The sequence below is a fragment of the Phyllobates terribilis genome, unplaced genomic scaffold (assembly GCF_046119375.1).
Source record: "Phyllobates terribilis strain yellow unplaced genomic scaffold, ASM4611937v1 Scaffold_292__1_contigs__length_2399606, whole genome shotgun sequence".
Lineage (NCBI taxonomy): Eukaryota > Metazoa > Chordata > Amphibia > Anura > Dendrobatidae > Phyllobates > Phyllobates terribilis.
The window spans coordinates 1,271,030-1,384,211 of record NW_027363052.1 but is presented as its reverse complement, the minus strand read 5'-3'; the positions used below and the strand labels follow the sequence as shown (position 1 = coordinate 1,384,211).

Sequence of the window (113,182 nt, the reverse complement as noted above, 5' to 3'; positions counted from 1 at the left end):
TAAAATATTGTGATATTCCAAAAATAAAGGGGGGTACTAGTATGCCTGATCTAAATAAAATACCATCAATCTTTGATTCTTATGAGAGCAGTGGACTGGTTCACGTCTGTGGAACATAAGCATTGGGTGAAACTGGAAGAGGACCTCTATCCCTGGATACTCACATCTCTACTTTGGATTGACTAAATACATGTACAAACTAAACAATTACCGATACCCATTCACCACTTTTTGAAAACATGGGATCAAGTCTTAATCTCTTCATCTATACCACGTAGGTTGGGTCCATTAACGCCCTTGTTTGGCAACCCAGATTTTCCCTCTGCTTCAGGTACGGACTCATTTCTAATCTGGGACTGATCTGATGGGGTTAGATTGAGACACGTTCTCATAGAATCATAGAATGGTAGAGTTGGAGGGGACCTCCTGGGTCATCTGGTCCAACCCCCTGCTCAAAGCAGGATTCACTAAATCATCTCAGACAGATGTCTGTCCAGCCTCTGTTTGAAGACGTCCATTGAAGGAGAACTCACCACCTCTCGTGGCAGCCTGATCCACTCATTGATCACCCTAACTGTCAAAAAGTTTTTCTAATATCTAATCTGTGTCTCCTCCCATTCAGTTTCATCCCATTGCTTCTAGTCTTTTCTTGTGCAAATGAGGATAAAGATGATCCTTCTTCAATGTGACAACCCTTTAGATATTTGTAGACAGCTATTAAGTCACCTCTCAGTCTCCTAAGCTATTCAGCTCCTCTTAATAGCTATTAAGTCTCCTCTCATGGGATCAGGCTTTTTTCCTTCCTTTATAAAACTTCGTGGCTCCTTTCCAATTAGGAGTCTATCCTCCTTGGCTTATTTCCAGCTCAGGTCATTTATAAATTCTCACATATTTCTAGTATAAAGGATGAACTCACTCCGTTTGAACCCTTAATCACTCAAGTAGGTCCTTGTACTAAACTTCTATCTTGCATACACAAAGCAACACAAATGGACACCAGCAATGACCCTCTACCCTTTACTGGGTTTGGGAGAAGGAATTGGGTAGTCAAATTTCAGAGAAGGATAGGCAAAAAACATTCATACTCTCCCACAAATTATCTATTACTTGCCGTGCCTAGGAGAAAAACGATAATATTTTATCTAGATGGTAACATTGTCACACTATGCTACGTAGCATCTTCGGACTTGTGCTGGCGGTGTGGTGCAGACGGATCTGTGTTACATATATGGTGGGAATGCCCATCATCGTCGGATTAGGTGGACTACGTTGGACCTGCATGCTTTTTTTGGGGGGGGGTTTAATAAATGTGTGAACCAGGAAAAGTGTCGGGGAATGTTTATTGAAATTAAGTATTTTTTTCGTGGGTGTTTTTATTTTTGATTACTGGGTCAGTAATGGGTTTGTCTGATAGACACCTCTCCATTACTATCACCAGGGTTTGATGCCAGCTGTGATTTTTGACAAACCACAGCTGACATTAACCCCAAGATACTTTATACCAATTGTCAATGCATCTGGGCAATTGGGAAGAGCAAAGGCAAAAAGCCATAATTGGTGCATCTCATGTAATGCGCCACTTCTGGGGCGGCTACGAGCTGGTATTTTTAGGCTGGGGAGGGCCCAATAACAAGGGACCTTCCCAACTCGATAACATCAGCTCTCAGCTGTCTGCTTTACCTTTGCTGGTTACAAAAAAAAATAGGGGGACCCCATGTCGTTATTTTTGCATTATTTATTAGGATAAACAAGGCTAAACTCCCTTTAGTTCCACATGAAAGGCTCTAAAGGGTGCAAATTTATAATATATAGGGGGTTGTGAAATTATATACCTGCAGGACATCTATCTGTTATCTATCATATCTCTAACTTCTTTCTATCGATATCTGTATATAAGATTGTTTTCTTCATTTTGTAAACCAGCATTAAGTAACATAGAGGATTATAGTAAATAAAAGACAATGTTAATAACGCATTGTATATGGATGCAGGCGAGAAAAACATGGCACACTCCCTCGCATGACACTCGTCCAATTATTCGGGATGAACGTCGGAGCGATTTATAATCTGCTGATATGAACATGGTCTTAGCCGGACTCTTCTGAATATAGTCTTTCAAGGCCTCCCTCCATGGAAGGGGTTAAACATACGAGATTTCGGCCTTTTAGCTCCTGGTATGAATTGGATAGCACAATCATATGCCGCCATATAGTAGACGCCCGGTAACTGGTGATAATAACCTCATGTGTCGTCTATTTGTCTCCAAGCAGAAAAAATCCTACGTTACATCCTCACATAAAACTGTAGAAAAGGCGACGTGGGGTAATTGTGCCCGTAGTGAGGGGCAAATAATGCCGGAAATGTCACTGACTGCGGAGACGTCTCCATGTAGCGTCTTCACTCCGGATGTCACTGTACAGGAGCCGCACAGTTCACACTGTGCATCCACTGAGGCCCCTGATCATGTGACCCCATGACTCCTCCCCTCCTGTGACCTCATCACAGCTCCTGTGCGCACAGAGCAGCCATATATGTGGTGGCGGCTCTGCAGGTGGAGGTATGTGGAGACCCCATTACTGGGCGCAGGGGGCATTAACCCCTTCAGCACGGAGACTCTTTTGGGGTCTTTGTGTGGTGTGAACAGTGAGGTAACAGCTGTAGACAGCTTAGCTGGCTCCTGTCCACATTAGATCCATTCAGATGACTGCAGGATGAAGGACAGAAGCCCAGAGAAGTCCTCACACAACGCCATTATTCCTCTCCTAGTTCCAGCACAGTAATGTAGATAGTAGTGATAACCGTCCACACATAGAGGACGATCCAGGACCTCAAATAACATAAAACTTTTATTCCTTCATTTTATAACCTTATGTCACAATAATGATGGGACGTCATCAGAACATTGGAGGAAAGAGTCCAGAGAGGATTAAGGTGGAGGTGACGCGTTTCGGAGTGATACTTCTTACCCAGAACCGAAGGTAAGAATGAAACCCGAGCAGGATATAAATGTCTCCGGAGCAGCCGCTCCTGTGCACAGGATGAATGGCGGCATTAATAGATGTAATAGATATTATACAAAGAAAGACAATGATGAAACACAATCATCTTACAGTCATCACAATATGGCCCCTTCACCGGTCTGGTAATGTAAGATCAGATCCGTCCTTCTCTTTATACCCTCCGGTGCGATGGATTTACCCTCAGTGTCTAGGAAGCTTCACGGTTCAGCAATGCCCCTCCGCCATCTCCCCTCCACCTGAACGATTTACCCTTTCACTGCCACAAAACTGAAAGTTCTCTAAGTCACCATTGTGTTCTCTTAGGAAATGTGTGGAAACAGCGCCGGACTGGAGTACCTGGGGCCCACCAGGAAAAAATCAATCTTGGGGCCCACCAGCACCATGCAGTTACAGTATATAGGAATAACATAAGTCCACAAACTGTTTCAAAATGAATCAACTTTATTAACCAATAAATAACCAATATAATGAATAAATAACAAACTAAAGAAACACTCCTGGCAAAAGAGGAACACTGTTATCTTATTCACACCAGTGTGTGATAAAGTGCCATGTTTGAACAATAAGGGTATGTGCACACGATGCAGAAATGCTCAGGATTTTTTCCTGAGCGTTTCTGCATCTCTCTGGCAGGAAAAAACGCATGTGGATTGTACATGCGGTTTCCTGCCAGGGACATGCGGAAATGAAGCGGTCTTCACTTTCATTTCCGCATGCGGGTTGACAAGCGCTTCCCAAGCGATTTTAGCATCACTTGGAAAGTGCTTGTCAACTTCACACTATATAAATCCATGCAGCCGGCATGGATTTATATAGTGTGTGATGTCAAAAAATAAAAAATAAATCTATACGTTACCATCTGATGGCCCCCAGTGTCCTGCTTCATCGGTCCCGGCTGCCGGCAGTGAAGACTGTAGGACCTTCCGACGTCAGCGTCACGTGATCCGTCACATGACTCTGACGTCAGCGAAGGTCCTTCATTCAACCGCGAAGTGCGCGGGAAGCCGGCAGGACGCAGCGCGGGCCGTCAGAAGGTGAGAATATATATATTTTTTATTTTATTCTTTTTTTTTTAATGGTACCTGGGTCTGGATGAGAGTCCTCTCATCCACACCCGGGTACCATCCGCACATTAGAACGCATGAAAAGCACATCAACATATACAGTGATGCGGATTCCATGCGGTCTAATGCAAGTCAATGGCGGCAAAAGAGCAGCGTTTCCGCAAAATTAATTGACATGCTGCGGATTTTTGAAAAATCCGCATCATGGGCACAGCACATGCGGATTTCCATTGGGGAACATTGCTGCCCTTCTACCATGCGTTTTTCATGCGTTTCCGCAACTGCAAAAACACCGCGGAAACGCATGAAAAACGCATCGTGTGAACTCAGCCTAACAATAAATACTTTCAAGGTACATTCTCTTAAAGTATAAGTGGCACAAATTGAACCTGCATCCATCTGGCATCCCAGCAGCCAGCATCATTGTAGCAGCACCAAACTTGGCCCACTGGGAAAAGTAAAAGAATTCTGTAAGCATTTTGGAAGTTTGTATTGCACGTTTTCCTCTCTTCTATAATACAATACCATTCAACTGTTAGCGAAAGGCCCAAAACAACAAATAAACACACACTAACAGTCAATCAGCAGCAAAATTACAAAAGGTTTTTTTTTTCAGAACAGAAGATGACATTGCATACTTATTAATAATGTCATCATAGTCTAAGTTCCTTGAAATGTCATACTCAATGTTCAACAGAAGGAGTGACTCTAAAAGCTCCTGTCCAATCAACGACCTCAGATGATTTTTTACAATTTTCAGCTTTGAGAACGCTCTTTCACATGAAACCTGGGTGCAAGCAAGTGTAAGAAGTGTCTTGTAAACTGCAAAAATGTTTGTGTAAGCAGCAGAATGTAAATTGTAGTCATATAAAAGTCTGTAGCAGCAGGAAAGACAGTGTTTTTTTGCGGGACGAGTTGTACTTTCAGGTGCAATCATTTATTTTACCATATAGTGTACAGGGAAATGGCAACAAAAATTCCAAGTGCAGTAAAATTGAAAAAAAAGTGCAATAACACGTTTGTTTATTGTTTTTTTTTTAGTCACCATGTTCACTATATGGTAAAACCTACATGACAGTGTGATGCCTCGGGTCAGTACGAGTTCGTAGATACCAAACATGTATACCTTTACTGGTATCTAAGTGGTGAAAACAAATTCACAAGTTTGAAAAAAAAAAAATCACACTTTTCGCGCCATGTTCTGCGCACTGTAGTGTTCTCATTTTTTTGGATCTGGGGCTGTGTGACGGCTTATTTTTTGTGTCTTGAGCTGACATGCATCTCTGCTGCTGTGTAGTAGTCACAACACAGGGAGAGGTTAAACATCCAAGTATTTAATATGTATTGCAAATAAAGTATGTTCCCATTCTTAATATCCGAAAAAAACAAATGACTGACAACCATCCACTATACCTAGACTAATAATACCACATACAAGATAGAAATACCGCCACACCATGACCAGAACACATACCACCACATAGTGATGAAATACTACCAAGTGCAAGGTATATATACTGCCATACCATGAGAAGACCACATATTACCACCACATAGTGACTGTCCGAATAATACCACATACAAGGGACAAATACAGCTACGCCATGACCATGGCACATAATGGCACCAGATAGTGACTGATAATGAAAGTGTAAAAAAGCTCTGTACATAGAGTCGGTGTACAGATAATGTAGTGATTATCAGTGACACTATACACAGGAGCTCTGTATGTAGTGTCAGCGTAGAGATAATACAGTGATCACCAGTGACATTATACACAGGAGCTCTGTATATAGTGTCAGTGTACAGGTAATACAGTAATCACCAGTGACATTATACACAGGAGCTCTGTATATAGTGTCAGTGTACAGGTAATACAGGGATCACCAGTGACATTATACACAGAAGCTCTGTATATAGTGTCAGTATACAGGTAATACAGGGAACACCAGTGACATTATACATAGGAGCTCTGTATATAGTATAGAGTGTACAGGTAATACAGTGATCACCAGTGACATTATGCACAGGAGCTCTGTATATAGTGTCAGTGTGTGTGTATACAGTAGTGGCCAAAAGTATTGGCACCCCTGCAATTCTGTCAGATAATACTCAGTTTCTTCCTGAAAATGACTGCAATCACAAATTCTTTGGTATTATTATCTTCATTTAATTTGTCTTCAATGAAAAAAACACAAAAAGAATTGTCCTAAAGCCAAATTGGATACAATTCCACACCAAACCTAAAAAAGGGGGTGGACAAAAGTATTGGCGCTGTTTGAAAAATCATGTGATGCTTCTCTAATTCGTGTAATTAACAGCACCTGTAACTTACCTGTGGCACCTAACAGGTGTTGACAATAACTGAATCACACTTGCAGCCAGTTAATATGGATTAAAGTTGACTCAACCTCTGTCCTGTGTCCTTGTGTGTACCACATTGAGCATGGAGAAAAGAAAGAAGACCAAAGAACTGTGTGAGGACTTGAGAAACCAAATTGTGAGGAAGCATGAGCAATCTCAAGGCTACAAGTCCATCTCCAAAGACCTGAATGTTCCTGTGTCTTCTGTGCACAGTGTCATCAAGAAGTTTAAAGCCCATGGCACTGTGGCTAACCTCCCTAGATGTGGACGGAAAAGAAAAATTGACGAGAGATTTCAATGCAAGATTGTGCGGATGGTGGATAAAGAACCTCGACTAACATCCAAGCAAGTTCAAGCTGCCCTGCAGTCCGAGGGTACAACAGTGTCAACCCATACTATCCGTCGGCGTCTGAATGAAAAGGGACTGTATGGGAGGATACCCAGGAAGACCCCACTTCTTATGCCGAAACGTGAAAAAGCCAGGCTGGAGTTTGCCAAAACTTACCTGAGAAATCCTAAAACGTTTTGGAAGAATGTTCTCTGGTCAGATGAGACAAAAGTAGAGCTTTTTGGGAAAAAGCATCAACATAGAGTGTACAGGAAAAAAAAGAGGCATTCAAAGAAAAGAACACAGTCCCTACAGTCAAACATGGCGGAGGTTCCCTGATGTTTTGGCATTGCTTTGCTGCCTCTGGCACTGGACTGCTTGACCGTGTGCATGGCATTATGAAGTCTACCAACAAATTTTGCAGCATAATGTAGGGCCCAGTGTGAGAAAGCTGGGTCTCCCTCAGAGGTCATGGGTCTTCCAGCAGGACAATGACTCAAAACACACTTCCAAAAGCACTATAAAATGGTTTGAGAGAAAGCACTGGAGACTTCTAAGGTGGCCAGCAATGAGTCCAGACCTGAATCCCATAGAACACCTGTGGAGAGATCTCAAAATGGCAGTTTGGAGAAGGCACCCTTCAAATATCAGGGACCTGGAGCAGTTTGCCAAAGAAGAATGGTCTACAATTCCAGCAGAGCATTGTAAGAAACTCATTGATGGTTACCGGAAGCGGTTGTTCGCAGTTATTTTGGCTAAAGGTTGTGCAACCAAGTATTAGGCCGAGGGTGCCAATACTTTTGTCTGGCCTATTTTTGGAGTTTTGTGTGAAATGATCAATGATTTGATTTTTGCTTCATTCTCTTTTGTGTTTTTTCCTTGCAAGCAAATTAAATGAAGAGAATAATACCAAAGAATTTGTGATTGCAATCATTTTCAGGAAGAAACTGAGTATTATCTGACAGAATTGCCGGGGTGCCAATACTTTTGGCCACCACTGTAGGTAATACACATACTACCAGTGATGTCTCTAGGTGAAGTTCTTTATCTGTCGCAGACAGATATATCACATCTTCTATGCAGGACTTATCTCTGCAGAAAATAACCTAGTTAGCTATAACTGGTCACTTCCAGAGCACAATCCACACTTTTCCAAATGACAAAAAAGCAACATAGTGCCGCACTACACAGTAACAGTGCTCCAGCGTCATTCTGTGCCTGCTTATCTGTCAGCAGACATATTTGTCTGATGGCCAAGATCTAGCAGAGCTGAAGTCAGAAGACCTATGAATTACTTTGGAGTAAGGATTTTTTTTTATTAAAGATGGTGTCCCTAAATGTGTTTTATTTTTAATAAAAAAAAAAATTTCTGTCTTTTTTTTCTGTTTACTAGAAATTGATGGTGGCTATGTCTAATTTGGCGTGAAACCATGAATTTCGGGCTTAGAACCAGCTGATAATACAAAGCTGTCCTGGTACTAACCCTATTATTACCCAGGGTGCCACTCACCACCAGGGCCCTGGAATAGCCGGGTAAAGCATCTGGAAATGGTGCTATGATGAATGCGCCATTTTCAGGGGTGGCTGCAGGCTGCGATTTTCAGCGTGGGGGGCCAAGAACGCTTGGGCCTTACCATGCTGCGAATCCCAGCCCCCAGCTGCCTTGTTTTATCTGGCTGGCGATCAACATATGGCGGGAAAAAAAAAAAGTTAAATAAGTTTAAAACAAATATTCGGCTTCTCTGTCTTTTGATCGCCAGCCAAGGTAAAGCCAGGCAGCTGGGGGTGGCAGTCCGTAGCTGTCTGCTTTATCTGCGGTGAGAATCAAAAATTCTGCGGAGCGCTACATCGTTTTTAAAAATTTCTTTTCACACTTCTATATGTGACAGACCCAACAGCCAATCGCAGATGCTGTCAAAGAGGATGGGCGTCTGTGATTGGCTGTTCGAGTAATGTACAATTAGCCCATACATTCTAGTATGGTACTATGTATGGGCTGCTTTCAGGTTACTCAAGCAGCCAATCACAGACGCCCATTCTCTGTGTCAGCGTCTGTGATTAGCTGTTAGGACTGTCATACATATAGAAGTGTGAAAATAAACAATAAAACGAAAATGACAAAGCGCTCTGCAGAATTTTTGATTCTCAGCGCAGATAAAGCAGACAGCTACGGGCTGCCACCTCTAGCTGCCTGGCTTTATCTTGGCTGGCGATCAAAAGTCAGGAAAGCCCAATGTTTTTTTAAATTATTTAGAAAAATAATTAAAAAATAAAAATGGGTGGGCTCCCGCAATATTTTGATCGCCAGCCAGGTAAAACAAGGCAGCTAGGGGCTGGGATTATCAGCCTGGTAAGGCCTAAGCATTCTGGGCCCCCCACGCTGAAAACGGCAGGCCGCAGCCACCCCTGGAATTGGCGCATTCATCATAGCGCCATTTCCAGGCACTTTATTCCGCTCTTCCAATGGTCCTGGTGTGGGGTGGCACGCTGGCTAATAATGGGGTTAGTACCAGCTTTGTATTATCAGCTGGCACTAAGCCTGAAATTCATGGTGTCATGCCAAATTAGACATGGCCACCATGAATTTCTAGTAAACAGAAAAAAAACACAACACAGAGAATTTTTTTTTCATAAAAATAACACAAAACACATGTAGGGACTCCATCTTTAATAAAAAACAAAATGGGCAATGGGCATGCATGATGGTACCACCAGTGGCTGGCAGGACATGCTGGGCATGTTAGTACCACAGAGGCTGACAGGACATACTAGGCATGATTCATGCCTTGTATGTCTTGCCAGCCTCTGTGGTACTGTCATGCCCAACTGGCATGTCCTGCCAGCCAGCCACTGGTGGTAGTAGTACTAGCATGATAGTACCACACCACCACCAGTGGCTGGCAGGACATGCCGGGTGGGCATGATAGTACCACAGAGGCTGGAAAGACATACTAGGCAGGCATGATTCATGCCTAGTATGTCCTGCCAGCCTCCGTGGTACTATCATGCCCACCCAGCATGTCCTGCCAGCCACTGGTGGTAGTACATGCAGCTGGGCATAGTACCAGTAACCAGAGGCTGGCAGCAGGACATGCTGGGCAATGGGCATTGCCCAGTAGTATTTACTGCCAGGGGTCCTTCCCCCCCCCTTTCATACTCACGCATCGAGATGAGCTGCAGCCGCTGCCTGGGACGATGCCGGGTTCGTCCTCCACAGCGCGCACAGGAAGCAGTCCCAGGGCGATGACGTCATCGCCCTGAGACTGACCTCCTGCGCACGTGCCGGCAGTGTCGCGCTGCGCAGAGGGTCACTGCGGTAGCAGGCAGAGCAGGGAGATCGCTCTCCCTGCTTTGCCGCTGCAGAGGGTCCATCACTAATCATATCGGCGGTGCTGCCGATATGATTAGCGAACCGGGGGTCCCTCTGTTCTCTGTACAGGGCCCAGGGGGGGTAGAGGGGCAGGGCTTGGGGGGCATGGCCATTGGGACCCGGGGCCCACCGGGGGTTTTCCCAATCCTCCGGTGGGCCAGTCCGCCACTGAGTGTAACTCTCCCACATGTCCTTTCTACTTCCAGGCCGCTGTGACTTGAAAAGTCTATGATTGTCCTTCTTGCAGTCTTCACTCCAGGGAGGGTGGGTGGGACATTTGACTTCGGGACCAGCAGAGAAAGGAAGTAACGTGGGATGTCCCGGTGTTTATGTATCCATAGGACGGCTTATGGCAGCCGTCCCTTCCGCTTCATTGGACCCTTCCGGGGACTTCAGGATCACTGGTCAGTAAGGGGCAGTGAAGGGGGATCACCAATCACCACGGCCTGGGGAGGGGCCACCACAGTCAATGACTCCCTCCTTATTTAGTATGGAGTCTACCAGACTTTGGGGACCCCCAACCAAACCCCGACGCTCAGCCCCCCTACCGCCCCCCTTTCCTTGACAATACAATACTGTATCTCTTACAACTGGATGGGTGAGGATCGGTCACAGCTTTAATAATTCTTTATATTCATTCCATTAGAAAGGCATTTTATTTCCAAAATAATTCAGCTTGTTGCAGCATGCCCTGTGTCTCCACACCGGCAAGTTAGCCAACAAGTGTAACTCTCCAACATGTCCTTTCTATTTCCAGGCCACGGAGGATCCTGCTTACTCGTATGCAGGACTCCGGCCCCCACCCATCATCATTAATGCTTGTTCCAGTCCTTCCTGGAGTCCTGACAGGAATATGTCCAGTCCAATATCCGTTAAGTGAACACCATCGGGCTGTATGAGGCCTGCTTTATCTCCTTCCAGTTCTCGGTGTCGTATCACTACACCACCTCTTTCCTTTACAAATTTTGCCATCCGAATATTTATTACCCGCCTTGTCCCTTCGATGGCCGCGCTGTCTCGTGCACCTCGCTATACCGCTCTCGGCATAATCTTCAACAATACTATCGTTAGTTTTCTAAAAAATGCTCTGAAGCACTCAGTGTCTAGCTTCATTACTGCCATTAGTTCTGCGCTCTTGTAATGACCGAGGTCATTTCCCCCGGCATGTATAACTAATATGACCGGACCTGTTGCTTCTCTCCCTATCTCGATCACCTCCATAAGTACCTGTGGCCATTGCAGGCCTCGAATACCTCTCCAGTTGAAATATGTGTTATGAAACCTCATATTCCTCCCACCCAGGCGGACTTTCGCCCTTTTTTCTGCCCAGTATATGTACGAGTGGCCTATCACCCACACTGTTGGCTTAATGTCACCTGTAAAAGAAACAAACCACGTTAGGATAACAAGTTCGGTCTTATGTATCTCGCAAAACATGCAGATCGCCATCTCCCTATCCTCTGCACTTCCGTCTTTGACAGTCCTGCTCTTTGTGCTTCCGTGGCTGCGCCTATGCAGAATGAGTGTGTCCCGTAATCTTTGCGGTGGTACCCTGCTGATGTTATTAAATATAGATTGGAACTGGTATCTTGATAATGGAGTTCCATCAAGGTGTGATAGGAAGAAATTACTTTGTGGCCTGATGGTTATATATGTTTTTACTATTGTTACCGGACACAGTGTACTGTTAGTGGGTTGTAAAAGCACCCAAGTGTCCCTGCCCACTGGATCCATTTTCGATTTGCGTATGCGTAGGCATATTGCATTATTGGCTATGACTACTGTTATGCACACGCCCGGGCTAGAGCGGCGTGTGCATGTGATTGGTAGTGATTCCACTGGACCGTGCCGGAGAGTGAATGCCTGGAGGGGCGTAACTAAGTATCTGCCCGATCCGACCAGGGTGGCACGACGGCATACGACGCCAGAGCACCAAGGAGGAACCGAGCAGAGGGACCAGGTGCTACTCCAGGACAGACCCCGGACACGGCTGTTGACCCACACAGGGGAATACAGGAACAGACTGGTAGACTGGCACACAGACTGGGATGCAGGCAGGCGGGTATGCAGGCAGGCGGGTATACAGGCAGGCGGGTATGCAGGCAGGCGGGCAGGCAGGCGGGTAAAGGTAAGCACAGCTAAAGTGCAGACAGGGCTGAGCAGGGAGGACAGGGCTCTGTTCACACTGAACAGACAGGAAGGGAAAGGCAGAGCCAGACACCCACAGGGTACTTGCAGTGAAGTAGCGAGTGGACCACAAACTCACAAACGGGAGTACAGAGACAACAGGCAGGAGTTAGGTACGAGTTCAGACTCTGCAGAAAAAGGAAGGGAACGGGCATAGAGGCAAAACAGGTAAAGGATAGGAGAGAGTTCAGACTGGAACTGAGTGTACGGAGGAGACCGACACTGCAGCGGGATACAGGAGCGGGTCTGGGAATACTGCCCCCAGAGAGGCGGAACGAACAGGCAAGGAGCGTGTTCAGACAGGACAGACTAAAGAACACAGAAAGGACTCAGTTCAGACTCGGGAACTAATACCGTAAAGCAGGAGACATACAGGACACAGTTCAGACACGGGAGCTGACACCGCAAGGCAGGAGACATAAAGGACTTAGTTCAGACACGGGAACTAATACCGTAAAGCAGGAGACATACAGGACTTAGTTCAGACACGGGAACTAATACCGTAAAGCAGGAGACATACAGGACACAGTTCAGACACGGGAGCTGACACCGCAAGGCAGGAGACATACAGGACACAGTTCAGACACGGGAGCTGACACCGCAAGGCAGGAGACATACAGGACACAGTTCAGACACGGGAGCTGACACCGCAAGGCAGGAAACATACAGGACTAAGTTCAGACAGGCCTGGAAATAAGCCTCCAGGAAAGGCGGACAGGGAAACAAAGACGGGACCTGGCACCTTCAGAGTGCAAGCACACACTGAAAGAAACACATATGCACAGGCAGGGATAGAAGGGAGCTGCTGAGCTATATACCAAGAGACAGACAGCGATAGGCTGAGGACGCACAAGGGGTGTGACCCACAGCAGGTACAAAAGGCAGGAAGTGATCGGGCGCCGCCCTTAAGCAGCAGAAACAGACACAGACACAAACAAGACAGCATGGAGGGAAGCCAGAGAGACATTCTGGACAGGAGATCAAGTGCGCGCTCCTGCACAGTGGGAGATGGACCACTATGCAAGGACGCCGCCAGGTATGTTACAGTACCTCCCACCTTACGCCCCCTCTTCTTCAGGCCTGCCAGAATCTTCCGCAGGGAATTCGAGGACCAGTCGTTCACTGGGTTGGAGGGGGACAGAGACTTGAGGGTAATCTCTGCTTCGAGGTACATCTTGTCAAGCTCACAGGAAGAAATAGACGGGTTATCAGGTACATAATGAGGAAAAGTCACTGTCTCTTTGTTATCTGGTGGTACCCCGGAGGATTCAGGAAACAACTGGAGGTCCTCCGCCGGGTCAGAAGAGTACTGAGGCTCAGAGAAAACATCTGCTTCAGAGTACACTAGGTCGGACTCACTGGAGGAAGCAGGCGAGGTATCAGGTACAGGAAATAGGAAAGTCTCTGTCCATTCACCACCAGGTGGCACCCCGAAGGGTTCTAAACACAACTGGAGGTCCTCCGCCTGGTCGGAGGGGTGTAGAGACTCGGGAGTAACTTCTGCTTCGGAGAACACTAGGTCGGACTCACTGGAGGAAGCAGGCGAGGTATCAGGTACAGGAAATAGGAAAGTCTCTGTCCATTCACCACCAGGTGGCACCCCGAAGGGTTCTAAACACAACTGGAGGTCCTCCGCCTGGTCGGAGGGGTGTAGAGACTCGGGAGTAACTTCTGCTTCGGAGAACACTAGGTCGGACTCACTGGAGGAAGCAGGCGAGGTATCAGGTACAGGAAATAGGAAAGTCTCTGTCCATTCACCACCAGGTGGCACCCCGAAGGGTTCTAAACACAACTGGAGGTCCTCCGCCTGGTCGGAGGGGTGTAGAGACTCGGGAGTAACTTCTGCTTCGGAGAACACTAGGTCGGACTCACTGGAGGAAGCAGGCGAGGTATCGGGTACCGAGTATAGGAAAGTCTCTGTCCATTCACCACCAGGTGGCACCCCGAAGGGTTCTAAACACAACTGGAGGTCCTCCGCCTGGTCGGAGGGGTGTAGAGACTCGGGAGTAACCTCTGCTTCGGAGTACACCAGGTTGGACTCACTGGACGAAGCGAGCGAGGTATCAGGTACAGAGTATAGGAGAGTCTCTGTCCTTTCGTTACCAGGTAGCACCCCGAAGGGTTCAGGAGGTCTCAGGGAGGACAGACCCAGGCGTGACTGCTTGCCTCTAAGTCTAGCACGTCTGGACTGCCTCTTGAGGTTGGGAGAAGTATTCCGGAAAGCGTAGTCACCCTGTGAGGATTCTGGGTGGGCAGTAGTCTCATTGGGCTGGAGAACTATTACGCTACCCACACACATTACCCATTGGGGCTGCTCCGGGATATTGGGAAGTGAAGCTTCAGCAGGAGCCTCCGGGTTAGGATCATCGAAGACCATTAGAAAGGCCACCAGGAAGGCCATTAGGTCCCGGAGGATCGGATCCTGTGTCTCATATAGGGGGTTGATCCATTCCAAGGCATCCCCCGCCAGGTAAGACATAATAAAGGCCACTTTAGCCCAATCGGAAGGAAAATAAAGAGGGTAGGCCTTAAAGTGTAGCATGCATTGCTCCACAAATGCACGACACTGTTTTGGATCCCCATAGTAACGTGGCGGATCCGCAGGAACGAGAGCTGATAGATCCATCTGGACGAGAGCGCAATTCGCCTGGAACTCAGCTAAAGGGAAAAAAAAATATATTTATTTATTTTAATGCATGTATTCGCTGGAAAAAACTTCTCAGAGAGCGAAGGCCGTGGGGCTCAACGGGAACCATGGCCTGAGCATGCTGTTGCTGTTATGCACACGCCCGGGCTAGAGCGGCGTGTGCATGTGATTGGTAGTGATTCCACTGGACCGTGCCGGAGAGTGTATGCAGGAGTTAGGTACGAGTTCAGACTCTGCAGAAAAAGGAAGGGAACGGGCATAGAGGCAAAACAGGTAAAGGATAGGAGAGAGTTCAGACTGGAACTGAGTGTACGGAGGAGACCGACACTGCAGCGGGATACAGGAGCGGGTCTGGGAATACTGCCCCCAGAGAGGCGGAACGAACAGGCAAGGAGCGTGTTCAGACAGGACAGACTAAAGAACACAGAAAGGACTCAGTTCAGACTCGGGAACTAATACCGTAAAGCAGGAGACATACAGGACACAGTTCAGACACGGGAGCTGACACCGCAAGGCAGGAGACATAAAGGACTTAGTTCAGACACGGGAACTAATACCGTAAAGCAGGAGACATACAGGACTTAGTTCAGACACGGGAACTAATACCGTAAAGCAGGAGACATACAGGACACAGTTCAGACACGGGAGCTGACACCGCAAGGCAGGAGACATACAGGACACAGTTCAGACACGGGAGCTGACACCGCAAGGCAGGAGACATACAGGACACAGTTCAGACACGGGAGCTGACACCGCAAGGCAGGAAACATACAGGACTAAGTTCAGACAGGCCTGGAAATAAGCCTCCAGGAAAGGCGGACAGGGAAACAAAGACGGGACCTGGCACCTTCAGAGTGCAAGCACACACTGAAAGAAACACATATGCACAGGCAGGGATAGAAGGGAGCTGCTGAGCTATATACCAAGAGACAGACAGCGATAGGCTGAGGACGCACAAGGGGTGTGACCCACAGCAGGTACAAAAGGCAGGAAGTGATCGGGCGCCGCCCTTAAGCAGCAGAAACAGACACAGACACAAACAAGACAGCATGGAGGGAAGCCAGAGAGACATTCTGGACAGGAGATCAAGTGCGCGCTCCTGCACAGTGGGAGATGGACCACTATGCAAGGACGCCGCCAGGTATGTTACAACTACGTACTGGTGTAATAAGCCTCCACTGGTGGTAATTTTGGATTGAGGGACTAATTCACTTATGCGTAGCACCCTGAAGAAGGTGATCGCAAATGCAGTAGACAGTAGTGTCGCTTCAAACTGTGAGTGGCATGTTACTGGTGTTAGGGATATGATTTCTGACAGCAGTTTTAGTGACACGGGACGTCTACACTCCTGACTTGGCTGAGCCCTTTTCCACCCTTTTAAGGCTTGTCTAATGATGAATCTCTTTGTCACATCTGTCCAATTCAGTAGTTGGAAGTGAAATGCCACTCCGGGCAGCCACCGCTGCGCTGACGCCCCTGATATGCCCCTCATCATTAGCTGGTGGAGAAATTCTATGGTGACTTGTAATCAGGGCTGTGGAGTCGGAGTCGTGGAGTCGGTGCTCATTTTGGTGGAGTCGGAGTCGGTATAAAATGGACCGACTCCGACTCCTAAAATATATAATAAATTGGGTGCAGTAGATCAATGCAGTTTGTGGGGAATATTTTTTCATAGGAATTTGGGAAAGTTATGAAATGTCCTATAAATGGATGTTCTATTCCTGATCTAAGCCTACATTCACACACAGCATTTTTGCTGCGTTTTTTGAGAATATGTTTTTCAGCTGCAAAAGCAGATCAGCTTTTTAAAAAACCGCATCACCTGAAAGGTTTTTGAGCTCATAGATAATGTTTTCAATAGCAAAAGCAGATTAGAAAAATTCCGAACAAACTGACATGCTCATTCTTTGTGAGGATCCGTTTCATTTGCATACATACAGTACAGACCAAGAGAATGCCATGAGTGTGCAAAGCAGTCATCAAAGCAAAAGGTGGCTACTTTGAAGAACCTAGAATATAAGACATATTTTCAGTTGTTTAACACTTTTTTGTTAAGTATATAATTCCACATGTGTTAATTCATAGTTTTGATGCCTTCAGTGTGAATGTACAATTTTCATAGTCATGAAAATACAGAAAAATCTTTAAATGAGAAGGTGTGTCCAAACTTTTGGTCTGTACTGTATATTATAGAAAATCAATTAGTTTATTTTAATAGATTACCTAATCAGTGTGAATCAGTATAGAGATGATGGAATAATCTATGTGTATGTATGTATGCAAATGTGTATATGCACATGGATTATGTTAATAGTTAATGAATATATAACTAATAGATTCTATTCTTATTGTAGATACGAACAACTAAATGATTTCCTGGGAATGACGTATGCATGTGCATGGCTTATAACAGAGAGATTCATGTAGAGTTGGCAAAGATGGCGCTGAGAAATAAACTCACCTTCTTCCATCGGAATTCCTAAGGCGTTACTCAGACTAAGAGATACATAGATGAAGAAATTACAGTGTGCCGAGTTATCAGAAAAGAGCAATACATTTTACTAATCCCACCTAGAAGGAGAATGCTATTTAACCCCATGTCTACGTAATAAAGTATGCCATTTGCGTGGTTCAGTCTCTGAGTGAAGTTTTTCAACCAGATTAGCAGATTTGGTTAATTAGTTTCTCTGCATGCACTCGGACATCTTTAATTTGGAGGAGAGCAGTGCAGTGTATCTTAAATTGGTGAAACCTTCACAAATGGTGCCGTGACTCGGATCACACTCGAGGGGACTCTAGGTCTCGGGGTGCCCATCACCGGACCACCTACGGACGAGCCGGGACTGCTCAAAGCGAGAGCCTGATCAACTCTCATCACTGAATGCGGTAAGTCTGCAGATTTAATGAATCCATAGTACTTACTCGTATTTTGAGCGGTCTCTGGTGAGTTTGTGGTGTCTAGATTGGCCCTTAGGGACCCCGCTGTGTGATTCCAAGAACTCTGGTGTGTAGTTGCTCCTGGCTAACTGCTGCTCTGTGGCATATCAGGGGTCCCGTCCCATTAGAACCATCTTTGTACGCAGGGGCGTACACGTATACACTTGAGAATTTAGGAAAATTTCAAGGTTGATTACGCGGGCACACGGGGAGTGACATTCTTGCTGATAAGTCGTGTATTAAGTCGTCATTAGGACGCGGGCACGCGGGGCAGACCAATCCTCTATTAAGTTGTGTGTTATATCGTGGGACACGCGGGGAGTGAAGTTACTGATAAGTAGTGTATTAAGTCGTCATTAGGACGCGGGCACGCGGGGTTAACCAATCCTCTATTAAGACGTGGAATACACGGGGAGCCAACTGCATCGTTAAGTCGTATATTAAGACGTCACTAGGATGCGGGTGCGCGGGGTGTTCAGTGCTTCATTGAGTCGTAAAAGAATCAATTCAGTGCTTGTTAGGGAGTGTAGGGACGTGTTACAATTCTACTTGTGTATCAGCTGCCTGGTCTGATAATAAGTCTAAGGGGACGAGACACCAGGAGCCAAAATCATGAAAAAACTAAAGACATTGTGTCGCAGGGGTCACTCGATCAGGAGCTACAGGACCCCAAAGATATAGTGGCTAGAAGAGAAAGAAGGAAATATGTAGAGAAGACCAAAAAAGTAATGTCATTGTGTGGGTTGTACCAGGGGGGTACCAGGGGGGTAGATTACAGTACGAGATGTTGAATGCAGCAATTTGTGAAAACAGAAAAAAACTGGAAGATAATTGGTCGTTGCAAAGTGCATACATGTGGAAAAAGGTTGCGCTGAGTTTGTCGAAAGGAGGGAAATAAGTATGTGCAGAAACTTAAACAGTTAACTAAAATATGCGAGCTACCAGAAAAGGGCCGGTTACAGCTGCTAGAATAGCAAGAAATTATGAAGAAGACAAATGGCAAGCTAGAAGATAAAGGATTGTTACAAACAGCCTTGGCTTGGTATAGAACAGCAGAGAATTTGTCAAACGAAGGGTGGGTGGAGGAAGAAAATACAGACAATAAGGGAAAGACGCCATGTTATGTGTATTACAAAGATACTGCTCTCCAGCCACCGCCCGATAATAGCGGACGGGGGGAATGGACCTGTACAAATTGCAGTCAGCAGAATCCTGATAATATAGATACTTCTCTTGCATGCGGGGCACCATGTCCCAGACCTCACACTGTTCCTCCCCTCCCCACCATGCCTCCGCCACCGCCCTATAATGGCGGCGCAATGAATGGTTGGTGTTCTAATTGTGGCCAGCAGAATCCATTGTGAGCAGATTATTGTGTTGCATGTCACGCGCCCGTCCAGGAGGCCCACCCCTTGCTACTACACAAGCCACTCCTAGTGCCCCATCCTCATCCTGCAGCGGCCATGTTGCTACACCCATTGCATCACCTCCGGTCTCTGACCAGATGTCCCTTTCGGTGGTGGCCATCTTGATGCACCCTTCCTGTAGTGTGCTTCCTTCCGGTGGTGGCCATCTTGACACACCCGGAATACAGGCCGCAATACACACTACTCCCTGAATGTGTATGATGAAGATCATCATGATCAGTGTGTGACACAACTTAGAGCTACAATCAACAATATTCTGAACTATGTTGGAACAAGGAACCTTACTTCTATTGCTCTTCCTGCTATAAGTTCTGGAATGTATGGATTTCCTATGCAAGCCTGTGCCCAAGCAATAGTCCAAGCTAAACAGTAGTATAGAGGACTAACTACGTTGGAGGAGATAAGACTAATTAGCAATGACTATCATAAATCTCAAATTCTCACCCGAGCTGTGGAAAGTGCCGCAGCTACCCACTCAGCCATCAGATGACCTCAGAAGATAACCCAAATGAACTATTTCCTGGATTAAGAAGTCCACCTCCTGTTTCTGTGTTGTCGGTATCTCCCTCAACATCTTCTCAGTCAGAATCTCCAGTGCCAGATTAACATAATAGATATGTGGCATTCACACAGGAGGAAGATGAAGAGGAGCAAAGACTGGAAGAGAATCCGACACACAGGACTTAAGTGGACCGGCAGAATGCAGTAACAGAAGAAGAAAAACAAGGATGGATCGGATGGAGAGGAACATTTTGTAAGGACGGAATCTGGAGAGTGAGGAGAAGAATATGTCTGCCAAGAGCACTGTATCCTGCAGTGGGTCAGTGGGCTCATGGAAAGGTACATAGAGGGAAGAATCAGATGATTTCAGCTATCAATAAACTCTATATTGCACCCGAGATCTCAGCTCTTGCTACAAACTATACTAGGAGCTGTGAGATTTGTAACACTTGTAATCCCGGAAGAACAGAACATGCGCCAAAGAAGAAACTGGCAAAGTATCCTTTCCATAGAATCCAAATTGATCATATATAATTACCCAAGAGTGGAAGATATCAATATGTTCTGGTGGTGGTGAATATGTTTTCCGGCTGGACAGAAGCATACCCAGTACCCAACATGACTGCTAGAACTACACTGAAAAGGCTTCTGGCAGAACTTATCTGCAGATTCGGGATTCCAGAAGTGATTGAAAGTGATCAAGGACCCGCCTTCACTGCAGAAGTTACCAAATCAATCTGGGAGATGATTGGGGCGGATTTGGGCCTGCATACTCCTTATCATTCTCAAAGTAGCGGCAAAGTTGAAAGGATGAATGGCACTTTAAAAAACAAAATTCTTAAAGCCAGTAAAGAATTGTCACTTCCATGGCCGGAGGTGCTGCCTATTGCACTATACTCAGTCTGAAATACCTTGAGACAACCCACAGGGTTCACACCATATGAGATCTTGTTTGGGGGGCCACCTAGAATGGGTCGATATTACCTACAGCAGCTTAGTTCAGGGAATGATAAGCTTGTGAATTTTGTTGTCGGACTTGCTAAAGAGTTAAAACTAACACATGCTACAGTGTACTCTTCTATTCCAGACTCAGATCTTGAATCAGGTACTCACAGCATCCAGCCTGGAGATTTTGTCTGGATAAAGAATCACATGCGAGGCACACTGGATGCCAGATTTGAAGGGCCCTACCAAGTGTTGCTTACGTCACTTAAGGCTGTGAAGGTCGAAGGCTGAACATCATGGGTCCACACATCCCATTGCAAAAAGGTGGTCTCAGACCCACAACCCTGATGTTCCTTTGTCTGATGACAGTAGCTGGGGGGGGGGGCCTTTGTTACGGTAACATGTGCATTCCAAGCAATTATTACTAAAGAGAATGATATTCCAGTTTTCTGGTACAACACTTCTTTGAATGTGGTGACATGAAGATTAGGATTAGACTGGGGGGCAAATGGACTGGGGAATGTGCCTTAACTAAAGCAATAATGTCTGTTTACCTTATATCTGAGTCCCAGGAATCCAAAAAGGAAATAGAGGCTGCGTTTGCAGGCACATACAGGGCCAAGAGAGAAGTTAACCCCAAAGGCAGTTTTGACCCACATATATATATATTGATGTTCTCGGAGTGCTTAGGGGAGTGCCAGGCGAATTCAAGGCCCAAGACCAAGTGCAGGCGGGATTTGAGTCCATAATACCCATAATAACCATTAACAAAAACGTAGATTGGATAAATTACATATATTATAACTAACAAAGATTTGTCAATTACACCAAAGATGTCTTACAAGGGATAGCTGACCAACTAGCATCCACATCTACCACGGCCTTCCAAAACAGAATAGCTCTGGATATGTTACTTGCAGAAAAAGGAGGGGTATGCAAAATGAAAGGTGAGTATTGTTGTACGTATATCCCAGACAATACCGGCCCCACAGGGAAACTTACTAAGGCTCTCGAAATCTATGAACAAACAGTTCCCCTTAGAACAAAGGTGTTGTACCAGAGAGATTACCGGAAGTAAATGAGTTTGTAAAGTTAATATCCATATTTCTGTGTTGTGTTAGGGGTGGCCCTCGATTACCCAGTCACTAGATCTTTTGGGGTCTCCATCCCTTTCCTGTAGGTCTTCATATGAGTTAGATTTAGGAACGTCGGTGGGTCCGTCTAAAAGGGACAGGGCGCTGGTCACATCGTAGGGTTCCAGAAAAGCCTTAACATAGGGTCAATTCTTCTCCCCCTCTTAATTTTTAGCATATGGATATTAAAAGCAAATAATTGATTTTAGGGGGGTCTGTCAAGGTAAAATATATATATTATAGAAAATCAATTAGTTTCTTTTAATTGATTACCTAATCAGTGTGAATCAATATAGCGATGATGGAATAATCTATGTGTATGTACAGTACAGACCAAAAGTTTAGACACACTTTCTCATTTAAAGATTTTTCTGTATTTTCTTGACTATGAAAATTGTACATTCACACTGAAGGCATCAAACCTATGAATTAACACATGTGGAATTATATACTTAACAAAAAAGTGTGAAACAACTGAAAATATGTCTTATATTCTAGGTTCTTCAAAGTAGCCACCTTTTGCTTTCATGACTGCTTTGCACACTCTTGGCATACTCTTGATGAGCTTCAAGAGGTAGTCACTGGAAATGGTCTTCCAACAATCTTGAAGGAGTTCCCAGAGATGGTTAGCACTTGTTGGCCCTTTTGCCTTCATGCTGCCGTCCAGCTCACCCTAAACCATCTCGATTGGGTCCAGGTCTGGAGTCTGTAGAGGTCAGGTCATCTGGCGTAGCACCCCATCACTCTCCTCCTTGGTGAAATAGCCCTTACGCAGCCTAGAGGTGTGCTTGGGGTCATTGTCCTGTTGAAAAATAAATGATGGTCCAACTAAACGCAAACCGGATGGAATAGCATGCCCTGCAACATGCTGTGGTAGCCATGCTGGTTCAGTATGCCTTCAATTTTGAATAAATCCCCAACAATGTCACCAGCAAAGCACCCCCACACCATTACACCTCCTCCTCCATGCTTCATGGTGGGAACCAGGCATGTACAGTCCATCCGTTCACCTTTTCTGCGTCGCACAAAGACACGGTGGTTGGAACCAAAGATCTCAAATTTGCACTCGTCAGACTAAAGCACAGATTTCCACTGGTCTAATGTCCATTCCTTGTGTTCTTTAGCCCAAACAAGTCTCTTCTGCTTGTTGCCTGTCCTTAGCAGTGGTTTCCTAGCAGCTATTTTACCATGAAGGCCTGCTGCAAAGTCTCCTCTTAACAGTTGTTAATCTGAGCTGCTGTTGACCTGTGATTTCTGAGGCTGGTGACTCTGATAAACTTATCCTCAGAAACAGAGGTGACTCTTGGTCTTCCTTTCCTGAGGCGGTCCTCATGTGAGCCAGTTTCTTTGTAGCGCTAGATGGTTTTTGCAACTACACTTGGGGACACTTTCAAAGTTTTCCCAATTTTTCAGACTGACTGACCTTCATTTCCTAAAGTAATGATGGCCACTCGTTTTTCTTTACTTAGCTGCTTTTTTCTTTCCGCCATAATACAAATTCTAACAGTCTATTCAGTGTGACTATCAGCTGTGTATCCACCTGACTTCTGCAGAACACAACTGATGGTCCCAACCCCATTTATAAGGCAAGAAATCCCACTTATTAAACCTGACAGGGCACACCTGTGAAGTGAAAACCATTTCCGGCGCCTACCTCTTGAAGCTCATCAAGAGAATGCCAAGAGTGTGCAAAGCAGTCATCAAAGCAAAAGGTGGCTACTTTGAAGAACCTAGAATATAAGACATATTTTCAGTTGTTTCACACTTTTTTGTTAAGTATATAATTCCACATGTGTTAATTCATAGTTTTGATGCCTTCAGTGTGCATGTACAATTTTCATAGTCATGAAAATACAGAAAAATATTTAAATAAGAAGGTGTGTTCAAACTTTTTGTCTGTACTGTATGTATGCAAATGTGTATATGCACATGGATTATGTTAATAGTTAATGAATATATAACTAACAGCTTCTGTTCTAATTTGTAGACATGAACAACTAAATGATTTCCTGGGAATGACGTATGTGCATGGCTGATAACAGAGAGATTCATGTCGAGTTGGCAAAGATGGCGCTGAGAGATGAACTCACCCCCTCCCATCGGAATTCCTAAGGCGTTACAAAGGTCAAAAGATACATGGATGAACAAATTACAGCATGCCGAGTTATCAGAAAAGAGCAATAAATTTTACTAACCCCACCTAGAAGGAGAATACTATATAACCCCATGTCTACATAATAAAGTATGCCATTTGGTGGTTCAGTCTCTGAGTGAAGTTTTTCAACCAGATTAGCAGATTTGGTTAATTAGCTTCTTTGCATGCACTCGGACATCTTTAATTTGGAGGAGAGCAGTTACCTAGTGTATCTTAAATTGGTGATACCTCCACAGTACCCCTCATCCCCCAATCCTGGTATGCGTGGTACCCCTCATCCGCCAATCCTGGTATGTGTAGTACCCCTCATCCCCCAATCCTGTTAGGTGTGGCCCCCTCATCCCCCAATCTTGTTATGCATGGTCTCCTTACCCCAATCCTGGTATGCATGCACCCCTCACCCCCCAATCCTCGTATGAATGGTACCCCTCACCCCTCAATCCTGGTATGTATGGTACCCCTCACCCCCCAATCCTGGTATGTGTGGCCCCCTCAACCCACAATCCTGGTATGTATGGTACCCCTCATCCCCCAATCCTGGTATGTGTGGCCCCCTCATCCCCCAATCCTGGTATGTGTGGCCCCCTCATCCCCCAATCCTGGTATGTGTGGCCCCCTCACCTCCCCATCCTGGTATGCATGGTACCCCTCATCCCTTTCACGCTGCACACATACAAAAAAACCCCACTTATACTCACCTTTCTTCCCTGTGCTCCAGCGCTGCCTTGTCCTGTTCTGCCGGATGCCGGGGAAGGACTGTGGCGCCGGAGTACTTAAGTGCCCATACCACGCTGTCCGTTGCCATTTTGCTGAAGACACACTGCAAATGTGTCTTCAGTAAAATGGCGCCGGATAGCGCTATGCGCATGCGCCGATTCCGACGCCTTCACTCCGTCCCCGGTCTCCGGTGAGAAGAGAGGCGCCGCGGCAACGCTCCTCCTGGTCAGGTAAGTATGTAAGTATGGCGTCGGAGATCGGGGTATGCGTTCAGTGTCTACGCATACTGCAATCTCCGGCACCATACACTCCTCTTACCTGTAACGGCTCCATGTGTTCTTCTGTCTGGAGCCAGACTGTGCAGGCGTGTCGCGCTTGCGCAGTCTATAGAGCTTCAGACAAAGGGACGCTTGTAACGTTATATTATAGATGAGGTACTAGTTGATATTTTGGCCAAAATACGTAAGCGCGTAACCCGTGACAAGGGTCCTCATGCTTACGAGCTGTACTCTAAACACAAAAAGCAAAGCCACACCAAGAAGAATTAAAATTCCCCAAAAAATTCAAGAAAAAAACACAGCAAAAAAGGGCAGCAGTGTTTACCTGCCCAGATCTTCAGAACTAAATGCACTACCAGGGTGCAGCAAACTCACATAAAGATGGCGGCTACGCAGGTGCAGAATACTGATGAGACAATCACTCACAACCTACCATTTCATGGAGGGGGTGACTGCTTAGTATTTGAATTGCACACAAAAAGGCTTGTCAAAATCATTAAAAAATGGCTCATTTCATAAATGAACCTGACAACTTTTGAAAATATGTAAAACAGTGTTACATGATCTGAAAGTTGCTTGAGGAAGTCTTCAGCTGCTCATTCAGGACATGCAGCCTCTGTGCAGGTCCCTGTAGTTTCTTCTCCTACTTTGCACCAATCAGTTAGATAAGTGGAATGGAGTGAAGGAGAGAGCAATTTTCTGATTGATCACGAAGGACACTGTTTCAATGTTCTCCTCAGTAACAGGAAGCTGCCTAAAGTCTATACGACGCACTCACTTAGCTAGAAAAAATCTTTCTAATAATAAGTGTGTCTTTCCAAGTTAAACATTTCCCACATTAAGAATATAAAAAAGGCTTCTTCCTTGTGTGACTGCTCTGGTGACTAAGAAGAGATGATTTATTCGCAAAACATTTTCCATGAAAATGGCTTCTATCCTGTGTGAGTTCTCTGATGTGTAACAAGAGTTGATTTCTCTGTAAAACATTTCCCACATTCTGAACATGAAAATGGCTTCTCTCCTGTGTGGGTTCTCTGGTGTATAACAACATCTGCTTTCCGGTTAAAACATTTCCCACATTCTGTACATGAAAAAGGCTTCTCTCCTGTGTGAATTCTTTGGTGATTAACAAAATTTGATTTCTGTGTAAAACATTTCCCACATTCTGAACATGAAAAAGGCTTCTCCCCTGTGTGAGTTCTCTGGTGTATAACAACATCTAATTTCCGGTTAAAACATTTCCCACATTCTGAACATGAAAAAGGCTTCTCCCCTGTGTGGGTTCTCTGGTGTATAACAACATCTGATTTCCGGTTAAAACATTTCCCACATTCTGAACAGGAAAAAGGCTTCTCCCCTGTGTGAGTTCTCTGGTGTATAACAACATCTGATTTCCGGTTAAAACATTTCCCACATTCTGAACATGAAAAAGGCTTCTCCCCTGTGTGGGTTTTTTGGTGTATAACAACATCTGATTTCCGGTTAAAATATTTCCCACATTCTAAACATGAAAATGGCTTCACTCCTGTGTGAGTTGTTTGGTGATTAAGAAAATGTGATTTCTGTGTAAAACATTTTCCACATTCTGAACATGAAAAAGGCTTCTCCCCTGTGTGAGTTCTCTGATGTTTGATTACACTTGATTGCTCTGTAAAACATTTCCCACATTCTAAACATGAAAATGGCTTCACTCCTGTGTGAGTTCTTTGGTGACTAACAAGATTTGATTTCCGGTTAAAACATTTCCCACATTCTGAACAGGAAAAAGGCTTCTCCCCTGTGTGAGTTCTCTGATGTTTGATAACACTTGATTGCTCTGCAAAACATTTCCCACATTCTGAACATGAAAATGGCTTCTCCCCTGTGTGAGTTCTGTGATGTTTCATAAGACTCGATTTCTCTGTAAAACATTTACCACATTCTGAACATGAAAATGGCTTCACCCCTGTGTGAGTTCTCTGGTGTCTAACAAGATCTGATTTCTGGTTAAAACATTTCCCACACTTGGAACAAGAAAATACATTCTCTGCTGTTTGAATTTTTTGATCTTTAAGAAAAGACTTTTCAAGGGGAAAACTATTTCCATATTCAGAATGTGAAAATGGCTTCTTTGCTTTAGGAGCAACTCGTTTTTTAATGCTTATTTTGTGACTTTGATTTTCCTTAATAGTTGGTAATGAATCAGAAGACAGGACATGTTTCAAAGGATCAGATGACAGATCTTTGCTGTGAAGGGATGATGGTAAATCTGGGTTAATGGCATTCACTTCAATTGTATCTTGTGGGATCTCAAGATCATCTGATTTAAAAACTGTAGAGGTCAGCTGTCCCTCTGATCTCCTGGTACTGTTATCTGCCAAGAATAAAACCAATTATTATTTTTGAATTAAATATCCTTGAATTTTATAGTTTTGAAAATTTCTACTTAAACTGTCTGTAAAAATGGCAAGTTATGTAAAAATATTGAATTATTCACCAAGACAATGACAGTTCACAGTCTTATAGAAAACCTCATAGCGTGAACCAGTAAAGTGAGGTGTTCAACTGATTGTTCATTCTACCTCCCAAATATGAAATAACAAGTCAAACAATGTTATGTACAGTGGGGAAAATAAGTATTTGATACGCTAGTGATTTTCCAATTTTTCCCATCTACAAAGAAGGGAGAGATCTGTAATTTTTATCGTAGGTACACTTCAACTGTGAGAGACAGAATCTAAAAATAAAAACCAGAAAATCACATTGTATGATTTTTAAAATAATTAATTAGCGTATTATTGCATGAAATAAGTATTTGATCACCGACCAACCAGCAAGAATTCTGGCTCTCACAGACATGTTAAGTTTTTCTTTAAGAAGCCCTCCTACTCTAAAACTCATTAGCTGTATTAATTGCACCTGTTTGAACTTGTTACCTGTATAAAAGATACCTTCCACACACTCAATCAATCACACTCCAACCTCCACCATGGCCAAGACCAAATAGCTGTCTAAAGATACCAAGGACAAAATTGTAGATCTGCACAAGGCTGGGATGGGCTACAGGACAATAGGCAAGCAGCCTGGTGAGAATGAAATAACTATTCACAGAATTATTAAGAAATGGAAGAAACGCAAGATGACTTTTAATCTTCCTCGGCCTGGGGCTCCATGCAAGATCTCGCCTCGTGGGGTAAGGATGATTCTGAGAAAGGTCAGGAATCAGCCCAGAACTACATGGGAGGTCCTGGTCAATGACCTGAAGAGAGCTGGAACCGCAAGGTTTTTTTGGCTGTATAACAGCTGCAAAACATTTGGGGCGGAGACTCGAACATGTCACTCGAGCACCCGCTATACTCGGTGCATACCCGAGCACCCGATGCAAACTCAAGTAGCGAGCACTTGTGCTCAACATTAGTCGCCATATCATCGTCATTTTTTTTTCTTTACTTCTGAAAAAACCCCAACCCTAACCTTAGCCCAACCCTAACCCTAGCCCAACTCTAACCCTAGCCTTACCCTAACCTTAGCCTAACCCTGGCCCAACCCTAACCCTGGCCCAACCCTAACCCTAGCCCAACCCTAACCCTAGCCCAAACCTAACCCTAGCCCAAACCTAACCCTAGCGCAACCCCAACCCTAACCCAACCCGAACCCTAACCCTAGCACAACCCTAACCCAAACCCTAGCACAACCCTAACCCAAACCCTAGCACAACCCTAACCCTAGCACAACCCTAACCCTAAAGTTTATTTTTTACGCGGTATAAGTGATTAGACGACTTTATTCTTCGGGCCGGTGCAATTACAGTGATGCCAGATTCATATCAGGTTTTTATGATTGACAGCTGTTACACACTAAAAACGTATATATATATATTTTTTTTTCATTTTTTTTATATTTTTACAATTTTTTTTTTTACTTTCTGACATTTTTATTACTTGTTCACATTATCCCACTATGGGACTTTCACTTTTTGCAGCCTGATTGCCTGCATGGCATAGAGAGCAGCAGCTCCCTATGCCATGCAGCCTGTCAGTCCTGCACAGGGAGAAGTTACTTTGGTCGTGCACTGTGCATAACCAAAGCAACTTCCTGCCTCCTGGTGTCCTGGATGTTGTCATGATGACGTCGGGTCACCATGGCAACATCCGGGACCAGACTCAGACGCCGCTGGACGCCGGCAGAGAAGGTAAGTATTGCGCTTACCTCCTCTTGCCACCGGAATGCTGTGAAAGATTTAGATCGCAGTATTTTGGGGGTTAATGTGCCGGGAGCAGTGCGGGACCACTCCTGGCACATAGCTCTGGGTGTCAGCTGTAACAATCAGCTGACACTCGGCGGCGATCTCGCCTGCACCGCTTGTGTGCGGGCGAAATCGCCAAGGGCGTATTAATACGTATCAGGCCCATAAGGCCCAGGGCACAGATACGTACTAATACGCCCTGGGCCCGAAAGGGGTTAAAAGATTCTTCACATTTTATTAGCTTGTTGAGGGATTTTCCTCCCCAGGAGAAGGGTGGCACAGTGGCTCAGCGGTTAGCACTGCAACCTTGCAGTGCTGGGGTCCTGGGTTCAAATCACACCAAGGACAACATCTGCAAGGAGTTTGTATGTTCTCCCTGTGTTTGCATGGGCTTCCTCCAGGTTCTCCGGTTTCCTCCCACACTCCAATGGGGACAGTGCCAATAATGTCTGTAAATTGTCTGAATTGTAAAGCACTGCAGAATATGTTGGCGCTATAAAAATATTATTATTATTATGTTTTTTGTACCTTAGATGTGAGTTCCTTATCCTCCAACATTACACATATTTTAGGTTTAGAGGCTATTGATCATTATTTGTGTTCAGATACCTCTATATTTTTGGAACAGAAAAGGTTCTTATTAGAAAGTATTGAGTTTATCTTAAACAATAATATTTTTTCATTTGAAGGGACCACATATAAATACATGAGAGGTTGTGCGATGCGGATGAGATTCGCCCCTAGCTATTTATGGGGAGGTTTGAGTCCGTCTTCATCGTACAGTCCCATCTATATAATAGACATATACTGTATATATAGTTTTTTTCATGTAGTTTTATTTTAGTGTTGATGTTTTGTCTCTGTTATCAGCCAAGTCAGGTTGGCCCTTAGAATGGGAACCTGTATGTAATGGTAATGGGGATTTGAGGGTTAATTGTTGGCACCTGCTGGTTAATTCTTTAAACTTCTATATAAAGTGCTTGTATGGTAATATTGGCCATCACCTGATGATGGCGGTATTAGCCGAAACATGTTGTGAAGCCATTTGGTTAATAAAGAAAATGATGGAGTAACAAATACCCCGGCCTGCTGTCACCTTGTGCCCCATTGAAATCCGCAGCGACTTTGTACTTTGCATTCTTGATTCCCTCTTGGGTGGGCGGTTGGGGGCTGCAGATATCGGCTTATTAACCATTTACAAGGACCCGGGGTGATGCCACGCCCCATGTGATTCTGTCAGCTGGTCAGCCTGAGACCCGTGCAGTGTGCGGTTCACGCCGGAGCCTTAATCCGTGGCTGTGCAGGGGTGCGCAACCACACAAGGTTAGTCAATCTATTTCCCGTTTTCCTCCCCTCAAAGATCACCGGGTATACACAGGAGCGCCTCTCTTTTCTTTTCTTCTTTTTTTGCATGTGGAATCAAAATATTCCCTACTTCTACACATTATTTCACTGAGGGTTATAATTTCCAAAATGGAGTCACTTTATGGGGATTTCTACTGCTCTGGTTTTCTGACATTTTGTCACATTAGGGCTTCTGCAAAAGGTGTGTCCCATCTCCTCTGGGATCTTCTCCTGGGACATCTGCTTCTCTCACCAGGAGCCGCCTTATTCATCCTGCAGGAGGCGCTGGTAATGGAGGAGACTCAGAACCAGAAGCTCTGGGTGGTGCAGGCTCTGTCCAGCCACTAAGATTAGGGTGCCTGGGACCAGTAGTACCATCCAGTCTGGCAGTATGGGTGTGTGTGCTGACCAGCTGGAGTAATCTGCTCCCTGCTTCAGCCATTTGGAAAGCACCGCACCCTACTAAAGCTGGAAGCATATTGCCGGAAGCTGCCAGATACAGCCTTGTTCTCCTCTGGTTCAGTCCTCTGTGCTCAGCTCCCGGCTTGTGTATTTGTTTCCTGTTGTGACCTCGGCCTGTCTACAGACTACTTTTGTGTCTTCTGATTTTGTATTTTCTCTGCCTTCCTGGTTCTGACCCGGCTACCTGAATATTCTTTTTCCCATCTCACACTACAGAACAGCGGGTAACACCGTGGCCCAAGCCTAGGGGTCTCTGTGTAAGTCCAGATCCGTGTAGGGGGGTTAAATGGTGATGAACAAGGCAAACCCTGGGATCTGGAGTAGATAGCGCCAAGCCTATCTTGCGGGACAAGTTGATGTTTTTATTGGTACTAATTTTGGGCACGTGACTTTTTTTTATCGCTTTCTATTCCGATTTTTGAGACGCAGAATAAACATAAAACAACAATTCAGGCATGTATAAGGCCGGTTTATTATTCAGGTCAGTACAATTACAGCCGTACTATATTTATATTGTTTTTTTAGGTTTTGGCGCTGTTACACAATAAAAACAATTTTTTTTTGCATCGTTTTATTCTGAGAACTATAACTTTTTTATGTTTCGGCTGATGGAGCTGTATGGCGGCTTCTTTTTTTGCGGGACAAGATGACATTTTCAGCAGTACCATTTTTATCTACAGTCATCTTTTTTATTGCGTTTTATTCCACTTTTTGTTTGGCAATATGATGATAAAGCACCGTTTTTCGCTTGTTTTTTTTTTCTTTTACTGTGTTCACTAAAGGGGTTAACTAGTGGGACAGCTTTATAGGTCAGGTCGTTCCTGACACGGCAATACCAAATATGTGTGCTTTTATTGTTTATTTTTGTTCATATATTATTTTTAATACATCTTGTAAAAATATATATTTTTTTAAAATATTTTTACAACAGGCTGATCGCAGTTATAAGGTATAGCAGAGCAGGATCACTGCTAGAACTAATAAACTGTCAGCTCTGCAGACACAAGTTACTTTGATCATGCACTGCGCATGATCAAACTTAACTTGTTGGGGCTGGTGACCTGGATGTTGTCATGACGACATCGGGTCACCATGGCAACGATCGGGACCCCACTGCTGTCCCTCTGCTCACTCGCTAAATGCTGCATTTAGGGGGTTAAAGTGCTGCCGGGAGCGGTGCGGGCACTGCGTGCCGGGTGTCAGATGTCAGAATCAGCTGACCCGGGCGGCGATTGCACCTGCACAGCCTGTGTGCAGGTGCGATGGCCATGTAGTAATAATACGTACCTGGTCCATAAGGTACAAAGCACAGAAACTTATTATTACTTACAACGTCAGAAAGGGGTTAAAAGTTTTGTGTCGGGGAGAATGTTGTTGTCTAGAGGAAGAATGGTGATCACACGATTGTAATACGGCCGAACTACACCACTGATAAAGCAGCCACAGCCGGTGACTGAGAAGAATCTGTGACTTCTCTGCATTTAGTGGTTACTACTCACCTGGGTAGTCATATGTAGGAATCTCCTCTTTACACCGCTCATCACCCCTCACATATGTCTCTGTAGTATTAATAAGGGTCACATCTTCACCCTGAAACAAATATTGTAAAAGTCACAGACAGATGGAGAAGTCCCATCTATGATCAGCTCTAATCCTGCCATCTCCACCGTTCTCATTACACAAGTAGAAAACATATAATACTGGTGGATAAAACAAGACTGAGCACGAGGGCTGTGGAGTCAGTAAGCCAAACCTCCGACTCCTCAATTTCCATGACACCGACTCCACGACTCCATTATTAAAGTGATAAATTTACTGTAGCACAGATTCATCTCAGCTAAATGCCTAGACCCTTAGATCAGGAATAGGATAGACATTTATAGGACATTTCATAACTTTCCCAAATTCTTATGAAAAAATATTCCCCACAAACTGCATTGAACTACTGTACCCAATTTATTATATATTTTAGGAGTCGGTCCATTTTATACCACTCTGACTCCACCAAAATGGGGTCCGACTCAGACACCACAGCCCTGCTGAGCACAAGACCTTCACAGCCGTCTACACATCATAGGGGAGATCTCATGACACCTTCTCTCCATCTACCTGATGATCCTGAGGAACATTTCGATCTTCTTGTCTACAGTCCTGTGGAAGAAGAGGACGGGGACATCTCTCTGGTGTTGTCCTCTTACTGGATATATCTGGAGGAAACACATACAGGGATTGAATTCATTCTTTACATACAGATAATTATAGGCCGTGTGTATTTAGTCCTGTCTATTACCTGGTGATGTGAGGGGCTGGGGAACCTCCATCATGACGTCCTTGTACAGATATTTGTGTCCTTCTAAATACTCCCACTCCTCCATGGAGAAATAGACAGCGACATCCTGACACCTTATAGGAACCTGACACATACAATGATAATGTCACCACTGCAATCCCTTCATAGCACTACTGTATAATGTCCCAGCATTCCCAGCAGTGTCACCTCTCCAGTCAGCAGCTCAATCATCTTGTAGATGAGTTCTAGGATCTTCTGGTCATTGATGTCCTCATGTATCAAGGGTTGAGGTGGAGGCCCCGTGATTGGGCTCAGGGGTCTTCCCCATCCCTCAGACATAGGGTCCTGACAGCATTCACTAGAGGTCTTCTTCACTACTGTGTAATCCTGGTTATGGAGAGACATATACATAAATCTCACTACAGACATTTCCAGAGTCCTCACCTCTCCAGTTCTGTCCATCTGTTATTCCTATAGATAAGAATGGTGTAATGTGACGTCATCAGAATCTCTCACCTCTCCAGTAAGCCGGAAGAGGATCTCTAGGGTGAGGTGTAATATTTTTTCAGCCATCTTGTCCTTGTTCATATCCAGTTTTGATGGGTAAATCAGGAAAACTCTCTTATATAGAAGATTGTCACTGAGCGGATCGAATATTGTAGAGACCTGAATGAGAAGAAGATAAGTAGATGTAACATCATAAAAATCCTGTGTAATAATACAATTTGTAATGCACACGCCCGGGCTGAGCGGCGTGTGCGTGTGATTCCACTGGACTGTGCCGGAGAGTGAATGCCTGGAGGGGCATAACTAGGTATTCACCCGATCCGACCAGGGTCGAAGGACGGCATACGACGCCAGTGCACCAAGGAGGAACCGAGCAGAGAGACCAGGTGCTACTCCAGGACAGACCCCGGACACGGCTGTTGACCCACACGGGAATACAGGAACAGACAGGTTAGGCTGGCACACAGACTGGTGGGTATAGGCAGGCACGACTGGTATGCAGGCAGGTGGGAATGCAGGCAGGAGGGTACAGGCAAGCACGGCTAGAGTGCAGACAGGGAGGCACTAGCAGGTAGGAACACAGGCGGGATAGGACCCAGTACACACTGGGACTCAGGAATAGAACCACAGATGTGGCGGACAAACACAGCAGAGTAAGGCCGCCCAGAGTGGTGAGCGAGAGCAGGGCAAGACGAGACCGCCTGGAGCGGTGAGCAAGAGTAGAGCAGGACGAGGCCGCCTGGAGCGGTGAGCAAGAGTAGAGCAGGACGAGGCCGCCTGGAGCGGTGAGCAAGAGTAGAGCAGGACGAGGCCGCCTGGAGCGGTGAGCAAGAGTAGAGCAGGACGAGGCCGCCTGGAGCGGTGAGCAAGAGTAGAGCAGGACGAGGCCGCCTGGAGCGGTGAGCAAGAGTAGAGCAGGACGAGGCCGCCTGGAGCGGTGAGCAAGAGTACAGCAGGACGAGGCCGCCTGGAGCGGTGAGCAAGAGTACAGCAGGACGAGGCCGCCTGGAGCGGTGAGCAAGAGTACAGCAGGACAAGGCCGCCTGGAGTGGTGAGCAAAGGGTCAGAGCGGAGCGAGACTGCCGGAGCAGTGAGCAAAGGGTAAGAGCGGAGCGAGACTTCCGGAGCAGTGAGCAAAAGGGTCAGAGCGGAGCAAGACTGCCGGAGCAGTGAGCAAAGGATCAGAGCGGAGCAAGACTGCCGGAGCAGTGAGCAAAGGGTCAGAGCGGAGCAAGACTGCCGGAGCAGTGAGCAAGGCAGAGCAGGCTAGAACCGCCGGAGCGGTGAGCAAGGCAGAGCAGGCTAGAACCGCTGGAGCGGTGAGCAAGGCAGAGCAGGCTAGAACCGCCGGAGCGGTGAGCAAGGCAGAGCAGGCTAGAACCGCCGGAGCGGTGAGCAAGGCAGAGCAGGGGGAACAGGGCTCTGTTCACACGGAACAGACAGGAAGGGAAAGGCGGAACCAGATACCCACAGGGTACTTGCAGTGAAGTAGCGAGTGGTCCACAAACTCACCAACGGGAGTACAATGACAATGAGCAGGAGTTAGGTACGAGTACAGACTCTGCAGAAAAAGGAAAGGTACGGACATAGAGAAACACAGAAAACAGGCTAGAAGAGTATACAGACAAGAACAGACACAGTAGCAAGATACAGGAGCGGGTCTAGGTATGCAGCCCCTAGAAGGCGGGAAGAACAGGCTAGGAGCGTGTTCAGACAGGACAGACAGGATACAGGAGCGAGTCTAGGTATGCGGCCCCTAGAAGGCGGGAGGAACAGGCTAGGAGCGTTTTCAGACAGGACAGACAAGATACAGGAGCGGGTCTAGGTGTGCAGCCCCTAGAAGGCGGGAGAAACAAGCTAGGAGCGTGTTCAGGCAGGACAGACAAGATACGAGAGCGGGTCTAGGTATGCGGCCCCTAGAAGGCGGAACGAACAGGCAAGGAGCGTGTTCAGACATGACTGGAAATACAGCCTACAAGAAAGGCAAGCAAGCAAACACAGAAAGGGACCTGGCACATTCAGAGTGAAAGAGCACACTGAATGAAACACAATGCTCAGGCATGGGTTAATTGGAGCAGCTGGTTTAAATACCAGGTGACAGACAGCAATAGGCTGAGGACGCACAAGGGGTGTGCCTGCAGCAGGTACAAAAAGCAGGAAGTGATCGGGCGCCGCCCTTAAGCAGCAGACACAGAGGCAAGCAGACAGCATGGAGGGAAGCCAGGCTAGCAGACTGGACTGGAGATCAAGTGCGCGCTCTTGCACAGTGGGAGATGGACCACTATGCAAGGACGCCGCCAGGTATGTTACACAATTACTGGAGATAATTAGAGAAAAATATGAGGAGATTTATTATTTTACACTATTTAGTTTTTTTCTTTATATCTGCTAATAAAACAAATATATTTTAGGCCACAGCCAACAAGTAGGTTTTACCTCGGAGTCTGTAGCTGAATACGTTTCTCATAGACTCATCTTCCTTATTGCTAATTGTCATCTCATTTACGGACACTGGAATCGGTATTAGTAATACTGCAGGAAATATTCATTACACGTGACATGAGAAATAACTACTTCATGATGAGGACGACATCTTCATCTTCTACTACGGCTCTAGAAACATATTTGGCCAGAGTCCGTCACTGACTACATCACCACCGGCCGTCTATATGAATGTTTCCCGTCTTCCCTGGACTGTCATCTTCTATCACGTCAGATCTCAGGTCTGATTCACACACAGAAGTTTGATGCATTTATAAAACCTTTGTTGTTTACACAAACACCGCAGACAGAAATTATTTGATACCAAAGTCTCCATGTACAGTGTTTTATGGGGTTTATTTCTGATCTTAGGCTTTCCTATATTACAAGAAAAACACCAGAAAAAAAAAGCAGAAATTAAAATGTTTCAAAAGAAAATTGGCACCAACAATTCTTGTAAAAAGAAAAAAACATGCAAAAATCAGAAGACACATTTTGTTATTTTCTAACACATTAAACATTTGTTTTAAAATAATTAATTCCTTTGAGCACCAGAACATAGATGTGCACCACATGGATGGCACAGATGCCGCTGCAACATAATCCCTGACAGTTTAACCACTTGCTGCTGTCAAAAGCAAACATGGCATCTCAGAAGGTTTGACAAAGTTCGGCTGAATGCCCCTCCTCCCCAAGTACTCAATAGTATGGGGCTGCCTAGTTACTATGATACTTAAATACCTAATGATGGTGTCTGGGCCTGCAATGTACGAAAGTCTATTAGGCCGGGCCAGAGGCAGCGTCCAATGAGTTACATTTTAAAGCCCCCATACACATTAGACTAAAGTTGCATGTAATGAATTGGGGGTTGGCTGACTATATAATGTATTTGGGGGCCTCCTGACAGATGATGTCAGGGCAGAGAAGGATCTGGCATCCTGAATTTCAGAAGCTAATCCATTTGTTTTTCCTGTAGATAATCCTCTGCTAGAGGAGTCTGGAGGCGACTCTCTCATACAGACCACAGGAAAGCTGGAATATTTGTGTGTATGGGGGAGTCGGGAAAAATAGCCATCTGCCAAATGACCGTTCAGCCAACATGTATCTCGTGTATGGGGCTGTTAAGTACACTACTCAAAAATATAAAGGGAACACTTAAACAAGACAATGTAACTCCAAGTCAATCACACTTCTGTGAAATCAACCTGTCCAGTTATGAAGCAACACTGATTGTGAATCAATTTCTCCTGCTGTTGTGTAAATGGAACAGACAGCAGGTAGAAATGATCGGCAATTAGCAAGACACCCCCTATAAAGGAGTGGTTCTGCAGAACATTTCTCTGTTCTCACCCTTTTTGGCTGTTTTGGTCACTTTTGCATTTTATCATTGCTCTCACCCCTAGAGGTACAGTAGCATGAGGCGGTGTCTACAACCCACAGAAGTTGCTCATGTAGTGCAGCTCATCCAGGATGGCACATTAATGAGAGCGGTGGCAAGAAGGTTAACTGTGTGTCAGCACAGAGTCCAAAGCATGGAGCATATACTGTACCAGGAGGCAGGTCAGTACACCAGGAGATGTGGAGGGGGCCGTAGGAGGGCAACAACCCAGCATCAGGACCGCTACCTCCTCCTTTGTGCAAGGAGGAACAGGAGGAGCAGTGCAAGATCCCTGCAAAATGACCTCCAACAGGCCACTAACATTTATTTGTCACAAGTGGGTGTTGTGCTTATAGTACAACATGGTAAAGGGTCATTGGCATTTGCCAGAGAACACCAAGATTGGCAGATTCCACATTGGCGTCCTGTGTTCTTCACGGATGAGAGCAGGTTCACACTGCACACATGTGACAGACGTGACAGAGTCTGGAGATGCTGTGGAGAACGTTCTCCAGCATGACCGGTTTGGCAGTGGGTCAATAATGGTGTGGGGAGGCATTTCCTTGTAGGGCCGCACAGCCCTCCATGTGCTAGCCAGAGGTACCCTGACTGCCACTAGGTACTGGGATGAGATCCTCAGATCCATTGTGAAACCGTATGCAGGTGCAATGGGCCCTGTGTTCCTTCTGATGCATGACAATGCTAGGCCTCATGTGGCTGAAGTGTGTCAGCAGTTCCTGCATGATGAAGGCATTGATGCTTTGGAATGGCCTGTCCATTCCCCAGACCTGAATCCAATCGAGCACATCTGAGACATCATGTCTTGTTCCATCCACCAATGCCACATTGCATCACAGACTTTAATTTGGTGGAGTCATATTTCCCAACTCTGAAGACCGTATGCTTCCACTGTACTTGGCAGGCCCAGTCCAGATGGTATGGAGATAAATGAAGGAGACCAAAGTCCAAAAATAAACTTTACTTTACTTAACAAGAACTTGATGACAAGTATATATATCAGATAACAGACACAACACTTTATGAAGGTTTCTCCTGAATTATGCAGAGTCAAGAACTTTATGGTTACATGTGGCGTTACATAACTTTTGTTAAAAGCTACAACAGTATAGCAAGCCATTATGGGAAGGTCCATCATCCCTGTGAGGACTATACAGGTTGAGATGTGTCGTTACAGCCCTTGTTCGTCTTAGATAAGGAATCCTTCCTTAATTCCCTTTACTCACAGTGGAATGTAAAGGTTGAAACATCCATGGTCAAAATTACAAAACGGAAAATGGGCCGATGCAAAAGTTTAGACACCCTGATTGGTTAGTACCTAGTAGCACCACCTTTTGCAAGTATCACAGCTTGTAAACGCTTTTTGTAGCCAGACAAGAGTTTTTAAATTCTTGTTTGAGGGATTTTCATCCATTCTTCCTTGGAAAATTCTTCCAGTTCTGTGAGATTCCTGGGTCGTCTTGCATGCACTGCTATTTTGACGTCTAGCCACAGATTTTCAATGATGTTCAGATCAGAGGACTGTGAGGACCATTGTAAAACCTTCATCTTGTGCCTTTGAGGTTGTCTATTGTGGATTTTGAAGTGTGTTTAGAATCCATTATCCATTTGAAGAAGCCATCCTCTTTTCAACATCAGCTTTTTTTACAGATGGTGTTATTGCATTAAGAATTGGTTGAAACTTCATTGAATGAATTCTTCTCTCTACCCATGAAATAATCCCATGCCATTGGCTGCAACACAACCCTAAAGCATGATTGATCCACCTCCAGGCTTAACGGTTGGCAAGGTGTTCTTTTCTTGAAATTCTGTGCCCTTTTTTCTCCACATATACCTTTGATCATCGTGGCCAAAGAGTTTTATTTTAACCTCATCAGTCCACAGAACATGTTTCCAAAATGCATCAGGCTTATTTAGATGTTCTTTTGCATACTTCTGACACAGAATTTTATGGTGAGGACTCAGGAGAGGTTTTCTTCTGATGACTTTTTCATGAAGACCATATTTGAGCAGGTGTCTCTGAACAGTAGAAAAATGTGCAACAACTAAAGAATCTTCTAAATCTTTCTGAAGGTCTTTTGCAGTCAAGGGGGGTTTCTGATTTGCCTCTCCAGCAATCCTACGAGCAGCTCTCACTGAAATTTAGCTTGGTCTTCCTTGTGTTGCTGTTAACTGCCATTTCTTAATTACATTTCGAACTGAGGAAAGAGTGTAAAGATAAGTGTCCTAAAATATGTATGCACATATATATACATACAGTACAGACCAAAAGTTTGGACACACATTCTCATGTAAAGATTTTTCTGTATTTTCATGACTATGAAAATTGTATATTCACACTGAAGGCATCAAAACTATGAATTAACGCATGTGTAATTATATACTTAACAAAAAAGTGTGAAACAACTGAAAATATGTCTTATATTCTAGGTTCTTCAAAGTAGCCACCTTTTGCTTTGATGACTGCTTTGAACACTCTTGCCATTCTCTTGATGAGCTTCAAGAGGTAGTCACCGGAAATGGTCTTCCAACAATCTTGAAGGAGTTCCCAGAGATGCTTAGCACTTGTTGGCTCTTTTGCCTTCACTCTGCGGTCCAGCTCACCCCAAACCATCTTGATTGGGTTCAGGTCTGGTGACTGTGGAGGCCAGGTCATCTGGCGTGGCACCCCATCACTCTCCTTCTTGGTCAAATAGCCCTTACACAGCCTGGAGGTGTGTTTGGGGTCTTTATCCTGTTGAAAAATAAATGATGGTCCAAATAAACGCAAACCGGATGGAATAGCATGCCGCTGCAAGATGCTGTGGTAGCCATGCTGGTTCAGTATGCCTTCAATTTTGAATAAATCCCCAACAGTGTCACCAGCAAAGCACACCCATACCATCACACCTCCTCCTCCATGCTTCACGGTGAGAACCAGGCATGTAGAGTCCATCCGTTCACCTTTTCTGCGTCGCACAAAGACACGGTGGTTGAAACCAAAGATCTCAAATTTGGACTCATCAGACCAAAGCACAGATTTCCACTGGTCTAATGTCCATTCCTTGTGTTCTTTGGCCCAAACAAGTCTCTTCTGCTTGTTGCCTGTCCTTAGCAGTGGTTTCCTAGCAGCTATTTTACCATGAAGGCCTGCTGCACAAAGTCTCCCCATAACAGTTGTTGAAGAGATGTGTCTGCTGCTAGAACTCTGTGTGGCATTGACCTGGTCTCTAAAATGAGCTGCTGTTAACCTGCGATTTCTGAGGCTGGTGACTCGGATAAACTTATCCTCAGAAGCAGAGGTGATTCTTGGTCTTCCTTTCCTGGGGCGGTCCTCATGTGAGCCAGTTTCTTTGTAGCGCTTGATGGTTTTTGCAACTGCTCTTGGGACACTTTCAAAGTTTTCCCAATTTTTCAGACTGACTGACCTTAATTTTTTAAAGTAATGATGGCCACTCGTTTTTCTTTACTTAGCTGCTATTTTCTTGCCATAATACAAATTCTAACAGTCTATTCAGTAGGACTATCAGCTGTGTATCCACCAGACTTCTGCACAACACAACTGATGGTCCCAACCCCACTTATAAGGCAAGAAATCCCAGTTATTAAACCTGAGACAGGGCACACCTGTGAAGTGAAAACCATTTCCGGTGACTACCTCTTGAAGCTCAGAGTGCCAAGAGTGTGCAAAGCAGTCATCAAAGCAAAAAGGTGGCTACTTTGAAGAACCTAGAATATAAGACATATTTTCAGTTGTTTCACACTTTTTTGTTAAGTATATAATTCCACATGTGTTAATTCATAGTTTTGATGCCTTCAGTGTGAATGTACAATTTTCATAGTCATGAAAATACAGAAAAATCTTTAAATGAGAAGGTGTGTCCAAACTTTTGGTCTGTTCTGTACTGTATATATATATATATACAGTATATATATATATATATATATATATATATATATATATACATATATATATATATATATATACAGTTATATGAAAAAGTTTGGGCACCCCTATTAATCTTAAGCTTAATGTTTTATAAAAATTGGTGTTTTTGCAACAGCTATTTCAGTTTGATATATGTAATAACTGTTGGACACAGTAATGTTTCTGCCTTGAAATGAGGTTTATTGTACTAACAGAAAATGTGCAATCTGCATTCAAACAAAATTTGACAGGTGCATAAGTATGGGCACCACACCAGAAAAGTGACATTAATATTTAGTAGATCCTCCTTTTGCAAAAATAACAGCCTCTAGTCGCTTCCTGTAGCTTTTAATGATTTCCTGGATCCTGGATGAAGGTATTTTTGACCATTCCTCTTTACACAACAATTCCAGTTCAGTTAAGTTTGATGGTCGCCGAGCATGTACAGCCCTCTTCAAATGATCCCACAGATGTTCAATGATATTCAGGTCTGGGGACTGGGATGGCCATTCCAGAACATTGTAATTGTTCCTCTGCATGAATGCCTGAGTAGATTTGGAGTGGTGTTTTGGATCATTGTCTTGCTGAAAGATCCATCCCCTGTGTAACTTCAACTTTGTCACTGATTCTTGAACATTATTGTCAAGAATCTGCTGATACTGAGTGGAATCCATGCGTCCCTCAACTTTAACAAGATTCCCGGTGCCTGCATTGGCCACACAGCCCCAAAGCATGATGGAACCTCCACCAAATTTTACTGTGGGTAGCAAGTGTTTTTCTTGGAATGCTGTGTTTTTTTGCCGCCATGCATAACGCCTTTTTGTATGACCAAACAACTCAATCTTGGTTTCATCAGTACACAGGACCTTCTTCCAAAAAGAAATTGGCTTCTCCAAATGTACTTTTGCATACCTCAGCCGACTCTGTTTGTGGCGTGCTTGCAGAAACGGCTTCTTTCGCATCACTCTCCCATACAGCTTCTCCTTGTGCAAAGTGCGTTGTATAGTTGACTGATGCAGAGTGACACCATCTGCAGCAAGTTGATGCTGCAGCTCTCTGGAGGTGGTCTGAGGATTGTCCTGGACTGATCTCACCATTCTTCTTCTCTGCCTTTCTGATGTTTTTCTTGGCCTGCCACTTCTGGCCTTAACAAGAACTGTCCCTGTGTTCTTCCATTTCCTTACTATGTTCCTCACAGTGGAAACTGACAGGTTAAATCGCTGAGACAGCTTTTTGTATCCTTCCCCTGAACAACTATGTTGAATAATCTTTGTTTTCAGATCATTTGACAGTTGTTTTGAGGAGCCCATGATGCCACTCTTCAGAGGAGATTCAAACAGGAGAACAACTTGCAAGTGGCCACTTTAAGTAGCTTTTCTCATGATTGCATACACCTGGCTATGAAGTTCAAAGCTCAATGAGGTTACAAAACCCAAAAAAATGCTTTAGTTTATCTGTAAAAAGTAGGTAGGAGTATTTAAAACAAGGAGATGACAAGGGTGCCTATACTTATGCACCTGTCAAATTTTGTTTGAATGCAGATTGCACATTTTCTGTTAGTACAATAAACCTCATTTCAAGGCAGAAACATTACTGTGTCCAACAGTTATTACATATATCAAACTGAAATAGCTGTTGCAAAAACACCAATTTTTATAAAACATTAAGCTTAAGATTAATAGGGGTGCCCAAACTTTTTCATATAACTGTATATATTTATAAAGTAGAGACCAAAAGTTTGGACACACCTTCTCATTTAAATATTTTTCTGTATTTTCATGACTATGAAAATTGTACATTCACACTGAAGGCATCAAAACTATGAATTAACACATGTGGAATTATATACTTAACAAAAAAGTGTGAAACAACTGAAAATATGTCTTGTATTCTAGGTTCTTCAAAGTAGCCACCTTTTGCTTTGATGACTGCTTTGCACACTCTTGGCATTCACTTCATGAGCTTCAAGAGGTAGTCACCGGAAATGGTTTTCACTTCACAGGTGTGCCCTGTCAGGTTTAATAAGTGGGATTTCTTGCCTTATAAATGGGGAGCCTGAGATTCCTGTGAGTATCAGGTGATATGAGCTAATTATCTTTTTTCAGTCTTTTGCTTTGATGACCGCTTTGCACACTCTTGGCATTCTCTTGATGAGCTTCAAGAGGTAGTCACCGGAAATGGTCTTCCAACAATCTTGAAGGAGTTCCCAGATGTGCTTAGCACTCGTTGGCCCTTTTGCCTTCACTCTGCAGTCCAGCTCACCCAAAACCATCTCGATTGGGTTCAGGTCTGGTGACTGTGGAGGCCAGGTCATCTGGCGTAGCACTCCATCACTCTCCTTCTTGGTCAAATAGCCCTTACACAGCCTGGAGGTGTGTTTGGGGTCATTGTCCTGTTGAAAAATAAATGATGGTCCAACTAAACGCAAACCGGATGGAATAGCATGCCGCTGCAAGATGCTGTGGTAGCCATGCTGGTTCAGTATGCCTTCAATTTTGAACAAATCCCCAACAGTGTCACCAGCAAAGCATCCCCACACCATCACACCTCCTCCTCCATGGGAACCAGGCATGTTTCATCCGTTCACCTTTTCTGCGTCGCACAAAGACACGGTGGTTGGAACCAAAGATCTCAAATTTGGACTCATCAGACCAAAGCACAGATTTCCACTGGTCTAATGTCCATTCCTTGAGTTATTTGGCCCAAACAAGTCTCTTCAGCTTGTTGCCTGTCCTTAGCAGTGGTTTCCTAGCAGCTATTTTACCATGAAGGCCTGCTGCACAAAGTCTCCTCTTAACAGTTGTTGAAGAGATGTGTCTGCTGCTAGAACTCTGTGTGGCATTGACCTGGTCTCTAATCTAAGCTGCTGTTAACCTGCGATTTCTGAGGCTGGTGACTCAGATAAACTTATTCTCAGAAGCAGAGGTGACTCTTGGTCTTCCTTTCCTGGGGCGGTCCTCATGTGAGCCAGTTTCTTTGTAGCGCTTGATGGTTTTTGCAACTGCACTTGGGGACACTTTCAAAGTTTTCCCAATTTTTTGGACTGACTGACCTTCATTTCTTTTTCACTTCACAGGTGTGCCCTGTCAGGTTTAATAAGTGGGATTTCTTGCCTTATAAATGGGGTTGGGACCATCAGTTGTGTTGTGCAGAAGTCAGGTGGATACACAGCTGATAGTCCTACTGAATAGACTGTTAAAATTTGTATTATGGCAAGAAAAAAGCAGCTAAGTAAAGAAAAACGAGTAGCCATCAATACTTTAAGAAATGAAGGTCAGTCAGTCCGAAAAATTGGGCAAACTTTGAAAGTGTCCCCAAGTGCAGTTGCAAAAATCATCAAGCGCTAAAAAGAAACTGGCTCACATGAGGACCGCCCCAGGAAAGGAAGACCAAGAGTCAACTCTGCTTCTGAGGATAAGTTTATCCGAGTCACCAGCCTCAGAAATCGCAGGTTAGCAACAGCAGCTCAGATTAGAGACCAGGTCAATGCCACACAGAGTTCTAGCAGCAGACACATCTCTTCAGCAACTGTTAAGAGGAGACTTTGTGCAGAAGGCCTTCATGGTAAAATAGCTGCTAAGAAACCACTGCTAAGGACAGGCAACAAGCAGAAGAGACTTGTTTGGGCTAAAGAACACAAGGAATGGACATTAGACCAGTGGAAATCTGTGCTTTGGTCTGATGAGTCCAAATTTGAGATCTTTGGTTCCAACCACCGTGTCTTTGTGCGATGCAGAAAAGGTGAACGGATGGACTCTACATGCCTGGCTCCCACCGTGAAGCATGGAGGAGGAGGTGTGATGGTGTGGGGGTGCTTTGCTGGTGACACTGTTGGGGATTTATTCAAAATTGAAGGCATACTGAACCAGCATGGCTACCACAGCATCTTGCAGCGGCATGCTATTCCATCTGGTTTGCGTTTAGTTGGACCATCATTTATTTTTCAACAGGACAATGACCCAAAACACACCTCCAGGCTGTGTAAGGGCTATTTGACCAAGAGGGAGAGTGATGGGGTGCTACGCCAGATGACCTGGCCTCCACAGTCACCAGACCTGAACCCAATCGAGATGGTTTGGGGTGAGCTGGAACGCAGAGTGAAGGCAAAAGGGCCAACAAGTGCTAAGCATCTCTGGGAACTCCTTCAAGATTGTTGGAAGACCATTTCCGGTGACTACCTCTTGAAGCTCATCAAGAGAATGCCAAGAGTGTGCAAAGCAGTCATCAAAGCAAAAGGTGGCTACTTTGAAGAACCTAGAATATGAGACACATTTTCAGTTGTTTCACACTTTTTTGTTAAGTATATAATTCCACATGTGTTAATTCATAGTTTTGAAGCCTTCAGTGTGAATGTACAATTTTCATAGTCATGAAAATACAGAAAAATCTTTAAATGAGAAGGTGTGTCCAAACTTTTGGTCTGTACTGTATACACAGGTGCATCTCACTAGAATATCATCAAAAGGTCAATTTCTTTCAGTTCTTCAATAAAAAAAGGAAACTCATATTATATAGAGTCATTACAAACAGGGTGATCTATTTCAATTGTTTAGTTCTGTTAATGTTGATGATTATGGCTTAAAGCCAATGAAAACACAAAAAAGTCATTATCTCAGAAAATTAGAATAATTAACAAAAAAACATCTGCAAAGGCTTCCTAAGCACTTAAAAAGGTCCCTTAGTCTGTTTCAGTAAGCTCCACAATCATGGGGAAAACTTCTGACTTGACAGATGTCCAGAAGGCAGTCATTGACACACTCCACAAGGAGGGTAAGCCACAAAAGGCCATTGCTAAAGAAGCTGGCTGTTCACAGAGTGCTGTATCCAAGCATATTAATGGAAAGTTGAGTGGAAGGAAAAAGTGTGGTAGAAAAAGGTGCACAAGCAACCGGGATAACCGCAACCTTGAAAGGATTGTTAAGAAAAGGCCATTCAAAAATGTGGGGGAGATTCCCAAGGAGTGGACTGCTGCTGGAGTCATTGCTTCAAGAGCCACCACACACAAACGTATCCAGGACATGGGCTACAAGTGTCGCATTCCTTGTGTCAAGCCCCTCATGACCAATAGACAACGCCAGAAGCGTCTTACCTGGGCCAAAGAGAAAAAGACCTGGACTTTTGCTCAGTGGTCCAAAGTGTTTTCAGATTAAACTAATTTTGCATTTCATTTGGAAATCAAGGTCCCAGAGTCTGGAGGAAGAATGGAGAGGCCACAATCCAAGCTGCTTGAGGTCTAGTGTGAAGTTTCCACAATCAGTGATGGTTTGGGGAGCCATGTCATCTGCTGGTGTAGGTCCACTGTTGTTTATCAAGACCAAATTCAGCACAGCCGTCTACCAGGACATTTTAGAGCGCTTCATGCTTCCCTCTGCTGACAAGCTTTTTGGAGATTGAAATTTCATTCTCCAGCAGGACTTGGCACCTGTCCACACTGCCAAAAGTACCAATACCGGGTTCACAAACAACAGTATCACTGTGCTTGATTGGCCAGCAAACTCTTCTGACCTATGGGGTATTGTCAAAAGGAAGACGAGAGACCCCAGATGCGACAATGCAGATGAGCTGAAGGCTGCTATCAAAGCAACCTGGGCTTTCATAACACCTCAGCAGTGTCACAGGCTGATCACCTCCATACCACGCCGCATTGATGCAGTATTGATGCAAAAGGAGCCCTGACCAAGTATTGAGAGCATTTACTGAACATACATTTCAGTAGGCCAACATTTCAGATTTTAAAATAATTTTTCAAGCTGGTGCTATAAAGTATTCTAATTTACTGAGATAATGACTTTAGTGTTTTCATTGGCTGTAAGCCATAATCATTAACAGAAATAAACACTTGAAATAGATCACTCTGTGTGTAATGACTCTATATAATATATAAGCTTCACTTTTTGTATTGAAGAACTGAAATAAATTAACTTTTTGATATTCTAATTTAGTGAGAAGCACCTGTATATGCATGTGCATATATTGCCTTATGTGCCTATGTCCCCATGTGTCCCCACACTTATATATGTCCACATGCACATAAATATAATTGTGCCTCCACACATATATAGTTGGCCCCCTTATAATAATCCCCCCACTGTTCAAATATGCCCAGGACAAGAAAAGTCTGGGCATGTCAGAAGAAGATGGACAGATGTCTATCTATTGCCTGTGACTATAGGCTGACATGGTTAATTGCCATGTCAGTAGAGAGTCACACTGCTAGGACACAAGGATCAAAGAGATCCTTTATCCTGGCAACAGCCGCTGCCTGCAGGGGTCCAGACGCCAGCACTGATATAATCATATCAGTGTGGGCGCCCAGCACTTCAAAGAGCCCTGCCGCTGGGTGCGCACAGGTGCATGCAGGGATGCCTGTGCATGCAGTGTCATCATAACGCCATGCTGGCACTCGCGTCCTGCATGCACGCCAGGAGGAGGGCGGAGGTCGTGGCAAAACGGCAGTGCTTGCACGCTCTACTCTTCTACTTCCCTGCCTGCCTCCACCTGACTTGCCTCTGTCCCGCTCCTCTCTAGCTCCATGTGTCATCCTTTGCCCGCAGTTCCTTCATCTCCTCTGCTCTCCAGCCTCAGCCCTGCTCCCGTCCTGCACTGTACTCCGCAGCAGCCCCTTCATCCATGGCTCCCTCCTCCTCTCTGTGTCATCCTTTGCCAGCAATCCCTTCATCTCCTCTGCTCTCCAGCTTCAGCCCTGCTCCCGTCCTGCACTGTACTCCGCAGCAGCCCCTTCATCCATGGCCCCCTCCTCCTCTCTGTGTCATCCTTTGCCAGCAGTCCCTTCATCTCCTCTGCTCTCCAGCCTCAGCCCTGCTCCCATCCTGCACTGTACTCCACAGCAGCCCCTTCATCCATGGCCCCCTCCTCCTCTCTGTGTCATCCTTTGCCTGCAGTCCCTTCATCTCCTCTGCTCTCCAGCCTCAGCCCTGCTCCCATCCTGCACTGTACTCCGCAGCAGCCCCTTCATCCATGGCCTCCTCCTCCTCTCTGTGTCATCCTTTGCCCGCAGTCCCTTCATCTCCTCTGCTCTCCAGCCTCAGCCCTGCTCCCGTCCTGCACTGTACTCTGCAGCAGCCCCTTCATCCATGGCCCCCTCCTCCTCTCTGTGTCATCCTTTGCCTGCAGTCCCTTCATCTCCTCTGCTCTCCAGCCTCAGCCCTGCTCCCATCCTGCACTGTACTCCGCAGCAGCCCCTTCATCCATGGCCTCCTCCTCCTCTCTGTGTCATCCTTTGCCCGCAGTCCCTTCATCTCCTCTGCTCTCCAGCCTCAGCCCTGCTCCCGTCCTGCACTGTACTCTGCAGCAGCCCCTTCATCCATGGCCCCCTCCTCCTCTCTGTGTCATTCTTTGCCAGCAGTCCCTTCATCTCCTCTGCTCTCCAGCCTCAGCCCTGCTCCCGTCCTGCACTGTACTCCGCAGCAGCCCCTTCATCCATGGCCCCCTCCTCCTCTCTGTGTCATCCTTTGCCAGCAATCCCTTCATCTCCTCTGCTCTCCAGCCTCAGCCCTGCTCCCGTCCTGCACTGTACTCTGCAGCAGCCCCTTCATCCATGGCCCCCTCCTCCTCTCTGTGTCATCCTTTGCCTGCAGTCCCTTCATCTCCTCTGCTCTCCAGCCTCAGCCCTGCTCCCGTCCTGCACTGTACTCCGCAGCAGCCCCTTCATCCATGGCCCCCTCCTCCTCTCTGTGTCATCCTTTGCCAGCAGTCCCTTCATCTCCTCTGCTCTCCAGCCTCAGCCCTGCTCCCGTCCTGCACTGTACTCCGCAGCAGCCCCTTCATCCATGGCCTCCTCCTCCTCTCTGTGTCATCCTTTGCCAGCAGTCCCTTCATCTCCTCTGCTCTCCAGCCTCAGCCCTGCTCCCGTCCTGCACTGTACTCTGCAGCAGCCCCTTCATCCATGGCCCCCTCCTCCTCTCTGTGTCATTCTTTGCCAGCAGTCCCTTCATCTCCTCTGCTCTCCAGCCTCAGCCCTGCTCCCGTCCTGCACTGTACTCCGCAGCAGCCCCTTCATCCATGGCCCCCTCCTCCTCTCTGTGTCATCCTTTGCCAGCAATCCCTTCATCTCCTCTGCTCTCCAGCCTCAGCCCTGCTCCCGTCCTGCACTGTACTCTGCAGCAGCCCCTTCATCCATGGCCCCCTCCTCCTCTCTGTGTCATCCTTTGCCTGCAGTCCCTTCATCTCCTCTGCTCTCCAGCCTCAGCCCTGCTCCCGTCCTGCACTGTACTCCGCAGCAGCCCCTTCATCCATGGCCTCCTCCTCCTCTCTGTGTCATCCTTTGCCTGCAGTCCCTTCATCTCCTCTGCTCTCCAGCCTCAGCCCTGCTCCCATCCTGCACTGTACTCTGCAGCAGCCCCTTCATCCATGGCCCCCTCCTCCTCTCTGTGTCATCCTTTGCCCGCAGTCCCTTCATCTCCTCTGCTCTCCAGCCTCAGCCCTGCTCCCGTCCTGCACTGTACTCCGCAGCAGCCCCTTCATCCATGGCCCCCTCCTCCTCTCTGTGTCATCCTTTGCCAGCAATCCCTTCATCTCCTCTGCTCTCCAGCCTCAGCCCTGCTCCCGTCCTGCACTGTACTCCGCAGCAGCCCCTTCATCCATGGCCCCCTCCTCCTCTCTCCATGTCCCCCTGTGTGCCGCAGCGGGCAGCCTGTCACACTCTGCTGCTCACCTTCTGACCTGATCTTCTGCCTCTCTTCACCCCACATGACCCCAGCGTTCCTTCAGGCTGCAGCACCCCCTCTCCTACCATCAAGCAACTGTGGTCACCCTCAAGCTGGATCTTCAGCTTCACAGTACCTGGACTCTGCTAAATATCGCTGCTATTAACCCCTTGTTCTCCGTAGGGATAGTTAGTGATGGGCGGTGGACTCTTATTAATGTATGTATTTTTTTAGGTAAGTGGTGGGAAGTATAATTAGGTTACTGTGGGGCTAATTATATATTATTATTTGTACTGTGATAGTGTGGTAATTAGTAGTATAATAACTGAAGACTTGTGTGTAATAAATATCTTTCATTGATACACGGTTTCATCTCAGTTAGTCGCCGTTCAGTATAGTTTATAGCAAGGGAATCAGAGTACGTAACATGTGAGGTATCAGCCGGATATTGGTTATTGATAGTCAAGGCTGGCATTAATGATTAATATACGGAATACCGCCCTGTAACAAAGGGCAAATTGAAAACATTTTGCTATCTTCTTATGGCCTTCTCCTGCTTTGTGGCCTCCACCATTTTCATTTTCAGAGTGCTCGGCAGCTGCTTAGAAGAATCCATGGCTGCGGTTTTTTGGCACAAGGTTAGAGGAGGCTGGCTTTTTATTAATCTGGGAAATTTGCATCACCTGGCCTTTCCTTATGATGATAGTGAACAAGCCATAACCCTAAGGTATGTGCGTACATTGAGTATTTGGTGCAGAAATTTCTGCAACGTTTCTGCATCTCTTGGCAGCAAAAACACAGCGGCTAATTAAGGTCAGAAACCTTGGTCAAATTGAGTCAACAGTTGTGATGTAGTGACGTCTTTGTGGCTGCAGTGCACAGAGTCTCAGACTCACAGACAAATGCAGAATGGTGGATCAGGGAGCTTTCAACTCCTGATTCACTATTCTATTCAATGGTATCACCGTCACGGGAATGTGGATGTCGCTGAAACTGTGATGATGGGGAAGGAGAGGGAGCCCGATGGCTTGTTGTGGATGTATATAAACAGATGTAAACAATGATGCTGCTGAATAATTGATACAGTCACTACCTTACCCTATCCTGTACCTAAACAAAGCTGATACTGCCTAACTGCGCAGGTTTGCACACTAAGGAATGACAATTGCGCCTCTGCTCACTGATGGCTGTCCGTCAGACTCCCTGGTTAACTCTGATATATATATAAAAAAAATACACTGATACATTAAATAGGATCAGATATGTCTCAAGGTACAGTACAGACCAAAAGTTTGGACACACTTTCTTGTTTAAAGATTTTTCTGTATTTTCATGACTATGAAAATTGTACATTCACACTGAAGGCATCAAAACTATGAATTAACACATGTGGAATTATATACTTAACAAAAAAGTGTGAAACAACTGAAAATATGTCTTATATTCAAGGTTCTTCAAAGTAGCCACCTTTTGCTTTGATTACTGCTTTGCCCACTCTTGGCATTCTCTTGATGAGCTTCAAGAGGTAGTCACCGGAAATGGTCTTCCAACAATCTTGAAGGATGTTCCCAGAGATGCTTAGCACTTGTTGGCCCTTTTGCCTTCACTCTGCGGTCCAGTTCACCCCAAACCATCTCGATTGGGCTCAGGTCTGGTGACTGTGGAGGCCAGGTCATCTGGCATAGCACCCCATCACTCTCCTTCTTGGTCAAATAGCCCTTACACAGCCTGGAGGTGTGTTTGGGGTCATTGTCCTGTTGAAAAATAAATGATGGTCCAACTAAATGCAAACCGGATGGAATAGCATGCCGCTGCAAGATGCTGTGGTAGTCATGCTGGTTCAGTATGCCTTCAATTTTGAATAAATCCCCAACAGTGTCACCAGCAAAGCACCCCCACACCATCACACCTCCTCCTCCATGCTTCACGGTGGGAACCAGGCATGTAGGGTCCATCCGTTCACCTTTTTTGCGTCGCACAAAGACAGGGTGGTTGGAACCAAAGATCTCAAATTTGGACTCATCAGACCAAAGCACAGATTTCCACTGGTCTAATGTCCATTCCTTGTGTTTTTTAGCCCAAACAAGTCTCTTCTGCTTGTTGCCTGTCCTTAGCAGTGGTTTCCTAGCAGCTATTTTACCATGAAGGCCTTCTGCACAAAGTCTCCTCTTAACAGTTGTTGAAGAGATGTGTCTGGTGCTAGAACTCTGTGTGGCATTGACCTGGTCTCTAATCTGAGCTGCTGTTAACCTGCGATTTCTGAGGCTGGTGACTCGGATAAACTTATCCTCAGAAGCAGAGGTGACTCTTGGTCTTCCTTTCCTGTTGCGGTCCTCATGTGAGCCAGTATCTTTGTAGCGCTTGATGGTTTTTGCAACTGCACTTGGGGACACTTTCAAAGTTTTCCCAATTTTTCGCACTGACTGACCTTCATTTCTTAAAGTAATTATGGCCACTCGTTTTGCTTTACTTAGCTGCTTTTTTCTTGCCATAATACAAATTCTAACTGTCTATTCAGTAGGACTATCAGCTGTGTATCCACCAGACTTCTGCACAACACAACTGATGGTCCCAACCCCATTTATAAGGCAAGAAATCCCATTTATTAAACCTGACTGGGCACACCTGTGAAGTGAAAACCATTTCCAGTGACTACCTCTTGAAGCTCATCAAGAGAATGCCAAGAGTGTGCAAAGCAGTCATCAAAGCAAAAAGGTGGCTACTTTGAAGAACCTAGAATATAAGACATATTTTCAGTTGTTTCACACTTTTTTGTTAAGTATATAATTCCACATGTGTTAATTCATAGTTTTGATGCCTTCAGTGTGAATGTACAATTTTCATAGTCAAGAAAATACAGAAAAATCTTTAAATGAGAAGGTGTGTCCAAACTTTTAGTCTGTACTGTATATATAAAGAAAGGGTATGGTACTCATTAGAAAATGTTTCAATAATCCGCCTCAATGCGTTTATCCAACAGGTTCATCAGGAGGCTTCATACAGGGATGATAATTCATGATGTTCAGCATAGTGTGCCTAATAGCCAGGTGTCCATGTTTAAATATCCCACTTCATCCAAAACCACTCCCCAGACTAGGAGACCCATTCCCATTCCTAGAGGTGAATTGTCACAGGATATATAGAATGGAGTATGTCTATAATAATGTACTGCGCCTGCGCTACTTCTCATGCGGTCGAGGTCTGATAATGTCCATCCCTTAGTGTACATGTCCAGAAGTGACGCGCTTTACACTAAAACGCCAGATAAACTGATTGCCTCCGCGCCACTCGTACCCGTGTCTGCGCATGGCCGTAGTTATGCATTCCAGGCTAGAGGGCATCTAGGGTCATTGTCAGCGATTGTGCACGCCTGGATGTGTGTATTCTATGCCGGAGAGCTTTACAGTCTCCTATGTACGACTGTGCATGCGTTCCACTCCGGAGCACATAATGAATTTGGATTGCGTTCCAGCAATATAGAAAAATCCTCTCTCTGAGATCAGCGTCATGGGAGACTAAAAACAAGTATTTCACATCCTCCCATCATGCAATAGGCATGTAGATCTACTTTATCACTACAAAAAATATGGGATGGTGGCCCACAGTATATTCCTAAATGGCCAAATTTGACCCCTATTGCATAATTAGAGATACAGAAGGATCACCACACTTGTTAGTTACTAAATAGTATATATGGGATATAACTGATAAGAAATAATTCTGATATAAAAGCTCAGATATCTCGATGAAGTAAAACAGTATGTGAACCCCATTCACAGGGAACTGAGTAGCAATGGGTAGAGTATAAAATCCAAAAATGTAATCCAGAATAGGGCTGTATTCACACAAAACAGGCATAGGAAATTTGCTCATTGAGTCCCTTAGGGGCCAGTGAATAATGTCTAAAAATCCACTCTCTTTCCTTTTTGAGGATACATCTATTGTGATCACCTCCTCTCACATTGGGTTTAACCATCTCAATGATACAAAGGAGATGTTTCCGGATTCACATTGATGTACACTGTTCATGTGTCTCGCTAATAGGATGTCCTGACCATGGCGTGTATCGCCCAAATGCCCCCCTCCCCCACCCTCCTAACTAACTAACACTTGGTCGTGCATACATAATCTAGGAGGCAGGTGCATGTGGCAATATATACAAGTACTGAGGTTTTACAGTTGGAATAATCCTTCTAGAAAAAGGAGGAACTCGAGAAAGATTTACATGGTCTCATCCAATTACATGTACAACGTTCTCCACATATAAAGAAACCACAGACTCTTCTATCCAGCCAAGTCCCCTTCGGTGGAGGTTTTTTATAGAAACTATGCACTAAACGGTCCCTAATTGACTGACCCTTTCTGAAAGTTATTGTGAGAGTAGATCACACAGCACCCTCAGGTCCGGGTCCACCACAAGTATATCCCAGTGTTTTATGAGGATATTAAAGATAAGGTCACTCTGATTGTCACAAGTTCCTATTACTCATGTTATCCTATCTTTTTCTTGTTCTCTTGGTTAGGTATGGAGGAGTGTCTGTCTCTCCTGTTTTTCTGCAAACAACTGTGTGAAATCCAATATGTACTGTGGGTACCTTTTTCCTTGCATTTGGTGTTCATGTCTATTGCCTGTATATTAAAATCTGTGACATTAGTACAGTTCCTTCTCAACTGTAAAAATTGGCCCTTAGGTATTCCTTTTTTTAGGGCGATGGGGTGGTGACTATCCCACTTCAATAGTTTATTAGTGATTGAATGTTTATAGTAGATGAATGTCCCTAGGGTCCCATCCCGTTCTTTCTTGATTGGTACATCCAGGAAAGGCAACTGGTTATAATTAACCTCTGATATAAATCTCAGGCCCCACTCTATTGATGTTGAGTTCCCTGACAAATTCAAGAAACTGTTCACTCGTCTCTGACCAGATGATAAAATTGTCCTGAATATATCTATACCATACCCCAATATATGGATGCCACCACTTATAATCATCCCTGAATATTGTGTTTTCCTCCCATCAGCTCAAAACTAGATTAGCATATGAGGGGGCATAGGGGATCCCCATCGCAGTACCCCTGAGCTGGTGAAGTAATTCCTGTCAAAAAGAAAGAACTTATGAACAAGAGTGAACGTTAGAAGATCCTCCATGAAGTCATTATGTTTGCTACACTCTATTGATCTCGATTTCAAGAAACGTCTTACTCCTCTGATACCATCCTCATGCGGTATATTACTGTACAAAGCCTCGATATCTAGTAAAGCCTGCTCCTCTACATGCAAGTATACATGCTCGAGAGTATAGATGTAGGGGAGCAGGCAGAGGTTAAACCAACTCCAGGGGGATTATTCCAAATGCAGGACCTAAGGCGGTACTGTGGGAACATTATACTGTGTGGGGGCATCATTCATACTGCATAAGGGGCATAATGGGGGCATTACACTGTGTGGGGGCATCATACATACTGCATAAGGGGTATAATGGGGGCATTACACTGTGTGGGGGCATCATACATCCTGCATAAGGGGCATAATGGGGGCATTACACTGTGGGGGTCAGTAAAGGGGTCCTGTACTATGAGAACAATACGTTTCCTCCCTTCCTGTCTCCATAGTTGGGTCGTATGTATCTATTACAGGAAACAGAACAAAAACCTTATGATTCTTATAAAGGGGCAACACAAGACCCCAAAAGAGTCTCCGTGCTGAAGGGGTTAATGCCCCCTGCGCCCAGTAATGGGGTCTCCACATACCTCCACCTGCAGAGCCGCCACCACATATATGGCTGTTCTGTGCGCACAGGACCTGTGATGAGGTCACAGGAGGGGAGGAGTCAGGGGTCACATGATCAGGGGCCTCAGTGGATGCAGGACTCTGCTGTGCTGGATGAGCTGAAGTTTATGTGTGGGGTCAGGAGGGGTTTACAGTATGGATGTAGCAGAGCCGCTCACTGCTGTCAACAACGTGGTCAGAGTATTACGCCACTTTTACGGACTCACAATAAAACATACAAAAGCGAAACCAAAATGGATTTTCCTGGGAAATATGTTAAGGAACATCCTTTCCAGGTTAATGACTTGTATATAAGGCAAAATAAATAACCAAAAACAAAAATACTCTTCCACACCTTCGGCTATGTTCACACACAGCGTTTTTGATGCATTTTTGCACTTTTGCATTGCTTTCAATTGTGAAAAATTAATTCACCAGTAAATAACGTTTTACAACCTTATCTGGCTATATAGTGTGTGAGAAGTGATCAGACACATCCATACAGTGCTGAAAAGACATGGGAACAGCATGGGGAAGACGCCTGGAAGCATCTCTGACTCCCAGGTCACTGCCTAAAACCGTGGTCATCAGACGTGATCCTATATTACTGCGGTAATAATACAGACATTTTTGGCAACATGACAAATATTAAACTCTATTTAAAATGGGCAAGGCGTGTAGCAAGGGAGGGGGAAGTGGACATGTGTGCCGAGGCCGTGGGCAACATGAAACTGCTCCTGCTGAGGGAGCACAACAGGCACCCACATCATGTCAAACTACCTTCCTGTCCCAATTTCTAGGGGGCCGTGTAATACCACTCTTGAAGCCAGAGCAGTGTGAAAAGTGAAAAGGTTGTTGGTTGGTGTTAGAAAAACTAACACTTCCTTACTTTAGGTAAGGGTACGGTGAGAATAGAGAGGAAAACAATCTTGAATTGTGTGGATAAAACAAAAGCTTATCTAATGTTCATTCAAAAGTGATTACAAAAATGAAGAAATATATTTCATAGCACATGTAGCGCCCCGAGGGTTCGGCCGCTACAGGCATATTGCACCTCAGACCGGAGGTGTGATATTCCACTCCCAGGTAAGGATGGAGTATGGACCAGGGCTCAGTTAGCTGCATACAGCACACACACCCCATTTCCGAGGGACAGCTCAACGGTGCTCCCACTAGACATAAGTGCAGGCACGACCGACCATGTCCCTGCTGGAGTGGGGAGGGAGGGGTGGAACACCCAGTGCTGTAGGGGCAGATAGGGGGCGGTTCCTGAGCGTAGGAAGGAGCCCATTGGTTGCTGGTCACCTGGGCTCATGGCTAGACGGAGGTATAAAAGGTGGGCACCATCTTAGATCTAGGTTCTGTGGAGAGGAGAAGACAGGGAGCAGCAGCTCAGGCTGAGTGCTGCTCCAGAGGCAGGCCTAGGGAAGAGGACGGGGCCTGAGAGGAGAAGGAGAAGTGGGCCTGGAGAAGAGGCCGAGGAGGAGGTGAAGGGGAGCTGAGATTCTGGCTCATCTCAGCTCCAAGAGAAAGGAACAGAAACAGAAAGGAACTGCAAAGAAGGAGAGACAGAGAAACAGAAGGGCTCAGGAACAAGAAGGTGGAAGGGACCCTAAGAACCCACGAGAATCCAGGGTGCAGGGTCAGGCAGATTAAGGGTACCGGATCCCAAGTTGGTGGAGGAGAAACAACCCTCAGCCAAAGACCGGTCGTCATGATCATATATTGGTGCGACACCTCATCAAACCTGCTAGGAAGGCACCATATAGGACAGCGGAGGACGGGGCCCACGTTTAACCGCACAGGTCCGCGGCGGCTGGACAAAAGTGGGTCACTGGTGAGGCAGGCCAGAAAAAGGATAAAAGGGGGTCCTGTGCCATGCTCCTGAACTGCCTGGGAGTTGACTGAGTCCCTCACCTGGTGGACGCGGCACGGCTCAGGCGGTCACTGCTGGCCGAAGTGACCTGGAACAAACGAACTGTGAGTAAAGACCCTGGACTGTAACTTGTTGTCTGTGTGCTCCTTCGCGCCTCCAGCACTATCAGCACCGGGACTCGCACTACCATCACTCCTAACATCCACTACACTGCCCTGGGGCTGCACTCTTCCCGTGGGGAGTCACATCACCTCAGCTGCACCCATCATCAGCCCCGGCGGACTGCCTTGCAGCGGCGGTTCTTAATAACCGCAATCCACGGGTGGCGTAGTCGGACATTATTTGGAGTGCATAGCAGACTACCATTGGTCTGACCACCCTGAGCCGCGGGACCGGGCCGCCACTACTACTACCCCCATCGTTCCCCTATCGCCCGGATCCGCGTGCCCCACGGCCCAGGGGGCGAGTCACACACAAAAAGAAGTATCAGGTTAGAAGAGAGAAAGGAAACAATTATAGGTTCTTACATATCCAGTATAGAAGCATGATCCGTGTTGGAGATACTCGAGGAATGAGTGATCTCCCCCATGTCTGGCTCTGCTTATATACCATCTCGCCTCATAGACATACATTGGAGAATATTTTTACAGTTTCATAACCCAATATGGCGACTTGCTGATATATTAGTAGCTTCTACCATATTAGAACAAAACTAGTAACTTGTGACATATGCATTTTGGCTACGTGCACATCACCTCATGTTGGTATATTTTAAACATATGGCTAGTGACCTTTAAGGATCATTAGTTATCTCCAAATAACCCATATAGACAAGAGTCCTATAGGTTTGACAAACTGAACAGGTTTCTACCAAGGTCCCAGAATAACTCCAGTCTTTCTCTATATTTGAATCTAAGCATGGTTACAGCCCAAGCATGTTAAAGCTTATGCATGTATCTTTCTATCATAAGAAATTTATATTTTACAGTCCCCCCTGATTATGATTTAAAAAATATCATAATCAATCCTAAACTCATTCTCTCACCATTCGTATCACATTCATTCTTTATTCTGAAAACCTTGTATCAACATCTGTATTAAATGTCATCTGAGTTCCCAAAAGCTTCTAAATTAAAAATAAAAATTAAAATCAAATAGTTCTATTTTTTTATAGTAACATTTCTCTTAAAATATCGTTTTAATTTCTGTCTTTATCTTTTTTGTTTATTTTTTTAATTTTACACACAATAAAAATCTGATAAAAATACACAGCAAGACCAAAATAAATATGATTATGGTTGGATTTGTTAATACATTTCCTGCAGCCATTTTTGCTGAAGACTGTGACCAACTAGTTACTGATCTTCCTAGATTTCTCCACCAAGATGAGCCTGACATACTTGTCCACTCATGTTCAACATAATTTAAGTTACCTTGTTCATGTCTGAATACAATTTCAGCTTCTTTTAGTTGTTTTGTTAACAAATTTAACAAACCTTTGTCTTTCTTTATCTCATTTGTCCACATATCCCAAGGGAAATTATATATTTGTGACAAACTGAACTGTATAGGAAGGATTTTCAGATTTCTTGTCCCTATTGATGTAATATTAATACTTCCTTCCTTCTTGTAGATAATTTTCACATTTCCCTCCATACAATATAAACCTATTGTCAGATTTTCAGCATGTACACAAGATGAGAAGAATGCAGAAACAACTTATTTTTTGGACATAACTTGGAAACAAATTTTGTTTGAGCTTATTGGAGTCACCAAGTCATGTATCGTGTGCACATTCTCAACCCTAGCGTGACATGAGGTATGATTATGGAAACATGAGTTATAAATGACTTTATCCTGTCCAGGTAGACACATTACCTTAGAAACTAAATGTAAGCATGAAGAAATGTCTAATTGTTCAGTGTTTGTACCATGAAATGCTAAATCTGTGTCCTGTAATAGATAATATAGCAATTGTGTATTACTAACAGGAATTCCCAGAACAGCTATAGGAACCATGGTTTCTTCTCCTCCCGATATTGAGATTAGTGATGTTCCTATACAAATGTTCTGTTCACATCCTAACCACTTACTTACCCACAAATCTGTGTGATTTAACGCAAAATTATATTCTGTATGAAAATTTCTCAATATTCCTAAAGGTGTAATTCCACTTTGCAATGCCTCTGCAATCATTTTCAGATTGGTGGAATATTCAATCTGAATTTCTAGACATGCTCCGGCCATTGGGATTCCTGTTCACTTTCCATTAGAGCTAAAGAAGCATCTTGTAGATGTGACACTGAAGATCCCAGCACAGCAGCAGTGTTCAAAACCATCTTCTCAAGGAGTTGATGCAGACTTTTCTGAATTTTTACCCCTTTACCTCCAATATACCCAATATTTTCCAAATTTGATTTAAGTGTATGAATGTCCATAGTATTAATTAAACTTCCCACTGTTCCTAATCCCCCCAAAATACCTTCTAATATCCCCCTCTTACTTCTAACATGTGTTGATGTTCTTCTCCCAAAACATTGTTGTATTCCCATTTCCATGTTAATGAGATGTGATTGACACTGGGGATATCTGGATGAGATTTTCCAACTAGACATGTTAAAAGTCCATATCATGGCCATCAACACTCCATCCCTTAACCCTAGAACTCATGACCATAAAAATCTACATTTTCACATACCTGGGGCCTTTTAGGCCCGTGTGCAAATAACATGGAATAACTCAAACAAAAATGACAAACAACTATATACCTGAGGAATACCTAGAGTTTCAAAATTCTAACTAAAGTAATCTTGCAGAAAATAGAAAACAATTAACAGGGCGGGCCTGCGAGGCCCCAGGTATGCGTTCTAGGGTTAATAGAGGTTTAGATTGGAATTGATTGATTTGGAAAGGAGTAGATGGTTGAAACCTTGTCTGTGTACATACATTATCTACTCCTGACAAAACATTTACATCTTACATTGTTTGTAATTATTTTTAGTTAAAACACAAATTGATAAAGTCCAGAATCTTTAAGAGATGGATTATCTAGAGAAAAAACAAAATTCTTATCCAACCATCTCACATTCCCGTATTGACTTCTATATATAACATTTGTTGGACCATTTGAAAAACTTCCCAAAAATAATTTGTTTCTGGTCCATGTTAACAAAGACTCGGGAGGTAACTCTAACCTTGTGTTGCATTTCAATTCAAGAGGAGACATATTTTCTTGACTATGTACTGCTTGTGGTGCAACCCTTACTTCTGGAGCGATAGTATTTGTTACTGTAAAAACTACAGATACCTGTACTTGTACTGGTTCTCTGGAAGTTCCATGTTTTTACCCAATCTTCATCTCCTTCTGTAATAGAAAGTAATGAAGGATCCAAAATTTTACCAAAACGTTGTGTCTTTAACACAATCTCTGTTTCAGATGTTCTAGCTGTCCCTTTTGTGATCATATCATTAGTAATATCACCCGACCACACAGCTTTCTCTTCACCTCTTATCTCTATATTCCAGTATAACACATCTGTAGGATTGCATTCCCATGTGCCTGTCTTATTATTATGTATATAATCTACTTGTAACTGTGTAAACTTCGGTCCTGTGGCAGCATGTAATATTATGGCAGTGTTGTGTATGAAGTGTAGCTCAATACAGCATTCTACACCATAACCCATGCAAATGTTTCCAGTAATATCTACTGAATCGTCCGGTTTGTCTTTCTCTATTAGATTTTGTATACTTGATCCTTTTGGTTTCCTTGAATGTAAAGTTCCTTTGATATGTCCATCCATTTCACTAGTATTTGTTCCATGATATAAAATGTCTTCTGCGTAGACCACAATTAGTACAAAGTAGCAGAAATGTGGTTCCCATCAGATAGTAGCTTTCCTGGGAAACTTTCTTTTCTTGAAGGATTGGTGTTGAATCCCTTCCATCAAGGACATGGTATTCCGTATTCCAGCTCTTATGGAATCCATTTCTTCCTAAAAGAAATGCAGTATCATTATTTTGCAATATACAATTTGCTTTGATCAACATGTACCCACACTTTTTGTTGTCTGCGGGTATTTTTAACCAGGTTGGATGCTGGTTGCACTAGGATCATAACTCGCCCCATGGTGTCGATTATTTTAAAGGGACCTTCCCAGTTACTTTCCCAAGGTCCACTCTTCCTGAAAGTTTTAATCATGACTAAAGCCCCTTTTTTGAATTTGGATTCATATGGTGGCTCCATCCTCTGTATTCTTGATGCAAGATGTAGAAGAATGGTTTTCAAGTTTTCCTGCAACAATTGCCACCATTTGGACCTTGGAACAGCATCTTTTTGAGGTGTGGACAAAAATGGTTCATGTGGGAAAATCAATGGCATTTTCCTTCCTGTCATTAATTCAAAAGGAGTAAACTGAGTTGTGGAGGAAGTTGTTCCTCTAACACTCAACAGTACAAAAGGTACTGCATCCACCCAAGTATTACCTTTGTCCAATAACATTTTGGCAATTTTGGATTTTACTGTCCTATTCTTCCTTTCCACAATACCAGCAGACTGTGGATTGTAAGGTACATGAAACTATTGTACCCCTAGAATAGTACAAACTGCTCGCATGATTTTTCCTGTGAAGTGACTTCCTCGATCAGAGGTAATCATTCTTGGGATCCCCCAAAGTACAAAAGACATGATTAACTAATACTCTAGCTGTAGACAAAGCGTCATCTTTCCTGACAGGTAAAATTTCAACCCATTTAGAAAAAACATACACTACAATCAATGCATACCTGAGACCATTTTTACCAGATGGTAATGAACCAATATAGTCTATTTGTAACGTAGACCAAGGACCATCTGCAGGTGGAGTTCGGAGTAGTGGCGGTTTCTGTCGTTTTGGTCTTGGATTAATTTGGGCACAAATGAGACATGATTGAACAATATTTCGTACAGTCTCTTCCATCTTTTCCCAGTAAAATCTCTCTTTGAGAATGCCTAACAATTTCTGTTGGCCCAAATGACCCAAGCTGTCATGATTTTATCTCGTGAACTCATCCTGTAGATGTTTTGGTACAACAGGACGCAAGTCCCCATTTAAGTCATGACACAAAACACGGGAAGCAACAAGAGTTGTATCTTTTTCTTGTTCTTCCGCAAAAGAAGGGATATGCGTGTCTGTTCTTTGAACTGCTGAAACCTCGAGAGGTTCAGGCTCAAACACTTCTCCTGTCAGGGCTGCCTTTTTTGGCTAACGTATCTGCGGTTGCATTTCCAACAGATAATTCATCATCAGTCTTTTTATGGACAGGAACTTTGACAATTGCAAAACCATTAGGGGTTTTTGAAGCTATCTCAAAAATTGTTTTCAGTGTGTCACTATGTACAAGAGTCTTGTAAGTCTGTGTGCCCACGATGCATTTTTTAAGAGTTTCTGCAGCGACAATTCCGCTGCAGAAACGCTTAAAAAATGCTTGGTAGAAGGCCTGCCATGTTCCCCAATGATAATCCGCATGTGCTGTGTACCTGCTGCGGAAATTTCCGCTGCGGATTATCATTGCGGAAAAAAATGCAGCATGACCAATTATTTTGCAGAAGCGCTGCGTTTTCGCCGCCATTGACTTGCATCGGAACGCATGGAATCCGCATCACTGGATCTGTAGATGCGTATTCCATGCGTTTCAATGTGCGGATGGTACCCGGGTCTGGAGAGGAGGAGACTATCCTCCGGACCTGGGTACCATAGAAACTGTGAAAAAAACTGTGAAAAAAACTGTGAATAAAATAAAAAATAAATATTATATTTACCTTCTTATGGCCTCCAGTGTGCTTGTCTTGGCTTGCCGGCAGATCGCGGTGGACTCAAGGACCTGCGCTGACGTCATTTAGTCATGTGATGGGTCACGCGATGCTGATGTCGGCAGGTCCTTCAGTGTACCGTGAGCTGCCGGCAAGCCGAGACGCATTGAATAAAGACTCCAGGGGCCATCGGAAGGTAAGTATGATATTTATTTTTTACCATTCTTTCGGTCACACTATATAAATTCATGCCATTTGCATGGATTTATATAGTGTGACCAAGTTGTCAAGCACTTTCCAAGTGATGCTAAAATCTCTTGGAAAGCGCTTGACAACCCGCAGGCAGAAATGCATGTGAAGAAAGCTTCACATGCGCTTGTCCCTGGCAGGAAAAACGCATGTAAAATCCGCATGTATAATCCGCATGTAAAATCCGCATGTAAAATCCGCATACATTTTTTCTGCCAGGGAGATGCAGAAACGCTCAGGAAAAAATCCAGAGCATTTCCGCATCGTGTGCACATAGCCTTAGAAGGATCTACAGCCTCTTTTTTCCCAAACTGACAGGTAATCTGTCAATAATCTCACAACATAGGAGCTATCACTGTAGATTACAATGGGACACTGATCATCAGCCTCATTCAGCTGTAGCACCATTCTTACTGCTTCTAGCTCTGCCCTCTAAGCTGGAAAATGACTCGGTAACTTGTGCGTTACCACCTGTCCTCTTGTGGGATAAAAAATGGCATATCCTGTATAATAGTGCCCATCTGAATAGAATCTGGAACCATCTACAAAGACTGCTTCATCTGTTACCTCTGCCTACCGTCTGAAAAGCGATGGAATAGGATCCTGAAAAGACTGGAGACAATCATGAATTTGCCCTTCATATTGCATCAACTGAGGAAGAACATATTTGGCCTTATAATCTACCTCAATTTGATTGGGAGACAATGACAGTAACCAATGGGCAAATCTCCGATGTGACACACCTGGGATATTTTTCTCAAAGAGAAGTTTTAGTGTAGAATGAGGAGTTTGCAGAATGATTTTGTTAAAACCAACGTGTTCAGTCGCTTTCACTGCAAAGAAGACACCTACCAAATAGCCCAAAATTCTCCACTCTTCTCCCTGCAATTGTAACAGAACAGCCGACACCGCTGTCTCTGATGTGTGAACTTGCAAAACAAATAGAGCCTTTGCCAACATCTGATGACGAACATTAGGTGACAAATGTGCTCCTTGAGGTAACCTGCAAAACAGATATTGTTCATCCAAGAAAGTAAATGCAAACTTGTACTGACAGCTCTTTTCAAGAGGTATACTGAAAAAAACATTACTGATGTGTAGTACAGAGAAATATTTTACCTTTGCCATCATGTCATGAGTATCGGCAACAATGGGAGCGACGTTGGGAGTATGTTTATTAAACATCCGCAAATCCAATATCATTCGATATCTACCATCAGATTTCAATACACACCATAAAGGATTGTTACTTACAGAGTTAGCCTTAGGTATGACACCTTGAGCTAACAATTCCTGTACGATCTTAGACATAGAACTAATTGAATCTGGAGGCAATTTATACTGACGCTGTGGAGGAGGATCACGTCCTTCTACATTCACAATTACATCCTTCATTGTACCCACCTCATTCCTGAACTGAGCCCAAAGAGAAGGAAAACATTGTACAATTTCAGTCAGTACCTCATCACCGCCAGTTTCAGGCCACAAATGATCTGATGACACAACATCATTCAAGCAAATACTTCCAACATGGCTATATTCACTAGGGTCAATGACTATGGGTCCATTAGAATCTTTCCAGATCACTTGATTCCCTAGATCAATTACCCATCCGAATTTGTGCATAAAATCTGTGGCAAGTATATTCTCAGAATCACGACAATGCCAAATGTCAATTCCTGTTTTGAAAGAACCAAGTATTTCCAACATAACATTGGGAACGAGCTTTGCTTTTGTTTTTCCTTTTCTGCTGAATCCGATAATATTACAACTTGGAGATTCTGGTTTTACCATCAAATCAAGATTAGCAAGACTTAATTGTGCCCCTGTATCAATAAGAAACATAGACCTTTGTTCTGCAAAAATCACATTGAGAAATGGACTTCAATATTCATCCAATGTAACTTGAATCAAAAATTCCAATGAAATGGGTATGGGCGTATGCTTTGCTAGTCAGAGAGATGGAGATGGGAGCAGACCAGTGTCCTTTTTAAATGCAGTCCCTGGAATCTGACTCCTTCACTGTCATCTCTCTGATCTGTCCGATTAATGGAGCTTATTGTGAGGGGATGTGGGAGAATTGAATGGATGGGCGGAAGGTTTGATGGATGATTTTGGTAAGAGTCTGTTTTCCCTTCCAAGCTTACCTGTTCCCAGTGTACCTACCTCTGATTCTTCTCTCAAAAATTTCCTGCACTGCCGCTTCAAGTGTCCAGGTATACCACAAAAATAACAATTAATATTGCTCCTCTGTGTGATATTTTTACCTCTATGTTCAGTGTCATCTCTGTTCCTGGATGTTAATGTGGGTTTAGGTTGTGGTTGAGTTTTCTCTGATGTTAGTTGTCTATCTTTTTCCTCATGAACTACAGCTATTTTTGCCTTCACCTGGTTCTGCTTCATGGATCTCCTAATTTTGTCGATAAAAGTTGTTGCCTCCTGCAATGATGTCAGAACACTAGCCAATTGCACTGAAACAGGATCTATGTACTTGAATTTTGTTACATACAATTTGATCATGGATGTTGGTTCCTCATTAGGCCCAACAGGCATCACAATTCTATGGGCCTGTTCAAATTTGACCAAAAAAGCAAATGGGTCATTATGGATAATCGCACTCAATTGATGCAGAATGTTGAGAGAGGGCATGTCTCCTGTGGTAAATAATAGCAATTGTCTAAGTCTGTCTTTTTTAGTACTATGTGTCAGTTCATTATCCTCATTTAATCTGGGTGTGGTCTGTAATCTTTTTGCCATATGTGAGGGTAACAAAACTCTAAATGTCTTGTTTTTTAGTTCGTTAGTAAGATGGAATTTATCTGTATTGGGTTCAAAAATATTTGCATTATCAAAAGCATCCATCTTATCATTGTACTTTGGAAAGTCTTTTACAGTTTTCATTATTTGATCGTGTATTTTAAGATTGATTCGTGCTGCTCTGTCATGTAATTTTTTCCTTTGTAATTCATTTCCCAGTAAAGCTTCTACTGAAACATCTGGACTTTGCGTCTGGTACGAATGATGTAGAGGCATTATCTTCACTTTTACTATTGGATCTTGTATGAACAGAAACCTTTTTTATGTCTTGGTGTAATTTGGACAAAAACTCTGTCCGAGTAGCAATTTGATCCAATTGTTCAATATGTTCTGCCAAAATCAAACAATTTGGACAATCAAAGTAATCCCCGTCAATGTCCTGTGTCTCAGTATGACTGGTCTCTTGTGTGTCCACCTGTTTATCAGTATGACTGATGTCTTGTATGATAATCCAGGCTTTCTGTGTGTCAGTTTCTTCAAAGACTAAATTATTGTACACACGGACCATATGCATCACATTTTGAAGGTTTCTCTGTAACTTTTTTACAGAGAGAAAACTTTTATCAATACTAAGATTCTCTGCTTCACATTGGCTATACAAATCGATCATAATGGTGCATCTGTATGACTATGAACAAACTTAACCTGTATGTTACTTTTCTTAGAATAGTCAAGAATAAAATCCATTTCTCACCTATGGAATGGCTTTTCCTCTCCGGGATTGATCCAATCGTCAATGGATGGTCCTTTGTGGCTTTTCTGAGTTCCGCAGACGTCCACGTGGTTGTATGCTTGGAGACACACTCCTCACCATCCTGTAGATTCCGTCTGATCCTTGTGAATATGTGGAATTCCTGAGACTTGGACAACAGGTTTGTTTTTTTGCCTGACCCTGCTCTGTCCACTTCTATGGAAGCAGTGGTGTAATGTGTGACCCCGCTCTGTCCACTTCTATGGAAGCAGTGGTGTAATGTCTGACCCCGCTCTGTTCACTTCTATGGAAGCAGTGGTGTAATGTGTGACCCCGCTCCGTCCACTTCTATGGAAGCAGTGGTGTAATGTGTGACCCCGCTCTGTTCACTTCTATGGGAGCAGTGGTGTAATGTCTGACCCCGCACTGTTCACTTGTATGGAAGCAGTGGTGTAATGTCTGACCCTGCTCTGTCCACTTCTATGGGAGCAGTGGTGTAATGTCTGACCCTGCTCTGTCCACTTCTATGGGAGCAGTGGTGTAATGTGTGACCCCGCTCCGTCAACTTCTATGGGAGCAGTGGTGTAATGTGTGACCCCGCTGCGTCCACTTCTATGGGAGCAGTGGTGTAATGTGTGACCCCGCTGCGTCCACTTCTATGGGAGCAGTGGTGTCATGTGTGACCCCGCTCAGTCCACTTCTATGGGAGCAGTGGTTTAATGTGTGACCCCGCTGCATCCACTTCTATGGGAGCAGTGGTGTAATGTGTGACCCCGCTCCGTCAACTTCTATGGGAGCAGTGGTGTAATGTGTGACCCCGCTGCGTCCACTTTTATGGGAGCAGTGGTGTAATGTGCGACCCTGCTGCGTCCACTTCTATGGGAGCAGTGGTGTCATGTGTGACCCCGCTCAGTCCACTTCTATGGGAGCAGTGGTTTAATGTGTGACCCCGCTGCATCCACTTCTATGGGAGCAGTGGTGTAATGTGTGACCCCGCTGCGTCCACTTCTATGGGAGCAGTGGTGTCATGTGTGACCCCGCTCCGTCCACTTCTATGGTAGCAGTGGTTTAATGTATGACCCCTCTCCGTCCACTTCTATGGGAGCAGTGGTGTAAGGTGTGACCCTGCTCCATACATTACTGTAGAAACTGTGTATCTAATCCCATCCTGTGTGATACACTCTGCTGAGCTCAATATCTAATCCCATAATGTGATACACTACACTTAATCCTGTATCTAATTGCAGCATGTTACTCTAAGCGTATCTAATCGCGCATGTGATACAGTCCACATATCTAACCCCAGTTTATCATACAGCGAGCAGCACCATCTATCAGGATCAGCTCTGCCGGCCATCCTCAGTGACACTGTACTTGTATCACCAAGAAAATGTGCGATATGCCCCAGACCGGTGTATCTAATCCAGTCATTGTGTGCGATACGCCCTGGACTGATGTATCTAATCCAGTCATCGTGTGCGATACGCCCCAGACCAGCGTATCTAATCCCGTCATAGTGTGCGATACGCCCTGGACTGATGTATCTAATACCGTCATCGTGTGCGGTACGCCCTGGACTGGTGTACCTAATCCCATCATGTGATACACTACACTGAGCCCTGTATCTAGATATGTGTAGTGTATCATGTGCTGTGAATAATCCCAGTGTGTGTAACACTCCGCGTATTGTTATGGTAAATATTTATACTTTGCTTTGATTATTATGTTAGACAATTAAATCTACCTATATATTTTTGATAATTTAATATTTTAATATTAGTCTTATAAGTGTTACTCATAAAAGCGATAACACGGCATTGTATGAAATATAGAGCTGTCTTCGTGTTAAGCTTTCCTTCTTTGTTTTTAAAAGTATAGTAAATTAGACAGAGCTGCTTTCAAGGACGACTGTTATTTCCAATTAAAATACTTTCTTTCTTAGGCAATGTTCGCCATCCCCTTTCTTCTGGGGGTGTAATAAAGTACTTGTTGCTTGGGTTCTGAGGGCAGACAAGAATTATACACTCAGACACTGACTGTGTGTTATTTTCTTTCTCAATCTCAATTATCTCAATCCAAATTCTTGGAAGGGCTACCACGACAGTATCTAACCCCAGCTTATGATACAGGGAGCAGCACTAACAGAATCGGCGCTGCCGGCCGTCCTCGGTGACACTGTACTTGTCAGTATCACTGGCAGTCACCAACAAAATGGCTCCACACTGTGATCCTAAACTTCATCCTCTCTTATCCTGTTACAAACACCCAGAAAGGGAGTAGAGAAGCGACATGACACACATGAGAGCAGATCCAGCCCACATTTACTGCAGTCGTAATGTGAGCTAGTTGTATACTAGGTTTTCATGGCAAATTTCAGCAGTTGCTCCCCTAGTGTTTAAAAGTGGAAATACCAAACCTTGTTAAATTATTTTTCATATTTTACTTCATTAAAAACAAATGATATTAAAAAAAAAAAATCAAAACATTAATACTTTACATTTTTTTAATTGTTTACATTTTTTATGCCACCTTCCCTTTAATCATCTAATTGCTGTAGTTATTATTGACAGTAGCATCTGAGGAGTTAAACGGTCATGGTCGGTTCCAACACTGATTGTAGCCAATGCAGCAAGTTGTCAGCTATAGTGTACAGCTGGATTGTCAACCGGTCGGAGGATGCTAGTCTCTTATATCTCAGGTCAGTAAAGACATATTGGTGGTCATTAAGGGGTTAATTATGTTATATGTTTTTGTATAATTTGTTAATAACATATATAGTTTCTCCCCATCGGAGTTATTTTTGATGGTCAACAAAATAGATTTTCCAGTAATTAATTTTTCACACTCTTGGTATGAGAATGACTTCTCCCGCTGTGGGATTTTTAATGTTTAAAGGGGTTGTCCAAGTAGTGGACAAACATTCCACATGTTTGACTCTAAAATAAAAACAATTATTGACGGGAATATTTCACTTTCTACCAAGTGAGATAGGAGATCATCCTGAATTCCAGAGTAAAAATCTGTTTATTTTGTTCAACAAGGAGACAAGTGAGATGCTCAGCAGGCTGTCTGACGCTAATTCATTCCGATCAAGCTTATACAGGCAATGCAAAATATACACAATCAGATATGACAGGCAGCTAACACTAATACTTGCTGCCGACTATAGATAATATTCTAAGCAAACTGTGTTTCAAAAGATACGGATACTGCTTCTACACATACAGTGGTGTGAAAATGTTTGCCCCTTCCTGATTTCTTTTCTTTTGCATGTTTGTCACTTAAATGTTTCAGATCACTAAAGAAATTTAAATATTACATAAAGATAACACTAGTACCCACAAAATGCAGTTTTTAAATGAAGGTCTTTATTATTTAGGGAAAAAAAATCCAAACTTACAGGGCCCTGTGTGTAAAAGTGATTGCCCCCTAAACCTAATAACTGGTTGGGCCACCCTTCGCAGCAACAACTGCAATCAAGCGTTTGCAGTTTGGCAATGAGTCTTTTACAACGCTCTGGGGGAATTTTGGCCACTCATCTTTGCTAAATTTTTGTAATTCAGCCACATTGGAGGGTTTCAGAGCATGAACCGCCTATTTAAGGTCATGCCACAGCATCTCAATCAGATTAAAGTCAGGACTTTGACTAGGCCACTCCAAAGTCTTAATTTTGTTTTTCTTAAGCCATTCAGAGGTAGGTGGATTTGCTGGTGTGTTTTGGATCATTGTACTGATGCATAACCCAAATGCGCTTCAGCTTGAGGTCACAAACAGATGGCCGGACATTCTCCTTCAGGATTTTTTGGTAGACAGCAGAATTAAAGGTTCCATTTACCACAGCAAGTCTTCCAAGTCCTGAAGCAGCAAAACAGCCCCAGACCATCACACTACCACCACATTTTACTGTGGGTATGATGTTCCTTTTCTGAAATGCTGTGTTACTACTATGCCAGATGTAATGGGACATTCACCTTTCAAAAAGTTCAACTTTTGTCTCGTCAGTCCACAGTGTATTCTCCCAAAAGTCTTGGGGGATCATCAAGATGTTTTCTGACAAAACTGAGAAAAGCATTTATGTTCTTATTGCTTAGCAATGGTTTTAGTCTTGGAACTATGCCACGCAGGCCATTTTCGCCCAGTCTCTTTCTAATGGTCGAGTCTTGAACACTGACCTTAACTGAGGCAAGTGAGGTCTGCAGTTCTTTGGATGTTGTTGCAGGGTCTTTTGTGACCTCTTGGATGAGTGGCCGCTGCGCTCTTAGAGTAATTTTGGTGGGCCGGCCACTCCTGGGAAGGTTGACCACTGTTCCATGCTTTTGCCATTTGTGGATAATGGCTCTCACTGTGGTTCGCTGGAGTCCTAAAGCTTTAGAAATGGCTTTATAACCTTTTCCAGATTGATCGATCTCAATTACTTTTTTCTCATTTGTTCTTGAATTTATTTGGATCGCGGAATGATGTCTAGCTTTTGAGCATCTTTTGGTCTACCTCACTTTGTCAAGCAATTCCTATTAAAGTATTTTCTTGAACAGGTGTGGCAGGAATCAGGCCTGAGTGTGGCTAGGGAAATTTAACTCAGGTTCCCAAAGATGTTATAAACCACAGTTAATTTAGGTTTTAAGTGGGGCATGAGTGGGGCCTTTTTTACACAGGGCCCTGGAGCTTTGGATTTCTTTTTCCCTTAATAATAAAATACCTTCATTTAAAAACGGCTTTTTGTGTTTACTTGTGTTATCTTTGTCTAATATTTAAATCTGATGATCTGAAACATTTAGGTATGACAAATATGCAAAAGAATAAGAAATCAGGACGGGGCAAACACTTTGTTTTACACCACTGTATCTCAGAATGTTAGATGCTTCTGACCGCAAAGAGCATGACTGAAAAGTAGACCTGTTATGATCTTTTGATAAACCTATATTTCTATACCTAAGGATTCAAATCTCTATTAATGAACACACTGAATATATACATAATGGATAAACAATATACTTATTACAAAAATTAGTATAAGAATTATACAAACCTCCCATACTTGTGCCGTTCCATCTGTGTCAGCACTTGTGTTCCCGGGGCTCAGGTCAGGTTGTTACGCCATGTGAGCCCTGAGCCCAATCAGCGCTGGCGTCACATTTAACGAGGCCAAACATCAGGAATGACAAAGCATTGTCCAAGTAGTGGACAACCCCTTTAAGAATCGAGAGCAGAAGAAAATCCAGCTTCAATGATCCTCTAAAAACATTGCTTTATTGAGTAAATATAAAAAATCTGAGATAACAGCATGGATGTTACGACCTCTAGAGGGGGAAATATTTTCTAGCAGACACGTTTCAGACAGTAAGGTCTTTAGTCATTGAAGCTGGATTTTTTTCTGCTCTCGATTCGTATTCCTGCTGGTTTCCTGAGCTTTGGATTCCTCAATGGGTGAGCTGACTTATTTTGTTTTTTTTTCTTAGTAACCCCTTTAAGAAGATACAATTTTCGGTTAAAACATTTCCAAAATTCTGAACATGAAAAAGGATTTTCACCTGTGTGGCTTCTCTGATGTTTATTAAGAATTGATTTCCGTGTAAAACATTTCCCACATTAAGAACATGAAAAAGGCTTCTCCCCTGTGTGAATTCTTTGGTGACTCAAAAGAGATGATTTCGTCACAAAACATTTCCCACATTCTGAACAGGAAAAAGGTTTCTCCCCTGTGTGAGTTCTCTGATGTCTATCAAGATGCGCTTTCCGGTTAAAACATTTCCCACATTCTGAACAGGAAAAAGGCTTCTCCCCTGTGTGAGTTCTCTGATGTGTATAAAGCGCCGATTCCTGTTTAAAACATTTTCCACATTCTGAACAGGAAAAAGGCTTCTCCCCTGTGTGGGTTCTCTGGTGATTAACCAAAACCGGTTTATGTTTAAAACTTTTCCCACATTCTGGACATGAAAATGGCTTCTCCCCTGTGTGAGTTCTCTGGTGATTAACCAAAACCGGTTTATGTTTAAAACTTTTCCCACATTCTGGACATGAAAATGGCTTCTCCCCTGTGTGAGCTCTCTGGTGTCTAACCAAAACTGATTTTAGGTTAAAACATTTTCCACATTCTGAACAAGAAAAAGGTTTCTCCCCTGTGTGGGTTCTCTGATGATTAACAAGCTCTGATTTGTAGTTAAAACCATTCCCACATTCTGAACAAGAAAAAGGCCTCTCCCCTGTGTGGGTTCTCTGATGTATAACAAGCTCTGATTTGTAGTTAAAACCAGTACCACATTCTGAACAGAAAAAAGGCTTCTCCCCTGTGTGGGTTCTCTGGTGCATAACTAAAGCTGATTTTTGGTTAAAACATTTCCCACATTCTGAACAGGAAAAAGGCTTCTCCCCTGTGTGAGTTCTCTGGTGAGTAATCAAAACTGATTTATGGTTAAAACATTTCCCACATTCCGAACATGAAAAAGGCCTCTCCCCTGTGTGGGTTCTCTGATGTATAACAAGCTCTGATTTGTAGCTAAAACCATTCCCACATTCTGAACAAGAAAAAGGCTTCTCCCCTGTGTGGGTTCTCTGGTGCATAACTAAAGCTGATTTTGGATTAAAACATTTCCCACATTCTGAACAGGAAAAAGGCTTCTCCCCTGTGTGAGTTCTCTGGTGATTAATCAAAACTGATTTATAGTTAAAAGATTTCCCACATTCTGAACATGAAAAAGGCTTCTCTCCTGTGTGGGTTCTCTGGTGCATAACTAAAGCTGATTTTTGGTTAAAACATTTCCCACATTCTGAACATGAAAAAGGCTTCTCCCATGTGTGGGTTCTCTGATGTATAACAAGCTCTGATTTGTAGTTAAAACCATTCCCACATTCTGAACAGGAAAAAGGTTTCTCCCCTGTGTGATTTCTCTGCCTCACAAGATCTGATCTGGGATTTTTTTCTTGTTTAAGAAGAGTATTTCTATATTCTGAAGGTGAAAATGTCTTCTTTGCTTTAGGAGCAGTTCGTTTTTTAATGCTTATTTTGTAACTTTGATTTTCCTTAGTAGTCGCTAATGTATCAGAAGACAGGACCTGTTTCAAAGGATTAGATGATTGATCTTTGCTGTGATGGGATGATGTTATATCTGGAGTAATGGCATTTATTTCAATTGTATCTTGTGGGATCTCAACCTCATGTGATTTAAAAGATGTCAGTTGTCCTTCTGATCTCCTGGTACAGTCATCTGCCAAGAATAAAATTAAGTATTGTTTTTGAATAAAATATTGTTACATTTTTTCACATTTTTACTTAGTGTCTGTAAAAATGGCAAGTTACGTAAAAAAAAAGAATTATTCACCAAGTCAATGACAGTTCACAGTCTAAAAGGCTGTGCCCAAACCACATTTAGAACCCACTTAATTTATCTGGGCACTGTGTGTTGGGTAATAAAATGGCATGTTTGCAATTTTCACTCTCCAACATCCACTGCGTGCTAATTTCCGGAAAGTGCCTGTGGAATCAAAATATTCCCTACTCCTATAGATTAATTACCTGAAGGTTATAATTTCCAAGATGGAGTCACTTTATGGGTATTTCTACTGCTCTGGTTTTCTTTCATTTTGTCATATCAAGGTTTCTTAAAATGGTGTGTCCCATTTTTTCTGGGATCTGCTCCTGCAACGTCTAATTCTGTCAGCAGGAGCCTTATTCATTCTGCAGGCATCACTGGTGATGGAGGAGACGTTGGAACCAGAAGCTCTGGGCGGTGCAGGCTCTGTCCAGCCATTAAGATTAGGGTTGCTGGGACAAGTAGTATCATCCAGTTTGGCAGTATGGGTGTGCGTGCTGTCCAGCTGGAGTAATCTGCTCCCTCCTTCAGAGAACTGGAAAGCACCGCACCCTACTAAAGCTGGAAGCATATTGCCGGAAGCTGCCAGATACAGCCTTGTTCTCCTCTGGTTCAGACCTCTGTGCTCAGCTCCCGGCTTGTGTATTTGTTTCCTGTTGTGACCTCGGCCTGTTTACTGACTACTCGTTTCTTCTGATTTTGTATTTTCTCTGCCCTCCTGGTTCTGACCCGGCTAACGGACTATTCTTCTTCCCATCTCACACCACAGAACAGCAGGTAACACCGTGGCCCAAGCCTACGGGCCTCTGTGTAAGTCCAGATCCATGTAGAGGGGTTAAAGAGAATCTGTCACCCCCTGGGAGATTTGAGACCTATAATATGGACATACAAGGTTATAGAAAAGTAGATCTATACATGCCTGTATGGCCCATACTAGAGGTCTGCTTGCAGTGAAATGGAGTTTTATAAAATCCCCTCTCACATGCTTGGCGTCCCCCGGACGCCAAGAAGTCCCCGCCTATCTGCTTATTTAGCATGTTCCCCACCTCCCCTGCACGTCACAGGGACCTGTGACATGCACTGATCTAACTAATTTCCCACGCATGTGCAATGCGATGCTCACATCGGGAGTGCTTTGTTTCCTCCCGGCCTGTTTGTCTCTGCAATGCTCCGCAGTGTTCTGGTGTGCAGGCTCCCCGGTGCAGCCTCCCCGGTGCACCAGAACACTGCGGAACAGTGCAGAGACAAACGGGCCTGGAGGAAACAAAGCGCTCCTGATGTGAGCGTCGCAACGCGCATGTGCAGGAACTGAGTGACAAGAGAGCACGTCACAGGGCCCTGTGACGTGCAGGGGAGGGGGGGGGGGGACATGCTAAATAAGCATATAGGCGGGAATTTATAGACTAACTAAAGAGATAGGTGGGGATTTCTTTGTGTCCGGGGGACGCCAAGCATGTGAAGACAGACTTTATAACACTCCATTTCACTGCAAGCAGACCTCTACTATGGGCCACACAGGCATGTATAGATTTACTTTTCTATAACCTGTATGCCCATATTAGGGGTCTCAAATCTCACAGGGGATGACAGATTCCCTTTAAAGAAGTTAAAAGGGTGATGGGCAAAACTGTGACTATAGACCATAACACATCTACTGGAGAAATCAAGCTGAACAGGCTTCTTTAGTAAAAAAATGAGTAAATGGTGGTGAAACCTCTCTGTAGTAATTAGAGTATCGGGCTCGGTGGCTCTTGGCAATCTAAATTATCGCTAAGTGCCAATATTTTCAGATCAGATGAGTTTCAAGAAGAAATATTAGACATTTTAAATGAACTTTTTATAATTGTGCAGAGCTGAGGTGTCTTATATTTAGACCTCGGGCATTAGGAAGACGTAATGGAGACCATTTTTTTTAAAGACTATCAGGGACTTGCAGATTCACATAAGTGAGGCCGGCCGATCCCACCACAATCAAACTATTATACAGAATAAACCTATAAATAAAGACATAAAAAATATGTTACATCCTCAACAAGAACATATGTATGAGGGGAGAACTCCAACATTAACTTACACTTATTTATGGTGGACCATTGGAGCTACAATAACCTGATCAGAAGAGTAGAGAAAGTATTAGCGCCCCCATTTCAGGAGAGATTGTGCAGTAATCTGAATTCCTTAGGATTGAAAACATAATGGAATTTATGACGTGAAGTGAATCAATGAACATACCAGGGCTCGAGTCATGCCGACACATTCATGCAGGTGTAAATATTACAATATATTACAGCTATCAGCCTCGCACAGCTTAGAGATACAGGTGCTTCTCAATAAATTAGAATATCATCAAAAAGTTAATTTATTTCAGTTCTTCAATATAAAAAGTGAAACTCATATATTATATAGAGTCATTACAAACAGAGATCTATTTCAAGTGTTTATTTTGGTTAATGTTGATGATTATGGCTTACAGCCAATGAAAACACAAAAGTCATTATCTTAGTAAATTAGAATAATTAACAAAAAACACCTGCAAAGGCTTCCTATGCGTTTAAAAAGGTCCCTTAGTCTGTTTCAGTAGGCTCTACAATCATGAGGAAAACTGCTGACTTGACAGGTGTCTAGAAGGCAGTCATTGACACACTCCACAAGGAGGGTAAGCCACAAAAGGTCATTGCTAAAGAAGCTGGCTGTTGAGTGGAAGGAAAAAGTGTGGTAGAAAAAGGTGCACAACCAACTGGGATAACTGCGGCCTTGAAAAGATTGTTAAGAAAAGGCCATTCAAAAATTTGGGGGGAGATTCATAAGAAGTGGACTGCTGCTGGAGTCATTGCTTCAAGAGCCACCACACACAGAAGTATCCAGGATATGTGTTACAAGTGTCGCATTCCTTGTGTCAAGCCACTCATGACCAACATACAACGCCAGAAGCGTCTTACCTGGGCCAAGGAGAAAAAGACCTGGACTGTTACTCAGTGGTCCAAGGTCTTGTTTTCAGATGAAAGTAAATTTTGCATTTCATTTGGAAATCAAGGTCCCAGAGTCTGGAGGAAAAGTGGAGAGGCACAAAATCCAAGCTGCTTGAGGTCTAGTGTGAAGTTTCCACAATTCATGATGGTTTGGGAGCCATGTCTTCTGGTGGTGTAGGTCCACTATGTTTTATCAAGACCAAAGTCAGCACAGCCGTCTACCATGAAATTTTAGAGCACTTCATGCTTCCCTCTGCCAACAAGCTTTTTGGAGATGGATATTTTATTCTCCAGCAGGACTTGGCCCCTGTCCACACTGCCAAAAGTACCAATACCTGGTTTAAAAACAACGGTATCACTGTGCTTGATTGGCCAGAAACTCGCCTGACCTTAACCCAATAGAGAATCTATGCGGTACTGTCAAAAGGAAGACGAGAGACACCAGACCCAACAATGCAGACGAGCTGAAGGCTGTTATCAAAGCAACCTGGGCTTCCATAACACCTCAGCAGTGCCACAGGCTGATCGCCTCCATGCCGCGCAGCATTGATGCAGTAATTGATGCAGAAGGAGCCCCGACCAAGTATTGAGTGCATTTACTGAACATACATTTCGGTAGGCCAATATTTGGGATTTTAAAAACATTTTTCAAGCTGGTGTTATAAAGTATTCTAATTTACTGAGATAATTACTTTTGTGTTTTTATTGTCTGTAAGCCATAATCATCAACATTAACAGAAATAAACACTTGAAATAAATCACTGTGTGTAATGACTCTATATAATATAGGAGTTTCACTTTTTTGAAGAACTGAAATAAATTAACTTTTTGATGATATTCTAATTTATTGAGAAGCACCTGTATATCATGGCACAGGTGTAATGCTTTTTGCATAGTTAATCGCGATCCTGTATGAAGTTAGTCGGTTTTAAAAGAAATTGAAAAGTCAGGATAAAGGGAAACTCTGGTGTTATTGTACAGAAATTCACACTCAGCCTCACTGCACATTTAATGCTGTCGATCATAAAAGTGACGTTCGGCCAGAAAGTTTGGACCTGGTCTTGTAGGGACCATATGAGGACATTCAGCAGCACAGAAGGGAGAGAAGGTAGATTCATCCAATAAGATATCAGAGATCTAGGAAGCCAACAGCATCATTACCCTCCACTTTCTCTTACAGGCCCATCATAATATTTTTCTTCAAGTAATTTTCTGGCTTTGTGGTTTACAGATCTGGGCAGGTAACGTCTCCTAATCACAGGGAGTAGGTGGATCCTCCAGGTTGTAAGTTCTATGGAAAAGGGTTTCAATGCCCAAAATCATTTGAACAGTTTTGGGTGGAAGAGAATGTTGTGGTCTGGAGGCAAAATGGTGATCACACTATTATGATACAGCTGAACTAAACAACCGATAAAGCAGCCACAGCCGGTGACTGAGAAGAATCTGTGACTTCTCTGCTTTTAGTGGTTACTACTCACCTGGGTAGTCATATGTAGGAATCTCCTCTTTACACCGCTCATCACCCCTCACATATGCCTCTATAGTATTAATATGGGTCAGATCTTCACCCTGAAACAAATATTGTAAAAGTCACAAACAGATGAGAAGTCACATCTATGATCAGATCTAATCCTGCCATCTCCACCGTTCTCATTACACAAATAGAAAACACATAATACTGGTGGATAAAACAAGACTGAACACAAGACCTTCACAGCCGTCTACACATCATAGGGGAAATCTCATGACACCTTCTCTCCATCTACCTGATGATCCTGAGGAACACTGGGGTCTTCTTGTTTGCAGTCCTGTGGAAGAAGAGGATGGGGACATCTGTCTGGTGTTGTCCTCTTACTGGATAGATCTGGAGGAAACACATACAGGGACTGAATTCATTCTTTACATACAGATAATTATAGGTCGTGTGTATTTAGTCCTGTCTATTACCTGGTGATGTGAGGGGCTGGGGAACCTCCATCATGACGTCTTTGTACAAATCTTTGTGTCCTTCTAAATACTCCCACTCTTCCATGGAGAAATAGACAGTGACATCCTGACACCTTATAGGAACCTGACACATACAATGATACAGTCATCCCCCCGATCCTTTCATTGTGTTACTGTATAATATCCCAGTATTCCCAGCAGTGTCACCTCTCCAGTCAGCAGCTCAATCATCTTGTAGGTGAGTTCTAGGATCTTCTGGTCATTGATGACCTCATGTATCAAGGCTTGAGATGGAGGCACTGTGAATGGGCTCAGGGGTCTTCCCCATCCCTCAGACATATGGACCTGACGGTGCTCACTAGAGGTTTTCTTCACTACTGTGTAATCCTGGTTATGGAGAGACACATTAATAAATCTTACTACAGACATTTCCAGAGTCCTCACCTCTCCAGTTCTGTCCATCTGTTATTCCCATAGATAAGAATGATGTAATGTGACATCATCAGAATCTCTCACCTCTCCAGTAAGCCGGAAGAGGATCTCTAGGGTGAGGTGTAATATCCTCTCCATCATCTTGTCCCTGTCCAAATCCACCTTTGATGATTCCATAAGGAAAATTCTCTTTAATAGATCTTCACTGAGAGGATCTGATATTGTAGGGACCTGAATGAGAAGATGATGAGCCGATGTAACATCATAAAAATCCTGTGTAATAATACAATTACTGGAGATAATAAAGGAAAACATATGAGGAGATATATTATTTTACCGTATTTAGTTTTTTCTTTACATCTAGTAATAAAACCTATATATTTTAGGCCACAGACAACAAGCAGTTTCTTCCTTGGAGTCTGTAGCTGAACTAGTTTCTCAAAGACTCATCTTCCATAAAGCTAATTCTCAGCTCATTTATCGACACTGGAATCGGCATTAGCAATACTGCAGGAGATATTCATTACACGTGACATGAGGAATAACTACTTCATGATGAGGACGACATCTTCATCTTCTACTACGGCTCCAGAAACATATTTGGCTAGAGTGCTTCACTGACTACATCTCCACCGGCCGTCTATATGAATGTTTCCCGTCTTCCCCGGACTGTAATCTTCTATCACTTTAGATCTCATGTCTGATTCACACACAGAAGTTTGAGGCTTTGACACATGGTAAGGTTTTTAATATTATACAGAGTAGGACTATCCCGAATGGGTTCACCTTGCCATGGTGGGATAGCTTTCATGCTATTTTTGATCAAAAACAGACAGCCGGGGGGAGGGAGCCGCCTGAAAAATGCTTGAGTTTCCCATAGACTTACATTGGGCTCGTTGCTCGGGTTGAGCACCCGAGTATTCCAATGTGCTCAACCCGAGTATCGAGCACCCGAGCATTTTAGTGCTCGCCCATCACTAGTTCTGAGTTTAAATCCCTGGTGCAGAAAAAATAAACTTTTATTTTTTAAATGATGTTGGCTAGCACACAAACTTCACTGATGCTTGGCTTTGATATCTGACTTTTCTCACACATCAGAATAAGAATCACAATTACTAAGTATTATCATGGTTAATCTCATAAGCCAAGAAAAACCTGTAGGGACACTGAACTTTTTATTATTATTATTATTATTACTACTATTATCCTTTCAAACCAAAACTATGTTACACAGATGCCTTACCATTAAACTGTAGGTTCATTATCTGATTATTTAGGTAGTGATATATAATTATAATAATTACATAGCAAAAGTAAATTGGGAGTTTGCAGCCTGTTCTTGGGTGGATGGAAAGAAAAATTGACAATAAAGAAATGTTATCGTTAGACCCCTTTAAGAAATTATGCAAATGAACACTCACTTGGAAATAGATATGTAGTAAATTAGTGCCTCCCAATTTACTTTGGCTATGTAATTTACCATGCAAATAGACAGCTTGTCTGAAACTCTTAACACGTCACGATGACAATCAAAATGTCAGATATTTAAAAGTAAAACACCCCTGTAGTTTGTGTGCTAAATAGGGATAGTTAAAAAAAAACTAATAATAATAAAAATAATATTTCTATTGGGATTTGAACTGTGACACTTTAGTTTCAGAGGCTGATGCCTTACCATTGAGCTATCCAGGCAAGTGATAGTAACTGGCAGCTTTTCAACCATGAAACTACTCAGGGTGACTAAAAGTCATTGTGATTCTGATGTTTGAAGAAAGTCACACATCAGACTCACACATCAAAATCACACATCATTTGAATCTGTCTTGCTTGCAGTCTGTGCATAAGTCCCAATGAGTTTCAATCAGATTTCCACTGAAAATCAGATAACCAAATGGAACTCCAAGGTCTCTTCAACTGAGTTAATAGCTCAGTGGTTAGTGCACTGGTGTCTGGATACAGAATTTTAGGTTCCAGTCCCATCAGCGAACAGTGACTTTTTTTTTATTTTTTATTATTATTATTACAGTTGTAAAAGTCACTTATCAAAGTCACTAGTCAGAAACACTAGTCAGACAGGGTATTTAGCCTCAAACTGACATCATTATGATGTTTGATTTTGATATCTGATCATGTCCTAAAATGGACACTGTACTCCTGTGACCGTGTTAACCCCTCTAGTTGCTGGATGCTTTTAAAGGAACAGCACTACTTCTGCATGTCACACTGCAACAGCACTACTTCTGCATGTCACATCGGGCATTGCAGAAAATGACCTTGGTGGATGACGTTCAGGCATTCCTAGTTTGAAAGGGTCGCTGAGATGGAGAAACTTACGCCAGAGCAGAGGGCTGATGCATTGGCGCGTTACTTGACGTGAGAGCCCCAGAAGGTGTACTATGATTTAGCTTTGCAGGACGCCAAAGGGTATGGCAAGCTAAAAACTGAGATTCTCGCCCACTGGGGTAATCACCGGGACAAACAACCTAGCTTCCAAATGTTTGACCTCTTGCACCTGGTCCAGAAGTTGCTAGTACCGGATTCCCCTACACCTGCGCAGATGGTAGAGCGGGTGGTGATGGACCGGTTTGTGCACTCCCTGCCAAGGCCCATACAGACTTGGGTTGCCCAGGGTGATCCCTGGAATACGGATGACCGGGTTGGACTGGTCGAGAGATACCAGGGGGTTGAAGGTTCCTTGGGAAGGCAGCCCACTCCATACTGGGGTTCCCAACAGGGGGGCGGAGACTCAAAAGGGGGTGGGCCATCCAAGGTCCAAAGGGGCGGGGGAGGTGGTGCCTAAGGTCCCTACAGGTGATGTTGTTTACTGGAGGTGCCACGGCCCAGGCCATATAGGTGCCCATTGTCCGCTGAGCCGATGGACTGCAGCATAGGACGCCATTGTTCATATTATGCTTATCCGACCTGCAGTGTGAAATGTCAACCCAGCGAGGGGCCACAAGCATGTCCTGTGAAGGTGAACGGACAGGAGGTAACGGCACTGCTAGAATCCGGGAGTCTGGTGACCCTTATGATGGCCACCCTTCCTCTTCAAATGATCCCGGGAAAAAAAGTTGGCGTTCGGTGCATTCATGGTGATGCTAAGGACTACCCCATGGCCAGAGTAGACATTGAAATGGCTCACGGTACTGAGTCCCACAAGGTCGGCGTCGTTCAGGACTTGTTGCACCCTATTACTATAGGCTGGGACTTTTGTTTGTTTTGGGATGTGTGGGGGAAGAGTTCCGGGTTCACTGGCTCAGATAAGAAACCAGTTAACCCTGAGGAGGTATCACCACACCCAGAGTCAGACAGGTTTCTCTTTTGTGTCCTTGTTGGGGATAAGGAGGTAGTGCCCCCCGGGTCTGCCATTCCAGAGTTAGGGGTGACCAGCGAGAATTTTGGGCTTGCCCAACACAGGGACCTAACTCTGAAGGAAGCCTTTAATAATGTCACTGCTATAAATGGGGTTACACAGGAGCCGGGGGCTGACACAAGGTTTCCCCATTTTATGATGAGTGGGGAGTCGTTGTACCGGGTCAAGAAAGTGAGGGAGGAGCGAGTGGAGCAGTTAATAGTGCCGGGCCCCTATAGACAGAAGGTGTTGGACATGGCCCATTGACATGTCTTGGGGGGGATATCTGGGAGTGGAAAAAACACAGGAACAGATTGTGCAGAGGTTCTATTGGCCGGGATGTAAGTATTGCAAGTCTTGCCCTACACGCCAGTTAACCGCCCCCACCTCTCACTTTCAAAGTCCCCTTGTGCCTTTGCCCATTATTGTAGAGCATTCAAGAGAATTGTTATGGAAATTGGTTGGTCCCCTGATTGAATCTGCTCGTGGGCAACATCAATATACACTGCTCAAAAAAATAAACGGAACACTCAAATAACACATCCTAGATCTGAATGAATGAAATATTCTCATTGAATACTTTGTTCTGTACAAAGTTGAATGTGCTGACAACAAAATCACACAAAAATCATCAATGAAATCAAATTTATTAACCAATGGAGGCCTGGATTTGGACTCATCCCCAAAATTAAAGTGGAAAAACACACTACAGGCTGATCCAACTTTGATGTAATGTCCTTAAAACAAGTCAAAATGAGGCTCAGTATTGTGTGTGGCCTCCACGTGCCTTGTCGAAAGGTTTAACAAGACTCTGAAGAGTATGCTGAGGAATGCCATAGAAAGGGCCGCAGAGACTGGGATTGTCTCCTACCGTATCTCTTGTTCTCCATCCGAGAGGTTCCACAGGTCTCTACAGGGTTATCGCCATTCGAACTCCTGTATGGCTGACATCCGCTGGGTCTCCTGGATGTTGCAAAGGAAACCTAGGAAGCGGAGGTCTCGCCCCACAGGAGCGTCATCGCGCACGTCGCTCTGATGCAGGAAAGGATTGCGAAGGTGATGCCCATTATGAAAGAACATCTCCTCCAGGCACAAGAAGCTCATGCCAGAGTCTACAACCGGTCAGCCAGAGTGATCCAATTCAATCCGGGAGACCGAGTGCTCGTGCTAATTCCTACGGTGGAAAGTAAGTTCTTGGCCAACTGGCAAGGGCCGTATGAGGTGGTGGAAAAAGTGGGTGAAGTGAACTACAAGGATCATCAACAGGGACGACGTAAGCCGTACCAGATATATCGCGTCAACCTCATCAAGCCGTGGCAAGACAGAGAGGCTGTGGAAGCTCCATGCTTGCTGGGCAAGCCAGAAGGTGACGTTGGAGGAGTCGCAATAGCGGAAACGCAACCGAAGGCCCAGAAACAGCAGTGTCGAGAGTTGTTGCAGAAGAACCGGGATCTGTCTACAATAATGTACTGCACCTACGCTACTTCTCATGAGCTAGAAGTCCAATAATGTCCATTCCCTAGTGTGCATGTTCGGAAGTGACGTATTTTACACTGAAACGCTAGATAAACATGGAATCAATGGCACTATATAAATTAATAATAATAATAATAATAATAATAAAAAACTGATTGCCGCCGCTTCACTCGTACCTGTGACTGCGCATGCCCGTAGTTATCATTCCACACTGGAGCGCATCTAGGATCATTGTCACATGCCCAGATGTCTGCGTTCCATGCCGGAGCGCATATGGTATTGGATTGCATTCCATCAAATGAAAAATCCTCTCTCTGAGATCAGCGTCATGAGAGACTAAAAACAACTATTGCACATCCTCCCATCATGCAATAGGCATGTAGATCTACTTTATCACTACAAAAAATAGGGGATGATGGCGCACAGTATATTCCTAAATGGTCAAATTTGACCACTATTGCATAATTAGAGATACATAAGGAACACCACACTTGTTAGTTACTAAACAGTATAAGTTATATATAACTGATAAGAAATAATTCTGATATAGAAGCTCAGATCTCTTGATGAAGTAAAACAATATGTGAACCTCATTCACAGGGAACTGAGCAGCAATGGGTAGAGTATAAAATCCAAAAATGTAATCCAGAATGGGGCTGTATTCACACAAAACAGGCATAGGAAATTTGCTCATTGAGTTCCTTTGGAGCTTGTGAATCCAGTCTGGAAATCCATTCACTTTCCATTTTGAGGATACATCTATTGTGATCACCTCCTCTCACATTGGGTTTAACCACCTCAATGATATAAGAGGAGATGTCTCCAGTTTCACCTCAATGTGCACTGTTCATGTGTCTCACTAATGAGGTGTCCCGGCCATGGCGTATTTTGCCCAAATGCCCCCCCACAATCCTCTTGGTCGTGCATACATAATCTAGGGGGCAGTTGCATGTGGCCACATATACAAGTCCTGAGGTTTTACAGTTGGAATAATCCCTCTGGAAAAAGGCTTCACCTGTAGATGAACTTGAGAAAGATTTATATGGTCTCATCCAATTACATGTACAACTTTCTCCACAACTAAAGAAACCACAGATTCTTCTATCTAGCCAAGACCACTTGGGTGCAGGTTTTTATAGAAACTATGCACTAAACGGTCCCTAATTGACCAACCCTTTATTAAAGTTATTGTGGGAGTAGATCCCACAGCACCCTCAGGTCCAGGTCGACCACAAGTACATACTAGTGTTTTCCAAGGATATTAACCCCTTAACAACATCTGACGTACTAATACGCGTCTGTGCCCTGGGACTTAAGAGCCAGACCCGTATTAGTACGTCATGGCGATCGCGCGCGCACACAGGCTGTGCGGGCGCGATCGCCGCCGGGTGTCAGCTGATTGTCACAGCTGACACCCGGTACTATGTGCAGGGAGCGGTCCTGCACCGCTCCCAGCACATTAACCCCCGCTATGCTGCGATCAAAGTCGATCGAAATCGATCGCGGCATTGCGGGGGCAAGGGGAGGTGATCGGCGATACTCACCTCCTCTTCCGGCTTCCAGCGCAGTCTGCAAAGGCTTCCCGGGTGTTGCCATGACGACCCGATGTTGTCATGACAACATCCGGGTCACCAGAGAGCAGGAAGATTGCTTGGACATGCGCAGTGCATCTCCAAGCAATCTTCACATTGTGCACCGCTGACAGCCTACATGGCATAGGGATGGTGCTCCGTCCCTATGCCATGCAGGCGATCAGAAAAAAAAAGTGAAAGTCCCAGAGTGGGACAAAGTAATAAAGTGTATAAACTGTGTGAAAGTGGGAAAAAAAAAAAAAAAAACATTTGCAAAAATATAAAAAAAATAAAAAATAAATAATCCACCAAAAATAAAAATATAATTATAATGTACCCATCAATAAATATTATTATAAAAAAACACAAAACAATAAAAGTACACATATTTGGTATCGCCGCGTCCGGAACAACCTGACCTATAAAACTGTCCCACTAGTTAACCCCTTCAGTGAACACGGTAAAAAAAAAAAAAAAAACGAAGCAAAAAACAATGCTTTATCACCATACCGCCAAACAAAAAGTGGAATAACACGCGATCAAAAAGACGCATATAAATAAAAATGGTACCGCTGAAAACGTCATCTCGTCCCGCAAAAAACAAGCCGCCATACAGCTCCATCAGCCAAAAAATAAAAAAGTTATAGCTCCCAGAATAAAGCGATGCTAAAAAATATTTTTTTCTATAAAATAGCTTTTATTGTGTATAAGCGCCAAAACATAGAAAAATGATACAAATGTGGTACCGCTGTAAACGTACTGACCCGAAGAATAAAGCTGCCTTATCAATTTTACCACACGCGGAACAGAATAAAAAAAACAAAAAAAAACAATTCCTGAATTGTTGGTTTTTGTTTATTCTACCTCCCAAAAATCGGAATAGAAAGCGATCAAAAAATGTCACGTGCCTGAAAATGGTACCAATAACAACGTCAAATCATCCCGCGAAAAACGAGCCGTCACATGACTGTCTGCCAAAATCTGGAAAAATTATAGCTCTCAAAATATGGCGATGCAAAAACTAGATTTTACAAAAAATGTGTCTTTTAGTGTGTGACAGCTGTCAGTCATAAAAACCCCATATGATTCTGGCATTGCTGTAATCACACCGACCCGAAGAATAAAGTCGTCTAATCACTTATACCGCACAAGGAACAGCGCCAAAAATAAACTCTTGGGTTAGGATTGGGCTAGGGCTGGGTTTGGGGCTAGGGTTGTGCTGGGGCTAGGGTTGTGCTAGGGCTAGGGTTGCGCTATGGTTAGGGTTGTGCTAGGGTTAGGGCTGGGGTTTGGATTTTTTTTCAAAAGTAAGAAAAAAAGATGACGATATGGCGACTAGTGTTGAGAGCAAGTGCTCGCTACTTGAGTTTGCATCGGGTGCTCTGGTATGCATTGAGTATCGTGGGTATTTGAGTGACATGCTCGAGTCTCTGCCCCATATGCTTCGCGGCCAAAAAACTTTACGGGGATTGCCTGCCATGCACGAGCGATCCCCGCATGGTTTTTTTTGGGTGTCTAATAACCGTGAAACATGCGGAGCAGGGACTCGAGCATGTCACTCGAGCACACGCTGTACATGGTGCATACCTGAGTACCCGATGCAAACTCAAGTAGCGAGCACTTGCGCTCAAGAATAATGACAACTTATTCAATATGATGACCTAATGTAAATAAATTCTGTGCCGTACCTCTGGGTTTAAAATGTTCACTATACACCTTAATAAAATCCTTGAGGGGTATAGTTTCCAAAATGGGGACACTTGTGGGGGAGCTCCACTGTTTAGGCACATCACGGGCTCTCCAAACGCGACATGGTGTCCGCTAACAAATTGAATGGAAAATCGGCTCAAATTGTTAGCGGATGCCATGTTGCATTTGGAGAGCCCCTGTGTGCCCAAACATTGGAGCTCCCCCACAAGTGACCCCATTTTGGAAACTAGACCCCCCAAGGCACCTATCTAGATGCATAGTGAGCACTTGGAACCCCCAGGTGCTTCACAAATTGATTCGTAAAAATGAAAAAGTGAAAAAAAAAACACTTTTTCATTTTTATGAATCAATTTGTGAAGCACCTGGGGTTCCAAGTGCTCACTATGAATCTAGATAGGTGCCTTGGGGGGTCTAGTTTCCAAAATGTGGTCACTTGTGGGGGAGCTCCAATGTTTGGGCACACAGGGACTCTCCAAATGCAACATGATATCCGCTAACAAATTGTCGGCTCAAATTGTTAGCGGACACCATGTTGCGTTTGGCGAGCCCCTGTGTGCCCAAACTTTGGAGCTCCCCCACAAGTGACCCCATTTTGGAAACTAGACCCCCCAAGGCACCTATCTAGATTCATAGTGAGCACTTGGAACCCCAGGTGCTTCACAAATTGATTCATAAAAATGAAAAAGTGTTTTTTTTTTCACTTTTTCATTTTTACGAATCAATTTGTGAAGCACCTGGGGGTTCCAAGTGCTCACTATGCATCTAGAAAGGTGCCTTGGGGGGTCTAGTTTCCAAAATGGGGTCACTTGTGGGGGAGCTCCAAAGTTTGGGCACAGAGGGGCTCTCCAAACGCAACGTGGTGTCCGCTAACAATTTGAGCCGATTTTCCATTCAATTTGTTAGCGGATATCATGTTGCATTTGGAGAGTCCCTGTGTGCCCAAACATTGGAGCTCCCCCACAAGTGACCCCATTTTGGAAACTAGACCCCCCAAGGCACCTATCTAGATTCATAGTGAGCACTTGGAACCCCAGGTGCTTCACAAATTGATTCATAAAAATGAAAAAGTGTTTTTTTTTTCACTTTTTCATTTTTACAAATCAATTTGTGAAGCACCTGGGGGTTCCAAGTGCTCACTATGCATCTAGAAAGGTGCCTTGGGGAGTCTAGTTTCCAAAATGGGGTCACTTGTGGGGGAGCTCCAAAGTTTGGGCACACATGGGCTCTTCAAACACAACATGGCGTCCGCTAATTATTCAAGCAAATTTTACAATCAAAAAGTCAAATGGCGCTCCTTCCCTTCCGAGCCCTGCCGTGCGCCCAAACAGTGTTTTTTCCCCAAATATTGGGTATCTGCGTGCCCAGGGGAAATTGCACAACAAATTTTGGGGTCCATTTTTTCTTGTTACCCCTGTGAAAATAAAAAAAATTGGGTCTAAAGTAACATTTTTGTGAAAAAAGTTAAATGTTCATTTTTTTCTTCCACATTCAAAAAATTCCTGTGAAGCACCTGAAGGGTTAATAAAGTTCTTGAATGTGGTTTTGAGCACCTTGAGGAGTGCAGTTTTTAGAATGGTGTCACTTTTGGGTATTTTCTGTCATAAAGACCTCTCAAAGTGACTTCAAATGTGATGTGGTCCCTAAAAAAATGGTTTTGTAAATTTTGTTGGAAAAATGAGAAATCGCTGGTCAACTTTTAACCCTTATAGCTCCCTAACAAAAAAAAATTTTGGTTCCAAAATTGTGCTGATGTAAAGTAGACATGTGGGAAATGTTATTTATTAACTCTTTTGTGTGACATATCGCTCTGATTTCAGGGCTTAAAAATTCAAATTTTGAAAATTGCAAAATTTTCAAAATTTTCGCCAAATTTCCGTTTTTTTCACAAATAAACGCAAGTGATATCAAAGAAATTTTACCACAATCATGAAGTACAATATGTCACGAAAAAACAATCTCAGAATCAGGGGGATCCGTTAAAGCGTTCCAGAGTAATTACCTCATAAAGTGACAGTGGTCAGAATTGTAAAAATTGGCCTGGTCATTAACGTGCAAACCACCCTCGGGGCTTAAGGGGTTAAAGGTAAGGTCACTCTGATTGTGACAAGTTTCTATTACTTGTGTTATCCCATATTTTTCTTGCTCTCTTGGTTAGGTATGGAGGAGTGTCTGTCCCTCCTGTTTTTCTGCAAACAATCATGCGGAATCCAAAATGTACTGTGGGTACCTTTTTCCTTGAATCTGGTGTTCATGTCTATCGCCTCTTTATTAATATCTGTGACATTAGAGCAGTTTCTACTCAACTGTAAAAATTAGCCCTTGGATATTGCTTGTTTTTTTTTAGTAATTTAATAGTTTATTAGTGCTCATAGGTTAATGGTAGTTGAGAGTCCCTAGGGTCCCATCCCGTTCTTTCTTGATTGGTACATCCAGGAAAGGCAACTGGTAATAATTAAACTCTGATATAAATCTCAGGCCCACTCTATGGATATTGAGTTCCCTGACAAATTCAAGAAATTGTTCACTCGTCTCTGACCAGATGATAAAAATGTTGTCAATATATCTATATCAAACCCCAATATATGGATGCCACCACTTATGATCATCCCTGAATATTGTGGATTCCTCCCACCAGCCCAGGAATAGGTTAGCATACGAGGGGGCACAGGGGCTCCCCATCGCAGTACCCCTGAGCTGGTGGAAGTACTTCCTGTCAAAAAGAAAGAAGTTATGAGTAAGACAAGAGTGAATTTTAGAAGATCCTCCATGAAGTCATTATGTCTGCTACACTCTATTGATCTCGATTTCAAGAAACAACTTACTCCTCTGATATCATCCTCATGCAGTATATTACTGTACAAAGCCTCGATATCTAGTGAAGACTGCTCCCCTACATGAATATATACATGCTCGAGGGTCTACATGTAGGAGAGCAGGCAAAGGGAAAACCAACTCCAGAGGGATTATTCCAACTGCAGGACCTCAGGGGGTACTGAGGGAACATTATACTGTGTGTGGGGGGATGGTGGTAGTGTAGGAATATAATATACACCTGTTTATATGGAATGTGTTCATTCCCTTGTAATCTTGATATATTTCATGTTCATCCCATGTGCAAGATACACAAGAAATCCATAATATCTCTCCATATGTTTGGACCTGTAAGTTTTTGTGTTCATTCTTTTTATTTATTCCTGATCTTCATTCTTTTTAGTATGTCCCGGAACATTAAACTGTGTGGGGGGCATCATACATCCTGCATAAGGGGCATAATGGGGGCATTACACTGTGGGGGCATCATACATACTGTATAAGGGGCATAATGGGGGCATTACACTGTGTGGGGGCATCATACATCCTGCATAAGGGGCATAATGGAGGCATTACACTGTGGGGGCATCATACATACTGCATAAGGGGCATAATGGGGGCATTACACTGTGCGGGGGCATCATACATCCTGCATAAGGGGCATAATGGGGGCATTACACTGTGCGGGGGCATCATACATCCTGCATAAGGGGCATAATGGGGGCATTACACTGTGGGGCCAGTAAAGGGGTCCTGTACTATGAGAACAATACGTTTCCTCCCTTCCTGTCTCCATAGTTGGGTCGTATGTATCTATTACAGGAAACAGAACAAAAACCTTATCTATATATATAATTGTTTTATCCCGTCTGTCTGTCTGTGTGTCTGTCTGTCCAGGAAATCTCGCGTCGCTCATTGGTCCGGCAGTGGCCAATCAGCGCTGCGGGATTTCTGAAAAAAGATGGCGGCCGTTAGCGGCTCATCTGCGGGACGGAGCTCAGCGGCGATGCAGCCGGGAGATGAGCGGCGTGTAGCAGAGCCAGGTGTGTACGGAGCGGCCAAAAGCAAAGCCCACGAGGTGTGAAGAACATACAACCCCCTAAAGTGACCCCATTTCGGACACTGTACCCACGAGGGAAGTCATCTGAGGGTGTAATGGACGTTCTTACATTCTTATCCCACAGGTGTCTCACTGATTTCTTTACCACTCGTTTGTGTGTAATGGTAGACTCCATACTAAATAAGGAAGGAGTCACTGACTGTGGTGGCCCCTCCCCGGGCCGTGGCAATTGGTGACCCCCCTTCGCTGCCCCTTACTGACCAGTGATCCTGAAGCCCCCGGAAGGATCCAATGAAGCGAAAGGGGACGCTACAAGCCGTCCCATGGATACATAAACACCGGGACATCCCACGTTACTTCCTTTCTTTGTTGGTCCCAGAGTGGAACGTCATGGAGAATTCAGGATCAGGTCAGATTACTGAGGCCCTAAAGGCTGGGTTTGCACAGGGGGGCGAGCGCTGGTTACAGGCCCTCATCTTGGGGCTCAGCGCTCATCCCCCTGGCCCCAGCTCTAATTCCCCGGATAACCCTTCCCCTGGCCCTCAACCCCTTAAGGGTACATCACATCCCCCAATCCCCTCACCCCTTGGGCCCACTCACTCACCACTCAGCGTGCTGCATCCGGATCCTCTGGGACGAGGGGCTGCAGTTCTGCCGCTGTCTGGTCCTGTCCTCCATTCTCGCCCGGCCGCCGCAGACGCACAGCTGCAGGCCACTCATCGTGGCTCACCCCCTGTCTCGCACGACGTCGCGGCAGAGCGAGCATGTGGGGCGGTTTGGCAGGCGCCCCCTGGCGTTGGACGGAGATCGGCTGCGGAACCTCTTCGTGCTCTTGCTGGGGCGGGGGAGCGGGGGTCCGGAGCGAGGCGGTGTGTTCGCGCCGGCGTAGGGTTGGGGGGGGGGGGTTTCATCTCGGCGGTCGCGCGCCGGAGCAGGAAGGCGGGCGAGCCACACGACTAGGCCGCAGAGGCATGCTGGGGGAGGAGGAGCTAATGTACAGGAAGCGCAGGTCACGCCCCCCAGTCCAGAATGCCGCGCGACGGAACAGGAAGCGGTGGCTGGTGCAGCGGTGGATCCTGCGACGCGCTCACAGCTGGCACGGGGCTCCGCTGCACTAGTCTACGATTGTGGGGTGTCTTCTGTGTCGGCAGCGGGCACAGCGGGGATTCAGGTCTCCTGGCTGCCGCCGGTGCTGAAGACAGCACCGAGCATATCAAAGCCCAAACCCCTAAAAACTCCCATCCCGCATCCTGCCGAAGGGCACCCTGGAGAGCGGAGGTCCAGCAGGCACTCCCGCCCTCCAGAGCGCTTTAGGCACAGCACCCCGCTGCCACAGAAAAGAAGTTGCGGGCCATACATTTATCCATCACCTCCCCCTCAACACACAGCAGGGGCTGTGGCGGAGCACAGCTTCGGACAGGAATCCTCTGGCGGGAGCTGTGCTCTGCCAACCCCACAAACACCCCCCCCCCCGCAGAAAAACCCCTATTAAAAATAAAAGAAAAAGTTCCCAAAACAGCACACATGACCCTACACATCCAGGGGACATGGCTGCCCCTGTAATCACCGCAGCCCATCCAGCGCCCAGTCAAATGATCAATACCATATACCCCTTTGATAGCGCAGCGACGTACGCGCCTGACACCGATATAGCATCACCCTCTAGCTGGACACAAATAGCACCGCCACATCCCGGTGGGACACATGTATACTGCGCAGAACCCCACATACACCGTCAGGGACACAGAGACTCCAGGTGTACTCGCTGCAGGCGAACTCGCTGTAGTTCCTCCTCGACAGATCTACATCACAGCACACAAGTCACCGGCAAAGGAAGAGGTCGTCGCAAGCAAAGCGGAGATCGGCATCCCACAGGAGGGGTAACAGTTCGCGGTCCTCAAGGTGGCGCTCACCATCCTCCGCATCAGAGATGTCGGGCGCAACGTCAAACCACAGCTGCTTGCACCGATCCCGTCCTTCGGGGGGCAGAGATGATTCAAGGGCACCCTCCAGAGCTTACAGCCTGCACGATGAAGCGATTTCACGTAGGTCTACAAGCAGAGGCACGCAGCTCACCCCGAGCGAGACTGGTGTCGAAGTCCCTCCAAACATCGGAGTCCCTCCTCCAGCCGCAGAAATGGGTGAGTGCAATATAAGTATAACTGAAATGGGAAATATTAACAACAACTTAATAACGGCCCTTAAGGCCATAGTCTAAAAACTATCCGCGCCACCAGGCGCAATACATAATTCTACTAAAACAACTCCACCATTAGCCAGTGTACACAAGGACGCATTCTTTTGCGGAATTAGCCCATTAGGCTCACACATAGACGAGGAAACCAGAATGAAAATATGGAATAATGACTACATCGACATTTGGTCACTATTAACCACTGACCAACATACTATAGACAAAGAGAGAAGGGTAGCCGACCGACCATTCGACAGAAACAGACAAAAGGTCGCAAAGACAATGAGCAACTGGTTACAGGCGTTTTCTGTGCTGGGTTGCATCATGGGCCAAAAGCATCCGGAGCGCTGCTCGGAACTATTCATATACCAGGATACGGTGTATAACTCGTACAAAGCACACGGCGGTTCAGCATGGTGGCGCTACGATGAGGAGTTCTGGAGGCGGTTGGCTCTGCAACCACAGCTAGGCTGGGGGGTAAAAGCTACAGACGTATGGTTGCGATTAATGCTGTCACAGAAACAACATCCCTTTACAACAACGGCTACTGGACAACCGGCAACAGCAGGCCAAAATTCAGTGGTCGTACGTAGACCAGGGGCCTGCTGGCAGTTCAATGAGGGACACTGTCGTTTCTACACCTTATGCAGATATAAACATGAATGTTCAGCCTGCGGAGGAGCCCACCCTGCAGCGAGATGTTCTCGTCCCGCAAGCAAATTATCAATTAAACTCCCACAGTCACAAGCCAAGGACCCCGGTGAGCGTAAACGCGATGGGCCCCTGGCTAGACCAATATCCTAAGAAAGACACAGCGGGGCAGTTACGTTTTGGTTTCACATACGGTTTTTTCATCCCTTTCAAACTTAATAAATCGCCCACCTTTGCAAATAACCTTAAATCTGCAAAAGAACACCCTGAAATACTTAGACAAAAAATACAAAAAGAAGTAGCTCTAGGCAGAGTGGCGGGCCCTTTCCCAACACCACCATTCAGTAACCTAACAGTTTCCTCTCTAGGAATAATACCAAAAAAAGAGCCAGGTTCATTCCGGCTTATCCATCATTTATCTTACCCAAAAGGAGAGTCTGTAAATGACAGTATTACGTCAGAAGATGCCTCGGTCACCTACGCGTCGTTCGACAGAGCAGTAATGTTAGTACGCGATGCTAGGCCCGGAGCGCTCCTCGCTAAATCCGACATAGAATCCGCTTTTTGCCTACTACCGGTGCACCCAGATTGCTACCACCTGTTGGGATGCCAAGTGAACAATGAATACTTCTACGACACTTGCCTCCCAATGGGTTGTTCAATTTCTTGTTATTACTTTGAACTATTCAGTTCCTTCCTAAAATGGGTGTTGAGGTATGAAACCGGCAATAGGTCCGTCACACATTACATAGATGACTTCCTATTCGTCGGACCAAAAGACTCAAATCAATGGCAATCATTACTTAACGAATTCACAAATATCGCTCAACTGTTCGGAGTCCCATTATGCCCTACACAAACCATAGGCCCCACAACAAAGCTATCGTTTTTAGGTATCAAAATCGACACCACAGCAGGGTTGTTCCGCCTCCCAATGGAAAAAATACAAAAAACATTACACCAGATCGAGGGATTTTGCACGGTACGGAAAGTAACTCTACAGCAGATGCAAGTATTACTAGGTCTCCTCGTGTTTGCCAGCCGGGTGATGCCAGTCGGAAGGGTTTTTTCTCGTCGTTTATCCCTTGCAACAAAAGGTTCATTAAAACCGAGTCATAGAATCAGAATCACCAGGCAGCTTCGAGCGGACTTAGAGGTGTTGAAAAACTTCTTACAATCATTCAACGGTCATACGTTATTTATGTCAGCAGAACAGTCCAACACTGAACTAAGATTATTCACCGGGGCGGCAGAAGCGGGCGGATATGCAGCGATACTAGATAACCAGTGGTGCACAGGCTTATGGCCTCCATATTGGTCTGAACAAGGATTAACAAAAAACCAGACACTCCTGGAAATCTTTCCAATATTGGTAACAATAGAAATATGGGGCACGTTCCTAGCTAACAAAAATATACGCTTCATAACAAATAACACCAGCCTAGCGCACTGCATTAATAAGATGGCATCATCGTCTCTCCCAGTGCTAGGCCTACTGCGCCGGCTAGCATTCCTGTGCCTAAAACACAATATATGGGTTCGCGCGAGCTACAATATTGAAGAGTCTAATGCTGCTGCTGCTGCTAACGCTTTATCACAATTCAATTGGCAGGTTTTCAGAGAGCTCCTCCCCAACGCCCACCCGTCGGGCACCAGTTGCCCACCCTCCCTATGGGATATAGTGGCGAACAGCTGATGCCATTAATCAGAGCATCAGTCGCCCCGTCAACGTGGAAAGCATACGGTAAGGCATGGGAAGAGTGGACACGATTAGTAGCAGGCAGACGGGTTGACATATGTGAACAAGCCAGACTAGATGTAACCATAGAATTTCTCCACCAACTAATGATGAGGGGCATATCAGGGGCGTCAGCACAGCGGTGGCTAACTGGAGTAGCATTTCACTTTCAATTACTGAATTGGGAAGATGTGACAAAAAGATTCATCATCAGGCAAGCCTTAAAAGGGTGGAAAAGAGGTCAGCCAAGTCAGGAGTGCAGACGTCCTGTGTTAATAAAACTGCTGTCAGAAATCATATCCCTAACACCAGTAACACGCCACTCACAATTTGAAGCAACACTAGTGTCTACTGCATTTGCGATCGCCTTCTTCGGGGCGCTACGCATAAGCAAATTAGTCCCCCGATCCAAAATCACCACCAGTGGAGGCTTATTACACCAGGACGTAGTCATAGCCAATAATGCAATACGCATACGCAAATCCAAAACGGACCTAGCGGGCAGGGGCACTTGGGTGCTTTTACAACCCACTAACAGTATACTGTGTCCGGTAACAATAGTAAAAACATATATAACCATCAGATCACAAAGTAATTTCTTCCTATCACACATTGACGGAACTACATTATCAAGATACCAGTTCCAAGCTATATTTAATAAATGCCTAACATCAGCAGGGTACCACCCCAAAGATTACGGGACACACTCATTCCGCATAGGCGCAGCCACGGAAGCAGCTAAAGCAGGACTGTCAGAGACGGAAGTTCAGAGGATAGGAAGATGGCGATCCGCGTGTTTTGCAAGATACATAAGACCGGACTTGTTATCCTAACGTGGTTTGTTTCTTTTACAGGTGACGCTAAGCCAACAGTGTGAGTGATAGGCCACTCGTATATATATTGGGCAGAAAAAAGGGCGAAAGTCCGCCCAGGCGGGAGGAATATAGGGTTTCATAACACATATTTCAACTGGAGAGGTATTAGAGGCCTGCGATGACCACATGTACTAATGGAGGTAATCGACATAGGCAGAGAAGCATCAGGTCCGGTCATCTTAGTTATACACGTCGGGGGAAACGACCTCGGTCATTACAAAAGTGCAGAACTAATGGCAATAATGAAGCTAGACACTGAGCGCTTCAGAGCATTTTTTAGCAAACTAACTATAGTATGGTCAGAGATTGTGCCGAGAGCTGTATGGAGAGGTGCGAGAGACATCACGGCCATCGAACGGACAAGGAGGCTAAGAAATATTCGGATGGCAAAATTTGTAAAGGAAAGAAGTGGTGTAGTGATACGACACGAGAGCTGGAAGGAGATAAAACAGGCCTCATACGGCCCGATGGTGTTCATTTAACGGATATTGGACTGGACATATTCCTGTCAGGACTCCAGGACGGAGTGGAACAAGCGTTAATGATGATGATGGGTGGGGGTCGGAGTCCTGCCTACGAGTATGCAGGATCCTCCGTGGCCTGGAAATAGAAAGGACATGTTGGAAAGTTATTCTTGTTGGCCAACTTGCCGGTGTGGAGACACAGGGCATGCTGCAACAAGCGGAATTATTTTTGGAAATAAAATGCCTTTCTAATGGAATGAGTTAAAGAGTTAAGAAATCTGTGACCGATCCTCTCCCATCCAGTTGTAAGAGTTACATTATTGTAGTGTTAAGGAAGGGGTGGCAGTAGGGGGGCTGAGGATCTGGGTTTGGTTGGGGGTCCCCACAGTCTGGTAGACTCCATACTAAATAAGGAAGGAGTCACTGACTGTGGTGGCCCCTCCCTGGGCCGTGGTGATTGGTGATCCCCCTTCGCTGCCCCTTACTGACCAGTGATCCTGAAGCCCCCGGAAGGATCCAATGAAGCGAAAGGGGACGCTACAAGCCGTCCCATGGATACATAAACACCGGGACATCCCACGTTACTTCCTTTCTTCGCTGGTCCCAGAGTGGAACGTCCCAACCACCCTCCCTGATATGAAGACTGTAAGAAGGAGAATCATAGAATTTTTTAAAGTCACAGCGGCCTGGAAATAGAAAGGACATGTTGGAAAGTTACTCTTGTTGGCCAATTTGCTGGTGTGGAGACACAGGGCATGCTGCAACAAGCGGAATTATTTTTGGAAATAAAATGCCTTCCTAATGGAATGAGTTAAAGAGTTAATAAAGCTGTGACCGATCCTCACCCATCCAGTTGTAAGAGTTACATTATTGTATTGTTAAAGAAGGGGTGGCGGTAGGGGGGCTGAGCATCTGGGTTTGGTTGGGGGTCCCCACAGTCATGGCTGTTCTGTGCGCACAGGACCTGTGATGAGGTCACAGGAGGGGAGGAGTCAGGGGTCACATGATCAGGGGCCTCAGTGGATGCAGGACTCTGCTGTGCTGGTTGTCATGGTGCTGGATGAGCTGAAGTTTATGTGTGGGGTCAGGAGGGGTTTACAGTGTGGCTGTAGCAGAGCCGTGTGTGTACGAGGTGTACGGAGCAGAGCCGTGTGTGTACGAGGTGTACGGAGCAGAGCCGCGTGTGTACGAGGTGTACGGAGCGGAGCCGTGTGTGTACGAGGTGTACGGAGCGGAGCCGCGTGTGTACGAGGTGTACGGAGCAGAGCCGCGTGTGTACGAGGTGTACGGAGCGGAGCCGCGTGTGTACGAGGTGTACGGAGCAGAGCCGTGCGTGTACGAGGTGTACGGAGCGGAGCCGCGTGTGTACGAGGCGTACGGAGCAGAGCCGCGTGTGTACGAGGTGTACGGAGCAGAGCCGCGTGTGTACGAGGTGTACGGAGCGGAGCCGCGTGTGTACGAGGTGTACGGAGCAGAGCCGTGTGTGTACGAGGTGTACGGAGCAGAGCCGTGTGTGTACGAGGTGTACGGAGCAGAGCCGCGTGTGTACGAGGTGTACGGAGCGGAGCCGCGTGTACGAGGTGTACGGAGCAGAGCCGCGTGTGTACGAGGTGTACGGAGCGGAGCCGCGTGTGTACGAGGTGTGCGGAGCAGAGCCGCGTGTGTACGAGGTGTACGGAGCAGAGCCGCGTGTGTACGAGGTGTACGGAGCAGAGCCGCGTGTGTACGAGGGGTACGGAGCGGAGCCGTGTGTACGAGGTGTACGGAGCGGAGCCTTGTGTGTACGAGGTGTACGGAGCAGAGCTGCATGTGTACAAGGTGTACGGAGCAGAGCCGCGTGTGTACGAGGGGTACGGAGCGGAGCCGTGTGTACGAGGTGTACGGAGCGGAGCCGTGTGTGTACGAGGTATACGGAGCAGAGCCGTGTGTGTACGAGGTATACGGAGCGGAGCCGTGTGTGTACGAGGTGTACGAATCAGAGCCGTGTGTGTACGAGGTGTACGGAGCGGAGCCGTGTGTGTACGAGGTGTACGGAGCGGAGCCGTGTGTGCACGAGGTGTACGGAGCGGAGCCGTGTGTGTACGAGGTGTACGGAGCGGAGATGCGCGTGTACGAGGTGTACGGAGCGGAGCCGCGCGTGTGCGAGGTGTACGGAGCGGAGCCGCGCGTGTGCGAGGTGTACGGAGCGGAGCCGCGCGTGGACGAGGTGTACGGAGCGGAGCCGCGCGTGTGCGAGGTGTACGGAGCGGAGCCGCGCGTGTACGAGTTGTACGGAGCGGAGCCGCGCGTGTACGAGGTGTACGGAGCGGAGCCGCGCGTGTACGAGGTGTACGGAGCGGAGCCGCGCGTGTACGGAGCGGAGCCGTGCGTGTACGAGGCGTGCGGAGTGGAGCAGCATGTGTACGAGGCGTGCATAGCGGAGCCGCATGTATGAGGTGTGGATGTAGCAGAGCCGTGTCTTTGTAAGTTGTACGGAGCACGCATGTGTACGAGGTATAAGGAGCGGAGCGCGCACTCTTCTACCTCCCAACTTTTGAAGAAGAGAAAGAGGGATAGATCCCTCTGCAATTTTTGGCCACGCCCCTGGCCGCACCCCAATCCACACCCATTTACCATTTATTTCTCCCCTGGCAGGAGGAGTTGTCACAGGGGCGCTGGTAATGAGGGGCATTCAGCAGACTGCCCTCATCCCCATTCCTGGTATGCATGGCCCCCTCATCCCCATTCCTGGTATGCATATCACCCTTCATCCCCAATCCTGGTATGCATGGCCCCCTCAGACTCAATCCTGGTATGCATGGCCCCCTTAGACCCAATCCTGGTATGCATGGCCCCCTCAGACTCAATCCTGGTATGCATGGCCCCATTAGACCCAATCCTGATATGCATGGCCCCCTCAGCCCCAATCCTAGTATGCGTGGCCCCCTCCGCCCCAATCCTGATATGCATGGCCCTCTCAGCCCCAATTCTGGTATGCATGGCCCCCTCAGACTCAATTAGGGTATGCATGGCCCCCTTAGACCCAATCCTGGTATGCATGGCCCCATCATCCCCAATCCTAGCATGCATGGCCCCCTCATCCCCAATCCTGGCATATATGGCCCACTCAGACTCAATCCTGATATGCATGGCCCCCTTAGACCCAGTCCTGGTATACATGGCCCCCTCAGTCCCAATCCTGGTATATATGACCCTCTCAGACCCAATCCTGGTATATATGGCCCCCTCATCCCCCAATACTGGTATGTATGGCCCCCTCATCCCTAATCCTGGTATGTATGGCCCCCTTATTCCCAATCCTGGTATGCATAACCCCCTCATCCACAATCTTGATATGCATGGCCCCCCTATCTTGGTATGCATGGCCCCCTCATCCCCAATCCTGGTATGCATGGCCCCCCCATCACTGCACACATGAAAAAGATAAACACTTCTACTCACGTTCCTTCCTCCCCTCTGCTCCAGCGCTGCATGCTGTCTGTCAGTAGCTGATCTCAACATCTGAGCAGCGCATGACATCACTGCCATGCGCCCTCAGACGCCGAGGTGAGTTGCGAGGATATTCACTCCTCTCCACGCCGGGATATGGGAGTGGAGAGGAGTGAATAGTCATTCTCCTTATTGTGCACTGTCAGCATGGACACAGCTCTTAATGCGGCTCAGCTATCCTCTGTGCCCGCTACTAAAGAGAATGAATATTCACTCCTCTCCATGCCCATAGGAGTGGAGAAGAGTGAATATTCATTCTCTCTAATAGCGAGCACACAGGATCGCAGAGCTGCAGCAGAAGCGAACGGCTGCGATCAACAGTGTGCGCTATTAAGGAGAACAGCTGAGCCGTGACTGGACGCGGGACTGAGCCCTCAAAGCACGACAGTCCCGCGGAATCCGGTACAGTTGGGAGCTATGCGTGTGTGTATGGAGCAGAGCCGTGTGTGTATGAGGTGTATAGAGCAGAGCTGTGTTTGAACTAGGCGTACGGAGCGGAGCCGCGTGTGTATGAGGTGCACGGAGTGGAGCCATGTGTGTACGGAGCAGAGGCGCGTGTATACGAGGTGTACGAAGCTGAGCCGTGTGTGTACGAGGTGTACGGAGCAGAGCCGTGTGTGTACGAGGTGTACGGAGCAGAGCCGCGTGTGTACGAGGTGTACGGAGCGGAGCCGCGTGTGTACGAGGTGTACGGAGCGGAGCCGCGTGTGTACGAGGTGTAGGGAGCGGAGCCGCGTGTGTACGAGGTGTACGGAGCGGAGCCGCGTGTGTACGAGGTGTACGGAGCGGAGCCGCGTGTGTACGAGGTGTACGGAGCAGAGCCGACTGTGTACGAGGTGTACGGAGCGGAGCCGCGTGTATATGATTATATGTATTCGGAGGAGAACGTAGATAACAGAAGTAGTGAGTGTGGAGCACAGAGTGAAGCACTTGCTGATTGGTGTCAGAAGGAAATTGTGAAATTTGCTCCGCTAGTCTGGAGGGTCGGCCGTGGTACCTGACGGACTTCAGAGATGTGTTCTCGGAATAAGAGGCGGAGATACTACCTCACCATCGTTCTTATGATTGTGCTATTAATCTTGTCCCTAATGCTAAATTACCTAAAGCTCATATCATATAGAAAATCTACTCATGGGCCAAGATGCATAAAATATAACAATGCTTTATTAAATACAAGATAAATGCAATAAAAAATACAGTGGGAAACCACAAGATGGCGCCACAAACCCACAATATGGAATCATGTAAAACCAGATACTGGATCTCTATATCGCCAGGATTAATCATCAAGTGGGAACCCAGTGTCAAACACTATTATACTGTAGTAACCTGCAGAAGTCTCTGCTGTCCCAGCAAGTACATAGACACATGGCGTAAGGTATCAATAGAGTATATACATCACCTTCTTGTGGGTGGTATTGCCAGCCCCTAATAACTCAATGTTAGACTATAGAAGAAATATATGTATAACCATTTGTCCATGAATCTACCACTTGAGTACTTCACACCACCATGGAAGCGGTAAGTGGTTCCCTACAGAAAACACTCATCATATAGAAAATGTACTCATGAACCAAGATGCCTAAAATACTTATAGATCGTAAGCTCTTGCGAGCAGGATCGTCATTATTTTTGCTTTAAATTATTGTATGATCTTTAGCTATGTTACTTATGACTGTTGTATATGAACCTCTAAATTGTAAAGCGCTGCGGAATATGTTGGCGTTATATAAATAAAGATTATTATTATTATTATATTGTGGGTTTGTGGCGCCATCTTGTGGTTTCCCCACTGTATTTTTTATTGTAATGTATTTTATCTTGTATTTAATAAAGCATTGTTATATTTTATGCATCTTGGTTCATGAGTACATTTTCTATATGATGAGTGTTTTCTGTAGGGAACCACTTACCGCTTCCATGGTGGTGTGAAGTACCCAAGTGGTAGATTCATAGACAAATGGTTATACATATATTGTTTTCGGGGTACTATAAACCATTGACACAACTTCTCTCTATTAACTTGAGATCGCCTGTACAATTTGTCTGGACCTGAACGGACCTCCATGAAAAATTATGTAAACGTAAGTTTACGGAAGGGTCATATCCGTCCTTCCTCCTCCTCTGGGGCTACTGGATTGTTCTTTATAAAAAAAAAAAGACGGGGGTCTACGTTTTTGCCTCAATTTCCAAGTACTGAATAAAATCACGGTGAAGAATACATACCCTCTTCCAATCATCCCTGAACTATATAATCAGCCTTCGGGGATAAATGGTTTTCTGACCTTGACCTTAGGGGGGCTTATTACAATTTGATTTGCACCATGACGGGTGATGAGTGGGAATCGGCGTCTTTATCGTCTGAGGGTTTACTCGATAATCTCGGCCTCCCATTCGGATTCTCCAATGCACCAACAGGATTTCACAACTCTCTGAATGATATTTCTCTGATTACATTGGGAGATTTCTTGTGATTTACCTTGATGATATAGAATTTTCTCTCCTGATTTGGATTCTCACCAGGAACATGTCCGTGTTGTATTACAAAGATTGAGGGAGAATTCTTTCTTTCTTTGCTAAAATTGAGAATTTTTTTTTTTTTCTGCTCAGGAAGTGTCATTCCAGGGTCATTTTATCGGCTGATGGGTTTACGATGGATCCTGGGAAGGTAAAAGCCATAATAGATTGGGTCCAACCTAGTGACCTGAAAGTGTTGCGACGTTTTGTAGGATTCGCCAACTATTATAGGAAATTCATTAGGCTTTTTTCTCAGATTGCTGAACCTCTTATTGTCATCACATGGAAGGGGGCAGATATGAAGGTTTGGTCACCAGATGCTATTGGGCTTGTGAAAAATTGGAAGAGTGTTTTATGTCTGCTCCTGTTCTACATAATGCATCTAGTAGTGCGGGGCTATGTAAAATAGAAGGCAGGTCAGTGAATGATCAGTGAGCTGTCATAACAGCATACAGATGAATATATAAACCGAGCACCAGATAGAGCGCCCCCCACAGGCCACCCTGGAGCACAAGCATATCATTATCTCCAAGCTGAAAGTAAAGGTTACACAAGAACCACAGGACGGATTTCATCAACCAAGTTATCATGTTAATCAGTGTAATGTCGCCCACCAGACAGTGTATGTAGTTTATTGAGCACAATCCTGCTGACGTGTGCTTTAAAGTGCCTTATTATAATATAGGGGATTTACGAGAAGCCAGCAATAATAGTGAGAATTGTATGTATGATTCTCCTGGAATATGGTGGTGGTATGTAGATAGAGATTATGAATAGCGATGGGCGATTCCGAACAGTAATGTTTGGGGCCCGTACCGAACAACTACTGTTCGGGCACGGACCCTGAACACGGACTTCCTCGGGAAATCCGTGTTACTGTTCGGGTCCAGGTTCGGGTGTTTCCCGGGCTGTCATCTGCGAGACAGCGCAGGAAACACAGGCTCTGATTGGCGGTAACATAGTTGCCATGGTCAGAGCGCTGTGGGATTATGCTGACAGATGTCAGCATGATCCCACAGCTGTGACAGTGACCTGCAGTAGAAAGCTTACTGCAGGTCATAGACGCCAGCTGATGTGACTACTACCCACATCAACTGGCGCCTGCTGTCATAGAAAATAGGGAGCACAGGCACCACTGGATTGAAGCAGCAGTCTCTTGTCAGCGGCGCCTGTGCTGAAAGTAAAAAAAACAAATGTCGAAATGAATAAAAATAATTAAAATAAAAAAACCACATTATACTCACCTACACCTTGTCCCCGATGTCTTCGACCCCTACAAAAAATAAAAACACGCCATATACTCACCTTACACCTAATCCCTGAAGCCATTGTCTCCTGAAATAAAGATAAAATAATAAATGACCATAATCTTCACCTGTCCACCGTAGTCCATATTGTGAGTGTCCCACATCGATCTCATGAATAGAACGGCCACATCAGAAAATGTGACGTCTCTATTCAGCAGCCGCAATACACTGACAGGAGCGCGACCTCACTTACGGCACTACTGCTGCGTGGGAATTTTTTGACAGTCTGTGTCAGGCGCAGCACTTCCTGTGACGCTGAAGCAGCCTGTGACATGCGCAGTACGATTTGAGATTCTTACTTCAACAATCATGGCGCAGGATACACACAGGCGCTTAGAACGCCTGCCCGGCCAGGACGCTTCCTGGCACTGACACTAACATGTGCGGGAGCATTTGATAGACACTCAGTTTTGGCGCTCGATTATATGATCCAATGGGGTGAGTCATATTATCTTTGATTATTGAAAGCTACGCATCTGGTACTTGATTGCAATTAAATGTAATGTGTGTTTTGTGTAAATCTGCAATCTGTGTATCACCGGCACTTTATTCATAAATATACAATGAGGTTTGCACATGTCTTTTGTACTAGGCATTTTGGTTCTGTAAAGCACTTATGCACTTTATTTATATCATTGATTATCTGACGGATGACTCTATTTATATGATGTAACTTCACTTATTCACTGCTTGAGAAAGGCTCAAATCAGAGCCAAAACATCGCCACTAGCCCTTATGGGCCATTGAACCACATTATGTTTTCTACAAGGAGTGCTGTCCTTTATTTTTGGAGTAGAGACATGGATAACTAGATAAACAGATAATAGATAGATAGATAGATAGATAGATATACAGATAGATAGATAGATAAATAGATATACAGATATTAGATAGATAATAGATTCATAGACTGATAAATAGATAGATAAACAGATATATGGAGAGCTGTCTGAAAGCAGGAAAAACGTGAATCTGTCCTGTGCGCTGACGGCTCCTTGTTATATGGATGAGATGGAGTCACTGTGTCTCCTGGACATCGTGTTCTGTATCTGCACTTCTGATTAGCTACAATACCTAGTCGCTGATAACAATGCCTCAAATAAGAACCTGAAAAGTCCTCTGTATCTGTGTGAATAAAGTCCTCTGTATGTGTGTGAATAAAGTCCTCTGTATCTGTGTGAATACAGTCCTCTGTATCTGTGTGAATACAGTCCTCTGTATCTGTGTGAATACAGTCCTCTGTATCTGTGTGAATAAAGTCCTCTGTATCTGAGTGAATATAGTCCTCTGGATCTGAGTGAATATAGTCCTCTGTGTCTGTGTGAATAAAGTCCTCTGTGTCTGTGTGAATAAAGTCCTCTGTATTAGTGATGATCGAGCATACTCGCAAGTACTCGGTACTCGCCCAAGCATCTCAGTACTGCGAGATGCTCGGGCGGATGCTCGGGTCGCCTCCCTGCATTTTTGGCACTCTTTACAGAGCCAATGAACATGCAGGGATTCCTGCCACTCACTGTAATGCCGCAGCCATGTTGGTTGTGGCATTACAGTGATTGGCTGGCCGCACATCGTCATCAGGTCTATATCAGACCTGGCACCGCTGTGATCGTCAGTCTACTCCGCAATCAGGCAGTGTAGGGAGAGGTGCTGCTGAGCTAGGGAGAGATTTGGTTGTGTATTAGGTAGTGTAGGAACAAAACAAGTACATTACACATATCCATCTCAACAAACAGTCATTCTGAGGACTAATCCATCTGCAGAGATATCAGGCAGGCAGTGTATATAGGCAGGCAGGCAGGGTATATAGCAGACTGCAGTGCATATAGCACAAGAGGCTCCATTCCAATTCTGCCTTCTGCTGCTGTTAGATATTTCTAGACAAAGGCCCAGGTCTCAGGGGCCTGGAATAATTTTTTGGTGGATCTTAATCCTCATTATTTGCTTAAAAAGCAATCCAGAGAACCCCGTTTTTCTGCGCCATGTGCTTGTTGGCACTGCAGAATACAACCAGGTCCTTTCCATATTACAGCGTTAAAAATCCAGCTATTTAAAACTGTGGTTTGTCCGTCACACGGATCACATATAATTGCGCTGAAAATACTGCCATTTTTGGCCTCCATTCACATTTTTTTTCAGTATGTCAGCAAAGTTTTTGGCACCGGTTTGCTGTTCAAAATAGTTACCTACAGGCCAGGTATTTAAAACTGTGTTTTTTTTCATCACACGGACTACATATAACTCAGCCATTTGTAGTGAGCGTGGAAGATATTGTCGTCCATTTAAAATGGGCAAGATGCGTGGCAAGGGAAGGGGAACTGGACGTAAATGGTGATGGTGCATGCAGAGGCCGAGGTCGAGGCTGTGGGCAAGCTGAAATTGTGCCACAACAAACACCAGCATCTTCTCGCCTGACCTTCCTGTCCCAATTCCTAGGGGACCGCAGCACACCACTACTGAACCCAGAGCAGTGTCAAAAGGTTGTTGGTTGGATAGCGGATAATGCTTCCAGTCACTTAACCACCACCACCACCCTGTCTTCCACACGGTCAAGTCTCAGTAGCCGTGAGTCTGGACCGCATATTCCTCACCCTGATCCTCCTTCCTCCCACCATGCCGAGTGCCCAGAGACAAATGATCCCACACTTGGACACTCTGAAGAGCTGTTCACTTTTCCATTTATACATTCGGGCCTCTCACCCGGTCCACTTGAAGCGGGGCAAAAGGAGATTGCATGTAGCAATGTCCAAATATTTGAGCAGCCACGGTCACACGAAGGCAACGGTGGGAAAGTGTCACAAGAGGTGGACGATGATGAGACACAAATGCCAGAAATTCAGGAGGAGGACCAGGGTGCGGAAGTGAAAGACGAGGTGGTGGATGATATAGTAACTGACCCAACCTGGCAGGAGGACATGCAGAGAGAGGACAGCAGCACACAGGGGGAGGGAGGCAGATCACCCCAACAGGCAGGAAGAAGCAGTGTGGTGGCCGCAGACAGAAGGCAGGCAACCGTTCCCCGTAACACCAACACGAAGGAAGTTGCCAGTTAGGTCTTCCCGAGTCTAGTTGTTTTTTAAAGACTCTGTCGATAACCCCAAAAAGGCCATTTGCACCACCTGCCAGGCCAGCCTCAGCAGGGGTGGCAAAACTAGCAGCCTGACCACCACCAGCATGATCAGGCACATGGCAGCAAAGCACCTAACTTTGTGGGCCGAACCCCAGGGTCCAGGAAGAGTGTCTGTGGGTGGCACTATTGCTTCTTCCGCTGTTGGGCATGCAAGCCAATCCCCTGTCCATGGTGCATGCGAAGATGCCTCCTGCCCTGCACACTCTCAAGTAGCAGCATGAGGAAGCACGTCCTTGTCCCAGGGCAGCGTTCATTTGTCCATACCCCAGTCCTTGGAATGCAAGCGCAAATACACAGCTAACACCCCACAGGTCACACTACTAAATTCTCACATTTCACGACTGCTTGCTCTCGAAATGTTGCCTTTTAGGCTCGTGGTGACGGAAGCATTCTGCAACCTGATGGCAACGGCCGTCCCTCGGTACTCGGTCTCCAGCCACCACTACTTCTCCCGGTGTGCCGTCCCTGGATTACACAAGCACGTGTCCCAAAACATTAGCCGTGCCCTCAACAACGCATTTACTGGGAAAGTCCACCTAACCGCGGACATGTGGACAAGTGCTTGTGGGCAGGGATGGTACATCTTGCTGATGGCACACTGGGTTAATATAGTGGAAGCCGGGACCCAGTCAGACCTTGGGATGGAACACATCCTCCCGACGCCAAGGATTGCGGTCCCTAGGTCAATCAGGGTTGCCCCCACAGTCTACAACTCCTACACATCATCCTCCTTAGCCTCCTCCTTCTCTACAGCCTCCATCTCCGAAATGACCACATCAGTCACAAGCTGGAAGCACTGTAGCACTGCCTTGGCCATGCGGCAACAGGCTGTGCTGAAGCTAATACGCCTAGGTGACAAACCACATAATGCTGAAGAGTTGTGGACAGTTCTGAAAGAGCAGGCAGATCTGTGGCTCATACCGCTGAACCTACAGCCAGGCATGGTCGTGTGTGACAATGGCGGGAACCTGGTGGCGGCTCTGAGGCGAGGCGAACTCACACACGTACCATGCCTGGCCCATGTGCTTAACCTTGTGGTTCAGTGTTTTCTCAAATCCTACTCAGAGCTGCTGGATCAGCTTGTTAAAGTATGCGCCGCCTGTGTGCCCATTTAAGAAAGTCACCTACAGCTTCTGCTGCCCTTGCCGTGTTTCAGCAGCGTTTGCAGCTTCTGGCACAACGACTTGTATGTGATGTTCCCACGCGTTGGAACTCTACACTGCAGATGTTGGGACGGATTTGTGAGCAGAAGAGGGCAGTTGTTGAGTACCAGCATCAACAAGGCAGTCGGTATTCAGTTCAGACTCCACACATAAGACCTCAGGAGTGGACATGGATGTCAGACATATGTACCATCCTCCAAAACTTTGATGACTCCACCAAGATGGTGATCTCACTTCTCTGTCTTCTGAAATGCTCTCTGCTCACAATCAAAGAGGATGCATTGCAGGCGGAGCACGATGAGATGGAGCAAGGAACCATACAGGGTGATTACACACAGCCCAGCCTCATCTCATCCCAATGTGGATTGGGTGACAATGGGGAAGAGGAGGAAGAACAGGAGCTAGTTTCATGGGCTATAGACGGTACTACCTGCACAGCTGTCATACCGTCTGTTCAGCGTGGATGGCCAGAGGACTGAGAGGAGGAAGAGAGCATGGTCAGTCATTCTCTTGGTGAGGACACGAAAGTCTTTTCTGTTAGCAGTCTGGCACGTATGGCTGAGTTTATGTTACGCTGCCTTTCCCATGACCCTCGCGTTCTCAAACTTTTGGGTGACAGTCATTACTGGTTGGTGACACTTCTAGACCCACGCTAGAACTTTATATCTCTTATTCCTGAGGCGGAGAAGTCTACAAAAATGGGGCTATTCCAGAAGGCCCTTGTTGCGGAACTATTAAAAAAAATCCCATCTGAAAACGCTGGGGGCAGGGGGCACAGTTCGTTGGACAACCAAGGAGTACAGGCGAAAGAGACACAACTTCAATCCAGCAGAGGAAGGGGAACAGTGTCAAAGTTCTGGGAGAATTTTCTCAGCCCCTCCCATCGCACAGGCCCTGAGGTGCGGGGTACTCTCACAAGGAGTGCAAAGTTTGGGAAGATGCTGAGGGAGTACTTTGCCGACCGTACCAACGTCCTCCGTGATTCCTCTGTGCCATATAATTATTGGGTATCCAAGCTGGATACGTGGAATGAACTGGCTCTCTATGCCTTGAAGGTCCTGGCCTGCCCTGCCGCCATGAGGCCTTATAAAGAGGGGGGGGTACATCCTGAATGGGGCACTATAAATAGAGGGGGTGACATCCTGCATGGGGCATTATAAAGAGAGATGGTTAACATTCTGCATGGGGCATTATAAAGAGGGGGGGTGACATCCTGCATGGGGCATTATAAAGAGAGGGGGGTGACATCCTGCATGGGGCATTATAAAGAGAGGGGGGACATCCTGCATGGGGAATTATAAAGAGGGGGGAGGTGACATCCTGCATGGGGCCTTATAAAGAGGGGGGTACATCCTGCATGGGGCATTATAAAGAGGAGGGGTGACAACCTGCATGGGGCATTATAAGGTGGGGAACAGCCTGCATGGGGCATTATAAGTGGGGGGGACAGCCTGCATAGTGCATTATGTGGTGGTAACAGCCTGCATAGAGCATTATAAGGGGGGGGACAGCCTGTATGGGGCATTATGTGGGGGGTAACAGCCTGCATGGAGCATTATAAGGGGGGGGACAGCCTGTATGGGGCATTATGTGGGGGGTAACAGCCTGCATGCAGCATTATATGGGGGCCAGTATCCTGTATGGGGCGTTATAAGGGGACCAGTATCCTGTATGGAGCGTTATATGGGGGCCAGTATCCTGTATGAAGCTTTATAAGGGGACCAGTATCCTGTATGGAGCGTTATATGGGGGCCAGGATTCAGTATGGGGCCTTATATGGGGGCCAGTATTCCGTATGGGGCCTTATATGGGGGCCATTATTCCATATGGGGCCTTATATGGGGGCCAGTATCCGGTATGGGGCCTTATATGGGGGCCAGTATTCCGTATGGGGCCTTATATGGGGGCCAGAATTCCGTATGGGGCCTTATATGGGGGCCTGTATTCCGTATGGGTCCTTATATGGGGGCCAGTATTCTGTGTGGAGCGATTCGCTGGTTTCTGAGCTATTGTGGAATTTACAATAGATATCGCTCATGTAATGTAAGAAGTAAAATCTTTGCATTGTACTATATATATATATATTTCTCTGCGGTATCTGTGCATCATGAATCGTGGTATGTATTAAAGGGGCCCACTGAGACTCTTTTGCCCGGGGCCCAGAAAAACCTGGAGCTGGCCCTGTTTATGATGGCCATAAAACAAAAATTTTTATACAGTATGTTCATGTATACCCCCCAGGGGTAAATGTTTGTCAGCCCATACACTTAGTGCATGGGCATTACAAGTATAGGAGGCCTGCTCCTTTCTAATAAGAATATTTTTTTATGAGGCCCTCCTCCACGTCTCTTCCAAGGGGCATTTGAGTGCCTCCCAATTTTTGGGAGCCCTTGCATTCACTGCATAGGCAAACACAATGGGAGACCCACTTCCTAATAATGGGAACATTGTTTTCAGGAGGCCCTCCTCTAAGTCTCTTCAAAGGGGTATTGGGGTGCGTCTAAATTTTGGGCAGCCCTGCCACTCACTGCATACGCAATAACAGTATAGGAGACCCACTCTTTAGTAATGGGAACAATAAAACATAGCAGGCTGATGGCTCTTTAAGAATAGTGATGGCCGACGACTGGCCCTTTAAGAATAGCAAAGGCCGCCTGATGGCCCTATAAAAATAGGCTTTGTGACTTTCAGAATCCCTCCATCATAAATGAAACATGATGCGTCTGATGATATCTCACACACCACATGGCCAGATAAGGTTGTAAAATGTTAAAATGACATTACCTATTCTATGGGGCAGCTCAGATCACCGTTTTTTTTCTCAAGCGTATTAGGCGTTCATGCAAAATCGCAGCATGCTGTGATTGTACGCGTATATCGTGCGAGACTCGCCAATGCAAGCCTATGGGTGTAGGAAAAAAATTGGTCGCCACACGGACCATCCGTATGCCGTCCAATTTTTATGGATACATTACCATTCTGTAGCATAGAACACTGTAAATGGTCCTGTAAATGATTGGAGACTAATGGTTGCAGAGAAAATAAATGCATTGCATACTGATGTCATACAGATACACGGGCGAGAAAATATCGCATCATCGCATTACACACGGATTACACATGGATTACCATAGGGAGAACTCGTGCGACTCTCATCAGTGAGAATCGGACCGATTTTGTCTCCGTCTAGTGTGACTCCGGCCTGAAGCTTCTGTTCTGCTCCTATAGTCTCAGAGATTAACAAGAACACATCCTTCTCAATAAGACTTTATACACACAAGACTTGTTTTATTGTGGAAATTTATACCTCAAACTGTGTTTTCATTTGAACTTTATGTCTATATCCATATATAGATGTATATATATAGATAGTTGTATATTTACATTTATCTATGTGAGGACACAGCATTTCTTCTTAATTCTGCCAAACGCATTGTTAGTCAGTGGGCACAGGGACAGGAGCTATTGTGGGTGACTC

General features: G+C 45.0%; 1 protein-coding gene and 1 pseudogene across 1 annotated transcript; both read right to left on the bottom strand.

Annotated features, from left to right (window-relative positions):
• Nucleotides 1-25,670: 25,670 nt before the first annotated feature.
• On the bottom strand, nt 25,671-99,076 carry LOC141220414 (uncharacterized; annotated as a pseudogene).
• LOC141220408 (oocyte zinc finger protein XlCOF29-like) lies at nt 33,557-56,162 on the bottom strand. The gene is made up of 3 exons (XM_073666335.1): nt 56,102-56,162; nt 33,911-34,060; nt 33,557-33,781 (listed from the first exon to the last, which is right to left on the bottom strand). Exons 2-3 carry the CDS (start codon nt 33,980-33,982, stop codon nt 33,557-33,559), a joined length of 297 nt encoding a protein of 98 aa, XP_073522436.1. The 5' UTR covers nt 33,983-34,060; nt 56,102-56,162.
• Nucleotides 99,077-113,182: the final 14,106 nt, after the last annotated feature.

What these genes read in the sequence shown, in the direction of transcription:
- LOC141220408 (XM_073666335.1), bottom strand. Translation starts at nt 33,982, where the DNA reads ATGAACAAGGACAAGATGGCTGAAAAAATATTACACCTCACCCTAGAG. An exon ending in TCTTCCGGCTTACTGGAGAG is followed by an intron (nt 33,782 to 33,910) that starts GTGAGAGATTCT and finishes CTCCATAACCAG; the next exon opens with GATTACACAGTAGTGAAGAA.